This window comes from Lethenteron reissneri, chromosome 46 (genome assembly GCF_015708825.2).
Source record: "Lethenteron reissneri isolate LAM-NWPU_2019-01 chromosome 46, ASM1570882v1, whole genome shotgun sequence".
Taxonomy (NCBI): Eukaryota; Metazoa; Chordata; class Hyperoartia; order Petromyzontiformes; family Petromyzontidae; genus Lethenteron; species Lethenteron reissneri.
Window position 1 is genome coordinate 5,712,226 of NC_083824.1, and position 144,179 is coordinate 5,856,404.

Genomic DNA, 144,179 nt, shown 5'->3' on the forward strand with positions numbered 1-144,179 from the left:
AGACCCCATGCCTCACTAAGCCAGACTCCATGCCTCACTAAGCCAGACCCCATGCCACACGAAACCAGACCCCATGCCACACTAAGCCAGACCCATGCCACACTAAGCCAGACCCCATGCCTCACTAAGCCAGACTCCATGCCTCACTAAGCCAGACCCCATGCCACACTAAGCCAGATCCCATGCCACACTAAGCCAGACCCATGCCACACTAAGCCAGACCCCATGCCTCACTAAGCCAGACCCCATGCCACACTAAGCCAGACCCCATGCCACACTAAGCCAGACCCCATGCCACACTAAGCCAGACCCCATGCCACACTAAGCCAGACCCCCATGCCACACTAAGCCAGACCCCCTTGCCACACGAAACCAGACCCCATGCCACACTAAGCCCCTTGCCACACTAAGCCAGACCCCATGCCACACTAAGCCCCTTGCCACACTAAGCCAGACCCCACGCCACACTAAGCCCCTTGCCACACTAAGCCAGACCCCATGCCACACTAAGCCCCTTGCCACACTAAGCCAGACCCCATGCCACACTAAGCCAGACCCCATTCCTGCAGTCACGAAAGCTCCAAAATTAAGATTATTCCTTAACGCTTAAAATAATCCATGTTTCATTATGTAAGATGTAAAAAAAGGAAAAACTTGCCGCCCAAGATTGGTGCATACAATGCTTGTGCAGCATGTGTCATTCCTGGTTGCTGCAATATGCACCAATTAAAATTCTGGACACGTTAAATCCACATTTGCAAGTAATACATTGGACATCATTTTCAAGTCACACTACGTCTTTTGAATATACACTGGGTATAGAATGTTGTGGAGCATAGACAAACAGTATAACAACGGCTTGTACTGCACTGCCCTCTGCTGCCCACCATGTAACCTCGCATCTGATTAAAACCCTTCTTGTGGTCATCCATCCAAGCACTATTCAGGGTCAACCGTGCTCTGATTCCCAGCTCTGACGAGATCGCGTTGCATTGCAGGTGATTTGGTCATAATGAATAACCTCTATTGTTACAAAAAATGCTAATGTTGCAAATGATGATCATCGTTGTGTTTTTTGTTTGCATTACGACCGCAGGTATTGTGGTCAATACAAACATGACTCCTTGTAAAAAAGGTGTCAGTTTTGTTGCCAGATAATTGCTTGTGTTGCAGTCGAAACGTCGTGAGAATTTTATTGTTTTATATTTAATTATTTTATTGTTTGCCTTCTACGTGACTTTACCGAAAGGACCAAGAACATGGTAAAAAAACAATTATCATATTTTGGAGACGTCAATGCTGGTGTCTTCTCTTTGGAATGTTCACATTTAAATTCTAACTTAGCAATCTTTTAAATACGTAATCAACCAGGCTATGCGTTAATTGTGTGTTGACCGACTCTCTGTGTTGTATTACATTACATTTCGATATGTTGCTAGGTTATTGAATTTTAGTTTGTCCTTCTGATTTTCAGACTTGCTTGCCGTGTCATCGCACTTGCAGAACCTTGTTTTTTGGACCACTCATTGATATGCAAATGTTTTCCCTAACCCCCTCCCTCTCTCTGCCTCCTCCCCCCTCTGTCTATTTAAGGCCACCCCACAGAGATGATCACCCCTCTCTGGTTCCTGTGTTGCTTCCTCTATGTATCTTGGTGATATCTGTCTGCTAATATGTCTGTCTATAGTTTTCTGGTTAGATTTTATGTCGCTATTTCATTATACCTGATGATGATTGCTTGTGTTGCAATCGAAACGTCGTATGCTATTATTTAATTTAATTTATTATTTTATCTTTAGACGTGACTTAACCGAAAGAACCAAATAAACATTTACTGCAGTCACGAAAGTTCTAAAATTAAGATTAGACTGTAGTATTTCGATTTAAAGCTTTCGTGACTGCAGGGATTCATCTTCTTGGTTCTTTCGGTAAAGTCACGTAGAAGGGAAGTAATAAAATAATAAAAATAAAACATAATAAAACAATTCTCACGACGTTTCGGCCACAACGCAAGCAGCCGTCCTCAGGTGAAAACCAGGTCCGTCGAGGCGACAGAGCCATTCAGACTCTGTCGCCTCGACGTGACTTTACCGAAAGAACCAAGAAGATAGACTGTGGTAGTTTGCAAAAGATAATTACGTTGAAGAGGTCAATGTCAATGTTGATGAATACGATACAATTAAATATGAACACAAGACAGCAGAGGTGAATGATAAGGCGTGAGAAAGTTGATGGTTTTAAATGTTACTTGAGTTACTCTCCGTAAACGAGTTACGTGAGTTAGCGTCTATGTATGGCTAAATTATATCAATACGAATGAGTTACATAATCTGCATGTGAATTAATTCAGTGCGGTGTGTTACATTGCGAGTGTAAGTCTTGGAACTGAATATAAATATAGATACGCGTGTACGCATATGAAGAAGAAGTGGGTGTCTATGTTGGATTGTTAATGAGAGCAGTGCGGCTCTGAGTCTGCGCTTCTAACAATAGAATTAAGAATCAAACGGCCGACAGCCACATTCATTGCTTCGCGCTTTATCTGACACCGTTCACAGTTTTGCAAAGTTTTAACTTGACAATCGCAGCATCAAATTATTACGTTCAATAATATCGTATTATCCGGATTATAAGACACCGGCAAATAAGACTCACCCAAAGCTTGCTTCCCAGTATCAATCAAGACATGCACATCAGGTCAAACGTACACATTATATAGCTTATAAAGTATGACGACTGAGCACAATCGTCGAGAACACCGTAGCCTTACAAGAAGAAGAAGGCAATGAAAGCGGCGTTTCGGTGCACGACTCTTCTTCAGAGCACGTCACATTTTAACCTCATGGCGGGGTCACGTAGCACCGCCATAAGGATCATTTGTGATAAAGGTGCAACGCCCGAAACGTCGCCTATTACGTCAAGAACATCGCAGCCTTAAAATAAGAAGGCAATGACAGGCGACGTCTCGGTGCATGACTCTTCTTTAGAGCACGTCACATTTGTGTTGAATAAAGGGGCAACGCCCGAAACGTCGCCTATGACGTACTATTTATTTGAAGGTCACGGTGTTATTGACGGATGTGTTGCGTTGTGTCGTTAACGGTGTTTGGTGCACCACTGTTAACTGTGCTCTTAACCGACTTCTTGAGGCTAGAGTTAATAACACTGGTCAACACACTTTTTTCTGGCATAAGGTATTCCAACGGTTTTTATAAGGTAATTTTGGGGTGTTGATTCCAAATCTGGCATCAGTTTTTGTCTATCACATCAGGTTTTTGAGATATCAAATATTTCATTTCCAATAAAAACTGCGGAAGAAAAATATTAAATAAATGTGGATATCTACATAAAATGATATTATAAACACACTATCCTAAAAATACAGCACCATATTTTAACACTAAAGCAGTCACTGACTCGCAACAACTTGCAATCATAAGTGACAGAGTTAATTTCGGGTAAAATCAATGAAAATGGGGTATGCCGATAGCATAAAAAAGAGATGTGATAGAGCAAATCTGAGATCAGATTTGGAATCAGCACCCTGAAATTAGTCTAAAACAGCTGCAAAAGTCCAGGCCAGAAAAAAAAAAATTTGTTGTTGACCAGTGTAATAAATACATTAATTCATCTTATTATTCCGATGTTATGAAGATTGGGCAAGGCAGCAAGAACACCACCAAAACAGTCCCAGACCACACCAAGACAACACCACACAGCAGTCGTCCCTCAATAACGTGGCCACGTTAACATCGAACCGTCGATACTACGTTTAGAAATCACACTTGAGAGATTGTCACGAAAAGTCATCGAAGTTGGGCAAAATATCGGTGCGTTCAACGATTCCTCGCCTCTCTAGAGCTTCCTCCAGTGCAGCCCATTTTCCCCGGAAGCCCTGTTCTATCCGTGCGCTTGGCAGCAATATGTTCAAACATCTAAACGCCAATGTCGAGGTCTGCTGGACACGACGAGCGGGTTTCAGGAGAGAGTTCGTGTAGTTTTGCTGTTCCTCCTTAATCACAACTATAAACTAAACAACTATTTATTTTATTTTACCGGGTAAGGTCCACTGAGCTATGTAGTTCTTCTTTCAGAAACGACCTGGCCACAAATGATAACGAAGTGGCTTATCATCACGTGGAGATTTATAGCAGCCAAATACTCTAAACGCATGATGTTGATCAGGACCCGGAGAAAAATCCACGCGACCACAGGAAGAGCGACGTCCCAAACTCCAGATATACAGCAGCAGCAGGCGTCAGGGTCGGGATCGAACCCAAGCCCTCCTGCATACCAGGCGAGGGAGTTAACATCTTGCAACCGCGAAATGTCCCAAAATTTTTGGTTGCATGGTCACAAGTCGCACTGCTGTGGCTTTTCTTGAAATGTTCTTTCATTAAGGAGATGTGCGCATCGGCCTGTCCGACGCTCTGTTGCGGGTGGTGGTTACACCACCACTGCCGGATTATCCTCGTAGCAAAAGTAGCTACATATGTAGTAGCTACGGACCCCGCACTTTCAAGGGCCCCGCGCTAAATGCTTTCAAGCTATCAATTCCGGTTTAGTGATTCTGCGCTTGCTCTATTACTTTAATACTATACTGCCTTCAACTTTAATGAACGACTGGGTGTTTAAGGTTAGCGATTTGTCGCAGTATCTGGCTGTATAGCAAATGAAAAAAAATACACTTACTTTACTGTGCAAGTAAAAAGTGTTCGAATTTATTTATTTATTTAAGGCCCCTTTATAACATTTGCTGCAGGCCCCGCACCAGCTTAATCCGGCACTGGTTACACCACCAGTGTCTTCGAGGAATGTCTTAAGCCAGGATTTCGGCGACCAACATAACAAGAAGAGCCATTATTTTAGAATTCGATAACAATAAAAACCCCACCATTGGTACCTCATTTGCCAGTAACAAAATATGATCATTGTTTTTTTACCCTTTAATCTGGCAACAAAACTGACACCTTTTTACAAGGAGTAATGTTTGCATTGACCACAATACCTGCAGTCGGAATGCAAACAGTGCATACATTATCAGAGTTATGTTTTTTGTTTGCATTCCAACTGCAGGTATTGTGGTCAATGCAAACATGACTCCTTGTAAAAAAAAAAGATGTCAGTTTTGTTGCCAGATAAAGGGTAAAAAAACAATTATCAACAAAAACTCCCTCGATATTTCAAGAGCCCGTAATGGAGCGTGGCGAACGCGAGGCGGTGGTCGTTGGTAAGTAAACGTCACGAAGCGACGCTTAAAGAGCCGCGTGCGACGCTGGAGCTGCAGGTTTCCGACCCCCCGTGGGGGTTAAGGGGCCGTCCATAAATGACGTCACGCGATTTTGGACGATTTTTGACCCCCCCCCTCGTCACGCAGCGACACAAAAAGTCAGACCCCCCCCCCTCAAATATGACGTCACAAAGCTCTTCCCCCCCCCCCCCAAAAAAAAAAACATGCTTCAAATCGCTTTAAACTATTGTCATTGTAGTGCGTATTTAATGTGGCGCTGCACTCTGATGTTGTAGGAGAAAACGTTTATCAAAAAGTATTTTTAATTAAGTAGAACGTGTTGTCTATATTTATTTAAAGTTTCCGCATTTTGATGTGACGTCACATTTCTCAAACCCCCCCCCCCCTCGTCACACATCGTCACAAATGTCTGACACCCCCCCCCCCCCCCAGGTGCGTGACGTCATTTATGGACGACCCCTAAGCCAGGAGGGTTGCAATATTTTATAGGGACCCGAATGAGAATGCCTATTCTGGACGTCCACGTTGTTACCACTCTGTCCACCGGTGTTCTTCTGGATGTGGGTGAGATGCTGGGATGACAGCACAAACGCAGAAGGTGGCATCTGGACTTGAGTGGGAAGTTAAGAGCCACCGATCAGATGGCCTCTCTTCGACCGGCAGGAAAACATTGCAGTGCTGCACCTTTACATTCACTGTGATCAAGTATTTCTGCAATTGACCCATCTGCCCGTTCACACAGTAACTGCAACAACAATTATAGCAGTCAAGATGTGTTTTAATATTTTATTGCAATAGATCATCAATACAAGCCCGACACGGACATTGCGGTCACACTTGGAATTTATCAAGTAAACATTCTATTTTAGTGAAATGTCTTTCAAGTAACGAGGCTCAGCGAGGCTGTCCTGGGTAAACACGCTCTAACAATACTACAATTTGATTTGCTATGAAGGAGGGCCATTGCCCGAAACGTCGCCTCTTATGTTTCCTTTTGAGGCCAGTGTCATACACAACTGTGTTGAGTTTGTGTTGTGGTTGTGTTTTGTGCACTACTGCCAATGCACAGTGCCGGATTATCCTCGTAGCAAAAGTAGCTACAGATGCTACAGGGCCCGTACTTTCAAAGGCCCCGCGCTAAATGCTTTCTAGCTATCAATTCCGGTTCGGTGATTCTGCACTTGCTCTATTACTATAGTACTATACCGCCTTCAGCTTTTATGAACGACTGGGTGTTTAAGGTTAGCGATGTGTCGCTCTATAGCAAATGGCTGTCACCTGATGAAGCTAGTTGTAATTACTGGCGAAACGTCGTACTCAGATTGTAAATGTTGTGGCTTGGCTCTCCAACACACCGGTGTTGCTGTACTAGTGACGAATTGGCCACGTTCTGTTTACGTGACAACCCTGCCTAGTTGGCTGTGTCGGGTGGTGGCGGGTTTTAACAACACATTTATATATTTACGCGATCTAACCACGCAAGCACCGGATGCTACGTTATGAAGTTTTAAAATGAAACATCTTTGAATTATATTGTATTGAATTACATAATTATATTTCTTCATTCAAAAGCTTATATCATTTTACATCTGAAAGACTTCATTGAAAAGGACATTTCGTGTGAATTTTATCTCGTAATTAAGTAGATGGGCCTTGCTGGGGGTTCGGTTCGATGCGGACTTTCACCTGTTTGGGATTGCGGGATCGAGATGAGGCGACACGGAGCTGCTGGCCGTGCGAGAAGACCGCCGTCTGCAGATCGATGGCAACGTAATCGAACGTCTGTCCCTGCGCCTCCGTCGTTCATGCACGGGGCGCATAGGCTTGCAGCACCCCCTGCATGAAATCGACAGAAAGTGCAGCGTTCATCACAGATAAAGTTGGGCGCTTATTTATATAATATATAGACGTTTTTATGTATATATTGGCTGCGAAAGCCTACGTGTTAAACAATTACTTTACAAGTTAAAAAGTTGTGTTTTAATATTTACGTGATTTTAATCAGGGCCCCTTTATAACATATGCTACAGGCCCCGCACCAGCTTAATCCGTCACTGCCAATGCAGCAAAATCACCAAATCGTGTGTATAATACTGGAAGGCTGTAGCCATGGAGTCAACATTGGGGGGGGGGGGGGGGGGCAAATCTTCCAGGGGGTCTGTGGGTCCCCCCCAGAAAGAAATCTAAATTTGAAAACGAATTTCCTGCCATTTCCTGCCTAAATATTTAAAAATTCACTAACACATGGGAATGAATTTTTATTTATTTTTAACAATAATTTCTAATAGTGTATTGTATTACATTGCTGTTTTTTTTATTTTTTACCTATTCTTGTTTCATTGTATGTAATGGCAGAGATTAGGGATTAATAAAGTACAACCAAAACCACAATCATATAATCAGAAATCTATTTTATAGCAATATATTGGCGACATTTTGAGCATATTGAATATTGGGGATGCCCCCCCCCCCCCCCCCAATATGTATGATGTATGATAATTCCGGCCTTGTAATACTGCACTGTAATCGTACAATGAACGACCCCGCTATTGCACATGCAGATTCGAACCACAAGAGAGCAGCATTGAGAAACTTGGAATCTGGAGATGCTCATAAATACGAATCATACCCCGAAAAACATTGGCCGGACTTAATGTTTATAACGACTCTATCACTGCAGACGCCCCCACCCCCATGCCTCGCGGGTAATGAGGGTTATCTGACCCTACTTCACCATGCTGATCACTGCGTTTGCTAGTAGATAGAGTGGATGTTGCTGCAGTGCCCTCTGCTTCCCACAACGCCCACACACTTGTATAGTGGTGGTCACTCATGCAAGTACTATCCAAGCTCAACTCTAAGCGTCAGAGATCTGGTTGAGTGTGGGAGTTTTGGTTATGAATTAAATAAATCTATGCTCTTTGGTTCTTTCGAGTAAAGTAATGTAGATGAAAATTAAAATAAAATAACTAAATAAAATCACGTTTCGGAGGCAACACAAGCTTCCGTCATCATTGATTCACTACAGTAATTTTGATGTGGCTGTTCCACCTGATGACGGATGCTTGTGTTGCCTCCAAAACGTCGTGATTTAATTTAGTTATTTTCATTTTTTTTCCATCTACGTGACTTTACCGAAAGAACCAGAGTATGGATCCTTGCAGTCACGAAACATTCAAATCTAGAATAAATCTATATGCAACATCTCAAGTTGTTGACAATATGGGGAGGGGGGTTCAGGAAGTTTGAATGCTGCGTCATGTTGTTTTGGAATTGAACTTATCACACTAACACAGCAGGCCTTCATTACATCCTGTTCGTGCCAACTTCAGACTGAAACGTTGGTCAAGGCAGGCAAACGAGGCTCTCCTCCCACCTTGCTCATTAGCTCCCACCACTCCGTTTGTCAATGTCCAGTAGGGGCAAGTAATAAACGTTAACATACAAAAAGAAACACGTTAGGAGTACAAACAACAATCGTGTTCTTGTATTCATGATAAAAAATTTTGACCATTAAGTGCTGCCCCCTATTGTGTAGAGGCTACTCAAAATGGATTTCAGAGGTAGTTCTACGATATCCGCTTCCACTGGCCGTTCTCCATACACGGTTGCAAAGCTGTCAAATGGGTACTTGTCTCATGAATGTGACGCACATATCACGAGGGTAAACCTGGGGCAGGAAATGCTAAAATATTTAAAATATTGTCGACACTCCCATGAGGACAATTATGTCCAATACGTTCATTCTATCATTGGATTCAATTTGAAATTGTCAACTACACCAATGTCTAGAAACGTTTTTATTTTACCTGGCAAAGCCCACTGATCTATATCGCTTTTTCACAAGTGACCTGGCCACAAATGATACATCTCAATGCAGTGGCTTGCCATGTGGAAATTTATAGCAGCCGAATACTATAAACTCATGTTTATAAATGTGGAAGGAAAACCGAGGAAAATCCGCGCGACCACGGGAGACACAACTCCTAATATACAGCTGTCAGGGTCGGGATTGAACCCAACTCCTGTGGACAAGGAGAGGTTATTAACATATCTTGGAAGTCAGCTCAATGGGTTTCTCACCTTGCTGAATTAAGGACACACGTGTATCTCGGCGACAGATCTACCGGGTCCAGTTCGCCAACACAAGGCAGAGAGCGATGCCCTGATATGACCCAGACAGGACGATTTTGTCAACTGAAAAGCTTCACGACATATATTCAGAAGTTTGGCATTCAAATATCATTAGGATTCAAAAATCCACTTTTACATTTTCTTAAGTTTATGCTCGTGTCCATTTGTAAAGATATTTTTTACGGATTAAGATGTACATATTCTATCGTGAAACCTCTTAAATGCCCAGCACTTTGGCTACAAAATAAAGAGGGCTGGGGAACACATTTCGACTTCAAAAAGGGTTCAGTGAACCATGCCCAGCTACCGATTGGGATTTTATTAAATCACTTCTACGTGACTTTACCGAAAGAACCAAGAATATGGTCAACACCAGTTCTCACGCTCAACAGAAAATGCCCCTGCACACATCTTTGCAAATTTTATTCATCTGCAAAATAAAAATAAAGTCATTTCCTGTACACATGGATGTAATATTCACATAACACTTGACATGGACTGCGTACAGTGCATACAAAAAAAAGCATCCACTAAAATGCATTCATGAAAACTTTGATTACGTTTGACAATTGGGTTTTTTGGGTTAGATCGTGAATAAAAATCGTGGCATAGACTCCTCGACCGGACATAGCCAATTACCAAGTGTCAAGTGAACACACGCGACAAGCGCATTACTGCGTCAGCACGTTTCATTTGCCAAGTGGAATAAGAGCATCACGTGCTTCACTGCAACACTTTTATTAAATGAAAATTACTTCTCAAAAGCGTCATGCTTGTTCACTTGACACTCACGGATTGGCCGTCTCGGGTGGAGGAGGGTTTACAACATTTTTTTTTTTACACACGACTCAACCCAAAAAACCCAGTTGTGAATGCTATTGGTCACAAAAAGCCAACGTAGAAATTTTACTTTAATTACCTCTAACAGAGCTCCAGTCTCAAAGCACCTGTCAGTATTCGATTGATTCTTTTTCCCCTAACGGGAGTATAATGCGGACAATTGCTCGATTTTGTGAAAGTTTAGATCGCGACAGCACGCGTGGCATCCTGTTAAAATACCACGGTGACACTGGTCTTCAATGTCTACCTCTGGTTAGTGTAACAAAAGACAGCCCATCAACACTGTAAACACCTGCCTTGGGTGATATCCACTCACCAATTTCCTCCAACAAAGGGCATGGGCCCCCCCATTGCCCATCACCCTCTGGCCCCGCGCTGTGAGCAGTCACAATGCTAATCCATTTTTCTTTTGTTGAGCACACGAGCCACTTCGTGCGCACCTGGCCACCAGCCCACAGGTCAAACAAGGCAATTGGCCGTAATGGGTCAGAGAAACACCAGAACGGAGTAAAACCCCCCAAAAAAATACTCCCTAGAATTAGCGTGACAAAACAGGCATTATTCCACAGGTGCATTAATTCTGGTTGAGCACCGCATATGTGAGCATCGCATATTCAAAACTATATAAAGATATTAAGGACAATCAGTCAGACTTTATTCCAGATGGTAAGGCCTATTGAGCTAAGTAGATATTTTACAACCACCACAAGAACGCCCAGTAAGCTGGAGAATGTGCAAACGTGAGCAAAAACTTAAATTATCCACATGAAAGACTGTACAGGTGGACCATGGATAGTTTCGTCCCATTTTCCTCCGACTTTAAAGTATGGCCAGATATGTTGTGTGTGGAAAAGTGCATCACATCGCGACGAACGCAATCCTGAATAAAGAGAATATTATAAAAGGGTGAAATGCAGGTGTCTCTTCCATGCAAGGTCGTGTTGCAGCTTTCCGACATTGCAATGTTTGTATTGACAGGCAGCGACGTCGACAGGCTTTGCTTTAACTTCGACACGTTTCCACGAGTTGTATCTGGAGGTGGCTGGAATTATGCGTATTGAATGGTGGCTTTGTCGTCTCTATCTTCTGATGGTTAGTCAGTCAGAAGCATAGAATGTCGTTTCAATCAGATTCACAATGACGCAAAGAAATCTTCCATTTCATCAAATTTACTTTCTAAACTTTTCATGTATTTCTCAACCTCAGGATCTCTTGATTGAATGCCCATATCTTCGCAAGCTTTATCAAACTCCTTAGAATCCTGTGTTAAAACGGAGTATACAGTACAAATTTACATAAAACACTTCAAATACAAGTTGTAATAACAGTGAATCATTGCAAATACAATAGCATTTTTACAAGCTATATCATTAAGGTGGAAAACCTGTTTTTCCTCCATAATAGATTACCCTGGCTTAAACACATTATAGTTGTATTAAACCATTAGGTTAACATAGGACTCCTTTAACTTACAAATTGGGGAAATGTGATTATGGAATTGACAATTCAAAGCAACCTTTTGATGGTGTAGTGATCAAAGTTAACAAGAAATCAATCATTGGCCCAGAGAATAACTACAGGACAGCCTCATGGTTCTCACCTGTGGGACGTCACTCAAGTCCATCTTGTACATTTTCCCACCGAACCGAGGGCCCTCCAGGAAGAGGTTCCAAACACTACTCGCCAACCTGCACATGCACTCATTCTCGTAACCGTACACAGCACCGTCCTCCGTCACCAGCACGACCCACTGCAGACCCAATGCCAACGATGGCACGTTGTCCAAGCAGCCGATCACCGTCATGTCCTGCTCCTTTTCCAGAAACAGGCTGTTCCAGGCGCCCATCATCGAAGTGATATTCCTGCGTAGGAAACACATCAAGCAGCTCTTTTATGCCGTGTCCATTCGGGGATGCAAGAATGAGCAAGTGAATTGAGATGACATTAACAACCAAGTTTTTTTAGCATCTTTCAAAGCACTAAGAACCAACAAGGTCGTTTTCTATGCAGTCATTGTAACCAGCCTACACCAACCAGTGTGGCAAAGTATGATAATAAAATAAAGTCCACGACATCTATAGTGTGGGGAGGCCCTCATCCAGCAGTGGATTGATGGAGGCCTTTGCATGTACATCATGCAGGAGTGTGGCATCAACCATCATTTTGCACCAATGGTAACCTTTACAAAGCATGTTTACATGTTTACACCGTCAATCTGCACGAACCGCAAACTTCAAAGGGTTTAGTGGACACCTCGTACACCAGAGTCCACACTTGAATTCGATTCTGCCAAAGAGCGTCCATTCACGCAGTCTCATCAGCCCCACTGATGGTCCTCGACATGCACACCAAGACACCGCTACGCTGTGTTCACCTGTAGTTGGTTCCCTCTTGGCCGCACACCGTGAATGGGAAGTCGGGACAGTTTTTTAGGAGGAGCTTCTTGTTGTTATGTTTCTTCACCACCTTCCGCAGCTCCGTCTTGAAGTCTCTCGAATCCTTCAAAGCAATGAAGTCCTTCTTGACCTCGCTCTTGTTGGTCACGTTCACCTTTTTATCTTTCTTGAATGTGTTCAAATTATTCCTACATCAGGAAAGACAGAAAGGCGCGCACATTGTACGAGATGTGCAGCAGGTTTCGTTCAATTTTTTCTGATGGGCCACAATAAAATTGGCGTTGTGGTCGGTCGCGTGATTGCATGATGCGGATGTGACCACTAATATGTACGACTCAGTGCCACTCCTTTTTCATGTCACTATTCTATCTCGTGTCGCCTGCTCTATCTCATTTCTTTCCCTTGTCCAATCATCCAACATTTCTAAATATATCAAAATATTTATTTAGACTGGAGGAATCCGATTAGCTATTAAGCCATTTGTCACAATGTCATATATATATCTCGGCGCACTCGGCAGTCTAACCACACAGCCTTTGCCAGACAGATTTGGCCACAGGCCACCAGTTGTACAGTACGGTGATAATAAACCTATCTTGCGGAAATGACGCAGCCGTAGTTCAAATGTAAACATTTGGAGGGAGGGGGGTTACCGAAAATGCTTAAGGAAATGAAAACAAATATTTGAGATTTTCACAGAGTAATGTAATGGTGAATCACTCAACATTACGGTTGGGTGTGGCAATGAGCCACCCTGTCCTGTGACTTCATGGCAAACAGCAATTATTAATAAATTACTCAGAAATTCCATCTCCTGTGGCCGTTACCAACGTTTTAATAATTTAAGTAAACACTAAGTTCTCTTGTACAGGATTACCTCCCTACAGCTAGCAGTGGACCATCCAATACCATGGGCCCTTCCATTTGTCACTCGGGCTCAATGAGACATGTGTAATGTATTTAGAAATGTGACCACAGACACAACACACATGTGCCTCTTATGTTTTAGTCAGAGGTATTGAATTTGTTTCCGCAGGTAAGAAACACTCAGCAAGATTGATCCCGTGGAGGGCCTTGGTGAAAAGAAACAGTAGCGAATACATCTTTAGCATTGCAGACACTGAGTAGAAACGCATTCGGGGGGGGATTCAAGCCATGTACCATTCAAGTAACACTGGCAGGCAACACAGAAACACATTACATAACGCAGTGGATTCACCGACCCCAAGGGACATCTTAAATGAAGGAAACATTTTAAAAAGCCAGGAAAGGGAGATATGTTATACCGAAAACCATGAAAGCGAGGTCGTTCCAAAACGAAATGGTTCACTGTGGCTAAATATCACTCTGGGTATGTTAAAGCGGAACTGGCAAGGAGCTTCTTGGGCAACGTGATGTGGGGACTGCGCCGAAAGACGAAAATGTTCGATTTGTTTTGGTAGTTTGAGGTTGAACGATGATCAATTACGCAATTTGCCGAGTACCAAGAGGAGTCAGGTTTACGTTTAAAGATCACAGTGGTGTGTTGTTAATTAAACTATTTTTTATTTTAACCAGGTAAGTCCCACTGAGCTGCTATATAGCTGTCACAAATGATAGCTCAATAAAGTGGCTTATCATCATGTGGAAATGTAAGGCAACCAAATACTCTCACACGCACGTTTCGAAACGTGGAGGGTCAATATCCACTCGTGAGACAGAGGGAAATACAATTAATGAATATATACAATAGACCAATTTTTTCCCCTTAAAATTGTTCTTTTGCGAGCATGGAACATTTATTTTGGAGCCGAGGATAACGTCCAGATATTTGAGATTGTCAACGAGTTCAATGAACCCACGAGTCTAAAAAAACAATTTAAGTGCCATATGTACACGCAAGTGAAGTGTCGTCTCTCGCTAACACGACTGAGTTTGAAGCGCCTATGGGTGAGAAACACGCATTGCACAATGGACACAGAGCCGTGGCTTTATTAATACAATGGAACATTCAAGGGGAACTTTCGGTTCATGTCTAATCCACTGTGGCTTCCATGACTCACACACGTATTGGATTCTGTACATTCACGGCCATGACATTTCCGAGAAACTTGTACAAAAAACCCCCAATTGTATCATTGCCGTGTTGTATGGAGTTTTAAGATAACCCAACACTGCGTGCTCGACATGGCTTTAACCCATAGGGTAGGAAAATAACACGTAATTAAAACTGAAAATACCCATGACGGCTTTTTTTAAGGTTTTCTCTTGTTCATCCCGTAAATAGTATCCAATATGTAGGCATTTCATTATCAAGCCGTGCTTCTGTAAGCGACTTGATAACAAATAAAACCCCTAAGGGTTGTACCAAAGTCCATATGTATGCCAGTCACGCACCTGGCTCCTGTAACAAGCGAGTTGATTCCCATCACCAATCAGTGACGTCTAATCAACCGCTGGCCTAAGGTCACATCACTGAAAGCTGTCGCCACCCATCACGACACCTACCAAAAAACACCCGGGCGCCCGTACGCGAGCCGATTTTTAAATCCTTTATATTAAGCTCGCTTGCTTGCTTGCGTGCTTGCTTGCGACCGTGAAAACCTTTCGGTCGTTTTTTAACCCACTTCCCGTGATCCAATCGAGCTGACATTTTGCACACAGACTCGTTGTGTGAGACAATTAATGTTCGTGAAAAATTTTTTCCAAAATTTTACACTCTTTAGGGAAAAATAAATAAATATTTAATTACCAATTGCTTAATACTGCAGACAATCATCTGACCCATAGGTGGCAGCCATCTCAAGCCAGAGGACGAGAGGACTCTAGCCTCCACGCATATAAAGGATTTAGAGTGAACAACGTTGTTTTTACGGGTTATACTTATATCGCTCCATCTCCGTTGCCACGTCCTCTAGGACACACGTTCCCCCATCCATTGATCCCTCTCCTCTCCCTCAAAAGCCATTCTTAGATCACCGTCCACCAAACCGGAACGGAACATGCCCCGCGGAGATGGAGCGCCCAACTGGGACCAATTTCGCGTGCGGACGCGAGATTTCGGATGCCACAGCGCACAACGGCGTTAAAGGGGGGGGGGCGATGTTGCCAGGAAGACGTCTCAAGCCAGCAGTGGATCGGAGCCCGTGGGGCCCTATGACCCAATGTGAAAGCGATGAGTGAGGAAGTTCCAATGTCGCCTCACTTCGCAGTCTCCGCCACGCAGAGGCGCTGGCGAAGAGGGCCCACAAACGACCCCGCCCGTCATCCATCTTTGCGCCACGATGTCACAATTCGCCACGTTCTCACGCCATGTAAGGGATTGTATATTAAACTAAATATATATTACACATTGACTTGCTTTGTCAATACACACGAACTACGCGAGCCGTGTGAACGTCTCACGGGGAATGCGTTTGAGGTGGCAAAGCTGCCAATTAATTAGTTTTTCCTCCACATCTGTCAATACTTTTCTATTATTTCACTTTACCAGCGCTGTCCCTTTGCTTTTTTTCTTCAGAAGCAGACCTGGCCATCACAAAACGATAGCTTCAACTCGCAAAAAGGCTTTTCATTATCATGTATAGCAGCCAAATAATTATTTTTTAATTTAAAAAAACCCACCGCGTGCGTGTCTCGATTCTAAATGCGGAAGCGAAATTGGAGAAAAACCCGACGGGGACAGAGACGAGAGACACAAAAGAACACGCAGATTATTTAAACGTACAGCAGGCGTCAAAGGTCTGGATATAAACTACGACTGTGTTGTAGCAAGGCGAGTGAGTTGCCGTCTCTCTCAAAAAGCCACATCGTGGTGGCGGCCCTCACCATCCCCTAACGATGACACCCAAGAACGACGCAAAAGGGGGGTGGGGGTTGTAACAACAGAGACGCGGTCACCATTTTAGAGAGCAAATACCACGAGTTTGTCGTCGTCGTCGTCCCGTTTAAAGTGGACGCCGTGGTAAAGCGAACAAAAGGAAACCCACGAACAAAGAAGCCACCTTCTTACCCGTTCTGGGGGTTACGCAAGTTCTTGGATAACTCGGTCAGGGTGTCGGTTGTCATTTCGGCGCAGGCGTATTTTTCAAACTACAATACTGCTGTTGCTTTCCTCAACAAAACAAAACACCGAGCAAAAACTATAAGACCTCGCAAAAGAGGCCCGATCGACGGAAGAGATTCAAAAGAACGGCGAGAAAATTCGCTCGATCACCTCACCCTTTGGTTATTTCGGTAAAGAAACGCAAGTAGGAAACTAAAACAAAACAAAAATAAAATATCACGGTCCGATCGCCACACAAGCGATCGACACGTCGTGATATAATATTTTCTGCTTTGGCTTAGTTTTCTAACTGCGTGACCTTACCGAAACAACCAAAGAGTATGGATTCGTTAAGTCACGAAAGCTTTAAATCCAGACACAGAGTTGCAGCTACACAAGAAGCAACAAAGACGACTTCCCACGTCTGATCAGCAACTCGCTCGGTCAACCCACTCGTGGTTACTGAGGGGGCGGGGTCACTGAGGGGGCGGGGTTACTGGGAGGGCGGGGCGTACGTCACTCAAACGTGCCGCGTGTTGCTATTGGTCGAGCCGCCAACCGCCGCCGGCCTCAACCAATCACGAGAGTCCCCGCCCCGCCCCGCGAGACTGGCGCGTCACGCCGTGACGCAATTTACGGGAAATCGCGTCACGCCGTGACGCGATTTACGGGAAATCGCGTCACGGCAACGCCAACAATAGCATGTTTGTCAGCAGCAATAGCATCGTGTTCTTGGTTCTTTCGGTAAGGTCACGTAGAAGGGAAATAATAAAATAACAAAAATATAAAACAACAAAATTATCACGACGTTTCGACTGCAACACACGCAATCGTCATCAGGTGTGAAATCCACACATTTTCTTGCTGTGGATTTCACGCCTGATGATGATTGCTTGTGGTGCAGTCGAAACGTCGTGATAATTTTATTGTTTTATATTTATTATTATTTTATTATTTCCCTTTTACGTGACTTTACTGAAAGAACCAAGAATATGAATCCCTGCAGTCACGAAAGCTTTAAATCAGCAATATCATTGTCAAATTTGACCTAAGGTCTACACTCATTTACCAGCTTAATATTCCCTATTGCCGTACATATACTGGAGGAAGGGCCTTTGCTATTGATGCCCCCAGGGTCTGGAATGCTGTTGCAAATAAATTGAAACTTGAGTCACTACCTATGAGATCTTCACTCAAAACTGCTTTAGAGGAGTTGTACACCCCTAGCTGCCAGTGCTATTCAGTGACCTAAAATAAAATGTTTCGCTCCGGATGATCGCTACAAAGTATGACCTGTGTTTTGATTTAGTGTGCTGATCTTAAAGGTGCATTGAAAAATTACAATACTCCGATTGATGCTCCTGCTGTTGTGGAGTGACTCATGCAGCCAGCTATGGCTGCAGGGTTTTGGTAGTACATGTTGTTTATGCCATTTATTGTTAAAATTCCGTCAGTTCCTATGATTGCTTTTTCATTGCCTTCATGGCTTTATTTTGGTGATTTCGAAAAGTGTATTGGTTTAGCCATGTTTGTGTTGTTGTAGTACAGAGTTAGACTGATGGCCTTAATCTAAGTTGTCTTGTGGTTGTTGTTGTTGTTTGACTTGCATCCCACTGGGATTTTTGCACACAGCGTTGGTGTACGGTGTTTTTTCTGCAATATTTTTGCTGTCTTTTCTTGGATTTTCTCTTTGCACTTAGTCACATATTCACTTTAAGATGTTTTTTTTGTTCATGTTTTTGTTTTTTGTTTGTTGCGGTTGCACCCGATTCAAGAGCTGAATGGCTCACAGGGCTATACCTAATAAATGAACTTGAACTTGAACAGCATTATCATCATCAACATCATCAGCAGCATCATCATCAGCATGATCATTAACATCATCAGCAGCAGCATCATCATCATCAGCAGCAGCAACATCATGAGCATGATCATCAACATCAGCAGCAAGATCATGAGCATGATCATCAACAGCATCAGCAGCAACATCATCAGCATGATCATCAGCAGCAACATCATCAGCATGATCATCAACATCATTAGCATGATCATCAACAGCATCAGCAGCAAACATCATGAGCATGATCATCAACATCATCAGCAGCAACATCATCAGCATGATCATTAACATCATCAGCAGCATCATCAGCATGATCATCAACAGCATCAGCAGCAACATCATCAACATGATCATCAACATCATCAGCAGCAACATCATCAGCATCAGCAGCAACATCAGCATGATCATCAACATCATCAGCAGCAACATCATCAGCATGATCAGCATCAGCAGCAACATCAGCATGATCACTAACAGCATCAGCAGAAAACATCATCATCATGATCACTAACATCATCAGCAGCAACATCATGAGCATGATCATTAACATCAGCAGCAACATCATGAGCATGATCAGTAACATCATCAGCAGCAACATCATGAGCATGATCATTAACATCATCATCAGCAGCAACATCATGAGCATGATCATTAACATCATCATCAGCAAACAGTATCGTTGGCGTCAGCGTCATCAGTAGGAGCGTAATGGGCGTCAGCAAGCAGTAGCAGCATCATTAGCAGTAGCATCATCATATGACCCTCATCAGCAGCATTCGCAGCCGATAGAATTAATTCATACTGATAGGAACGAAGTGGACCAGACCACCAATAGATTAATGTGTCCGTCCGTCCGACTGTCCGTCCGTCCGTCCGTCCGTGTATCAACATCACCCCCTACTGCAAACACTTGGCATGACCCTGTCCGACAAGATGGCCGCCCGCTCCCCCTGCGATCTGTGAATTAAACAAGATGGCCGTCGCTTCCGGCGCATCACGGCAAAACTTTAAACTTCGCTTCAAAATTACTTTACTGAAACGCAGCACGTTTTTTTTAAGACAGAGACAAGAAACATTAACACAGAGACGACATACATTTAATCGCCTTATTTGTGCACGAAAAGCACGGCGCGAGACCTAGTGCGGCAGGCTTCGCGAGGCCTAGTGCGGCAGGCTTATTAACACAGAGATGAAACGCAGCACTTTATTTAAAAAAAAATTACTTTACTGAAACGCAGCACGTTTTTTTTAACACAGAGACAAGAAACATTTATTAACACAGAGACGAGATACATTTAATCGCCTTATTTGTGCACGAAAAGCACGGCGCGAGGCCTAGTGCGGCAGGCTTATTAACACAAGAGATGAAACGCAGCACTTTATTTAAAAAAAAATTACTTTACTGAAACGCAGCACGTTTTTTTTAACACAGAGACAAGAAACATTTATTAACACAGAGACGAGATACATTTAATCGCCTTATTTGTGCACGAAAAGCACGGCGCGAGGCCTAGTGCAGAAGGTGGTGGTGGGGGATGGTGGTGGTGGGGGGTGGTGAGGGCTGGTGGGAGGGGTGGTGTTGAGGGTAGTGTTGGGGGGTCTTTAAATCTCACAGCGTTTCTTGTCAAAACAAACTTTTAATTAACGTTACACTAGAATACAGTAATTTTTTCTTTAACTCCTCTATACCCGGTCGATATCCCTGTACCGGTACTAAGTATTATTCCTACCAGCCCACCCCGCAGGGTCCTGTTACTGGTAGGAACCTCCTGGTTACACCAGCCCACAGGGGATTATTGTGTCCGTCGTGCAGGGAAGGGCTGGGTGGGGAGGGGCTGGGTGGGGGGTGGGAGGGGTGGGGCTGGGTGGGGAGGGGCTGGTCACCCCGTGGTGCCCTTATAAAACTCAACGTTTAACCTACTCACGCCGGCTTGTGACCGCCCTCAGAGTCGGGGATATTTGCGGAATACACCACGCCGCCGTTGACCCTGGCCATTGACCGAGCAACCCAACGTTCCTACCAGCTCCCTCCGCAAGAATGTGTTTAACAACATCATGAATACTATTGACTCAATGAGGACACAACAACCACCGTTGGCCAAGAGGTGGCAGTGACATTGAAAACGTCAAGTAGCTGATAGGTCACAGGTGCCATTGTTTGACAGATGGCAGAAACACCACACCCCAAGTGCTAAAAAAACGCCTCACATCAGTCCCCTGCAATGCTTCTTTATCATAACACGCTTTTATTAACTCACTCTGTTGTTGTATCCTCACATCTTGCAACTCAATTTTTACCCACTTCCCAATGTGGCATCGACTGCGAACTTGGTATACTTATGTCATACTGATGACAATACTATATTCTATCATAAAAAAATAAAAAATATATATTTTTAAACATTTTTTTACATGTTATGTTTCGGCTTGGATCTAATTGGCCACGGTCCCTTACGTTATGGCAAGCTTCGGGGCCATTTCCTTGAGTCGTGGAGTTCTGCCATTACTAGTACATTTCTTAAAAGCGTGTTTAAAAAAAGTTGTTTTATATTACTCATGCCCTTGTCAGAATGTTCCCCTTTGTCTACGAGTTGACCGTGTTTCTCTGGTCCGTATCGTACGAGGAAATGCGCATCGATTCGACCCTTGTTGAGGCACATTGCCGTACTGTTTTTCATGAACTTAAAGTTTTCCAAAACCGAAGCTCTGGATTTTCCCCAGAACGAGACATTTTAAAGGGTTACACACACACAAAGAATATGAATCGTAATAACGAAACTGACGTGAAATATTACACCTATTCGCCCTTTATCACAAACTAGTTCATAAAGCCTGTCTTCACCAAGCAAGAGTTTTCAATAAATATAATAACCTGATATGATTTTCCTTACAATTTGTATCGACGATCAGACACTACTCCAAAACCGTGTATTTTTCCACACAAAAAACACAAAAATAGCTTACATGATTCATAAACTGCTCAATTTCAATATTCCCTTGTTTAATTAGAAAGAACACAAATTAATGAACTTAATACTCTATGAGGAGAAGGTCCTATATTTTACCGTTTGCTAACTATTCAGATTTGAACATAAAATGCGTATTTTTTCGTTCAAAACCGCTTGAATCCGAATATCTAAAAAAAAGATAGAATGGTTTTCGCTTTTTTTTATTTGATGTTTAACGCTCTAGCAAACAAACAAAAAAACACGATCATATTTTGAACGGTGTCTGAATGACACACACAAACATGTTTATGGGGCACTTATTATCGAGATTCGGGGGAGCCTTAAAATGAAAAATCTCGGATTTTCAGATGTTCCTGTTGTTTGTGTCCTAAAAGCTACATAAACACCACATTTCAGCTTTATACCTTGTCGCAAAGTACCCTGGAGGTTTTTTTGAGACATAGATAACAAAAATCTCACATTTTGCCAATTAAAACAAATATAATCGGCAACGTTTCGGGCAATGGCCCTTCTTTACGGCACACGTGTCAGAGGTTAACTCATTCAGCAGTGGCTAAATCATTAGAGGGACTTTAAAAATTGTACAGGGTGGTTCAGATGTCTTCTGACCCCCATTTAATTATCTAAAACTTAACATTTATGCATACCAATGACGCTGTGAAAACTAAAATTAATAAGCAAAGGAAATTATATGTTACGGGGTTAATTAATTGGGGTCACAAGACATCTGGACTACTATGTGCATGTCAATCTGTAACGTAAACTACATAACGTATAATTCAACCTGTTAATCACTTCCACATATATATTCATACATCTTCAGTGTATTTGTAAGTGTCATATTTAATACTGACACGTCTACAGTTTTTTTTTAAATCATACACAATAAACTTAGTTCTAACCATTTTTAAATCCTTTATATTAAGTTCACTTGCTTGCTTAGGACCGTGCAAATCTTTCGGTCGTTTTTTAACCCACTTCCCGTGATCCAATCGAGCTGACATTTTCCACACAGACTCGTTGTGCGTGACAATTAATGTTCGTGAAAAAATTTTCCCAAAATTTTACACTTTTTAGGACAAAAATATTATATTTTATTACCAATTGCTTAATGGTGCAATGCAATCATCTGACCCATAGGTGGCAGCCATCTCAAGCCAGAGGACGAGATGACTCGAGCCGCCACGCATATAAAGGATTTATAGTGAAAAACTTTGTTTTTACGGGTTATACTTATTTGTTGTAAGGTCCTTTTCATGCAGCAGTACTCTGGGCTTCCATACGTATGTGTAGTATTCCGGTTTGTCTTGAGCAACTTGTCTGCTGTTACTAAATACTTTACATTTCTCGTTTTAACCGCACGAACTCGTGGCAAAGGTCACATTCGCGATGTTCGCCGCAAGTGTAGGTGTACAGTAGAACTGCATGTGGTAAACAACTTATCGACAAAAATGACTGGCGCAGTAGCCTAACTTCCCCATTTAATTGTTTGTAAAGTTTCGATTTAGTCATCTGCAATGGGAACTCGTCCACGACGTGGATATGAAGTACTACTGCAGTTGTTACTCTACTACGTTGTTTGTCTCTTGTGATGACGCCTTCATCATCATTTCATACCTGTCAACCCCTTATCAGTGCCCTACCTTATTACAGACCAGCTCATACCTTCTTGGTCAACCCGTGCCCCTTATAGATCTCAACGTTCATCCTACAAAGTCCCATCACAAGGAAGAAACACAGACGAAACATTTGTTGCCCGTACTGAAACGGCTGTACGTCGTGTGGACCTGAAAACTCAATTTCCTTGTACAAAAAGACGGGGTAAACCGTATGGGTTGACATGTATGACACACCCACCCACACACTCACCCACACACTTATTCACCCACTCACACGCTCACATACCTGTCAACCCTTTATCAGTGCCCTACCTTATTAGACCAATTCAGACCTTATTGGTCACTCCGTGCCCTTATAAATCTCAACGTTCACCCTACAAAGTCCCACAACAAGGGAAAAACACAAACAAATAGACAAAAAAAAATGCCATATTTTAACGGTGATATGCGTATGGACCTGAAAACTATTTCCATGTACAAGATTACGGGGTAAACCGTATGGGTTCACAGGTATGGTATAGTAGTGGTGTATAGTGTAGTGTTTAGTAGTGTAGTTTTTAGTAGTGCCGTGTATAGTGTAAAGGTGTAAAGTTGTTGTGGATAGTAGCATACTTGTCAACCCCTTATCAGTGCCCTCCCCTCATACCTTGTTTGTCACCCCGTGCCCTTATAAATCTCAACGTTCATCCTACAAAGTCCCATCACAAGGGAAAAACACGGACAAAACATTTAGTTTTTCCCATATTGAAACGGCTGTACACTCTATGGAACTGAAAACTCAATTCCCCTGTACGTGTAAACGGTATGGGTCGCCATGGTATATGTCATTGACAGAATTTAGCACAACTGCATGCGTCCCATGGATCCAGAACTTTCCCAAAAGTCTGTAAAGGTGAGATTATGGCAACGTAAAGCAGTTGGCAAATAGTTCAGAAGACGACAACTACCTGGCTGTATGAAGTGGTAGTTATGTATTTTATGCAATTATGTTGTCAAGTATAATTCTCCACGACTTATTTCGTGTTCTGTATAATGCAGTCATGCGTCAATCTAAGGACTCGTGTTTTGATGGAGGGTGCGTCGCTACATACAGGCTGGTACCGATGTCGTGACCCCTCATTTAATTGACCCCTAACCTTTGTTTTCATTTGAGTATTTTTTTTAACCTTTAAAAATATTACGTTTTAGAGGATTGAATGGGAGAGGTCACAATACATCTGGACCACCATGTACAATTTGGGCAGTTCACCAGCATCGGTTCAAAGTAAGCCCGACTGCTGACGAGACACCAAATGTCGACAACAGTCCAGAGTTTGCGCGTGCCGAATGAAATGCTGCTGACAATGTGCTTTTATAGGGGTTGTGTAAAAAAAAATACTGAACCGATAATTTGTTTCCATACGGAGACGAATATGTGAAGGAGGCACGAGGTATTTTATTAAAGTAGATGAGCGATCCAAAACTTGACGGTCGGAGTGGTGGGACTAAAAGGGAGCAAATGTTAAGGTAAAATGACCACGTTGAATGTTAAACTGCATAACAATACGCAGATTTAATTTTTAGCAAGCGTTTTAAATTACCTTACGTATCACATAAAATAAACTTTATTAAATATACAGAAAATCTAGAAATTTCCAGACCATCGGAGAAAATCCAGAAAAGTTGCTACCCACTTGCAAGAGCTAGCCACCCAATGACTTGCCAATATTTCTACGATGAATCACCGAGCAATAATGCAACGCTCTCTCGTAAGACTGGGGTACTATCTTTAGAGTCCTTTATCAATCCATTTGCTGTATGCAGGTTCGGATGTGTGGAATGTTTGACCATACTTCACCTCAATCGTGGTTGGAGGTCTCAGAGAACTGGTTCAGGTATCACTCACAACTGATGTGAGCCGTGGCCAGGAAATAAAACTCAGGTCACGATGTCCATAGCCTGACTGCACACCCAGGTTTCCTCAAGTAGAAAATGTTACTCTCCAGCCCGATTACAACCCACTCGATCCCCCATCATCACCAATCGGCATTGACCAGTGTGGTGAAGTATGGTCAAACAACCCCCATGACCAATACAGCAGGGAAGGGGGGGTTATCCAGTGGTGAATTGACAGAGGGCAGTAAATTCAACTTTTTCAAAATATGAGCTCTGCAAAGTGTAACAGACATCACTTGGTCTTTATTGAACAGATTCACAGAGAATACATTTTTTTTAAAATCCTGCCTTAACACAATTACGTAAAGAGTTGCAGTCATGTTAATTTATGTGGATGGATAAATATAGACTTAAAACTTTCGTGTTTGCAGGAATTCAGAATTCTATGGTTCTTTAGTCACGTAGATAGAAAAAATAACAATAAAATAAAAATAAAGTTAACAAAAAATATCACGACGTTTCGATCGCAACGCAAGCGGGTCGTCATGAGGCAAAGGAGTCAGCCTTTAAAGGCAAGCTGTTTATAAAGTTTTTGGGATGGGCGAAGCCCAAGTGCATCAACAGCACCGGCCTGATGACAGCCGCTTGTGTTGCGATCGAAACGTCGTGAAATTTCCATTAACTTCATTTTTATTTTATTGTTATTTTTTCTATCTGCGCGACTTTACCGAAAGAACCATAGAATATGGATAAATATCGTTTGTAGGCCATTTAGAAGCGATAGCACTTCTGCCAGTCCGTAGGCCATATGAAATGGAGCCGTAAGCTCCTGAAAATAAAGTCGCGGGTCGTCTAAAATGAAGGTCATCAGCCGTATGAAATTAAGTCACGGGCTGCGATAAGTCAAGTCGTGGGCCTCATGTGGCCCATAGGCTGTATGACAAAGTTGACGGCAGTGTGATTGAAGTCCCGGGCTGCACAAAGTCACGAGTCACACGGGTTCCCCTCCCCACCCACTGCCCTGAAGGGTGAGGACCTGAGCCCACGATCGCCGGCGGCTGACCATGCGGACGCCGGCGATGGCGGAGAACAGCGCCTCTTCCTGCGTCGCCGGAATCGGAAAGTAGTGAGCGGCGGCCACGGAGGACGAGGAAGTAGGAGACGACCTCGCGAGCAGGAGTGCTGCCGCGCCCTCCTTGTCGAGGGTCAGCAGGGAGTCGGCGAGCAGCTGACAGCGTGCCCAGCGCGGCGCGGAACGCAAACTCCTCTCCGTCACGGAACCACACGTCTCGCGCGCGGCACGCGCACTCCAGCGGAAGCGCGTGCGCCAGCAGGACGAGCACCCTGCCACCACACCGACACGGACATCAGAGGTCGCAAACGGGTTTCGATTCCTTACCCGTACCCGGCCGCACCAGGGTCAAAAACGGGTACCCGTACCCGGCCGTACCCGGCCGTACCCGGCCGTACCCGTACCCTACCCGGCCGGGTACGGGTAGAGTATTGGGTACCTGATTGCGACCTCTGGGATGAAGCCATGTTGCAGGCGTGGGTGGGTTGATTCTAGGAACTTGAATTGTGAGAAGAGACAAGACGTTGGGAAATGAGTGACAAACGGTTACTCACCAGTGACTCACGGTCTACCCGTACCTGGCCGCACCAGGGTCGCAAACGGGTACCCGTACCCGGCCGGGTACAGGTAGCCGGGTATCGGGTAGGGTACGCGTATCGGGTACCCGGTTGTGACCTCTGACGGACATCGTTCCCACCAAGTGACTCACTCCCCCGAGTGTTGAAGGCATTATACTGCACCCTAGAGCTAAGAGGAAGCAGCACAACCACGTTTTCAGCACTCGGTTCATAAGATTTGACTCCGGAATGGACACATTTTTTCAACATCACGAGACTCTGTCCTGGCAGACGTCACGGTCAAAGTGGCACACACACACGGTGGGATGATGTTAACTCCCTCGCCTGGTATGCAGGAGGTTGTGGGTTCGATTGCGACCCCGATGCCTGCTGTATATTTGGAGTTTGCATGTTCTCCCCATGATCGCATGGATAACTCTCTGGTTTCTCAGGTTTTTCCCTCCACATTTAGAATCAACACACGTTGTCTGCTCTACATTTCCAAACGATGATAAGCCACTTCGTTGAGCTATAATTTGTGATAGCCAGGTCGCTTCTGAAAAAGAGCTATATAGCGCAGTGGGCCTTACCTGGTAAAATAAAAAAAAATGTTTAGTATAGTTACATTTTTTACTTAATGTTCGTGACTGCAGACATTCATATTCTATGGTTCTTTCGGTAAAGTCACGTAGATAGAACAAGTAATATTAGAATATAAAAATGAAGTGAATAAAAAAAGAATCAAAATATCACGACATTTCGATCGCAACACAAGCAATCGTCATCGGGAGAAAAAAGAGAGGGGGAAAGCTGCTGAGGCAGGCTGTTTATAAAGGTTTATAGATGGGTGGGGCAGCTCATGTTTATTATTATTTTTTATTCACTTTATTTAAATTTTTATTATTTTATTGTTATGTATTTCTTCTATCGACGTGACTTTACCGAAAGAACCATAGGATAGTACTGTTTCGTTTTAGAGACTAGATTCTAAGCACTGTGAATTTAATCAGCATTTAAAAATTTGTATTCTTATATTCTTCATTTAGTCAACAAAAAAACTTGTGCATTTTAGTCAAGTCTTTGTAGATTCCACTTAGTAATTATCGCAGTCGTGACTGAAACAGCCCAACATTTTAGTCCGCTCTTGGTTAATAAATGCTGGTGAGGGGGCATTGTACATGTGCCACCCCGCTAAGGTCAAGGCAGTCGGTGAACTCAGTAAATTGTTTTGTATAACTATATAGCAAATTGTCACGTCAGAATGATAATCTTGAGTGAGACTGCAGGAGGAATCAGACGAGCTATGAAGCTCTTTTTCACAGATGTCCATTATGTGCGGGTCAGCAGGTTACAACAGCAAACGACACAAAAACATGATCGAAGTGCAAAAGGGAAGGAAAGGCAAACAAAATCACTCGAAAATATACAAAATATAAAACTAAACAATGTTTAATCTCATCAGCTAAAGCCCACCGAGGTATTAACTTACTTTTCAGAAGCGACCTGGCCACAAATGATAGCTCAACAAAGAGGCTTGTATCACGTGGAAATTTAATCGCAGCAAAATAATCCAAGTAATCTCAATGCATGTTGCTAAATGTGACGAGTGTAAAAAGGGAAGATGATGGCTCACCAGCCGCCGAGGTAAACGTCCGGGAGTAGACCAATTTTCTTGAAATGCGTAAACAAACCTGGAAGGTTTTCTTCAAAAAATACATCGAAGGTGGCAAGATACCTGTTCACCTGCGGGTCGACAAAAGGTAAAAGGTGCAACGCCTGGAGGATGGATAACGATGACAAAATTTAAAGTGTGTCTACACTATGGGGACCTCATTTGCCAGTAAAAATATGATAATTGGTTCTTTACCCTTCTATCTGGCAACAAAACTGACACCTTTTTACAAGGAGTCATGTTTGCATAGACCACAATACCTGCAGTCATAAATACAAACAAAAAACATAACTCTGATAATGTATGCAATTTCCTTGAAGTTGATTGGTCCACACCCGAGACAGCTTTCCTTCGAGCCTAGTCTCACATGGGTTGGACCTAGAAGACGCCAAAAGGCGCACAACTCAAAGACAATGCACCATCAGAGTATGAGAGCTCCCCATAGTGTAGATGCTTGCCCCGAGCTCTCATACTCTGATGGTGCATTGTCTTTGAGTTGTGCGCCTTTTGGCGTCTTCTGGTCCAACCCATGTGAGACTAGGCTCGAAGGAAAGCTGTCTCGGGTGTGGACCAATCAACTTCAAGGACAGTGCACATTATCAGAGTTATGTCTTTTGTTTGTATTTATGACTGCAGGTATTGTGGTCTATGCAAACATGACTCCTTGTAAAAAGGTGTCAGTTTTGTTGCCAGATAGAAGGGTAAAGAACCAATTATCATAAAAGTGTGTCGTTCGGGAAAAATGGAACGGGGGGAAAAAAAAGTGGAAGACCTCGCAGAGTTTGTCTTGACGGCGACATGAGAGATTGGTGCCAGAAAGACGTGGCCACTACTTGAGCTTATTGGCACAAGACAGAGAAAAGTGGAAGCAATTGGCGAAATGTGCAATGGACACCTATCTGCCCATGGATTGCGACGATGATGATAATGACTGTTATGAATGATGAACTTCTTTCGCGCCGTACGTAGCCAACCATGCCGATTTGGTCACGTCACTGTTGGCCGAAGGGCCTTCCTCCTCCACTCCAAGGAGCTGCGCTGCGCACCTGGTCCGGGCGAGGAAGTGCAAAGGCCAGCATGCAGGGCTGGTTGAGGATATTGGCGAGCACCACAAACGCCTCCACGGCATCCATGTACAGCAGCAGCATGGCCGCCAGCCACGACGTCATCGGGGCCTGACAAGACGCGGCCACACCAGTGCCGGATTAAGTTAGTGCGGGGCCTGTAGCATACGTTATAAAGCGGCCCAAAATAAAAAATATTAAAACACACATTTTTTTACTTGCACAATAAAGTTATTGTATTTTTTCATTTGCTATACAGCCAGATAATACGACGTATCGCTAACCTTAAACACCCAGTCATTCTTAAAAGTTAAAGGCAGTATAGTACTAGAGTAATAGTGCAAGTGCAGAAACACTGAACCGGAATTGATAGCTTGAAACATTTAGCATTTAGCTTTCAAGCTAAGTGTGGGGCCCGTAGCATATGCTACTTTTGCCACTAGAATAATCCGGCACTGGGCCACACACGCGCAACCGTTACCGTTCGCCACTACGTGACGGTGACATCACCACAGCGTTTGTGCCAGGCTAGGTCCACCGAGGCTACAAAGTGAAGTGCCGAATGCTCGCTGGCAGGTCACAGGGCAGACGCAGGAGTTATGGGTTACCTGAGATGCCTGACAGTTGAACCACCTGTGCTCCCCCCCACTGTGTCACCCATATAAAAGACAAAGCTCCCCCGAAGCAGTCCTTACAGAGCCGCAGGTTTGCAGACCTCTGCGCCAGGCTCAACGGTTGAAATTATTTTAACTGTTCGGATGGCTACAGACTTAATGCTGCTTGGAAGCGAATCCTCAAATAATACATCGTTTAAACGCAAGCCTATGCAGGTCAACATACTTCAATGGGGATTACCGTTGAACAGAAAATAGGTACTGCTATTTTAGTGCACAGATTCTACAGTAGGTACAAAATAGACTTAATCTGCATGCGTAATGTACGTTGATTACCATATAAATAACCCAACCGGCAATGGATACCCATTGTAATTGATATACATGTATTAATACCCCCCACCCTTCACTCAAGAAATGCTCACAAGTGATGTCATCACATCTGCCCCTCTATTTACGTAACAAAACTGGATTTCTCCACGAATCTGGCTGTCGCCTGATGAAGCCAGTTGCAATTATTGACGAAACGTCGTACTCGGATTGTAAATGTTGTGGCTTTGCTCTCCAATACACCGGTGTGCTGTACGAAGTGACGAATTGGCACGTTCTGTTTACGTGACAAACCTTACCAATTGGCTGTGTCGAGCGGTGGCGGGTTTAACGACACATTTACACCATCTAACCAAAAAAAGACCTGTGTGATATATTAAGGCTGAATTTAGTAAAATCGACAACCCTAATTTGTACTAAAGCAAGATGTCCGCTGGGTGGCGTGCTAGAGTGTCCGTGCTGGGGAAGGGGGGGGGGCCTACGTAGCCGACGTCCGGTCTGTAGGTGGCGTATGCCCCCAGAACATTCCGCAGAGAGTCATGGAGAGGTCCTCCCTGGCTCAACAAGTGAGAGGTGGTGGTGGTGGGGGGGACAGAGCAAAGAAACCAGGGGGCATCAACACCGCCTCTGAATAAACTCGGCAACATGGGGCTCAAACATTGCAATATTTACACAAGTCTGCAAAACACACGAAATGAATAGAACTCAAGTACAGTACAGTGTGGGGGGACTTAAAGAGGCAAACAGATTTTTTTTTAAATGGACCTACACACGGTTGTGTTACTACAACCAATAGAGCCTCATCTTGATAAAGTGTTGTGGTCATGCCTAATGAGAGGTCAAGAAGTCACTGGGAAGAAGGGGAAGAGAAAGCAAGTCACGGGGTGACCCACTTCGTAACAATGGCCTACACATCGCATTTGCAGAGAAAAAAAAACTGACGATACTGTGAATGTACAGTTCCTTTGTCAATCCACTGCTGGATGAGGGCCTTGCCACGCCATGTGTGGTGGCTCGAGGGGGTCATTTGAGCGTACTTCACCATGCTGGTTCATGCGGTTTGGTGAAAATAGATGTGGGAGCATAAAAGTAGACTACAACAATGACTGTTACTGCACAATCCTCCTGCTGCAAATCACGTGGTCCCACAGCCTATAACAACCGGTTGTGCATCATGAGCACCCATCCAATGACTATCTAGGATCAACCCTGCTGAGCTTCTGCGATCTGATAAGATCAGGTTAATTATGGATCAATTAAAACACAGCATTATAGGTGTGTGTATACATATACATAAGTATGGGGAGCGGTGGTGTAGTGGTTAGCGCGCTGCGCTACGAACCTGTCGTCCCGAGTTCAAGTCTCGCTCACGGACAACACCAGTGACAATTATCTGAACCGGTCCTGGGTCTCCTCTAGATCGACTCAGCCTCAAATGAGTACCTGGTGCAGTGTGTAAATATTGCCACTAGGGATACAAAGGTGGTCGGGTGTGGCGCTGGCCACCCACGGCCTTCATAGGTGCTCGCTAAGAGCACTTTCCCCAACAGTCTGCTAAGGCTATACAGGGGATCTTTGTCTTTGTTTTATATACATAAGTGCAGTACCTACTAGTTATCTAGTCTTTGTTCACCTACGAAAGCCTCACGGAGTCTAAAGACTTTTTTCAGGAGACATCTGTGGGATATTTTGTAAAATTCTGGCTAAGACTCTGCGTTCATGACCTGCGGGTGATAATTCTCTCAGGAAGTGACTATATTACTGATTTCCTCAACAGGCTTCCGTCACTCGAGCTCAAACGACGCAAGTTAATACGCGTTACTCGTGTATTTATCTGGGCTATCCGTCCGTCCCCACCAATACCCCGGAGAAGTGAGCGACACCTACAGAACTCGTGTGAATGCAATTAAAATAAGTAATATTTTTAAAAACTTTTTTTAAAACATGCTTTAATTAAATGTACCGTACTAGTAATTCCACGACTCCAGGAAGTGGCCCCGAGGCTTGCCATAACGTAAGGGACCGTGGTGATTTATAGCCAACGTTAGTTGAGCATGGACAATTAGACCCAAGCCGAAACATAACGTATAAAAAAATAATGTTTAAAAATAGATTTTTTTTTATGATAGAATATAGTACTGTCATCCGTATGACATAAGTATACCAAGTTTGCAGTCGATACCACATTGGGAAGTGGGTAAGAATACAACAGACAGTGAGCTATTGAAAAGCGTGTAATAAAAAGGGGGTCACTCTGCATCACAACACCATCGTTTACAATATCTGTGGAAGGAAAAAATATTGGCGTGTTATACGGCAACGGCTGGCCGACTTGGCGGAGAGCAAAACCAGGCTGCAGGGGGGGGGGGGCACATCGCTCCGAGCACTGGCAGCGCACCTTCTGAAAGATGTGGAGGTCAGGAAATGTGCTCGAAATGTCCAGGGTCATAGCCTCCAATTGTTGGTTTCCAGGTGCCACCGACGCACCCAGTCCTGATGGCAACCGGTCGGGGGGTTTTGGAGAGAGGAAAGGAATTCTTATCAGTGGAGATCTTTTTAAACATTTTAAAAAGTGTTTAAACAAAAAAATAGACGGTATGACTGTGACTGGCCGCGAGAATGGGGGCTGGGGAGAAGGGACGATGGACGCTGGATACTACACCCACTCCTCGTTAACACACGGTAATCGCTGCTCCTGGGAGAAAATAATATAATAATAGGGTTTTTCCCTTTTTTTCTGGCAGCAAAACTGAAACCTTTTTAGGATTCATGTCTGCATTAACCACAATACCTGCAGTCAAATACAAACAAAAAACACACGATGATAATACATGCATTTTCCTTGAAACTGATTGGTCCACACCAAGGGACGGCTTTCGATCACTGCACGGGATGGAAGCTCGCTCGGTTGAAAGACGCAGCAATGCACAGAAAAAGCAGAGAGACAACTGCAAGGGGAGAGATATTGGCGAAGGAAGCGGTCACGCCCCAAAGACCCAAAAGGCCAAGAGATTTGAAGTAGTAGCGAGTCGTGCGAGATTGCTGCCAGTTTTGCTTAGGTTTTGATCCTACAGGCTCGTGTGTTGGTGCAAGACTTCTACACGATCAGTTCCGTTGCAGACACCTGGCACTAGGGAGTTGAACCCACAACCCGTAGAGCCGCTGGTTCAGTGCCTTGGGATGCTTCACAACTTGCGTTTGATTCAAATGTGCAAAGTAGGGAGATATGATACACACGATAAGAATTACACCGAGACAGGAAAGGGGAGCACACGGATTAGAGACCATACGTCAGCTTAAGGACGTTATATTGACTGTTAATAAAAGTGGAATTGGGCAGGAAAACATTGTTACAAAGTGTGCTTCATTGCAAGGCCCGCAGGCCATTGGCGGCCCTCAGTGTGGCACCTGATGTACGGCCGCCGACAATACACAAATGTGAAAACACCCATCATCATCATCGTGCTACTGTCCTGATAACTTTAATCTAAATTGTCTTATGGTTGTTATTGTTTGACTTGCGTCCTACTGGGATTTTTGCACACAGCGTTCAAATGCGGTGTTTTTTCTGGAAGACTTTTGCTGTTTTTTCCTGGATTTTCTGTTGCGTGTAGTCACTTTAAGATGTTTCTTGTTCATGTTTTTGTTTGTTGCGGTTGCACCCGAGTCAAGAGCCGCATGGCTCACAGGGTTATACCTAATAAATGAAACGGAACTGAAACTGAAACCCCCAATGGTTTCACTGATGATGTCTCATCGGCGAAAGTAGGCCCCCCTCTGAAAATGAGTGAAGAACACTGTTATAAAGGAACGATGGCCGGTGGTTGAGACTAACAATGGAGTTGCAGCCAAATGAGCGAATGGTGCCCAAGGGTACATTCACCACGGAGATGGAGCAATTGAAATTGGCTCGTGTGCAGGAACCAGATGGGATGGTTGCAAAGCGAGAGCTTGTGAGATGGCTTTTGGAGGCTTTCAACAGTCATTCGACCGTGCCCATGATTACGACGAAAAGCTGAACTAGTCGCATATAAATGTGGGAAATAGACGTCGAATAGACTGCAAAGCACAGCCTGAAGCTCCGCTGAGATTGGGTAGAGTGTTGAGCGTGCGACACGCTACCATCCATATAGCAGCAGCAGTCCCCGCACGAGTCTTCAAGCTCCTTCCACCGGGCGAGGAAAATTTCGTACAGTTCTTGAGAGAAGGAAAAAAAACATTCACACACAGCCAGGGTCGGATTCACGCAGGGACTTTCAGGGCTGCAGCCCAGGGCCTCAGAAACGTAGCCCTCCCCCGCCCCAAAAAAATATATAGAGACTTAGTAACAGTCCCAAGTCGCAGTAGTTAAAGCCGTAAAATTACAATCAGCTATACGCCAAAATGAAAACTTTTTTAAAGTTTTATTTTGACTTGGCTGCACAATTTGTACGTAACATTTTAAAACTACAACTCAAATGACCAAGGTGAACAATCGTGGAGTTTGGCATTGGGCATGGGCGATGGTTAAAACGGTGAAAGGAAAGAAATTTAATAGACAGAGGGAGGGCCCCCAAAACCAGTGCCAGCGCTCAAGGGGGGGGGGGCGGTGCTCGGGTGGGTCCAGCGCCAACCCGAGTTTACGCTCCTTGGCGGCGGATCACTGTTACGGTGCCCCCCCCCACACAACAGCTCCATTGGGGCCACCCCATCCGAGAGGTGCTGGAGAAATGCAGCAGGCCAAACATCCACCCACCCAGCAGGCCACACGGTGCCCTAGCCACCCGATATATATATAAAACCCTCCCACCCAATGTATCGCGGTGGCGAAATGTTAACTACCTCGCCTGATATACAGGAGGATGTGGGTTCGATCCCGACCCTGACGCCTGCTGAATATTTGGGAGTTTGCATGTTCTCCCTGTGGCCGCGTTGATTTTTTTCCAGGTCCTCCGGTTTTTCCCCTCCACAATTAGAAACATGCGTTTGGAGTATTTGGCTGCTATCAATACCCACATAAGCCACTTCGTTGGGCTATCATTTGTTGCCAGGTCGCTTCTGAAAGAGCTCTATATGGCTCAGTGGGCCATAACTGGTAAAATAAAAAAATATATTTTTAGATCAATGTCAACCGACCCACCCAATATACCGATCCACCCACCAGGTGTAATGTTGAGTTGGTTGCCAATGCTGCGTTGCCACACCAACCCACGCACACTCGGAGGAATGCCCGCCCACCACAAGCTGCGCACCTTGCGGCTCTTGCACCTGTTGAGCAAACGCCACCAACATTGCCTCGTGCAACGACCGAGATTTTGGCAATTATTGTGACGGTGCGCTACAGACTCACCGGCCCTTCTATCATCGGTCAATCCACACGGCTGGGCGAGGAGGGCCTCCCTACGCCGCGCGGGTTGCCGGGGCTAGTTTCTTTACCACGCCGTGACATTACCGCTTACACGTCTCTCGAGCTGCGACTTGGAACGTAATCCGAGCATCACGAGTTTTTGTAGCCAAACTTAAGTCGGCAAGCGTGGATAGAATCTGTTTGCGATCGTGTCGTACGAGGGCCCACTGCACTCCGTAGTAGGGAAACTCATCTGTTAAGTGCAAGTGCAGTTTTCACAGTGGGAGTTTATTTTTTCCCCCCCAGCAAAGGTTGAACGGTTGTTGATGCATTAGCTGTTTGTCCATCTTATCATCGGTAAGGAGCGGGATGTGGCAACTAAAACTCTCGTAAAAGTTGCATCCAATATGAATGCAACTTCAGTATAGCATTGTATTTCTATTCGCAACTTACCCCATTGAACACTGGCCAATTTGATAAGAGGCATGGGTCGGGGGGGGGGGTGGGGGGGGGCAATGACCCCCCCAAACTGGACACCCTTATTAATTTATTTTCTGTCGTTTACAATGAAAATATAAAATAAATTATATGCACCCGTGATTCCAAATGCAAGGGACAAGACAAACTCAGAACCCCTATTGCGCTTCTGTTCCGCGATGTTCGCAGAGCGTTACACTAAAAATGCTACCGCATTCTTTTTCAAGTTCCACAGCTCGCCCTCCTACACGATGAGAGTGGACGCTCGTGTGTGCGATAGTCCACGAGGAGCCGCGCGGCGATAGGAAGATAAACCATTGAGGGAGGGCGCGGATGCGGCTCGTTTTGCTCATTTAAGAATTTGCCCTTTTGCAAAAGGTTGGCGAGTGGTAGCTGGTAAGCATGTCATATAATTAGGTTAAAACAATTAAGGGTGATGAAATTAAGGGCCCTATTCACAACGTGATTTCAGAACAGGACTCCTGTTCTAGAATTACGCTGTGAATAGGGGCCCAATGAACGTCAACTACATTTGTGATTTCAAGTACAAGAACACTGGACACTGTAACTATAACTCGTAACAAGCTGTAAATTGGGAAGATAGACCTACCCACTATTACAAGTATTCAGTGTTTCCCCTAGAATTTCTCCTGGCCAGGAGATGCGCCAGGCCTAACAACGTGTGTCGTTTTAAAATTCTGTTTTACGATCGCATAGACGATAAAGTGATACACAATGCAAAAAGCGGAGATTAAAATGTTATAAAGCCCGCTACCCATCACCTTCCGTATTGATAACCCAATACTTGTGATGACGAACCGCAAATACCTCTAAAGACAAAGCTGGAACACCGTTGTCAAATCTGGGGTGGAGGAGCACCCACAGTTTCCTACCTTGCTGTATTTCGTAGAGTTCCACGTAACGCAATTATGTTCACCGATTAACCAGCACTTATCAATTCAGTCACTCACTCGCTGGTGGTAAGTTTCCGCCTTGTCCCTCTACTGTCGCTACGACCATTATTATTGTTCCAATTAAAATTCACTCACCAATTTCCCCACCCATGTCGAGAACTCGGTCGAGCAGACTGTTTAGTCTCATCAACACGGCGTTCATCAACACGACGTTCAACCACCAAACCGCAGGACAAAGCACTTCTCTTCCTGCTTCTACCCCCACTTTGGAATTCTCTCCGTCAACTCTCACCAAGGTTCTTAAAGTTAAATTTACTGTACCTGATAATTGTTTTTTTACCCTTCTATCTGGCAACAAAACTGACACCTTTTTTACAAGGAGTCATGTTTGCATAGACCACAATACCTGCAGTCATAATGCAAACAAAAAACATAACTCTGATAATGTATGCACTGTCCTTGAAGTTGATTGGTCCACACCCGAGACAGCTTTCCTTAGAGCCTAGTCTCACATGGTGTTGGACCAGATGACACCAAAAGGCGCACAACTCAAAGACAATGCACCATCAGAGTACGAGAGCTCGGGGTAAGCATTTACACCATTGGAACCTCATTTGCCAGTAAAAAATATGATAATTGTTTTTATACCCTTCTATCTGGCAACAAAACTGACACCTTTTTTTACAAGGAGTCATGTTTGCATAGACCACAATACCTGCAGCCATAATGCAAACAAAAAACATAACTCTGATATTACCTATTAACTTTTATCTAATACAACTTTAATGTCTGTTGCTGGCCGCTTGGCCAATGTGGGCCTCCCCTGGGCCTGTGCTCCGCAACGGGCACTTATATATTTTTTTAAAACCGCACGTCGTAAAACGTTAAGGAATCCCGTCACACAGGTGGCAGCAGTGGGGTGGCACACGCACATTTAAATGTCTGTTGCTGGCCGCTTGGCCAATGTGGGCCTCCCCTGGGCCTGTGCTCCGCAACGGGCACTTATATATTTTTTAAAAACCGCGCGTCGTAAAACGTTAAGGAATCCCGTAACACAGGTGGCAGCAGCGGGGTGGCACACGCACACTTCTTGCCAGCGCGGCAGCACGCCGTGGCTCCACAGGGCTGTCGTCCGCGTCGCCACCTCCTCCCGGCGGCACCGCTCCTCCTCCAGCCGCCGCCGCCGCTCACACGCTTGCTCCTCTGAGGGAGGACAACGCGAGACACAGGGGGGCCCCCCCCCCACGCACAGTGTCCGGGGCGCCGCGATGCCGAAATGTTAACTACCTCGCCTGGTATACAGCAGGTCGTGGGTTCGATCCCGACCCTGACGCCTGCTGCTGTATATTTGGAGTTTGCACGTTTCTCTCTCCCTGTGGTCGCGAGGATTTTTCTCCGGGTCCTCCAGTTTTTCCCTCCACATTTAGAATCAACAAGCGTTAAAAGAGTGTTTGGCTGCTTATCATAGGAATGGAGAATTCCCACCGCTGGCTCAGGGCTGTACACAGGTGATGAGCACTGCTTCGATTCTCATGTGAGCACAAGATACCTTTGACCAACTACGATGATTTAAGTGTGCCTTTAATCTTTGACATGTATATTCATATTTGCATATTTCTTCATAGAAAAAGCGTTCACAACTGTAATTCTTGAAAGCAATACACACGTCACAAGCTGTGAATCAGCTAAATTTGGTCTTAATGTAAATAATGGGGTTGTGCGTTTAGAAAATGGAAATGCTGGGTCACCCCACCACTTAACTGGTCCGGCAATGAGGACACACACAATGCCTCCGAGAAGAACCATGTGCCTCCTGTCGTAATCGCAGCACAAGTGAAGATGATGCCCGTTCTCGTACCTTGTTTCTGTATTTCGCAAAGCATGGCTTCGTACTGCACTCTATGCCTTTCCTGCTCAGCAAGGGGCTTCGGAGGCAAATTTCTGCGGGACCCAGCACGTGCATACAAGCAGATACATTATTATTTACACTCCGACAACAAGTGGCACGTAACATCGGGCGTAAGTAATTCGATTGTCACGTGATAATTAAGGTTGCAGCGATATAATTTTTTCTTTGTACAGTGCAATATATATGTTCATTTTAAAGCAATTTTCACCACATCAGTTTTCCATAACTTTGTAATTGTATTTCCCATTTTTTGTAGTGTAGTGGTTACACTTTTCTGTGCTCCCGGTGCAAATAATGATTATGGTGCTTAAACGTTTTCCCGACTGCAGTTCAGTCAACATACAAGTCTTGTGAGCATTACAGATTTAGAATCTGTAATGCTCACAATGCACATGCTGCCAGTCAAACAAAAACTAATGAAATAATTTAAAAGACCTAAAACCATGATGATATGATATAATAGTTGAGATGTCAATTACTCTAGACAACTGCTTTGTAAGGCGCTGATTTAAGTGGCAACAGCTATTCAGGAAATGTAATTATTGTGTTTAATATGTCGTGAATAACTTGTAAGAAAATAAAAATGTTTAAAACATAACTTGAGCCACGGTAATCACGATGGTCACATTTTTTTCAAAATGGAAAGTACGACTATCGTGGCGGATCTTCTACGATACACCGGCGTATCTCCATTTCGCAGCGACCCTACTGGAAATCACACAAACGCAATATGCATTTGGAGCCGCTCGCGCGTTTACACGTACATCACTTGCACATTGCAGGAAAGAGAGGCCGGCGTTTCTCCACACACTTGCAGGATGTGTGCAGGCAACATGAGCCAACCGTGCTAACTACCGCTTAGCACGGTTGGCTACGTACGGTGCGAAATCAGTTCAACATACATACATGAGCAATGAACGCGTAGGCCAGTGCACGCCTAGACCAGTGCTTCCATATCTTTCTGAACTCGCCAACCACTGTAAACCCTCAACATTTTTGCTCATGCACCGTCGTGCACCAATGATAATAATTTAAATGTATAAAGCACCCTTAAACAATCGTTCTCTGGGCGCTATGCATGGAAAGGCGGAAAATAGTTTAACATCAACCAAGGAAACAAGCAGCGAGAAAGTTGCTTGAAAATAACTAACGAGAAAAAGGCATTTTAAACAGATACGTTTTGAGTCAAGATTTGAAGGTTTGTCGCGTCTCGAAAGTCGTGACCTTGAAGGTCAAGGAGATGCAGCAGGGTTTAGGTGCAAAGCCACGATCACCCCAAGTGTGGAGCCTAGACCGTGGGACATTGAGCAATGCACAATCTGAGGATCTTAAATTAACTTGATGATATGCCAATAACGTATCTCTCCAAATGGAAGCTACTGTACTGTAAATTATGGGAAATGCAACGGGTGTGCGGACCGCATTCCCCAAGCTCTAGCAGACCACCGTTGTTTCACGAACAACAAGTTGGGACCCGCTGGGATAAATGATGGCAATATCCAGTGTGGTTCAGCCTTGGCTACACAGCAAGCCTCCGCTTAACGCGGGCGGGGGCTGCGTTCCTGAAAATTGGCGCGTAAAGCAAATTCGCGTTAAGCTCGGGGAGTAATTTTCCCGTGAGGGGTATGGGTCAAAGTGGGGTGCCATTACAGCCCGTAACTGTATCGTTTTCATTTGACAGCACAGTACACGGTTTTACACATCTCTTATTAAATGCGTTGTGTTCATATAGTATTAGTTGTATAAATACGCGGTGACAGTCAATTATTTAAATATAAAGTGTGTGAGAGAGGGGATATGGCGAGTGATGCTGGATCAAAGACCGAGGAGGAAGAGGAAGGCACGCCATGTATCACACGGCACATCACTACTAAAGTACCACAGCACCACCCAGCATCGCCGGACAACGCTACCAAAACCCACGCCGCTCAGAAACGTAGTCCGTCACGCGCTCAACGTGCATATAGCGGGCACGGTGCACGTTAAGCAAAAAAGTTCCATCAACTGAAACCCGTCTGAAAGTGAAAACGTGCAGTGTGGACGTGTGTTTAATGGGGAGCTACCGTATATAGCGTGGGTGATCACAGCTGTTGAGCCACATTGACACCGCGTGTATCGCACATGCAGTTCATCTTTGTTTGCAAGACTAGTGAGGATAACAGAAGTAGTTTAACCGTACGGTGAACCCTTACTGATCTCGTCAAGGAGCATAAACCATCATCGTGGAAACTCCCGTCATCGTCGCAGCGGACAAAGACGGTCACCGCATCGCGTGCCGTCAGTTGCGCTTATGCGGCCGTCTGGAACGCTCTTCCTTCCAATATTTAAATCAAAATTGAAAACTCATTTCTTTATAACTGCTTTTTGTGTTCTTTGGGTCTTTCGGTAAAGTCACGTAGATAGAACAATAAAAAATAAAGTGAATAAAAAATAATAAAAAACATCACGTTTCGATCGCAACACAAGCAATCGTCATCAACCAAGGCAAGATGACGATTTTGCTTGTGTTGCGATTGAAACGTCGTGATATTTTTATTGCTTTGTGTTTAGTATAGTTGTCCTTCCCCCGCACCTCTCAATTAGCACGGTTAACTACATACCATGCGCAAAAGAAGTTCAACATACATAACACCCATGGGTGGATAATCCGGGATGCTTATTCACAATGCTTGCAATAAAAAAAATGTACATTTCTCTATGCAGGGCCATCCAAAGGGGTGTGCTGGGCCCGGGGCAAATCACACTGTGTGGGTCCACCCCCCTCGCCTTCAAACTAAACAGGACGGTCGCCCTGATTCGCCATGTCCTCGGGACGTCTGTGTCTCTATGGACGCTGGTTCTTACCGGGCCTCGGCTGCCTACGTGACGGAGTACCCACCTGAGCACAAACACAAGTTGGCAAGTCCAAAAAGGTGATCACTCTGAAGGGCAATAAAAGCAAGCCGACATCCTACATCTTCACCCGCATTCTACATAGGTGAACAATTCATACGTATTACTACCCTAATGTTACGTGTTTTGCATTTATCTGTTTTTGTTTTACCCGGGTACCCCTTCCCCCCAATCACCCCAGATGATCGAGAGTTGGCTATATCGCCACCGTGCCGATAATGGGAATAGTCAAAATCCTTATTTACATAATCAGTGCATAAAGCAGAGGTCAATATCGACAGAGCGGATGACATGATTTATGCATATTCGGGATAAGTTTCAGATTATATCTTTTTGGATATCGATTTTTAAGGCCGGATTGCAAATTTTGTTACGTATTTTGGTATGTACATTTAAGTGCGTTTCATTATTTATACACTAAATTTAACATTTCATATTACTCATAAGTGACGTCACATATCGTCAAAAAATGCGTCACATGATACACGTTTGGCACAAACAGCAGGGAAGTGATGCCTTGGAAATCATGTAACGTTCTGTGGATAAATCCAAAACAATCTGTATCTTCTGATATTTTGGTACCAAGCCACGTTTTTTTGGAGATTACAAAATAATGAAGAAAATTTGCAACATCCCTTGTGCATATTATCACGTCCATTACAAATATCAAGAGTATGCATGTTGAACTTGTCCCATCACTACCATCACAACCAGTGCAGACAACCGATCCACAGACAGCCACTGTGAATTACTGGACTGATTGCACTCACGACGCAACAATTTGGGGAAGAACAATAACAACAACAAAAAGACAAGGACCGTACGCGGGCCGTTGCTCAAGGACGATCATGGTGGTCGCCGCAGAGGTGAACTCAGCCGTGCGGAGGTCCACTCTGCTCCGCCACAGCCTCGGCCAGGTCAACTCGGGCGCATGGTCGACCGCCGACCCGGCTCGCTCGCTCTTCACACACGCACACGGCGAGCAAGGGTGACAATAACAACGGTGGGGTTTTCGTTCCCCGCCACAAGAGACACACGGACGAGAGATTGCAAGGCAGCGTCGGGAGAAATTACGGATGAAGAGTGATCAGTCGACCGATTACCCATACGTTGTGTTGATCATACAGCACCATGCTGTCTGTTTGCGGAGATGGTGGGGAGCATAGACACGAGAGTATAGTACAGTACAACCATATAAATTGTCGCTGTGCCTACTGCTGGCATTGAAGCCCTACAACCGCAATAACACAATAATGTCCTTTACTTAGCTAGAAAAACCTCTGAGCTTCAAGACTATATTTTCGGGGGGGTCCCTCATTGGGATGTTTGGCCAGTAATAAGTGTTTCGGCTTCATGTGGGATGAAATTGAAGAACCTGGAGAAAACCAACACGTATGGGGGGATAACACTCAAAAGGCCCACATAGATTAGAGAAACCATTGCTTTGCTTTCATCTTCTGGTCACCTTGCAACTTACACCAGTGTAATGACACGTGAAGGTCCAATTCAATACGGTTATTTATACCAGGTGACGCCAGTAGTTCGGAAATGCCTGGCGAATACACTCTCGCAACTCCTGTACCACAAAGGATTATACCATCTAGTGAAAAAAATAAAGGTGCAGCCCTGAAATTGCTTAGTCACGCCACTGCTGGCGGAAGGGCCTCCACTAGAAGAAGCTCCAGGGGAATTTCGGCCTACTCTGCCATGCTGGCTAGAAGCCTTAAATAGGTGGGTGTACCCACACTTTACCCCACCACACACGACCTGCCGATCAACTGAGGTGTACCCACTTTTAATGCTGGGTGGACAGAGACAGGATTTAAGCAACTTGGCCATTCCTTTAACTGCTGCACCGGGTGAACGAACTGGAAGAACCTCGATTGCAAGTCTAGTGTGCTAACCTGTCCACCACGGTAGAATCCCATCAACTGGTATATATTGCCCAACATATCCAACGGCTTCCCAAGGCGATCACTATTCTCCTATCGATACGAATAACGGCACAGATCCAAACTTTGCCCAGCGCAAGAGGTTTTACGTTTTCACCTGGCGATCGCCGGCAGTGGAATCCTTGTGCCCGAAGGTGCTCTTGAGGATCTGCCAGGGCCAGGCTCCAACTCGGCTGCTTGTGTCATGAGCCTCATCGCTCTGTTTCGTGAAGAAACCGCTGCAAAAAAGCACGCGTCGGGTGACACGGGGTGGTCTTCAATACATCTTTTCCACTGGCACATCTGAGCCAAACCAGCGTGGGAGCCCACACAGTACCTTTCCTGATGGCTTTTTGCTGTGCCAAGCCGGAACCAAACAGTGCTACCACTGGCACTCACAAGAGGCCATCTTAATCTGGCTCAGGGGACAAGGGTCTCGTGGATGCGTGACGTCAGTCAGGAAGCACACGGCATCCCACCGCGTCATCAATCATGCAATCTCCACTCGTTCATTGCGTGCAACATCGGTGGCTCGGCTCGCGGTTACTGGAAAACAACCTGGTGCCTCCTGAACCCGCGCCAGGCCGGCTTGCCACACCACCCAGTGCGGCTCCGTTTGCACAGTAGAAAATAGGTAGATTTGAAAAACTACAGTTTCCTTCAATGCTGTGTTACCACCACCATTGAGATAGACGTCGGCTTGGCGAGTATTCCCACAGTAGCCCCACCGTGACTTGCCTGTCAACATGCGAGCCCGACGAGTGGACTCCTCAAGCTCCTGCTGATAAAAGGAGCCGCGCATTTTACCTGGGACACTTCGGAAATCAGTTGACGTAACAGGGTCCTTCGTTAAGTTCAACTTCCTCAGGGTACCCATAGTTTAGATTGAGTGCTCTTGCACGTAATATCTGGTAACCCAGCAGCCTTTGCTGAACAAGGCTGACTCTGCTGATGAGACCTAGGTGGTCAAAACGGACCCGTGTTTTCTTGCTAAAGCAAGTGCTGCTGTATAATATTGTCTGGGCAGCCAAAAGGCTGATGGACTAAAATAATATTTGCATTTACACGTGGAAACTTCGACCGAATTCTGCTCATATGATTACACTACCCCTTGCACTTGATAGCAACTCATATTGATCCATAACACAGGTGTTTTGGGTTAGATCGCCTAAATATGTGTTGTTAGACCCGCCACCACCCGACACAGCCAATTATTAAGGGCTGTCACGTAAACAGAACATGCCAATTCGTCACTAGTACGGCCCACCGGTGTGTTAGAGAGCCAAGCCACAACATTTACAATCGGAGTACAATGTTTCGCCAGTAATTAAAACTAGCTTCATCAGGCGACAGCCAGATTTACGTGGCAAACCTTACTAATTGGCTGCGTCGGGTGGTGGCGGGTTTAACGACACATTTATATATTTACGCGATCTAACCCAAAAAAAAAATCTGTATTATGGATGTTGGTCGCAGAAGCCTACGTGTTAAACTCATATTGAGTTTGTATACAAAATAATATATATATCTGCAGTGCTACACACATCTACGCAGCGCGCCTTCAACAACCCGCACACACCACGGTCCTGCCCAACCACCAGACAGGCCCCACGAGATCAACACGGCGTGGGGAGGCCCTCATCCAGCAGCGGATGGACAATAGGTATACGCCGATATCTCTGTTACCTGGATAAGAACCCCCAGCCAGTGCTAGGCACCACCTGCTTGGGCGTTGGACTCGGACTCTCAGCCTCGTCTATGGTGATGCTCTGGAAGCTTGAGCCCGAGGTCTCTGTAGTGCCACCGCTGTCAGGACTTTCAATCTCCTTCACCGGTATGATCTTCCTCCTCTTCAACTTTATTGTCAACGTCGTCATCTTCAAGTCATCGGTCTTTGCCGGGACCGTAGCGGCCAGCGGAATGTCAGCGATCTGACAGGGGCTCGGGCTCGTGACGCGGGGCTCTGCCTTCCCGCACGGACGGCCTTCCCGCGGGTCGTTCTCTGGGCTGCTGCTGGACGTTCGCAGGGGTGGTGGAGAGACTCCTGCTTCTGTGGAACGCGCACACCGCAAGGATGGCACCATGCGGCGGTCACAATAATCATGCTCACACTATCAAACGTACCTCCACGATCATTACCATCGATAACCACCATCATTAATGCTACCACTGAGAATCAGAATCTTTTTTATTTAGACTGGAGAAATCCAATGAGCTATGAGGGTCAGTGATTTACAATAAACGGTACAAATACCACCATTATCATAATTTTTTTCATCATCATCACCCTCATCAATATTCGGACTATGATTGCAATCAATATTACTGCTATTAGCACCATCAGTACCACCACCAACACGATCACTCGGTGCCATCAACATCACCACCACAACCATCATCAATAACATCACCATCGGCACCTTTAACTCATCAGTATTGATATAACCACTGTCAATACCACCATGATCAATACCAACACCATCATCATCAGCACTACCTTCAACACCATGACCATTAAACACCACTATCCGCACTATTATCACCACCATCATCATCACACTACGGGACCACACCAGCATCACCATCAATACCACCATACAGTAATTAAAAACACCATCAATACCACAACCACCATTATGAGCACCATTACAATCAATACCACCATCAACATCATTAACAACCACGACCTTCCCACTCTCCCACACTCAGCAACACCACCACCATCATCATCTTTAACAAGACCACCACAAGCAACGAGACGCCACCACCTTCACACCATGACCAATCACTACGATCACTGCTATCACCAAAGACAACCCCCCCCCCCCACCAATACAGTCTATAACAGACTGTTGTGGCAAGCGCTGTTAGCGAGCACCTATGAAGGCCGGAACGGCACACGAGGGGGTGGGTGGCCAGCACCAACGCACGGCCAATTAACCAACAACCAGCGCCATTCGCCACAAAGTGACGGGGGTGTTTACCACGGCGCCTGTGCCAGGCTAGGTGCACTTTGAGGCCACGTGAAGTGTCGAAGGCTCGCTGCCGGCAGGAGGTCTCGGGACAGACTCAGCAGGTGCCATGGGTCGACTGAGATGAACGGTAGATGCACCACCAGCTGTACCCCCTACGGTGCCAACTTGCTGTACTTTATCCGCCCGGCCCTCCGCTCGTTGTTGTGAGCGTCGCTCCTCTGCCCCCCGTTGTTGCTGGAGGGCGACTGCCTCCAACTGCCCAGCAGTAGCAGCGTCCTTCACGAGCCTCCTCACAGAGGGGCCAATCTTGACACCGCTGGGACCAGTCATCGGCAAGTCCACTCAGCTCCACGTCCTCCTCCTGCCCGTAGCTCATCAGCTCCATCTCCTCTCCAGCCCTTGTCGTGCCCATTTAGCTCCCCTCTATGCGGCGAAACAGAAGCTGCTTTGGGCATGCGGGCTACGTGACCCGGCCAACGCAGCCTTGCCTGCCGGAGGAGGTCACCGATGGGAATTTGTCCAGGTCAAGCACGACCACACCACCATTACACTGGTCAACACACTTTTTCTGGCATAAGGTATTCCAACGGTTTTAATGTAATTTTGGGGTGCTGATTCCAAATCTGGCATCAGTTTTTGTCTATCACATCAGGTTTTTGAGATATCAAATATTGCATTTTTAATAAAAACTGCAGAAGAAAAATATTAAATAAATGTGGATATCTACATAAAAGAATATTATAAACACACTATCCTAATAAGTATAACCCGTAAAAACAAAGTTTTCACTATAAATCCTTTATATGCATGGCGGCTAGAGTCCTCTCGTCCTCTGGCTTGAGATGGCTGCCACATATGGGTCAGATGATTGCATTGCACCATTAAGCAATTGGTAATTAAATATTATATTTTTGTCCTAAAAAGTGTAAAAAAATTTAAAAAAATTTCACGAACATTAATTGTCACGCACAACGAGTCTGTGTGGAAAATGTCAGCTCGATTGGATCACGGGAAGTGGGTTAAAAAACGACCGAAAGATTTGCACGGTCCTAAGCAAGCAAGCGAACTTAATATAAAGAATGTAAACATACGGCACCATATTTGAACACTAAAGCAGTCACTGACTCGCAACAACTTGCAATCATAAGTGACAGAGTTAATTTCGGGTAAAAGCAATGAAAATGTGGTATCCTGATAGCATCAAAATGAGATGTGAGAGCAAATCTGAGATCAAATTTGGAATCAGCACCCTGAAATTAGTCTAAAACAGCTGCAAAAGTCCAGGCCAGAAAAAAGATGATTTTTTTGTTGACCAGTGTTATTAACACCACCACCACAACCGACAGTGGAAGTCACCCTCGCCATCACTGCGGGTAGTAAACCCACCACCTCCTTTCACCAGTGCCGCATTATCGTAGTAGCAAAAGTAGCTACCACATGCTACATGTGTAGTACATATGTAGCTACTACATATGCACTACATATGTAGTAGCTACGGGCCCCGCACTTTCAAGGGCCCCGCGCTAAATGCTTTCTAGCTATCAATTCCGGTTGAGTGATTCTGCACTTGCTCTATTACTATAGTACTATACTGCCTTCAGCTTTTATGAACGACTGGGTGTTTAAGGTTAGATATTTGTCGCATTATCCGGCTGTATAGCAAATGAAAAAATACAATTACTTTACTATGCAAGTTAAAAATATGTTTTAATGTGTATTTTATATTTAGGGCCCTTTATAACGTACGCTACAGGCCCCGCACTATCTTAATCCGGCACTGCCCCTTCACCACTCTCACCACTAACAACTACGACCCTCCATGGCCACAGCCACCACCAACATTATCAACATCATCATCATCGCTTCCACCACCACCATCATCATCATCTTCTTCATCACCCCGAAGAGTCGCCAGTGTGCCCGTTACTGCGTGCGGCTTTCCAGCTGTGCCGGGTGGTGGAAATGCTGGGCGCTTCTTCAGGGAGTGGACAAGAAACGTCGGACATCATGCCTAACAACACGCGACGGCGAGATGTTAGCACACCACAACTATCAACAACTACGACCACCACCACCACCACGACCATTACCTCCCCAAGCCTCTACCACTACCAACATCAACAAGCTATTTCCACAACCACCACCAACAACAACCATCACATTATACAGCCACAACCACCACCATAACCAGCAGCACCCCCTTGGATGTACAAGCTACATGCAGCCACTTCCACATCACCACCAGCACCGCTCTCATCAACATCATCACCACCATCACCATCACGAGCAAACAACAACAGCACTAGCAATGTCCTCCTCGCCTGTCGAGGTAGACCCGTGGCCTCCTCCTCCTCCTTCTCGGCCTCCTCCATTGCGCCGTGTCTCCTCGTCGGCTGTGGCGATAGCTTCTGCCCGATGCTCGGGCATTGTCTCCAGGTTCAGGACGCGGCTTCTTGGTGGGCGTGAGAACAAAACACGCACGTGCTTCTACAACGACAGAGACGACGACGCCGCCGCCGCCATCAGCGCCACTCGAGTGAGAGAGCAACTCGGGTCACGTGCACTGAACGCGACGTCTTCGTGGGGGTGGTGGCGATGGTTCCAATTTTGTACACGAGGCGGTTGAGGTTGGTGGGCGGGACCATGAGTGGTGGTTGGGCAGGATCGTGAGGTGTGGTGGTGGTTGGGGCAGGGCCATGAGGTGGTGTTGGTGGTGGTTGGGCAGGATCATGAGGTTTGGTGGTGGTGGTTGGGGCAGGACCATGAGGTGGTGTTGGTGGTGGTTGGGCAGGATCATGAGGTGGTGATGGTTGGGCAGGACCATGTGGTGGAGGTGGTTGGGCAGGGCCATGAGGTGGTGATGGTGGTGGTTGGGGCAGGATCGTGTGGTGATGGTGGTGGTTGGGCAGGATCGTGAGGTGGTGGTGGTTGGGCAGGACCATGTGGTGGAGGTGGTTGGGCAGGGCCATGAGGTGGTGATGGTGGTGGTTGGGGCAGGATCGTGTGGTGATGGTGGTGGTTGGGCAGGATCGTGAGGTGGTGGTGGTTGGGCAGGATCATGAGGTGTGGTGGTTGTTGTTGGGCAGGGCCATGAGGTGTGGTGGTGGTGGTTGGGCAGGGCCATGAGGTGTGGTGGTGGTTGGGCAGGCCATGAGGTGTGATGGTTGGGCAGGATCATGTGGTGGTGGTGGTTGGGCAGGGCCATGAGGTGTGGTGGTGGTTGGGCAGGGCCATGATGTGGTGGTGGTGGTTGGGCAGGGCCATGAGGTGGTGGTGGTTGGGCAGGATCATGAGGTGTGATGGTGGTGGTTGGGCAGGGCCATGAGGTGGTGGTGGTTGGGCAGGGCCATGAGGTGTGGTGGTGGTGGTTGGGCAGGATCATGAGGTGTGGTGGTTGGGCAGGACCATGAGGTGTGGTGGTGGTGGTGGTTGGGCAGGATCATGAGGTGTAGGTGGTTGGGCAGGATCATGAGGTGTGGTGGTTGGGCAGGATCATGAGGTGTGGTGGTGGTGGTGGTTGGGCAGGATCATGAGGTGGTGGTTGTTGTTGGGCAGGGCCATGAGGTGTGGTGGTTGTTGTTGGGTAGGACCGTGAGGGGTGGTGGTTGTTGTTGGGTAGGACCGTGAGGGGTGGTGGTGGTGGTTGGGGCAGGGCCATGAGGTGTGGTGGTGGTGGTTGGGGCAGGGCCATGAGGTGGTGGTGGTGGTTGGGCAGGGCCGTGAGGTGTGGTGGTGGTGGTTGGGCAGGGCCATGAGGTGTGGTGGTTGTTGTTGGGTAGGACCGTGAGGGGTGGTGGTTGTTGTCTATCGTCATTTTTCAGGAAGTCAAATTGATTGTTGGTTTTAAGTGTTACGGAAATCCGTGTGTTTAATAATTAATTTTCCAGATTAAAATATAGACGTACCGTATGTGGCTTTGTAAAGGTACCATTTGGTTCTTTCGGTAAAGTCACGTAGAAAGAAAATAAATGAACCGTGTGGATGATGACTAAGAAATAATTGGGAAGAAGATGGTCCAACGTGGCTCAGAGGGTAAAGCGTTGAGTCGGCCCCGCTGATCTTCTGGGATTTCATTGCAGGTTTGAGTTGTCCGTGACCAAACTTGGTTCTTAAGTGCAGCAGTGCGTTAATGGTCTTAGCCTCCAGTCATCAATGACGACACAGAAACAGCCATCACATTACATTTGATTGTGCACTTAATTTTTATACATTTCAGCCCTGAGAAGTGAAACATATCGCGTCGACTGCCGTGCGATGAACGTCACAACAATATGACATGCAGAGCGAGTATGGTGCTGCCCCGTGGGTGAATGGAGCAGGTCTCAGAGGTAGTTCTGTGGTGTCCGCTTCCGTGCGCGGTTCTTGTACACGGAAGGGTCTCACTGCTCAGGGAGAGATCCTGGCGCGTCCTTTGTCTCACGCCGTGATGCCAATTGCACAACGGGGATGACATTGGATTTTATTTTATTATTCGCACAAAAAATTCCAAGTGAAAGACAAACAGTGCAAAATAAAAAAAAACAATGTTCCAAAAAAGTGCGCGGGTGAGGTTGGAAACCCAAGAGGGCTTACGTGAAAGCCACACCAAAAAAAATGTATATACGCAACACAGATTGTTCAATAAGTGGTGGGAATTGCATCAAATGGTTTTTGCGGATGGGATTTTTAAAAAAGTACAATACGTGAATCAAGACCGTAGCCATGGAGTCAACATTGGGGGGGACCAACACTTCCAGGGTGTCTGGGGGGTCCCAACCCAGAAAAATATATAAATTTGAAAACTCATTTCCTGCCTAAAACATTAAAAAATTTACTAACACATGGGATGGACTTTTTTTTTTACAATAATGTCCAATAGTGTATTGTATTACATTGCTCTGTTTTTTCTTTTGTACCATTTCTTGTTTCATTGTATGTCATGGCAGAGATTAGGGATTAATAAAGTACAACCATAACCACAATCATATAACCAGAAATCTATGCATTTATTTATATGGAGACAAGTACAGATTTTGTGGTCAAGGTTTAGCAAAGTGTTGTTTTTACATAGCATAGCAATTATTTTTTTTATAGCAATATATTGGGGGGGACATTTTGAGCATATTTGAATATTGGGGATGTGTGGTGTGGGGATGTGTCCCCCCCAATATGTATTATAATTACGTCCTTGACGTGAATATTATAAAACCGTTCGTTGCCTTGAGCATTCCGGCGATCACGAATTCGTGACGCTCCGTACACTAATCATTTTTACGTGTGTCGGTTGAGAGGCGCCCTCTCATGGAAGACAAGCTTACAGGCTGAACGAAACCCGCGGGGACGTCACTTATTCGTTCACAACAATGACGACTGATCCCATCATTTCTCCGAAATGAGATACTACTCGTTCCGCCAATGCAAACCACCGCACCCACACTACCCCATATATAGAGCGACTTCCTCAAAGTTTGTCCACTATTCATTTACAAGGCCCCCACCACCTGTGGAATCACGACAACCAGGTATAGGTTTCTGCACCCTTCTGAACGCTTGAGTGTTAATTGTACATGTTTATGTGTGTGTGTGTCAACGTGCACATAGCCTGGCACAAGTGTCGTGGTGACGTCCCCTGTTGTTGTTGTTGTGTCATTGCGAAGCGGGGAGTGGTGGTGCAGCGTCTCCCCTAGGTCGACTCAGCATCAACTGAGTACCTGGTGCGGTGTGTAAACATCGTCACTGGGGAGACAAAGGCGGCCGGGCGTGGTGCTGGCCACCCACCCTAGGTGCTCGCTAATAGTACTTGCCCCTATAGTCTGTTAAGGCTATACGGGGGATCTTTGTCTTCTGTGATTGTTAAGGAAGTCAAATTGATTGTTGGTTTTAAGTGTTACGGAAGTCCGTGTGTTTAATAATTAAGTTTCCAGACTAATATATAGACTACTAGCTGTACTACCCGGCTTCGCCCGGGACTTGTATCTACCACGGCCGGCCGCCTTTGTCTCCCCAGTGGCGATGTTAATACGCTACAGTAGTTAAGTTACTCGTTTGAGGCAGAGTCGACCTAGGGGAGGTTCAAATAATCGTCACCGGTGGTGGCCGTGAGCGGGAATCGAACTGGGTTTGCCGGGTTGGTAGCGCAGCGTAGCGTTAAGCACTACACCCACCGCTCCTCACACACCACACACGCACAGACACACACACAGACACACGCAGACACACACAGACAGAAACACACACACAGACAGCACGCTAACCACTACACTACCGCTCCCCACACACCACACACGCACACACACAGACACACACACAGACACACACACAGACACACACACACACACAGACACAGGCAGCACGCTAAGCACTACACTACCGTTCCCCCTACACAACACACGCGCGCGCGTCCATAGGTACACATACACGCGCTTGCTGCAGACACACACGACTTTCAGGGTGCAACGGCAGTAAACGACTGAAATAATAAAGCGGCAATGCTGTGTAAGGAACGCCTTAGACCCGCATTATACATTTGTGTAATGCGAGCGTAAACACACAAACACACACAAACACATACACAATACACACACACATACATGCAGACACACAGACAGACACATAACACACATACATACACACACATACAAACACAGAAACACATACACACACATACATAGACACACACATACATACACACAAACACATCCACAGACGTACATACACACATACATACAGGCACGCAGACATACACATAAACACATACAAAAAAACCCACATACATACACACACACATACATACACACAAACACATGCACACACATACATACACACATGCATACAGACACACAGACATACACATAAACACATACACATGACCCGGCTTCGCCCGGGACTTGGATCCACCACGGCGGCAAAACCGACATACATACACACACAGACATACACACAAACACATACACACATACATACACACATGCATACAGACACACAGACATACACATAAACACATACACATGACCCGGCTTCGCCCGGGACTTGGATCTACCACGCCCAGCCGCCTTTGTCTCCCAAGTGCCGATGTTAATACGCCACACCAGTTACTCGTTTGAGGCTGAGTGGACCTAGGGGAGGTTCAAATAATCGTCACCGGTGGTGGCCGTGAGCGGGAATGGAACTGGGTTCGCCGGGTTGGTAGCGCAGCGTAGCGTTAAGCACTACACCCACCGCTCCTCACACAGCACACACGCACAGACACACACACAGACACACGCAGACACACACAGACAGACACAGACAGACACACACACACACAGACACACAGACAGCACGCTAAGCACTACACTACCGCTCCCCACACACCACACACGCACACACACAGACACACACACAGACACACGCAGACACACACAGACAGACACAGACAGACACACACACACACAGACACAGACAGCACGCTAAGCACTACACTACCGTTCCCCCTACACAACACACGCGCGCGCGTCCATATGTACACATACACGCGCTTGCTGCAGACACACACGACTTTCAGGGTGCGTAAGGCAGTAAACGACTGAAATAATAAAGCGGCAATGCTGTGCGAGGAACGCCTTAGACCAGCAACACATTTGTGTAATGCGAGCGTAAACACACAAACACATACAAACACATACACACACATACATACACACACATACACACAAACACATACACACAGACATACACATACACACAAACACACACATACATGCACACAAACACATACACAATACACACACACATACATGCAGACACAGACAGACACATAACACATACATACACACACATACACACACATACATAGACACACACATACATAGACACACACATACATACACACAAACACATGCACACACGTACATACACACATACATAGAGACACGCAGACATACACATAAAGACATTAAAAAAACCCACATACATACACACACACATACACACAAACACATACATACACATACATACACACATACATAGAGACACACAGACATACACATAAACACAAACACACATACACATGACCCGGCTTCGCCCGGGACTTGGATCCACGATGCCCCGCCGCCTTTGTCTCCCCAGTGACGATGTTCACACACGACAGCAGTTACGCTTTTGAGGCTGAGTGGACCTAGGGGAGGGCCAGGTCCGTTTCAAATAATCGTCAGCGGTGGTGGGCGTGAGTTGGAATCGAACTGGGGTCGCTCAAGCAGCTTAATGACTGTTTGTACAAAGAACATATAAAGAATCGATTATAATAACCAGGCAAGAGTCCACATTATAGACTGCCAGTACACGCACTCAGCTTCATAAGCAGGCTAGAGTGTACATGATAGAGTGGCAGTACGCTCACCGAGCTTAATAAGCAGGCTACAGTGTACATGATAGACTGGCAGTACGCTCACCCAGCTTAATGAGTATTTGTACAGTGAACATTAAAGTAATCGATTGTTGGCGCGTTGGGTTTAAAAGTAATATTAATAGCACACATTGTGGTGGGGGTGTAGTGAAGAGTAGGAAAAACTTTGATGAATTTACCTCAGAGTGGCGTGGTGGGTGTCGAGGCCTAGTAGCGTGCAAAGCCTGCGGCCTCGCCTAAAATTGTCGGCTTGGAAGAGGCAGGGTACGGGTGGCGTTCCTTCCCCCCCCCCCCCCTAGCGCTCCAACAATACTGTGTAATGGCTATTATTTAATTAAATACGGAGCTTATGAAAGTGGCGAAGGCGTGGCTAGCCGTTGGCAGGGGCAACCGCCGTCCAATGAAACTGCAGCCCTTGGCGAAGGCGTGGCTAGCCGTTGCCAGGTCCAATGAAAGCGGCGAAGGCGTGGCTAGCCGTTGCCAGGGGCAACCGCCGTCCAATGAAAGTGCGTATGGGCCAAAGTCCACACACACACACACAGACAGACAGACATGAACGATTTTATATATATAGATATGGCTTTGTAAATTTACTCTTTGGTTCTTTCGGTAAAGTCACGTAGAAATAAAATTAATTTAATAATATAGTACGACGTTTCGATTGCAACACAAGCAACCGTCATCAGGCAGAGCTAAATTTCAGAGACAAAACACAGACACGGAGACAGACAGACACACAACACAGACACAGACAGACACATAAGCAGAGAGAGACGACACGGAGACACAACACAGATACACAAGCAGAGAAAGACAACACAGAGACACGCAGAGAGAGACACACACAGCATAGCCACAACTACGTGACTTTACCGAAAGAACCGAAGAGTAATTCCTGCAGTCACGAAAGCTTCAAATCAAGTTTGTAAATTTAGTTTGACCAATACTTTGTCGCGTTATCTTTTTTGATGATCACTCCGTAAGCGTTCACCGCCCTTCCTTAGTCCGAACCGCCGCTGGTGGAAATTCAACATTGCTATGACAGGACCCAGTATATCCAAATAACAACCGCTGTTAACTTTCCACAAGGTGGTGATTATTATTATGTTTTAGTCATAGTTATCTTTCCATTGGACGGCAGCCGTGCGTTGTTAGTCGAGTCCGTGTCTGCACATTTCATTTGAGTAGTGGACTCAAGCGGTCAGACAATTTCTCTGCGCTTCGTTAAATGTTGGACGGGTGTGCACTACACCGCTCTCCAAGGCAAAGGGTGACCTCAGCAAATTTAACACACAAATCTGTCTGTCGGCCTGATGAAGCTAGTTGTAATTGCTGGCGAAACGTCGAACTCAGATTGCAAATGTTGTGGCTTGGCTCTCCAACACACAACCGGTGTGCTGTACGAGCAACGAATACCAATTGGCTGTGTCAGGTGGTGGTGGGTTTAACGACACATTTATATATTTATGCGATCTAACCAAAAAAACTATGTATTATGGATTCAATGCCTCTGAAATGAAAGCCATCTGGAGAATTCCCAAAACATCACACCGGTGTTGCTGCACTAGTGACGAATTGGCACGTTCTGTTGACGTGACAACCCTTACTAGTTGGCTGTGCCGGGTGGTGACGGGTTTAACGACACGTTGACATTTATGCAATCTAATCCCAAAAAACTTCTATTATGGACCTCAGTAAATATGTTTATAAGCCACGGCTGACTCTTGTCACATTTTTACTCAGCGTCTTTCATGCAGACCTGTTCGTGTCTCACCGTCAGTCATGCTCTGGTGGGCAGTCGCAATCATCATTTTTAAATCCTTTTATATTAAGTTCACTTGCTTGCTTGCGTGCTTGCGTGCTTGCTTGCTTGCTTACGACCGTGCAAATCTTTCAGTCGTTTTTTAACCCACTTCCCGTGATCCAATCGAGCTGACATTTTGCACACAGACTCGTTGTGCGAGACAATTAATGTTCGTGAAATTTTTTTTCTAAAATTTTACACTGTTTAGGGAAAACAAATTAAATATTTAATTACCAATTGCTTAATACTGGCAGACAATCATCTGACCCATAGGTGGCAGCCATCTCAAGCCAGAGGACGAGAGGACTCTAGCCGCCACGCATATAAAGGATTTAGAGTGAAAAACTTTGTTTTTACGGGTTATACTTATTACTCAGCGTCCTTCATGCAGACCTGTTCATGTCTCACCGTCAGTCATGCTCTGGTGGGCAGTTGCAATCATCATTTTTACTCAGCGTCTTTCATGCAGACCTGTTCATGTCTCACCGTCAGTCATGTTCTGGTGGGCAGTCGCAATCATCGTGGTCGATGCATTTTCCTCGTGTTGACAAATATTTTTTGGCCACTGATTTCGTGACCAGAATTAACACCGCTGCGTTTACACTGTCGCCTGTAATCGCAATGGCTTGCAGTGGCATCAAAGAGGCCCCTTCTCGGCTGTGCCCGAGAATTGCTCAGTTGAACCGCTTGCAACTCTGGAGGGCGCAATGACAAAATGATTCAACCGCGGAACTAATTCGTGGATTTTTTTTCTCTCCCAAGGTGCTGACGGTGTGTTCGGTCTTGTGCACATTGCAGGAGACGCACAGAGTAACGGAATAACACGAAACGACGGCGATGGAGGCAAAGTAAGACATTTTGTGTCAAACGGAGTCGTCACTCTTTCGGTTAAACCGTGCGCATGCGATGCTAGTGTGTAAGATAATGTTTCCTTTCACAACTTAAACAGAAAAAAATCCAAAATGCAAAAAAGCTAAACGGTAGAGAATTCCACGTACAGTTTATTTGCTAAGTACGCTGCTGAATAGGGGGCCTCTAATAGCTCTGCAGCATGCACATCAAAGTTTAGTGCAGAACAACAATGTATTTTGCACTGCCCACGATGTAGCGCCACTGTAAACCATTTAAAACGAAGTTAAAGTCTACGCTGAACAGTGCTTGGTAAACGTATCCTCTAACACTTCCAAACGTACTGCCGTGGGACTCTACATGGGTTGGGGTAGAAGGAGATTTTATATGCACTTACCTTGTCGCGTAGGCATGTACTGGTGGGTACCTCCTGGTTCCACCAGCCCACAGGGGATTATTGTGTCCGTCCGTCCGTCGTGCATCCAAAAATGGGAGGGGTGGGGCTGGGTGGAGAGGGGAGGGTGGGGAGGGGCTAGGTGGGGAGGGTGGGGAGGGGCTGGGTGGGGAGGGAGGGTGGGGAGGTGCTGTGTGGAGAGGGTTGGGAGGGGCTGGGTGGGGGGTGGGAGGGGTGGGGCTGGGTGGGGAGGGGCTGGTCACCCCGTGGTGCCCTTATAAAACTCAACGTTTAACCTACTCACGCCGGCTTGTGCCCGCCCTCACAGTCGGGCATATTTGCAGAATACACCACGCCGCCGTTGACCCTGGCCATTGACCGAGCAACCCAACGTTCCTACCAGCTCCCTCCGCAGGAATATGTTTTATGCTGTCATCTTGAGAAAAAAAAACGTATTTAAGCAACTTACTGCCGAGTGTAGAACACAAAGCTTCTCCACTCATTTCCTGAAGAAGCTGAACTTATATTTTTTTATTTTACTAGGCAAGTCCCACTGAGAAATATCGCTCCTTTTCAGAAGCGACCTTGCCACAAGTGATAAACCCAACGATTTGGCTTATCACGTTGAAATATATTTCGAGGAGTGATTTTTATTTTATTTTATCAGGTAAGGCCCACTGAACTATATCGTTTTCTTTTAGAAGCGACCTTGCCACAAATGATAGCTCAAAATAATAAGCAGACAAATACTCTGAAACGCATGTTGATTCAAAATGCGGAGGGAAAAACCAGAGGAGCCGGAGAAAAATCCACGCGATCATGGGGAGGACATGCAAACTCCAAATATACAGCAGGCGTCAGGGGTTGGGATCGAACCCACAACCTCCTGCACACCAGGCGATGTAGTTAACATCTCGCCACCACAGCAGCTGTGAGCACAAGGAGCAAATCGTCAGACATGATGCTGAACAACACACGGTAGAACCCAAAAACGCACCTGAGAGTGTGTTGAAACTTTTTAACTTCAGCAAGGAAGCATGCGTAACGGCAAATTAAACATCTTAAGGCAGAAACAGTATTTGGTACCACACATAAGCAATGAGCTACTGCGTTTTACTTGCGCGTACTTCAACAATGTTAGTTTATAAAGACATGTTGATGCGATGGAACACATCCCGAGAGGGTAAATCGACCTTTTAGCAGATGGAATAATGAAATCGGCTCGTGTGCAGGTGCTGGATGGATGATTACATCGTAGGATCCCGAGATATATCAGTGGCCTAGGGAGGCTTCATCCAGCAGTAGATTGACCATCGCTGCTTCTGATGATGATGATAAATGTGGTAGTCCACAGCTCAAAACATGTGCTACATCATATATGGGTCACAGGTTAGGGCAGTGGTCGGGAACCTATGGCTCAAGAGCCATATATGGCTCTTCCGGTGACGGCATATGGCTCCCAGACAATTTTGAGTTGAAAAAAATAATAATAAAACAATAAAATCAGTTTGGAACTGAAAGTAAACAGAAATTTGTTTTGAAGATAAAATTTCTCGGGTCACGGGTCGCATTAAAAGTAAGACATATTTAATTTATTATACGTTAAAAATACTATATGGCTCTCAATGAAATATATTTAGAAAGATTTGGCTTTTATGGCTCTCCCAGTCAAAAAGGTTCCCGACCCCTGGGTTAGGGGTTCATATGATATACCGTCACACAATTGCGAGGGAAACCTGAGAGTGTGGAGTCTTGTACGCAAAGTAATTGACGTGGAGAATTATGTTGCTTTAGTAAATGTTTAATGGTATGAAAGGAGTTATAATGCAATATTTCAACATTAAAAACTAAATAAATGTTTTGGAATGTTATCTTTAAAAAAAATGTGTGTATATTTCTAATTTGCAGAGAAATTACGAAGGAGACAAAGGAAGAAAAAAGATTGAAATTCCTGAAAGAATACAAGAATCTATTCATAGTGACGTACGGTGCTTTATTTTGTCAAATGACACACTATGCAATGCAATCAAAACTCGATAAGAATGAGATCTACACGTACCTTGATGAGGTAAGCATAAATATATTTGGCTTTTTCCTCATTAAGATGCATTTATAATTTTTACTGAAGCAGTGTCAGCTTACAATAGCCACCACCGCAGACCTGGGAATGTAGTGCATGGATTGATTAGAGCAGAGACAGAAGTTCACAGTTCAAGTCAAGTGGCCGCCCTGATTAGCACTGCCTGCAAAATAAAAATACATGCCATCTGCTTCATGGTAGAGGTTAACGATTCTGCGATATCATTCGCAAGATTATGCAATTGTGTGCCAGTGTCATGGTCCACATTTGTCAAACTTGACAGGACATCCTGAAAAAAAGAGCGATGAGACACGGTGATGTTTCCAAGGGTATGTTTTTTTGAAATGAATATTTCATCGACGTAAGATCATTTTCCGGCTAACTAAAATCAAATCAGAAGGGAAAGAATATCAACACGAATCAAAATAGATAAGGAGTTTCAGAGAAAACAATGGCCGAATAAGGAAATATGTAAACCAGTCCAAAATTACCGAGTGCATGCGAGAATGGGCCTTTGAAAATACCTCCGCTGGTTATTAATAAAGATGTTGATCGTGTTAAAGAAGTTAGCACGTTCCCCAATGATTTTAAAGAGTGTGCAGGTTTTCCTCGTTTTAAACCGTAGTAGATGCATTCCAAAGACAGTGCGCACAAAGCGAAACCGTATGAGGAGATGGCTGCCTTCCAAGTCATGGGTACAGCACACGAACAATGGTGTCCTACGAACGACTGCATAGCCACATGCGAGTGAAGTCAAACCGCATAATATAGTGAATTTGGGGTAGAAATCGGTTAGCTACATGTCGGCGAAATCGCAAACAAACACTGTGTTTACGTGTAAAGCGAGGGAAACCTGGTTTGAAATGTATATTTAAAAGGACACAAAACAAGTTTATGTTACCTCTGCAGCTATACATTGGGTTTGCTCAGTATCCAATTAGCAATAATTCCTAACATATATTAAGGTAATATTACTCTGTGAAATGTGGGACAACCCTTTAATGTACAGAAGTAAAAAAACGCATCTACTTTTTACAGGCTCGGCACGCCATTTTGTTTCTTGGACAAATCAACAAACCCATCGTCGAACCTGAAGAAATGTCTTTTGGGAAATTCCAGTCAGGGAACCCGGATGCATTCAGAACACACGTGCCAAGGACAACACCATACTCGATTCTGCTCGAGATGGTGAGTGTGTTTTTGTACAATTCTCTTGTGAAGCTAAAGGTTCTGCAGCGCTATTGGCAGCATGAGGTTAATGGGTTGCGGAAGATAACACGAAATAGTTTGGCTAGCAGCAACTCTTCAAACATTCACGCATATTAGGCCTCTGAACTAATATTAAATGGTTATTTGTGCATTATTTTGTTGTGCATTATTTTGAAACATTTTTGACATTATAAACTCTCCCATCCCTCTGGAAATATATTTTTTGGAATACAGGTCGTGCGTGCTGAAGGTCCTCACAACAGCGATGCCATTAAGAAGACTCTGGAGGTCTTTGCCGAAAGCATTCTTAAACAAAATAAGAAAATGTATTTTTATGCTACAGTAGTGTCAAAAAGTGATTTCAATGACATAGATCATAAAGGGAACCCTAAAAAAGCCACACCAGAGCCTTACTGGGGTGCCTCCTTGAGCTGTTCAGGAAGAAAGGTGTCGCAAATAATGCTGGCCCTTAACTGCCTGTTTAACTGGCATGAAAAGATAGCAGAAGCTGTCACATTCGCCCAAAACAACACAGAGAAAGGAGGTATTTTAGAATTCCCTCGGATAGTGACCTCCGAGGCCTATAAGCACGAAGACTTCACTCTGATAGCCCATCCACCGTGTTCTAAATGCGTGCAGGTCTTCGCGAGTTGCACATTTAAACCTACAGTAGAGATTCCGAAAAACGCAACATGGGAGTTTGGCAATTGTGCAGAAAATGAATCAATCAGCAAGCTTTTAGATGGTCATCCGTACCTTAAAAATTTTGTGAAATACTGCGCTCAGGCCACCGGTGAACAAATGCCTAAACTGAAGACTGATCCAATGCAAATTTTGAAAGAACTGAAATGGAGCGGTGAACTGATCCAGTTTATTTCTGCCAGATGAGTAGTTACCCCATTGGTACAAATGTAGTGGTTTTAGTTCACACGGACAACTTCTTTTTCTCCTGCGTTACTTTTATTCGAACAGAACTCCATCGCTCCGCTCCCTCTCTCTGCTAGCCTCTCACTATATACTCTGCTAGCTTCTCACCTGCTAGCCTCTCACTATACACTCTGCTAGCTTATCCTCTGCTAGCCTCTCACTATACACTCTGCTAGCTTCTCACCTGCTAGCCTCTCACTATACACTCTGCTAGCTTCTCGACTGCTAGCCTCTCACTATATACTCTGCTAGCCTCTCACTATATACTCTGCTAGCTTCTCCACTGCTAGCCTCTCACTATACATTCTGCTAGCTTCTCCACTGCTAGCCTCTCACCATGTACTCTGCTAGCTTCTCCACTGCTAGCTTCTCGCTATACTCTCTGCTAGCTTCTCTACTGCTAGCCTCACTATATTCTGCTAGCTTCTCTCCCATGCTAGTCTTTACACACTCACACTTAGGATTCCGCTAGCCTCTCTACTACTAGCCTTCCTGCCCTCTCCAACCTCGCCCTTGCCTCCAGTGGGGGTTCAGCCATCACCGCTGGAGAGGACGAGGCGTGGAGAGTGGGGCCTTGGACTTCTCTCATGTTTGCTCTTCTCTTCGTTCCAACCAACTTCACTCCCTGCCTCACACGTTGCCGTTTTTATCATGCTCCTCATTAAACGCCCTAATTAATCTGGCGTCCTCCCGTCGCCTCTTGCACTTCCGCTGCTATCGCCTCAATCTGCAGACTCCCAGGTGCCTACACCGTGTCTGCATTTGCAGCCAGCCAATCACCGCTATGCATTCTAATTGGTTGTCTCTCTCTGGATTGCTCTCACACAGCACCCATTTGTCCTGGCGTGACTTCACTGTCCCCGGCTCACACGTGCATGCACACTGATTGCAAAACCCCACGCGCGTTACTCCACTGCACCAACTCCCTCATAAGCAATAAGAGAACATGTTGACAATTTTGTACCCATACTAGCTGTACTACCCGGCTTCGCCCGGGACTTGTATCTACCACGGCCGGCCGCCTTTGTCTCCCCAGTGGCGATGTTAATACGCTACAGTAGTTAAGTTACTCGTTTGAGGCAGAGTCGACCTAGGGGAGGTTCAAATAATCGTCACCGGTGGTGGCCGTGAGCGGGAATCGAACTGGGTTTGCCGGGTTGGTAGCGCAGCGTAGCGTTAAGCACTACACCCACCGCTCCTCACACACCACACACGCACAGACACACACACAGACACACGCAGACACACACAGACAGAAACACACACACAGACAGCACGCTAACCACTACACTACCGCTCCCCACACACCACACACGCACACACACAGACACACACACAGACACACACACAGACACACACACACACACAGACACAGGCAGCACGCTAAGCACTACACTACCGTTCCCCCTACACAACACACGCGCGCGCGTCCATAGGTACACATACACGCGCTTGCTGCAGACACACACGACTTTCAGGGTGCAACGGCAGTAAACGACTGAAATAATAAAGCGGCAATGCTGTGTAAGGAACGCCTTAGACCCGCATTATACATTTGTGTAATGCGAGCGTAAACACACAAACACACACAAACACATACACAATACACACACACATACATGCAGACACACAGACAGACACATAACACACATACATACACACACATACAAACACAGAAACACATACACACACATACATAGACACACACATACATACACACAAACACATCCACAGACGTACATACACACATACATACAGGCACGCAGACATACACATAAACACATACAAAAAAACCCACATACATACACACACACATACATACACACAAACACATGCACACACATACATACACACATGCATACAGACACACAGACATACACATAAACACATACACATGACCCGGCTTCGCCCGGGACTTGGATCCACCACGGCGGCAAAACCGACATACATACACACACAGACATACACACAAACACATACACACAGATACATACACACATGCATACAGACACACAGACATACACATAAACACATACACATGACCCGGCTTCGCCCGGGACTTGGATCTACCACGCCCAGCCGCCTTTGTCTCCCAAGTGCCGATGTTAATACGCCACACCAGTTACTCGTTTGAGGCTGAGTGGACCTAGGGGAGGTTCAAATAATCGTCACCGGTGGTGGCCGTGAGCGGGAATGGAACTGGGTTCGCCGGGTTGGTAGCGCAGCGTAGCGTTAAGCACTACACCCACCGCTCCTCACACAGCACACACGCACAGACACACACACAGACACACGCAGACACACACAGACAGACACAGACAGACACACACACACACAGACACACAGACAGCACGCTAAGCACTACACTACCGCTCCCCACACACCACACACGCACACACACAGACACACACACAGACACACGCAGACACACACAGACAGACACAGACAGACACACACACACACAGACACAGACAGCACGCTAAGCACTACACTACCGTTCCCCCTACACAACACACGCGCGCGCGTCCATATGTACACATACACGCGCTTGCTGCAGACACACACGACTTTCAGGGTGCGTAAGGCAGTAAACGACTGAAATAATAAAGCGGCAATGCTGTGCGAGGAACGCCTTAGACCAGCAACACATTTGTGTAATGCGAGCGTAAACACACAAACACATACAAACACATACACACACATACATACACACACATACACACAAACACATACACACAGACATACACATACACACAAACACACACATACATGCACACAAACACATACACAATACACACACACATACATGCAGACACAGACAGACACATAACACACATACATACACACACATACACACACATACATAGACACACACATACATAGACACACACATACATACACACAAACACATGCACACACGTACATACACACATACATAGAGACACGCAGACATACACATAAAGACATTAAAAAAACCCACATACATACACACACACATACACACAAACACATACATACACATACATACACACATACATAGAGACACACAGACATACACATAAACACAAACACACATACACATGACCCGGCTTCGCCCGGGACTTGGATCCACGATGCCCCGCCGCCTTTGTCTCCCCAGTGACGATGTTCACACACGACAGCAGTTACGCTTTTGAGGCTGAGTGGACCTAGGGGAGGGCCAGGTCCGTTTCAAATAATCGTCAGCGGTGGTGGGCGTGAGTTGGAATCGAACTGGGGTCGCTCAAGCAGCTTAATGACTGTTTGTACAAAGAACATATAAAGAATCGATTATAATAACCAGGCAAGAGTCCACATTATAGACTGCCAGTACACGCACTCAGCTTCATAAGCAGGCTAGAGTGTACATGATAGAGTGGCAGTACGCTCACCGAGCTTAATAAGCAGGCTACAGTGTACATGATAGACTGGCAGTACGCTCACCCAGCTTAATGAGTATTTGTACAGTGAACATTAAAGTAATCGATTGTTGGCGCGTTGGGTTTAAAAGTAATATTAATAGCACACATTGTGGTGGGGGTGTAGTGAAGAGTAGGAAAAACTTTGATGAATTTACCTCAGAGTGGCGTGGTGGGTGTCGAGGCCTAGTAGCGTGCAAAGCCTGCGGCCTCGCCTAAAATTGTCGGCTTGGAAGAGGCAGGGTACGGGTGGCGTTCCTCCCCCCCCCCCCTAGCGCTCCAACAATACTGTGTAATGGCTATTATTTAATTAAATACGGAGCTTATGAAAGTGGCGAAGGCGTGGCTAGCCGTTGGCAGGGGCAACCGCCGTCCAATGAAACTGCAGCCCTTGGCGAAGGCGTGGCTAGCCGTTGCCAGGTCCAATGAAAGCGGCGAAGGCGTGGCTAGCCGTTGCCAGGGGCAACCGCCGTCCAATGAAAGTGCGTATGGGCCAAAGTCCACACACACACACACAGACAGACAGACATGAACGATTTTATATATATAGATTCTTGGTTCTTTCGGTAAAGTCACGTAGAAGGGAAATAATAAAATAATAAAAATAAAACATTTTTTATTTCCCTTCTACGTGACTTTACCGAAAGAACCAAGAATATGAATCCCTGCAGTCACGAAAGCTTTAAATAAAAATGTTATTTTGTACCCGTTAACTGCCCCAACTGACGGCCTCGTGGCGGCCCTGTCCACTCAGTGGTGCTGATGACGTTCACATTCTGCACCATAAGTCGGGAGTCTCATCACTGCAGTTCCCCATTGTAGTGTCACCCCCCTTTATCATATTGCCTTGCCATTTCTTTATATGCAAGGATTATGTTTCACTACACAAGTACAATTCACGAGACCACTTTTAATTCCCCACAATTGGATGGAAAACCCAAAATGCACTTACACTGCTGGCTGTACATACTGCTGCTTGCTGGTGAAAGTACTGTAGCCCATAGTCCTCTCTTCCAGCAGGGCCTCTTCAGGAGTCTTGGCCAAGAGGCTAGATCCACTCAATCTCGCAGCGTCAGGGCATGGGAGCTCATGTACTATGGCAGCCGCATCAGAGTCATCGCGTTTGGTTTTTCCTGCTGTTAAACCAAATGCCATGGCGCAACATCTGGCGCATAACTGCATGCCATGAAATATATAAATATGTACACATATCTCACAAATCCTGGAAGGCAATTACGGCTGGGTTCAGTGCCTGGTACTGTGCAATAACGCGTGCTTCCAAATGCAATACGTCCAGGGAGAATGTACACGAAAGCACTCTACTGTCCAACATCCCATGGGCAGCCTGACTCCTTTGGAATGAATTATAAAACACGTAAACTCCGCCCGCCTGAAGTTTTACAACTTCTGTTGGTGATGTTCGGAAGCATCGGTCCAGGAACAGCCTCTAAGGCCATTGCTTCAAAGACACTGCCCTAGTTGAGGGTTTACACCACGTGTCAACTCGCCTTGGTGTTCTCATGGCATGTCAGGGCACATCAGCATTATGTTTAACAGGCGAGGTGTTTTGGGTAAAGAAAAAAGCCATAATCATATTCGCTATGAAATCTCCGCCCCCCCCTCCCGCCCCCATTGATATGGCAATGGTGGGGGGGGATCTCTTGTTCTGGTCAAGGAATCTCTCATTGGTTCAGTGAAAGGCTTTAGTGTCCAGCTTGTCCTAAAAATCATAGCACTCATCAATGGAATTACCAAACACTAGTGGGGTTTTCCTGGATAAAGGGTGATATATTCACAAGCGGCAGTATTCATAATTTATCCAAAATGTGTTTATCGTCGCAGTACGGGAATAACTTTACACTTGGCTTTTGTTTTCATAGCATCGGCTCTGACAATGGTGCATTTCACAGTATAGGTTGGTGCTGATTGTCGCAAGCATTTGATTGTCAAATAGTTTATAAGTCCAATGTGTTTTTAAAAAAATGTGTAATTAGGTCATATTTTTTAATAACCGATAAGAAAGTTATCAAGTCAAAAAATATTGTGATGAAAATGTTTAATGGTGGTGGTATATGGTTTTTAAGAGTTTGTATATATTATATATAACTAGCAAAGTTATCCAGCTTCGTACGGGTCTCGGTAATCAAATGTTAAGAGTAATGTCATGCTGTCTTTCTTGGAATAATTGAATGCTGCAAATGAAGTCGGTCAACGTGTGTATTTTATTACGGTTTTTTGGTTGTGTGATACAGTCACAGGGCGTATTTGTTTGATATGAGGACAGCTTTTAAATTTGTAACTCTTGGAAAGCTTCAAGATAGAAATGTTGTATGTATTGCCATCTGTTGGGTTTAATCGAATTAAGCTTCAATTGTGGCGTACAAGTCGACAGTGAATTGGTGGTAGATCTCTTGGCATCGCAAGAAGAGATGGAAGGTGCCATTTCGCAACATGATCCTGAAGGCATAGAAGTCAATGGAGTAAATCGTCTTTTATATATAACGGATGGTAAGGTGCTAATTCCATGAATATAGGGTCACGATGGAGAATTTGTGGAAAATATAGAGATTTTTAAGACAGTTTTAACTTTAGGTGTTTCGCAGATGACACCCTTGGCCAGCTGACTTCACTGAAATCTTTGGGAAAATTCCTTATGCCCTATCTGCAGTGGTGGCAACTATAAAGCATAAAGCCAACCAAGCCAATGGTCAGGGCCCCAAGTGACTCAAGGTGATTCGTGAAACATTTGGGAGTGCATCAACCATCAGCTCAAATTTGAGTCGTACATATACAGTGAGGGAAATAAGTATTTGATCCCCTGCTGATTTTGTACGTTTTCCCACTGACAAATGATCACTCTATAATTTTAATGGTAGGTTTATTTGAACAGTGAGAGACAGAATCACAAAAATCCGGAAAAACGCATGTCAAAAATGTTATAAATTGATTTGCATTTTAATAAGGGAAATAACTATTTGACCCCTCTGCAAAACATGACTTAGTACTTGGTGGCAAAACCCTTGTTGGCAATCACAGAGGTCAGACGTTTCTTGTAGTTGGCCACCAGGTTTGCACACATCTCAGGAGGGATTTTGTCCCACTTCTTTTTGCAGAACTTCTCCAAGTAATTAAGGTTTCGAGGCTGGCGTTTGGCAACTCGAACCTTCAGCTCCTTCCACAGATTTTCTATGGGATTAAGGTCTGGAGACTGGCTAGGCCACTCCAGGACCTTAATGTGCTTCTTCTTGAGCCACTCCTTTGTTGCCTTGGCCGTGTGTTTTGCGTCATTGTCATGCTGGAATACCCATCCACGACCCATTTTCAATGCCCTGGCTGATGGAAGGAGGTTCTCACCCAAGATTTGACGGTACATGGCCCCGTCCATCGTCCCTTTGATGCGGTGAAGTTGTCCTGTCCCCTTAGCAGAAAAACACCCCCAAAGCATGTTTCCACCTCCATGTTTGACGGTGGGGATGGTGTTCTTGGGGTCATAGGCAGCATTCCTCCTCCTCCAAACACGGCGAGTTGAGTTGATGCCAAAGAGCTCCATTTTGGTCTCATCTGACCACAACACTTTCACCCAGTTGCCCTCTGAATCATTCAGATGGTCATTGGAAAACTTCAGACGGGCATGTATATGTGCTTTCTTGAGCAGGGGGACCTTGCGGGCGCTGCAGGATTTCAGTCCTTCACGGCGTAGTGTGTTACTAACTGTTTTCTTGGTGACTATGGTCCCAGCTGCCTTGAGATCATTGACAAGATCCTCCCGTGTAGTTCTGGGCTGATTCCTCACCATTCTCATGATCATTGCAACTCCACGAGGTGAGATCTTGCATGGAGCCCCAGGCCGAGGGAGATTGACAGTTCTTTTGTGTTTTTTCTATTTGTGAATAATCGCACCAACTGTTGTCACCTCACCAAGCTGCTTGGCGATGGTCTTGTAGCCTATTCCAGCCTTGTGTAGGTCTACAATCTTGTCCCTGACATCCTTGGAGAGCTCTGTGGTCTTTGCCATGGTGGAGAGTTTGGAATCTGATTGATTGATTTATTGCTTCTGTGAACAGGTGTCTTTTATACAGGTAACGAGCTGAGATTAGGAGCACACTCCTAAAGGGAGTGCTCCTAATCTCCGCTTGTTACCTGTATAAAAGACACCTGGGAGCCAGAAATCTTTCTGATTGAGAGGGGGTCAAATATTAATTTCCCTCATTAAAATGCAAATCAATTTATAACATTTTTGACATGCGTTTTTCTGGATTTTGTTGTTGTTATTCTGTCTCTCACTCTTCAAATAAACCTACCATTAAAATTATAGACTGATCATTTCTTCGTCAGTGGGCAAACGTACAGAATCAGCAGGGGATCAAATACTTTTTTCCCTCACTGTAAATAATAAAGAAAATGGGTAAATTAACGTCATCTATGTCTGCTGTGCATCTCTATTCTAAATCTCATTACATATGTAATGAGTGGCTCCGACACGATAAGAACTTGAATCGTTTATTAATAAATCTTCGGTACAGCTTGGTTGTCTCTCGTCTCTTCTCACTCGCACTACGGATGCGTGCCGCCCAACCGGCTTCGCTGTCCCGCGCCACGTGGCGCTCACCCACTCTCCAGCACGCCGCTGGCTGACGGCGCGCTAGGTAGCGTTTGAACGGCTGAAGGTCAAGCCGCCATGTGGCCGATGAAAATGGCGGGGCAGCGGCGACGGGGAGCTCCTCTTGATTCTTCACACACCGACCCCGCACCTTGCTCCGGCCCCCGCTTATATTCGCTTCCCGGCGACTAAGCCCCGCCTCTGGCCACGCCCCTCATGGAACCTTCGGGAGCGTTCCAGAGGCTTCCCCGTGGCTCCGCCCCATTAAATTTGGTCGAGATGTAATCCTTCCCCTCGATAACCCATAACTGCATATCACACAACACCCCTCAATACATGAGATGGCGCTCTCATTACACGTAAATATGTTTGTCTACATTTGTATTATCTTGCAATGTCTCTATTTCTTCTAACATCTCAATAGGATCATGTAAATGTATAGGGGGGAAAGGGGGCTAGGGCGGCAACACAATGTTGTGCTTAGGGCCCCCCTATGGGATATCACCACGAATGCCAAATTGAATTCTGCTCCTGGCTGTTGATGCACTTTTTAATGGGTTCAATCCAAACCACGATATCCCCCAATTGACTCGTATCATTTATCGACTAGAAAAAAAGCTCATCTGCTGTGTAAGGTCGCACGATCAAATGATTTTATTAATAAATGGACCAATTTTCTATTCGCCTACTCGACTGAGATAACACGAAAACAATTGGGGGAAAACATCTCACCTCTAAAACTATTTTTTATTTTACCAAGTAAGCCCCCACTGAGCTTCGTTGCTGTATTTCAGAAGCGACCTGGCCACAAACGAGAGCTCAACCAAGTGGCTTATCACGTGGACATTTATCGCAGTCAAACGCTCTAAACGCACGTTTCTAAATGTGGAGGGAAACACCGGAGGACCCGGAGGAAAATCCACGCGACCACGGGGAGAGCGAGAGAGAGAGACACACGCAAACTGCAAATATGCAGCAGACGTCAGGGTTGGGATCGAACCAACGGCCTCCTGTATACCACGCGATGGTCGTTAACATCTGTTCCCACGTGTGACATTGGAAGGGAGGTGATGGGAGGGCCTTGGTGACATCAGCCATGTCATGCTGGGCGTAGCTAGTATGGGGTTTCCTGCCTTTGGAAAGTAGAATGCTAGCGCACCCGCTGGTTTTTTTTTAAGAGGCCCGAGTAACCAACCATAGAAAATAATGGGTAATACCGTTCAGTCAATTAATGGACTGCGTCGGCTAATTGTTCCAGCTCTAGACCTGTGTCCAACCGTTCTGATTGGCATCACTGGGAAATCAGAACACTCTCCTGCATCGATCTATCGATCCATCGAAGGTCGCGTGACCCCATTCCGTGTTCTCCACGCCACCCATCCCCGCCCGATTGGCCGAATTTTGAATTTTCTCAAAACGCCGGCACCACGTGTTTGCGAGCGGGAAAGACGGATGTTTCAGTTTCAGTTTAATTTATTAGGTGTAGCCTTGTGAGGCATTCGGCTCTTGAATCGGGTGCAACCGCAACAAACAAAAAACAAAAACATGAACAAGAAAACATCTTAAAGTGACTATGCGCAAACAGAAAAATCCAGGAAAAAACTACAAAGTCTTCCAGAAAAAAAGCACCGTACACCAACGCTGTGCAAAAATCCCAGTGGGATCCAAGTCAAACAACAACAACCACAAGACAACTTAGATTAAGGCCATCAGTCTAACTCCGTACTACAACAAACAAACATGGCCAAACCAAAAAACTTTTCGAAATCACCAAAATAAAGCCATAAGCAATGTAACAGTGATCATAGGAACGGTGAGTGGTGAGGGTCAGGTGAGTGGTGAGGGTCAGGTGAGTGGTGAGGGTGAGGTGAGTGGTGAGGGTCGGGTGAGTGGTGAGGTGAGTGGTGAGGGTCGGGTGAGTGGTGAGGTGAGTGGTGAGAGTCAGGTGAGTGGTGAGGGTGAGGTTAGTGGTGAGGGTGAGGTGAGTGGTGAGGGTGAGGTAAGTGGTGAGGGTCAGGTGAGTGGTGAGGTGAGTGGTGAGGGTCGGGTGAGTGTTGAGGGTCACGTGAGTGGTGAGAGTGAGGTGAGTGGTGAGGGTCGGGTGAGTGGTGAGGTGAGTGGTGAGGTTGAGGTGAGTGGTGAGGGTGAAGTGACTGGTGAGAGTCAGGTGAGTGGTGAGGGTCGGGTGAGTGGTGAGGGTGGGGTGAGTGGTGAGGGTGAGGTGAGTGGTGAGAGTCAGGTGAGTGGTGAGGTGAGTGGTGAGAGTCAGGTGAGTGGTGAGGGTGAGGTGAGTGGTGAGGGTCAGGTGAGTGGTGAGGGTCAGGTGAGTGGTGAGGGTCACGTGAAGTGCTGTCAGGTGTGTGTTGGTCAGTGTTTAGTCTGGACAGTGCCATGTCAGGTTCAAGGTGAGTAGTCAGTGTCTGGTGGCTGGGAGTGTCAGGTGATGAGTGTGTCACGTGTCTGATCAATGGCATGAGGTGAGTAGTGCGAGTGGTCAAGGTGTGTGTGGTTAGTGGTGAGCAGTGTCCGGTGCGTTGAAGTGTCTGGTGAGTGCTGTCACGTGGGTGCTGTCAGGTGAGCGACCTCTCCCCAGGCATTTCGTGGTACAAGTGTAGAGGTGTAATTGCGCATGGCTACGAATGTTGAGGTGTGATTATGCATGGCCACGGATGGCCAACAAACACAAGGGGCGGGGTTACGGCCGTACACAAGGGTGGCGCTCGCACCGACGTCCGCATGTGTATCCCCCACGGGCCCCCCCTTGGGGGCAAGTCCTATAAAAGGTGATGAGCTCGAGGGCTCGAGGTCGGGACTCAGCTTTAACCAGTGAAGAACGAAGACCTGCTAGTATAGGCCCCGGAGCTCCCCTGGCTCGCTGTCCTTCTAAGGGCCGACCAGGGCAAGCCGGTGGCGTGGCCCCGAGAGCCCAGACGAAGCTGGTCTGGTGACTCAGGGAGCCGGGATCCCAGCTTAACCAAGCTGGGACAGATAGCCTCCCCTAGTCCCGTAGTGGAGGAGTTGGTATAGGCTAGAGGGGTTAGCTGTCGAGAAATCCCTGTAGCCAAGTGACCTGTAATAACTGTGTTGGTGTAATAAATAAGTGTGCCTCCGATCCTGTCGTCAAGCCTCCATATATACTTACTACATCTGGTGTCAGAAGTAAACGTCCAACGATGGACACACGAGGGACGACACGTACCAGGGAGTCGGAGATGGAAGACGCCGGGGCCGAATCACCACCAGAGATGGCCGGGGTCGAATCGGAGCAGCCAGGGCCGAGTACGCCCGCGCCGCTACGACAGGAGGAGGGGAATGCGTCGGCCGAAGGACTCCGGCTGGCCCACTCCCGCCTGGCGGACCTGCTCTACGCCGCGGCCGCCGCGTTGGAGGAGATCACGCGGCTGGGGGTTGGAGGAGCAGCGCGGGTCGACGACGGCAGCCGGCGCGGGGCGACGGTTCCCGCCACCCCGACGCGGCTCGCGGTCAATTTTCCCGCCATCTCTACAGTACGAGCGGTGGGCGGGGCCGGCCCGCGTCACGTGTCTGCTGAGCGCCAAGCACAAGCCGTGACATCATCAACGCCGGCCGGCGCGTCAACATCAGAGCGACCGGCGATGCCATGCTCACGGCCCGCCCACACTGTATCATCGGCGGGGAGCGACGGAGAGCATTCTGCAGCCACGGACGCCGCCTTACAGCAGCGTCTACCGCCTCTTAAAGAATTCGTCGGCGCTGACGGAGACTGGGGCGGCTTCAAGAGGCGGTTCATCGCTCATCAAGAGATGGCGAACTGGTCGGACGCCGAGGCTCTACGCGCGCTGCCAGCGATGCTGGACAACGACGCCCTGGCTACCCTCACCTCGGCGCCGAGGGAAAAGCGCGCCACTCTACACCTGGCGTTGCAGCTGCTGTCAGCCGTCTATGGGCCGCCTTCGGACTGCAGGCAGCTGTTCCACGATCGGCATCGGGGCGCCAACGAATCGCCCCTGGCCTTCCGGACGGCTCTCCTGGCCCTAGCGAAGGCTGCTTTTCCACGGATGGACGAGGAAGGAGTGGATGCCATGGTGGCTGAGAAGCTGCTGCTACTCGCTGATGAGCTGGACGTCAACGTCCTGGCTCAAGACGACGCAGAGATGTCGTCCCTGCTGGTCGCGCGCCACATCCACGGGGGCTTGCGGTCCCTTCGTCGAAAGGCGGCAAAGGGGGCGGCCAGCCATGCCATGGCGGCTACCGCCCTCCCATCGGAGGAGGTCTGCGGGGTGGAGCGGCGAGGGGAATGGAGAGCGGCGGCACCACAGGCTCGGAATGGACCGAGCCGCCAGGAGCAGCCCAGGACATCGGGGGCGCTCACACGCTGCTACAACTGTGGCCTGCAAGGCCACGTTGCGTCAGGATGTCGGGCTCCCCGTCAGCGCGGGGCGACACCTCGTCAGGACGCCACGCCGTCTCCTCCCAAGCTCCAGCAGAGAAATACGGCGAGTCGCGGCACCTCACACGTTTGGCCCACGCACACATCCGACACACACTCACGCGCTCAACTAAACAGGGCTCCAAATTCCCCATCCGTCGCGCGCGATTGTTCGGTAATGCGGCGAGCGCTCCAACCGGGTCAGTGGTCGGAGCTCGCCCATCGTGTCGTTGCTGCGTCGGCGGGATCATCGGTCGTGGTCGGTCACATTGATGGGGTAGAGGTGCGGATTTTAATTGACACAGGGGCATCGGCGACCATTATATCTGATTTGATTTATAACATCCTTCCCGTTCAAAGTCGTCCCTTGCTCCCTGTTGACGTGCCGTGCTATGCCGCTAACGGGGGCTCTCTGGGCATTATTGGCCAAATCCGCGCCACTATCTGCATTGGGGACATTAAATTATCCGGGCCTGTTTTGGTTTCCTCCTCACTCGCGGTTCCGTGCCTGTTGGGGACGGATTTTCTGGCCAAAATGCCCATCCGCATCCTTATTGACCAGGGGTGCATTGAGCTCCCATCGGGCCGACGCGTTACATTTCTGTCTTCCCCCACCACGGAGCGTCGGGCGTTTGCCACCGTGCAGGCGCTCGTCACAAAAACTGTGCGCGTGCCTCCGGGGGCTCAGATGCTCGTCCCTCTTAGGTTGCGTCGGCCGTTTAATGAAGGGGTTGCGGATCGGGGGGTCTTGTTGGGACCATCTCGGGCCGGGGTAAATGGACCCGATTTGCTCGCGGCTCAGACCATGGTGAGAGGGGATGGGGACCCCTTCATTGCAGTCCTTAATGTGGGATCGCGAACGGCCGTGGTTCCTCAAGGGACCGTGCTTGCACACGCAACGCCGGTACCCTATGAGGAACCACTCGTGGGTCAGGTATCCACCGATCCTCCGTTGCGACCGCATTCGGACTGTGATGACGGATGGCTGGATGCGCTTTGCGCGGGTTCAGTGGACCTGTCCGACTCGCAGCGCGCGCAGCTGCGAGTTCTCCTGAGCGAATTTGCTGACGTTTTTAGTCAACACAAATTTGATATTGGTTGTACTAAATTGCTGCGACACCATATTGACACGGGTGACAGCGCGCCAATCCGCCAAAATCCCTTTCGGTTGAGTCCCGCCGAAAAGGATCATGTCAAATCGGCTGTTGATGACATGCTAGCCGCCGATATCATTTCCCCTTCCAACAGCCCGTGGGGCGCGCCGATCGTTTTGGTGAAAAAACATGACGGCTCACTGCGGTTTTGTGTCGACTTTCGGCGTCTGAACAAAATCTCTGTGGCAGATGCGTACCCGCTTCCTCGAATGGATGAGTCGCTCGATGCCTTGGCGGGGGCGCGATTCTTTTCCACCCTCGATTTGCTATCTGGATTCTGGCAGCTTCCTCTGGATGACGAATCAAAACCTAAGACTGCTTTTCGGACACCGCAAGATCTCTTCCAATTTAACCGCTTGCCGATGGGTTTACATTCTGCGCCGGCAACTTTTCAGCGGTTAATGGAATTGGTCTTGGCAGGTTTGCAATGGGATTCGTGTTTGATTTACTTAGACGATGTCATCGTCTTTAGCAAATCCTTCGAGGAACACCTCCAGAGGTTGCGTGCTGTTTTTCTCAAAATGCGGGCTGCCAATTTGAAATTTAAACCGCAGAAGTGCCATTTACTCCGCGAATCGGTGCGATATTTGGGTCACATTGTTGGGCGCTCGGGGATATCCACTGATCCCGCCAAAACGGAATGCGTCAGCTCCTGGCCGACTCCCACCTCGGTGGGAGAGGTCAGGAGTTTCATTGGGTTCGCGTCGTATTATCGACGATTTGTGGCTGACTTCGCTACGATTGCGAAACCATTGCATGCCTTGACGTCCAAGGGAGTCAGGTTTCATTGGGGGCCGGAGGAGGAGACTGCTTTTCGCGCCCTCCGGAATGCTTTGGTGGGGGCTCCGCCGTTGAATTACCCCGATTTTTCACAACCCTTCTTGCTCGATACTGACGCAAGTAACACGGGCATCGGGGGCGTGCTGTCCCAGCTCATTGGGGGCGTAGAGCATGTGGTGGCTTACGGTAGTCGGGTACTGTCTCCAGCCGAACAGCGGTACTGCGTTACCCGTCGGGAATTATTGGCGATTGTTTATTTCATTCAGCAGTACCGCCCGTATCTGTACGGTCGGCGGTTCACCGTCCGTACAGATCATGCGGCCCTACAGTACGCCCTGCGGGTTCAACAACCATCGGGCCAGTTGTCTCGATGGTTGGAGATCCTCCAAGACTATGACTTTGTCACCACATATCGTAAGGGTGTCCGCCACACGAACGCTGATGCCCTGTCACGATTGCCACCCACTTCGGAGTGCGCGTGCCTGTTGGGTTCGGGGCGTTGTAGGCCCCCGAACGTCACCACCGATTCGGTCCTCGTGGCCGCTGCCGATGCACCTTCGGCTTCGGGTCCTATCGAGCAAGAAGGGAGGGATTCGTTGCTGGGGTTGCCGGTCGCGGAATGGGGACGCCTCCAAATGGAGGACACCTCCCTCCTCGCTTTGCGCCGTCGCGTCGGGGGGGCTGGTCAGGGGGTGGAAAACGTTGACTCGTGGGGGTTGTTCCAGGGTCTTTTGATGCACTGGGATGGAAAAACCCGGCGCCAGCGGCTTGTGGTGCCTGCTGCTTTAAGGGGTAAGGTGGTATGGGCTGTTCATGAGCGGCTTCTGCACTTGGGGGTTCACAAGACCTTTGCCACGCTCCAGCTGGATTTCTTCTGGCCGGGCATGGAAAAGGACGTGGGGGATCTCTTGGGGTCATGCACGCAATGCGCGCAGAGGAAGCCGCCTGCGAGAGGGTCCAACCCTCCGCTGCAGTCCATAAAAGTTTCCCGGGTTAACGAGCTCGTCGCTCTGGACATACTTGGCCCATTTCCCGCTACGCCCAGGGGCAATAGGTATTTACTAACGGGGGTTGAATACTTCACGAGATGGCCTATGGCCTGGCCCCTGGCGAACCAGTCGGCAGCAGCCATCGCGGAGGCCTTTGTCCAGGGCTATGTCCTCGACAAAGGTGCTCCGGAACGGCTGCTTACTGACCAGGGTAGGAATTTTTCTGGTAAACTCCTACGTGAGGTGTGCGACCTCTTGGGTACGGAGAAGGTTCGGACCTCTCCGTATCACCCACAAACTGACGGGATGGTGGAACGGCTGCATCGGACCATCACGTCCATGCTGTCCCAGCAGGTGTCGATATCCCAGACGGATTGGGACCTCCGTATAGCCGGTGTGTTGCAGGCCTACAGAATGGCTCCCCATGCGGCCACCGGATTTTCCCCTTTCTTTTTAATGTATGGGCGCGAAGTTCACCCCCCTGTGGCGACCCAGCTGAAGCTCTCGGCGCCCCAGGCGAAGTCTAACTTGTCCGAACACGTTAAATTTAACATCGCTAAATTGTCTGAGGCGCGGGAAGCGGCCGTGCAAAATTCCGAACTCCGCCAGAAGGCGAACGAGAGGCTTCGGTTGGGGCGGGTGCAGGTGGTCAAATGGAAACCAGGGGACAGGGCGTGGTTGCACTGTCCTCAGGTGCCGCTGGCAACCTCGTCGAAATTGGTACGGCCGTGGCGGGGGCCAGTGGAGGTCGTGCAGGTTTTGCGGCCGCAATGTGTTCGCGTCAAATGGGGGAGGCGCCGGTGGTATGTGCACCCCTCAAGGTTAAAACCATTCGTCACGCCGCCCCGTGGTTCACACACACACACGCATGGCCAAACGTGTGAGGGTGTCGCCGACTCCCCGTCGTCGCTGCACTCGCCTAACCTGACGCCAACTGTTCCGTCCCCGGGTGAAACAGGAGTGACGGGCCCACGCCCACCAACCCCTCCCGGAGGGGTCGGGGGTCACTCGGCAGCGACGCCTGACCCTCTTGCACCCGGACCGTCTACAACCGTCACTGAGCGTGCCGGGACGGGCCCTTGTGACGGGCCCGCCGCGAGAACGCGCGCCAAAACGCGCAGACTTTTGTGAGGTCGGCCGTTGGGGGGCCTTGCGGACAAAAGGGAAGGGGTGTTGTGAGGTCGGCCGTTGGGGGGCCTTGCGGACAATGGGAAAGGTGGCGTCCGGAGCGTATATATATGTTGGTTTTGGGGTATTTATCCGGGGAGGGTGCGTCGGGTTATTTTTTTTTCTCTCTCTCTCTCTTCCTCTTGTTGTTCCTGTTGGGGTTTTCTTGTTCTTGTTAAAAAAAAAAATTACGCGAGGCACACACACACGGGGTTTTCGTGAGGGATGCACCTTTATTCTGATTTTTTTTGCAGCCGGGGACGGCTGCGAGCTGTACAGGGGGGGGTGATGTAGAGGTGTAATTGCGCATGGCTACGAATGTTGAGGTGTGATTATGCATGGCCACGGATGGCCAACAAACACAAGGGGCGGGGTTACGGCCGTACACAAGGGTGGCGCTCGCACCGACGTCCGCATGTGTATCCCCCACGGGCCCCCCCTTGGGGGCAAGTCCTATAAAAGGTGATGAGCTCGAGGGCTCGAGGTCGGGACTCAGCTTTAACCAGTGAAGAACGAAGACCTGCTAGTATAGGCCCCGGAGCTCCCCTGGCTCGCTGTCCTTCTAAGGGCCGACCAGGGCAAGCCGGTGGCGTGGCCCCGAGAGCCCAGACGAAGCTGGTCTGGTGACTCAGGGAGCCGGGATCCCAGCTTAACCAAGCTGGGACAGATAGCCTCCCCTAGTCCCGTAGTGGAGGAGTTGGTATAGGCTAGAGGGGTTAGCTGTCGAGAAATCCCTGTAGCCAAGTGACCTGTAATAACTGTGTTGGTGTAATAAATAAGTGTGCCTCCGATCCTGTCGTCAAGCCTCCATATATACTTACTACACAAGCAAGATCTGTTTAAGATTAACATCTGCTTCAATACTCACACCTATTTTGAGTTTTGACAAAAATAACATTTGGATCACGGGTCCTTTTCAAATGAATTTGCCCATTTTTGTTCAGTTATGTCCCTGCGATTAACACTTCTTTGGCCATCATAATTGACATTTTACAATCGCCTTTGAGTGAACTTTTGAATCTGTGCCGTGCCAATACAGTTCCGCCAATTCCATTCATCATTGCCCATGCAAGCTGTTTCAATAAATGTTCATGTCAACATCGCAAAGGGCTATGAGGTGAATCTCCACTCTCAGGACCATAGTGGGGCATTGGTGGCACTGCCACCTTTGCCCAAGCGCAGATCATTGTTTAGGAAATTCCCTCCATTCAAATTTCGTTTCCTAACTCCCAAGTGACGTGACACTAGAGAAGCTATGGACACGAAATCAGAGACGTAGTATGAAGGGAGAAATGTAGCCGAATGACGGCTCTAGTGACACGACAGAAGAGACACAGATGAGATAGATTTACTTCAAGGATGTAGTTGACGAGATAAGAGTGATGCAGGCAGGATCGGGTTCTGAATTCGAGATATTTTAAGCACCCCGATTTGGCGCGTGGCATTAGTTTGCTTATGCCAAGCGCGACCATTACAATTGGAGCCTTGATCACTTTTGTGGTGCCACTGTGGCTATGGGATGTTAACTACCTCGCCTGGTGTACAGGTGGTCGTGGGTTCGATCCCGACCCTGACGCCTGCTGTTCTATATTTGGAGTTTCCGTGTCTCTCTCTCTCTCATCATCATCACGGTGGCTAGGAGATGTTAACTACCTCGCCTGGTATACGGGAAGTCGTGGGTTCGATCCCGACCCTGACGCCTGCTGCTGTATATTTGGAGTTTGGGACGTCTCTCTCTCTCATCATCATCACGGTGGCGAGATGTTAACTACCTCGCCAGGTATACAGGAAGTCGTGGGCTCGATCCCGACCCTGACGCCTGCTGCTCCATATTTGGAGTTTGGGGCGTCTCTCTCCGCGTGGTCGCGTGGATTTATCTCCGCGCCCTCCGGTTTTCCCCTCCATATTTAGAATGAACATCACGGCGTTTAGAGTATTCATTTGGCTGCTGTACATCTCCACGTGGCGATAAGCCACTTCGTTGAGCTATCGTTCGTGACGGACAGGTCACGTCTGAAGAAAACATCTGCACAGCTAAGCGGGGCTTTAACATGGCAAAATAAAACAGTTTGGTCGCTGTTGCTGTTGTTGCTGTGGGTGTTGCAGCAAGCGGGGAAATCCCATGAACCCGACGACGCTAATTGTATTGCTTGCTGGGCGCCCTCTGTTGGACAATTGAGTCGCGTCCAAACGCGAAACGCACGAAGCCGTCAAAAACGAAAGCACGAACGTCATGACTCCTTCGCCGTCACTTCTGCGAAAGCCGAAACCACTCGGATGGGTTCCCCACCAGCACCTCCCTGAGGCCAGCTACCCCACCCCACACACATATTATATATACACGAAGCACCGAGGGTTGGCTAAGTCATTGGCAATCATTTCCTCGTATGTTAGACGTCTTTCGTTGCAAGCAACTTCAGCAGTACCTTTGGATGCAATATACTCAAACAAGGTAGGATGCTTCAATGAATGGATACTACTCGATGTGTGTTTGTGTATTTGTTCAGGATGTCAAATTGAATGGTGGTTTTGAGTAGCGTGTTATGATTTGCACACAGAGTGTCTTGTTTGAAAACGCGATTGATCGTTAGCGTGTTTAATAATGAATTCCCGAGTAAATATACCGTAGAGCTTCGCTGTCAAGTGCACATATTGTATCTGTCATTGTTCTTGCCAAAGTCAGGGTCCACTTTTTTTTGATGAGCAATGCGTCCGTGTCCGCGATCGGTCTGAAGGTGTGCATTCCACGTTACCACGGCAAGACCCAGTCGTTTCCAAAGTAGATTCACCACCACCCCCCTGTTGGCTTCTGACAAGGCGGTGCTTGTTTTATAAACACCGGCGGTGAAAAGACTTAAGATGGACTGCTTAAACTGCGTAGCACCAGTTGAGAAATGTTTTCGTAGAATAAAGAAAATAAAAATGAAATGTATTTTTTCATTTTTTTTTCATTTTTTATTTTTTTACCTACGTGACTTTACCAAATAAAACCAAAGAGCATGGATTATTGCAGTCACGAAAACTTCAAATCGAGAAAGAATAATAATACTGATTAAACAGGGCAGGTCGATATACAGCACCAACCGAGTTGGCGAGCGGTGATGAGAGCCGTGTGGGCTCGTGGTTAAAGTCCGTGAATTTATTCCAGCAATTATTTTCGTCGAAGTCAACTAAAGATGTCAAGAAAAAAATGTAGTCGGCTCCTCGGTTATTAAATGTTGGCGTGAAGTGATCGTAACTTCCCAGCCTGGCAATCTGTGATGTGGAAATGCACGCATATACAATTTGCCACTATTGTTCTTCAGTAAACTGCTGTTTCATATAAGGAAATCTTACTCGGGGTCTTCATGCACACGAGTTCATTTGCTCTCGGCAGAGGCATGGATTATGGGTGGGTGGTCTGGGGTGGAGGGTCCCAGTCGACTCAGCCTCACATGAGTACCTGGTGCGGTGTGTAAACATCGCCGCTAGGGAGAAAAAGGCGGCCGGGCGTGGTGTTGGCCACCCACCCCCTTGCGTGCCGTGCTGGCCTTCATAGGTGCTACCGGCACTTGCCCCTACAGTCTAAGGCTATGTGGGGAATCTTTGTCTTGGTCATTGTCACGTTCAACAATTTTCGTCCACTCAATCACTGTCGAGTAGAATGGGAAAACCCCAAACTGCTTTGTTGACAAATGTTAAAGAACACTAACAACATTGGTGGCACTGTCAGCTGTGAGCATGTAAAATAGACAACTGTCGTGATGCATTGCAATCATCGCAAAAGCTCAAGTGTGTCAAGACCACATTATTGGCTGGCTGCGTCTAAGAGTTGGTTGTTTTTTTGTGCCCGGTTCTTGAACTTACAACACGGAATGCATTTGAAATTAATCGATTACTGAACAATTAAAAATGTTTTGGGGTCCCCCTCCAAGGTTCTAACTTGCGCGCTCGTTTTTGTTTTGCACACTCAGAGGGCTGCTGGCAAATGTGAAGACGGAGGAAAGGAGCCAAAGACTATTTTATATTATATACACAACAACAATGGCCAATCGGTAAGTGCATGCTGCCCACATCAAATGGTTCGCTCCCGTGCGTTAAGCTGCGTGGACGTTCTTATCGTCGACGTTGTTAGCGTCGTTTTCTCTTCCGATGCATCATCTGCACGACGAGGAAGAATTCTCAACCCGGAGTTATGAGCAATCATCTCGTACGAGATGTTATTTTTACGTCCGCAAAAGCAATCCGGCGTTACATTTTTTGCCGAGTCAACAACAACACTGGTATCGAAACGGCACAAAAAAATATATTGTAATGCAATATTTCAACAATTGCCAAATACGAAAATAAATCAATAGTTTTTTAATGTCATTTTTGTTGTTGTTTAATGTGGTGTTTATATTTCATACATTTTGCAGGCAGACGAAGAAAACAAGCGCTTTCATTTACATCAAAGATTTTAAGGAGTATTTCCGCCGGACCTACACTGGCCTATTTGTCGAGATGGCGCTCTATGGAAAAGAATCAATTCAACAGGGAAAACTCGAGGGCAGTGATGTTCACAAGTACCTTGACGAGGTAAGCATCAACATATTTCACTTTTTTCCTAATTGAGAAGCATTTAACACACTTTACTAAAGCAATGTTGGCGAATTTATGTCAAATCCTCTGTGTGGTAAATCCACAGCAAGCGGCTCAGCGTGAATTTTATTTAGAGAGGCGTAGTAGCGCCGTCGTTTTTAAAGACGTCACTGCAGAGAACTGTAGCGACACGACCGCACTCTACGATAGCCGGGCACCAAACTGTGCCACACGCCCTCCCGCACGACCAACAGATGAATGCAAAATGTAAAACCGCATGTATGTTTTGCAGGTTCGGCACTCAATTCTATTCCTTGGACAAATCAACAAACCCCGCATCAACCCTGAAGAGATGCCTATTCTTGAGAAATTCCGAAGCTCGTCAGCAAACCCAGATGCATTCAAAACCCACGTGCCAAGAACAACACCATACTCGATTCTACTGGAGATGGTGAGTGTGTTTTTGTATATAATTCTCTTGTGAAGATAAAGGTTCTGTAGAGCTGTTGGCAGCACGAGGTTAATGGGTTTCAGAAGATAACACGAAACAGTTTGGCTATCGAAGCATTCACACATATTCCACCTCTGAGCTAACACTAACTGGTTATTTGTTGTACATTGTTCTGAAACTAAACTTGTGGTAACATCAACTCTGAAATTTTTTTGAACACAGGTCGTCCGTGCTGAGGGTCCTGGAAACAGCGATGCCATCAAGACGACTCTGGAGGGCCTTGCTGAAAGAATTCTGCAGCCTTATTCCCCGACGATGCCAAAACTGCCTTTTTTTGCCACTGTAGTATCACAAAGTTGTTTCTGTGATGAGAGCAAGGCTACAACATTCTAAATGCCACACCTTTCTGGGGCGCCTCCTTGAGCTGTTCAGGAAAAGAAGCGTCAGAAATAATGTTGGCCCTCAACTGCCTGTTCAACTGGCATCCACTCGTAGCCCAAGCTGTCACATTCGCCCAAAACCACCCAGATGCAAGTGGTATTTTAAAATTCCCTCCGACGGTGACCTCCAGGGCCTACAAGCACAACGACTTGAATCTGAAACTCGACGAGTGCCCACCGTGTTCTAGATGCGTGACAGTCTTTACGAGTTGCACATTCATACCTCGCCCGGAGAAAATGCCCAACGCAAAATGGAAGTTTGGCAATTGTGCAGAGAATGAAGCAATCAGCAATCTTTTGAAAGGCCTTCGACATATTTCTTCCAGAGTGAAAGCACATTGCTCTCAGGCCACCAATTGCTGGGGCAAAATGCGGACGGACAGAATTTACGAAGTCAAGGAATATTTGAGTAAGAGAAACTGGTCAGGTGAACTGCTGGCATACATTCCGTCTGGCCCACACATATCTAAAGTTTCATCAACGTTCAGCTAGTTCAAACAACTATGAATCAAAAGACAGTTATCACTCGCATGCCTAACCCTGGGTCCAAGTGCACTTTATTAGACCATTCTGAATTCCCCCAAATTTGGATGGAAAAACTAAAAAGAAAAATTCACAAAGAAGTTTGAGAATGTGTATTGCCACTACTGCCTGGTGATAGCACTGCAGTCTGTAATCCTCTCTTCCTGGAAGAAACATCAAGGCCTCTTCTGGAGTGATGGCCAAGAGAGCGGACCTGCTGGATGCCATCACACCATCTGAAACTGAATTCTAAGACTGAAATCATCACACTCGGGAACCTACCATCAGCTCACCAGCGTCAACCAAGAGTCCATTCACCTGAACGACTGCGGCATCCCAGTGTCGTATAAAGTAACGCGTCCCGGCATCCTTGCCAACATTCGCCACTCACGTCAGGCGCTCAAACGGACGGCGCTTCTCTCAGCTTCGACAATTGTGCAGTCCGTGACGCACGGGCCGCTGAGACAGTCAGGGTGGTCCTCCACGAATTCGCCGCGCGGAGTATTGCAACGGCATTTTCGGCTGCGCCCACCCCTGTGCATCTGTGTCCGCTCCAGTGTCGAATGCCGTGGCTGGCCTGATAGTTCAGCTGCAAAATTTGTAATGCGATCGTGAGTGACCTCGATACGAGAAGAGTGACAAGCGCTGTCAAACATAGGATTGTTGACAAACTATGCCGATGTATCTACAAGAGTCCTGCACCATTCCACTCCATCCTATCCGGCCAAGCAACGTGTACTGTCCTCAAGCAACCCCAACTGATGCCGTGTCACCTGCGTGCAAACCTTGCGCGTTACGGCCAGCGCAGCTTCTGGGTCTCCGGCCTAGAGACCCAGAACCAATTACCGGCTGATGTTCGCGATCTATCCTTGAGCCTGAGACAGTTTTGCAAGGAACTTAACAGTGTTTTTATGAAGAGATTACTAGGTGTGGTTCGTGCACTTTCGTGATGGGATGGACTCGTATGTGCGATAACAAACGTTCAGACTTACGAGCCGTGCCATGGCATGGGAACTCTTTGACTGTTGCGGGTGCATTGGAGGCAGCTACTTCTCATGCTCCTGCTGCCAAAACCAACCACGTGCAACTTTCTGGCACATCAATGGAGCCGTAACGAATATGCATTTTGAAAAGGCCTCGACAGCTGGATTCGAGTGTTTGATGCTGTGCAACTCCACGGGCTCCAAATGCAAAGTGTCCAGAGGCGATGTACAGGAACCAACTGGGTGGTGGGTGCGGTGGTTGCCTGTGCTCAAATGCATTAGTGACCAACGTCCCCAACGGGGCAGCCACTCTCAATCCCCCCCGAGGGATCGGCGTCAATTGACTTTGTAAACCGAGACGATTTCAAAATAAGCCCACATCGCCTCAAGTCAAAATTGCTGCCGAGTATTGCCCAAGTTAAACGTGCCGCTGCTGGACAGCCATGGCGCTGGCAACCCTGTGACCTCAAAGACACTGGCCTCCGGGGTGGAAGTTTGCATCAAAGTTCCACCGCCACAGGCCACGGGGTAGTCTCACGCGCTGGTGGCCCCAGATGTTTGTTTTACGTCGCGCTTGGGGGCCGTCCATAAATGACGTCACGCACTTGGGGGGGGGGGGTGGGGGTCAGACATTTGTGACGATAAGTGACGAGGTGGGGGGGGGTTTGAGAAATGTGACGTCACGTAAAAATGCGCAACTTTAAATATAGACAACACGTTCTACTTAATTAGACTTTTTTATGTTTTCTCCTACATCAGAGTGCAGCGCCACATTAAATACGCACTACAATGACAATAGTTTAAAGCGATTTGAAGCATGTTTTATTTGGGGGGGGGGGGGCAGAGCTTTGTGACGTCATATTTGAGGGGGGGGGTCTGACTTTTTGTGACGCGGTGGTGGGGGGGGTCAAAAATCGTCCAAAATCGCGTGACGTCATTTATGGACAGCCCCTTGGTATTCAGGATGACGACCGCTTGTGCTGCGATCGAAACGTCGTTTTTTTGTTATTTTCCTTGAACCTATCTACGTGAATCTCTTGCTGTGGTCAAGGCGTCCAATTGATTTCACTGGAAGGCCTACATTGTCCCAACGCGTTCTATGCATTTGCATTTCTAGCCAACCTGTGTTTCAATCATGCCTCTCATGAATGGAATTTTCTAAAATATACCAATGCAATTCAGTATTCATTATTTATCCAAAAAGTGTCTTTTATTGCAGTAGAATCATAACATAAAACTTACCATTGTTGTGTTCATAGCATTAACTCAGAGTTAATGCTATGAACACAACAATGGTAAGTTTAATGTTACAATATGAATTTCATTAATTTATTATTTCCCTTCTACGTGACTTTACCGAAAGAACCAAGAATACGAATCCCTGCAGTCATGAAAGCTTTAAATAAAAAAATCTACATTCGTGTTAATTCTAGCAGGTATTTGGTTAACGGTTTATAGCAGGGGTCCCCAACCTCCGGGCCGCGGACCGCTACCGGTCCGTGGCCTGTTAGGAACCGGGCCGCACTCAGGAGGTGAGCGGTGGGCGAGCGAGCGAAGCTTCATCATCTGTATTTACAGCCGCTCCCCATCGCTCGCATTGCCGTCTGAGCTCCGTCTCCTGACAGATCAGTGGCGGCATTAGATTATCACAGGAGCGCGAACCCTCCTGTAAACTGCGCATGCGAGGGATTTGGTTGCGTGCTCATTATGAGAAGTCAGAATCCGACACTACTCACTTGTCTCAGTCACAGTATTGGTAAGCCCACGAGCTGCTAACCCCTAGTAGCCACAATGAGTAAAAACACAAACGTCGCTGGAGAGCTTCTTTGAAAAGGGGGAAAGACCCGTCCGTGAAAAAATTGTCTTTCACAAAACCGGTCCCCGGTGCCAAAAAGGTTGGGGGCCGCTGGTTTATAGGATGCTCAACATAGCGATGGCATTGAGTAAAGAGATTTTTTAATCGTGTTGAAAACATGTTTTAAAGACAAAACCATAAGAAATAAAGTATGCTAGAAAATAAGTGTAGCATTGACAATGTTTTACAAAGGCGGTTCACAATGTTTCAACCGTTGTATATTTTGTATATTTGATATTTATGAAAGTGGATTGTGATGTGCTATTTAATAAAATGTCATTGCTTTACACGTGTCTTTTTTACTTTACACGTGACATTTTATCAGGGCAAGTACTTCTCCAAGTCAGGTGGCTTAATTCAAATTGAAATTTTAAGTCGACGTAGCTCATTAACCATCTAGGATAGATACAAAAACAGCTACCCCTCCTCTTTGTGGCAAGTCAACAGTGATTGCGCTTTGGGTGCAATACTGGCACCCACCAGCTGAACGTGGAGTCGCTACTACCGCCTCGGAGCCACCAATGGAGATGAGCAACACCCAACGCTTGTTTGAGCAACGACGCTTTCACTCGAATGCCAAGATTAACGATGACGTAGATTCCCCGCAAAGCTATGTCGGACCACCGACAACACTGAGCTCGGTGAAGATCACCAGGGTTAAGGGGGGGGAACTCCAAATCACTTTGGATAATCCCTCACATCGTTTACTTTCCCACACGCTCATATAACCTTGCCCAGTTCGAGGAACGTATTGACGCTTTACCATTGCACACTTGAATAGTGCTGTTTGTTGCTAGCCAATGGTGTTTTGCGCCATTGATCAGTAACTGAGATAACAGCAATACATCTCCGTATCAATCAGGCCTTCAGAAAATGTAGTTTTCCAACCCCCAGTCTCACGGCCCAACGATCCGCAAACCACCTCCACATGAACCGATTTCATTGCTCCATCTCTGTGGTGGACGTGTTCTCAGGTCCGATTTTCTCCTTGGACTTCCAGTTTGTTAGGTTCGGCCTCCGTCCGAGACATGTACTTCCCAAGGCCACTTGCATCGAATGCCGTAGTGTGGTGTTATACGACTAATATGTATACATTGTTTACATTGCATGTTTGACAAGTAGTTATAACACCTTGCAGATTATGATGGCGCCACTAATTTTATGTTAAGAGTGACAGAGGCTTACTGAACTCTAGACCAGTAGGTCTAAATTGTTTATTCAAGGACCATACCCCAATACGTATGTATGCAGAACTTCTTTCGCACCGTACGTAGCCAACCACACTAATCAGAGGTGTGCAAATTTCCGACAAAATAACTTCCAGAATATTTTTTTATTTGCCCTCATTACATAACTCCAACGATGTTGTCGAGACTTGTAATCCACATTCGTTTTTTCCAGTTCGTTCTCCCAGCGCAGCAGATCAAACAATGGGCAAGTTGATTAAATTCCACCACCTTTGTCCACCTAGCAGTATGGATGCGTACATAACAGTCGATCGGCAAGGTCAAACGTGGCCGGGCATAGTGTAGAGACTTCCACATTTCCCAAGACGTCTGGCCTGCGTGGAAGAGTAGGCCTAACATACCCGATAGAGGGCCTCTCTTGAGCTGCCACCAGTCGAGGCCCTTCATTCAGTGTGGCGAGGTGTTAACTACCTTGCCCGGTATACAGGTCGTCAGTTCGATCCTGACCCTGACGCCTGTATATTTGGACTTTGCATGTTCTACCCGTGGTCGCGTGGATTTTTCTCCGGGTCCTCCAGTTTTTCCCTCCACATTTAGAAACATGCATTTAGAGTATTTGGCTGCTATAAATGTGCACAGAACAGGCCACTTCATTGAGCGATCATTTGTGGCTTCTGAAAAAAATAAACTAGCTCAGTGGGCCTTACGTGCTAAAATAAAACTAGTTTAGTTTGTAAGTTTCAAATTTAGCAGTGGCGTAAGAAACCAATTGCACCGGCCTTTAACCGTTTTACCCTTTACACGACTCCCAAAATTGGAAATACTGGGTTGTACATAACCGGGTGGAAAGGAATCGACGTTGGGCAAGGCCTCATTGTTTCGTGCCCTTTTGTCCAGGCGTCCAACTTTCCGGCTGGAAGCCACCGCCGTCCCGTCCTGCCGTCGCCGCGTTACCCCCTCCGCCGGTATCCGCCCCCTCACCCGGGAGCCACGATCCCGGATGGAACTTGCCGGCAGTGCCGCCGGGCTCGGGCGACGGGCCTAGCGGCATGCCGTGGGTCAGCGCGGCGTGGCCCGGAGCTCGCGTGGCCGCACGTGCCACCAGTCCCTCCTCATAGGCGCGCTGCTGGGCCTCCTCGTCCTTGATCTCGCTCAGGCGGCCCCGCTCGGCCACCAGGTGGCTCGTTGCCTCCCGGCGGGACACCTCCTGCAGGTGCAGCGGCGACAACGCACGGGCCGTGTCAAGAGATGGCGAGCCGCTGAGTCTACGGGTGCCTCGGCTCTGGGTTTCAGCCGCTTTTAATCGATCCGGGTTTTTGAAACGTAGTGCTTTGATGGTGGTGTCAGCCTGCTCACTCACAATAATTAAAGTTATCTCGCCTCTAAAGGCAATCGATTGTGATGAACAAAAGAAAAAACTACATGAGGGTAGAAGGAGTGGCGGCGGCGGTGGTGGTGGTCAGGGCAGAGGCGAGAACGAAACGGGAGAAAGTAAAGAGAGCAACACTGTGGCACGGACCAAAACGAAGCAATTAGGGGGCTCAGCACAACGAGCCCCAGGGAGAGCTGGGGAAACAACCAGGACAGCACCAATGTGTCCCAGCGCATCCTAGGGCGGTGGGGGGGGCAAAGCTCTTCATCGAGTCCCAGGTCATTCACAGGGGGCTGGGGCCCATTCATTCACAAGTCCCGGCTGCTATCAGTGGCTATAACCATACACCTCTAGTCCACAGTGCTGAGGGGTGAAATGCAGGTAAAGGTAATCCCCTATGATCACCGTTTCCACTATGTAATCAGGTTACCACATGTAACCATTAACTACCTTCAGGTTCATTGCAGAGGGAATAACTACAGTGTTCTGTCGCAGATTTCATATCAAGTGAAACCTCAATGTAACGTTCTTCAGGGGACTGGGAAAATTGAACGTTGACATCTACGAAATCATTGAGGCACGAAAGCACATTTCCTGGAGGCTCATGATGCTCAACATCAGTGTACTGAGCAGGCAATGCATTGGAACAAACCGAGAGACAATGCAAAATGTACAGCAAGAAGTGGTAACCAAAATGTGGGATACAGTGGGGAAATGTTAGAGATACATGGTGACGGCAATCGTCATGCTGGATTGGAACATCTCACTCGTTAAACGGGAAGGCTCGTGTGCCCAAATGACAACATTGACCTGTGCTCGTTCTCCAATCCATGTGTTCCCTTTTCTATTTCTCAGTAATATTCCAAGCATGCATCATTCCGAGTACTTTTTTTAAGATGTCAGAAATAATTGCACTTTGCAAGTTACTCATCTCCAACCGTTCCAATGTGGAATATCCACCCACAGGCCTAAGGACCATCAATGAAAACCATCACTGCTAATGCAATGCTCGTTTGAGCAAGATGATAACGCTTTTGCAAATGCTGGACTGTGAAGAAATGTCAGCAATTTGGGATCTAGAAATCATCGGGGGCCAATGTCATCTTTGCTTTTGCCGGGATCTTTCCACTGGATGAGAGTGTGAAAACGCCCATCAACCCGTGAGGTGCTGCTCCATGACCGGACTGTGCCTCGTCACTCACCTCCATGGTCGGGGCACCGTCCCTCTTTCCCTGCATCCACGCTGCACGAACAAACACAACCATCGACGTCAACTGGGCAAGCGCCAACGGGACTGTTCTGTACGCCGCAAGGAACGAAGCAGCTCCTCTGATAGTCTACACGTTACTCAAGTTATCAGATCACGCTTCACCCATGCTGGTCAGTGCTGGACGGTGAAGGCAGCGAGCATAGAGAGTTGGAAGCACAGAGCACAGCGGCGCAATGGATTTTGCTGCAATGCTCCCCTGCTGCCAACCACGTAGCCTTTGACCAAGTCACCCAGAATGCACCCGATCTAGGAAGTTAACCATTTTCCGTTCCGAGACATCTGCAAGTTGCAGGCTGGGTTGTCCCATTCAACGCTGAAGCTCGGATTGACAAAAGGGCTGTAGAGGTACACGATTGGATTTTCTAGATGCAGGTTCAATGGATGCATTCAGAGCTACTGAATGAACAACCGATGAGCGTTATGTGGGGGGATTATGCCCGGCTATGTTGCGTACCCTCACGATAAATGTTCATAAGGGAATGCCCTCCATGCAGTGATAATAATATTAGTAATAATCTATTATAATTGGTATTCATGCCATTCATATAGCACAGGACTATCACGAAGGCCGTGTTTCACAGTCGCATCTAGTCTGCCAGTAAAGGCTACGATTGATATCCGTAATGCCAACTGGGTAATTTGTGGGTAATTGATGCGTTTTTGGTGCGTTTTTTGTCCGGTTATTACACCGCGGCAATAACCAGGGTGAACTGCCGGTTTCGAACCGTGAACCCCTGGAACAAGCGGCGAGCACGCTACCGCTGGGCCATGTCGCTGCCCGGATGACCACTGTTGCTTTTACGTTAGGCACGTTGGTGTGCTTTGTGGATAGGTCCTTCACCCACCCTGCCACTCCATGGGGATGTTGTCGCCGTCGTAGTCGGCCGTGCTGGACTGCGACGCCTCCACCAAACGGCGCGGACGCACAGTGCGACCTGACCGGAGGCAACACGGGATCGGCAAGCGTGGCGGGCAAGACGACAAAACAAATGGGTGGATTAAGAGGGCTCCTACTTTGTGGCTGTGTAAGAGACAATGAGCTCATAATAAAGTTTTTGGGTTAGATCGCGTTATTTATAAATGTGTCGTAACCCTCCACCACCCGACATGGCCAATCAGCAAAAAAGTGTCACGTTGTCAAAAGACAAATAGTTCACTGCTTTAGCCCACCGGTGTGTTGAAGAGTGAATCCACAACATTTACAATTTTTTAGTACGACGTTTCACTGGTAATTACATCCAGCATCATCGGGCAATTCGCCATTCTGGCCATTCTGTCATTTCAGCCAGATCAACAACGGCTGTACAATAAAAGACAAATTATCAGGTCAGAGGTCGTTTTTTTTTCTATTAAAGTTTGATCTCATTCACAGAAATAAAAAATGACAACATTTAAAATGACCAGTTTGTGAAATTTTGGTGAAATTGAGTTCTCTGGACACAGATGCAGTAAATCAGAATCCTGGAGGAATCCCGACCAACTATGAAGCCCTTTTTCACAGAAGTCCAGTAAGGGTGGCTCAGCGAGTTACTACAACAAACAGTACAAAAACAAAACGATACGAGTAAGCAAGTCCCAAAAAAAATGTACGAATGTAAATAAAGTAAATACGCACAAACTGCACAAGTACACACATTCCTACCGATTTGTCAACACCAAATGCGAAGCTTGGGCAAGGAGGCAAAACAACCACACCAAGGCAACAACACCACCCCAGCAAGACAGATGTCGCATTTATCTGGACCAATGCCAACCATTTCTTATGCTCCGTGGTCCTATATTGTGATATTTGTCCAGGCGTGTGTGTGCGGGATGAGGGTTCCGCCGTGTTAACTGCGGCGTCGCACCCACCAGTCCACGTGCGCTGCTCGGGCACGAGGTAATACTTGTTGCCCAGGTAGTCGGTGCCAATGTGCACTCGCAGCATGCCCAGCTTGCTGCGCAGTAACGTCACCACGCGACTCATCTCAGCTGCGGGAACACCGATACAAAGACACCACCCCGTGTGAATAAAGCGACGTTTTAATCGCCACGCTAAAATTTGGTTCCGCGCAAACATTTCGGTAAAGTTTTAGCCGAGAATTCAAACATCGGTTAGACCGCCATGCGACGGGCATTATTGTCGTATGCAGAGCGGGTGAAAAACTGCCGCCCTCCACTTTGTGGAGCAGAGGTCACTCGAAAGGCATATTGAAGGCAGCTCTGTGATATCTGCTTACATGAACTGTACCCTAACAAAAAGGGGGGCACTACTTTACAAGGGATCTTACTACATGACACCGATAGCAGAACCGGTAGACCACTGGGTTAGGGAAAGGACTAAACAATTTCAAAGTCAGTCTGACAAGCTGGGATCACCATTTGCATTATGCTTTAAAATAAGATAAGATACACACGGGGATAAATTCCTCGCAGAATATTTTCCGGGTCGTTGCTTTAGGGATTCGGTTTGCAATTGGGTTTTTAGAGTTTAGGGGTACGGTTTAAGGTCAGTAATAGCCAAGACCTTGCTTTCATGAGCATGCTTCTAAGAGAATGGTAGTCTCGGACATGAACTACATTTTATTTTTAATTTTACCAGGTAAGGCTCCATCCACACTGAGCTGTGTAGCTCTTTCTCGGGTACCACAAATGATAGCGCGACGAAGTGCCTTCATCACGTGGAAATGCGTAGCAGCCAAATACTCCAAAACGCGTGACACGTCGATTCTAAATGTGGAGGGGAAAAACCGGAGGACGCGGAGAAAAATCCACGCGACCAAGCGGAGAGAGACACCGCAAACTCTAAATCAGGGGTCTGCAACCTGTCAGCCAATACGGTTCACCAGTATTCTTGTACAGGGAAATTGAGTTTTCAGGTACATACGTCGTACAGCTGTTTCAATGCGGGCAAAAAAGAATGCTGTCTATTTGTTTGTCTTTCTCTCCCTTGTGATGGGACTTTGTAGGATGAAGGTTGAGATTTAGAAGGGCACTGGGTGACCATTAAGGTTTAAATTGGTCTGTAATAAGGTAGGGCACTGATAAGGGATTGACAGGTATGGCAGCCGCATGCGGCTCTTTAATGATTGCTTCGTGACGTCATTTATTAAGGATCACCGTCTCGTATTTGACTACAATGCGGCTCTTGAAATATCGAGGGATTTTTTTTTCTTTTGACCGAATTTGAACAAAAAATGTCCTCTCCTTGTTATTTTTGGTTGCCGACCGCTGCTCCAAATATACAGCAGCAGTAGGCGTAAAATTCGGGATCGAACCCACGACCTCCTGTATACCAGGCGAGGGAGTTAACATCTCCTAGCAACCGTGATGATGATGATGAGAGAGTGACACGCAAACTCCAAATATACAGCAGCAGCAGGTGTCAAGGTCGAGATCGAACCCACGACCTACTGCATACCAGGCGAGGGAGTTAACATCTCCTAGCCACCGCGATGTTGATGAGAGAGACACACAAACTCCAAATATACAGCAGCAGGCGTCAGGGTCTAGATCGAACCCACGACCTCCTGTATACCAGGCGAGGGAGTTAACATCTCCTAGCCACCGTGATGATGATGAGAGAGAGACACACACAAACTCCAAATATACAGCAGCAGGCGTCAGGGTCGGGATTGAACCCACGACCTCCTGTATGCCACGCGAGGGAGTTAACATCTCTTAGCCACCGTGATGATGATGAAAGAGAGAGACACGCAAACTCCAAATATACAACAGCAGGTGTCAGGGTCGAGATCGAACCCACGACCTCCTGTAGACCAGGCGCTTAAAAAACCGCACGAAAGCAAACCGAGAGCCATAGACAGCAGTGACCTTGCAGACTGTGACATTCAAACGTGTTTAGTTATCAGTCAATAGCCCTTGACACAAAAACAAACCATGGGTAAATGCGGTGGGTTAAGAACGCGTGATATGAACTCTAGACAAATACGGTATAATTATACTGCATAATGCACAAGGTATACAATACCCAAGGTATACAATTCATCATACACATGGTATACAATACCCAAGGTATATAATTCATCATACACAAGGTATACAATACCCAAGGTATACAATTTATCATACACAAGGTATACAATACCCAAGGTATATAATTCATCATACACATGGTATACAATACCCAAGGTATACAATTCATCATACACAAGGTATACAATACCCAAGGTATACAATTCATCATACACATGGTATACAATACCCAAGGTATACAATTCATCATACACAAGGTATATACAATACCCAAGGTATACAATTAATCATACACATGGTATACAATATCCAAGGTATACAATTCATTATACACATGGTATACAATACCCAAGGTATACAATTGATCATACACAAGGTATATACAATACCCAAGGTATACAATTAATCATACACATGGTATACAATATCCAAGGTATACAATTCATTATACACATGGTATACAATACCCAAGGTATACAATTGATCATACACAAGGTATACAATACCCAAGGTATACAATTCATTATACACATGGTATACAATATCCAAGGTATACAATTCATTATACACATGGTATACAATACCCAAGGTATACAACTGATCATACACAAGGTATACAATACCTAAGGTATACAATTCATTATACACATGGTATACAATATCCAAGGTATATAATTAATCATACACAAGGTATACAATACCCAAGGTATACAATTCATTATACACATGGTATACAATACCCAAGGTATATAATTAATCATACACAAGGTATACAATATCCAAGGTATACAATTCATTATACACATGGTATACAATACCCAAGGTATATAATTAATCATACACAAGGTATACAATACCCAAGGTATACAATTCATCATACACAAGGTATAAAATACCCAAGGTATACAATTCATTATACACATGGTATACAATACCCAAGGTATACAACTGATCATACACAAGGTATACAATACCTAAGGTATACAATTCATTATACACATGGTATACAATATCCAAGGTATATAATTAATCATACACAAGGTATACAATACCCAAGGTATACAATTCATTATACACATGGTATACAATACCCAAGGTATATAATTAATCATACACAAGGTATACAATATCCAAGGTATACAATTCATTATACACATGGTATACAATACCCAAGGTATATAATTAATCATACACAAGGTATACAATACCCAAGGTATACAATTCATCATACACAAGGTATAAAATACCCAAGGTATACAATTAATCATACACAAGGTATACAATACCCAAGGTATACAATTCACGCGTCTGCTGAGTGGCAATCTGCCATTAGGGGCTCCCCTAGGCTAAACACTGCGCCGAGTAATATCCATTCAATCATTGTTTAATTACTATCGTGTGATGATGATAATTGCTTTACTAACAATGTAACATTACAGCCACCGTCAGGCCTGGGAGCGCTCGCTTCTCCTTTGAGCTAAGCTCAGACAACGTTCAGATGTCGTGGCGTTTAAACAGAGAACACCAACGCAACATTCTTCAGCAACAACACAAACACGAATCCGTAACGCCGATCAACGTCGCAGGCGACTGACTACGCGTCGCCTACTTAGTCCCCCTAATTGACTCACAACGACAGGAAACAAACAAACCCGGAGCGCCTCGTCAACCTCCACAACGCACGCGGCGCACGGGATCAACAAGCGGCGCGATTGCATTTCATAGACCGCTTAGGCGCGCGACGCCGCGGTAGCCAATCGCGACGCGCGTGACGGACAGGCGGGTGGGGAGGGGGGGATGGGAGGAGGGGGGGGGGGAATGGGAGGAGGGGGGTAATGGGAGGAGGAGGGGGGGGATGGGAGGAGGAGGGGGGGGATGGGAGGAGGAGGGGGGGGATGGGAGGAGGAGGGGGGGGATGGGAGGAGGAGGGGGGGGATGGGAGGAGGAGGGGGGGGATGGGAGGAGGAGGGGGGGGATGGGAGGAGGAGGGGGGGGGATGGGAGGAGGAGGGGGGGGGATGGGAGGAGGAGGGGGGGGGGGTGGAGGAGGAGGGGGGGATGGGAGGAGGAGGGGGGGATGGGAGGAGGAGGGGGGGATGGGAGGAGGAGGGGGGGGATGGGAGGAGGAGGGGGGGGATGGGAGGAGGAGGGGGGGGATGGGAGGAGGAGGGGGGGGATGGGAGGAGGAGGGGGGGGATGGGAGGATGGAGGAGGGGGGGGATGGGAGGAGGAGGGGGGGGGGGTGGGAGGAGGAGGGGGGGGATGGGAGGAGGGGGGGGGATGGGAGGAGGAGGGGGGGGGATGGGAGGAGGAGGGGGGGGGATGGGAGGAGGAGGGGGGGGATGGGAGGAGGAGGGGGGGGATGGGAGGAGGGGGGGGATGGGAGGAGGAGGGGGGGGGGATGGGAGGAGGAGGGGGGGTGGGAGGAGGAGGGGGGGGATGGGAGGAGGAGGGGGGGGATGGGAGGAGGAGGGGGGGATGGGAGGAGGAGGGGGGGGGATGGGAGGAGGAGGGGGGGGATGGGAGGAGGAGGGGGGGGGGTGGGAGGAGGAGGGGGGGGATGGGAGGAGGAGGGGGGGGAGGCCGCCCCTTCTCGACCAATCACAGCGGGCGGCCCTCACGTCACGCCGCCTATGCGCTGTAGGGAATGTGATCGCCGGCACGCACGTGTTTCGGGTAAGTTGACCGAGTGGGGGGCCTGCGTCTTCAGGTCGCGACGCAACTTCAACATTTCGACTTGGGCAGACGTCGCCGGCTACAAACGCACAACTCCGCTCGCAAGAACCCCGTGTCAGCCAGCCGCTAGAATCGAGGTGCCGTGCGGGTTATTTGTCCGTACGTCACCGCGCCGGTCGGGCACTGTCCACTGTACAGCACGCTTGAACTTCTTTCGCACCGTACCGGTCGGCGAGGTTGCTGCCGCACACTCGCGATGTTTCTCACGAGGACTCAAGTTGAACGTGCTCGCCGTGGACAAATAGGCGCGTACCTCGCGACTCGGGCGACGGTCGGCTACGTACGGTGCGAAAGAAGTCCGACGTCAAGTGTAACACGCAATGCGCCAATGTCTCTGAAGCTAAACAGCAGGGCTGGAGTGAGCTTGGTTCGTGATTCCCACAACTTCCCTGTGCCGTGCATGGTCGGTGCTAGAGGCAGTGGGCAGCAGACAATGTGCATTGTTGTGCTGTACTTCTATGCTCCCCCCGCCTTCACCAATCGCGGAGTGGTGAAGTATGGTCACGCATCTGACCATACTGAAGAGGGCTCTCATCCAGCAGTTGATTGGCAACGGGTGGGGTGGGCAAGAGGGTCAGGGAGGCGTTCGGGAACCAGTTCAGATGTTATGTGCCACTGATGTTAGCCGTGCAAATTGGGGGGGTGTAGAAAAACAAAGAGTCAAGTTGTATGCAGTGCATCCTCATGGGTTATGTAACACTCATGTTATAAGGTGGTATGGAAGCCTGCGTTTGGATATTTGCAATGTTTTATTTTTTTATTCCTCTGGTTTGGGTCTCCAAGCTCTAGGCAATGCTTTGATCAATTGTTTCCAGTTATAATCAGGGCAAGTCCCTAATAGCAACGCCACATTATGCTCACGATTTGATCACATTGGAGGATCACAATCGTTAAAGTCCCTCCACGGTACAGACAGAAGACAGATGCAGCTCATGCATAAACGCGTTCAGTCTTAGTTCAGAATCAGAATATTTATACGAGAAGAATCCGATGGGCTATGCAGCTCTATTTCACAAATGTTCCGTATTTCGATTTAAAGCTTTCGTGACTGCAGGGATTCATCTTCTTGGTTCTTTCGGTGAAGTCACGTAGAAGGGAAATAATAAAATAATAAAAATAAAACATAATAAAATAATTCTCACGACGTTTCGGCCACAACGCAAGCAACCGTCCTCAGGTGGAGAACAGGTCTGTCGAAAAGACAGAGGTTCAGACTGTTTTCTTGACAGACCTGTTCTCCACCTCAGGTTCTCCACTTGAGGACAGCTGCTTGCGTTGTGGCCGAAACGTCGTGAGAATAATTTTATTATGGTTTATTTTTATTATTTTATTATTTCCATTCTACGTGACTTTACCGAAAGAACCAAGAAGGAGAAATGTCCCGTAGTTTCACAGATGTCCAGTAGATCGCACCAACAAATTGTGATGCACCGCGTTGTAACCGCCCGATCCGTCTTAGAGGTCACGGCGACCGGCGATGATGACCCCGGGCTACGCGTGGCACCGCCGCGTCTGGCGATCGGCAGCAGCGGTGGCCGCCGTGCGCAGGTGGAGCGGCTCGCAGCTCCACGGGACCCCGGCGGACGATCGTAACGGACGAGACGGACGGTCGGCCTGGATGGAGGACGGACGACGGAACGGGCGCGGGGACGCCTCCTCCGTGTTCGCGCTGTCGTCCGGCGGAGGCCGCGCCGGCGTTGCGGTGCTCAGGGTGTCGGGCCCGCATGCCGCTGCCGCCCTGCTGCGCATGACGGGCGCGAGGGCCCTGCCGCGTCCGCGCCACGCCGCCCTGCGCCGCATCATTCACCCGCTGTCCGGGGAGGCCCTCGACAGGGGCCTGGTGCTCTGGTTTCCAGGTGGACGTCCCCTCTGAGCTTTGCCAACGTTGCTGTTTGTATGAACGTATGTACCGTTTGTTTTGGGGAGCGGTAGTGTGGCTGGCGGTTAGCGCGCTGCGCTACGAACCCGGCGACCCGAGTTCGATTCCTGCTCACGACCACCAACAGCAGTGACGATTATCTGATCCGGTCCTGGGCCTCCCCAAGGTCGACTCAGCCTCAAATGAGTACCTGGTGCAGTGTATCAACATCACCACTGGGGAGGCAAAGGCGGCCGGGGCGTGGTTCTGGCCACCCAACCCCTCCTGTGCCGTGCCGGCCATAATAGGTGCTGGTCGTTAACGGCACTTGCCCCAACAGTTTTTTAAGGCTATAAGGTGATCTTTGTCCTTTGTACTGTATGTTGAACTTCTTTTGCGCCGTACATAGCCAACCGTGCCAATTGGAGGTGCAGGCACACACGTGAACCTAGAACCTCAGCTCAGCGCTTTGACCCCCTGAGCCAAACGGTGGTCACAACATCCTGTTTTTTTTTCTTTCATTTGTGGACTTTTTTTTGCAGGACCCAACAGTTTCACCGGCGAGGACTCGTGTGAGTTCCAGGTCCACGGAGGACCTGCGGTGGTGAGCGCTGTCCTTCGAGCTCTAGGTATTCACGCGCTCGGTCGCGCTCGCTCCATCGGTTTGCCTCTTCGCTCGCTGTAAAGGGACGAGCCACGTCGAGTTTGTTTGCTTAACGAGGTGAGAACTCGAGAGACCGGGACGAGACATGTTTGAGAAGGTAGACCTCTGACTCACCAAAATGACTAAAGTAAAAGTACAGCGATGATCCAGATAAAAAGCAGAAATATTGCACAAACAAGAATCGTTTTTTAATAATAACTTTCCTGTAGCATAAGTTAGCTCAGGCAGAATATTTTTAGACGGATCGTAGTACGATTGCAATTGAGTTACAGAACACGTTCCTTCGGAGTGGGCAGGTAGGAACTTGGTTGGGCAGCGCATTCGTGCAATCCGTGTCACGCGGCGCAAGCTGCATGGGGCGGCGCGTCACGTGGTGCTGAGCCCGCCCGAAGCGCTCTATGAAATACAAATTGAGGGCATGGCTATGCACGACAGACAGACAAATAATCCCTCGTGGGCAGTGTGGAACTGTTGTTCCTACCTGTAAAAGTTTAACAGTTATAGGGTGCATGAGAAAATTTTTAAATGGATACAATATTCACCATCTTACATTGGCTCATGACGGTTATAACATTTAAAGGTAATGTGTGTGCGTTTGTGCATGTGCTTGCACGTGTGTGTACATATATGTGCACGTGTGTGCGTACATATATGTGCACGTGTGTGCGTTTGTCTCAATGTCTGAAGCTGCCAGTCTCAACGTGCGCCTAGCCTGGCACAAGTACTGGGGCGATGTCACCGGCATTTCATTACGAATGGCGGCTCTTTCTGTCTTTGTTGTGTGCATGTTGAGTTCGATTCCTGCTCACAGCTAACATCAGCAACTCGTATCTGAACCAGTCCTGGTCCTTCGCAAGGCCTGAAATGAGTACCTGGCGTCGTGCGTAAACATCGCCACTGGGCAGACAAATGTGGTCGGCCTTGGTCCAGGCCACACGACGCCCTCGCGCGCCTTTCTGGCTTTCATAGGTGCTCGCAAACGGCACTTTCCCCAAGAGCCTGCAAAGGCTATACGGCGGGATCGTTGTGTTCACGCGTACGCGCTTCATACGCGCTTCAACTGCCGCGGTGAGCAGGAGAGATCGAGGGCCTGCGCCCGGCCGAGGCTGGAGACTTCACGAAGCGCGCGTTCCAGAACGGGCGCCTGGAGCTCACGGAGGTGGAGGGCCTGGGCGACTTGATCCACGCCGAGACCGAGGCCCAGAGGCGGCAGGCCCTGCGGCAGATGGAGGGGGATCTGGGCCGCCTCTACTCGGCCTGGAGTGACCGCCTCAAGCAGGTTGACGCTAGCGCGCTCCTTTTTCAGAAGTTTTCAGACGTTTTATTTACCACGTTGAAGCCCCGTTCAACTGACCTCTGGTCAGCAAAGTACGGGGACAGCCTTGTCCCAACTGCCCTGCCACAGAGAGTAAATGTTCATCGCACAACAGCCAAAACTAATATTTGTATTTATCAGAGCTGGAGTTTAGCTAAATTAAGTGAGAGAACCACATTTAACGTGATGGCTTTTTGGCACACTCCTTGGTGATCGTTCTGAACCCATCGGCTCTCTGCGCTTGAGAAGCCGGTTTAATCACAGGTGACTGTGACCTGGATATGAACTCAGGATCTCAAATGGTATCGGGTCGGCGCTTTGACCGCTGAGCCACGGGCCACGAAATGCACTCATCATCATCCCCAATCACATGATGATAATGACCAGGGCGCCAATTATTTAACCGTGGCTGTTCTTACATTATAATTGACTCAATCCCAGGAGGGTCCTGTGTTAATGTTCGCTTTGTTGCCCTGGCCAACGTCCTTCGACGCATTCACCCGCGTAAACCATCGTCACCGCGGTCGGTGCTAACGCGTCGCCCGTGTCGCCGGCAGTGTCTCGCCCACGTGGAGGCCTACATTGACTTCAGCGAAGACGACAACATTGAGGATGGTGTTCTGCAGCGCGGTGAGAGGATGTTCATGGGCCCTTCTCTCCCAAGTCACTCTCCACGGGTTCACTGCACCAGTCGTGTCGCCTGCGTGGGTTACTCTGTACGAGGCCGCCGCAACGGTCGCATCTCGCTTATGGAGGAGGGCAGGTGACTGAGACGGGCAACGGAGGGGACGTTTTGGCGACCAAGGGAAGGACCTCGGATGTCGGGTTTTTGACTTTTCAACATCTGAGAGGTGGTTTTCTGCAGCAGGGTCAGAGGGCGTTTGGGAACCTACCCCCACAAAGTCACTCTCCATGCAGTCACTGCACCGGTTATTTCACTTCGCCCGTGGAGAAGGGGAAGACACCTAGACAGGAAACGGAGTGGTACCTAGAGGTCAGTGAGCTGAAGCTGACGCTTACTACTTAATTAAACAAATGATTATTTAAAAAAAACGGTACAAGATGGAAACGATCACGCAAACAGCATGGGTTACTATGACATTAGCTGCAGTCAATGCAGGCAGTTTACGATCCATGCAGAACAGGGGCAGAGCATACAAACTCCACGCAGAAAGGCGCCCGAGTCGGGAATCGAATCCAGGCCCTTCTTGCTGTGAGGCTACGAGTTGTGCCACTGCGCCACCTCGCTGTTGTTGTTAACGCCATCGCCGCTGTCGCCGTTTTTGCCGTCGTGTCTGGCAGTGGAGGCTGAGGTGCGGCGGCTGAGTGCCGAGGTCTCCGCTCACCTGCGCGACGGGCGGCAGGGCGAGCGGCTGCGCAGTGGCCTGCAGGTGGTGATCGCGGGGCCCACCAACGCCGGCAAGAGCAGCCTCCTCAACGCGCTGTGTACGTCACCTCTCTCTGTGTGCGTGTGTGCGGTAGTGTAGACACCCCCGTGTGAAGTGCCGGACTTCATAGGTGCTCGCTAACAGCACTTGCCCCAGCAGTCTCTTACAGGCCACACGGGAGATCTTTGTTTTTGTAGTGGTTCGCGCACTGCGCTATGAACCCGGCCACCCACTCACGGGCCAACACCAGTGACGATTTTCTGAATCGGTCCTGGGCCTCCCCTAGGTCGACGAGTATCTGGTGAGGTGTAAACATCGCCACTGGGGAGACAAAGGCAGTCAGGTGTGGTGCCAGCCACCCACCCCACCGTGTGCCATACCAACCTTCATAGGTGCTACTCGCAAACATCTCTTGCCCCGACAGTCTGTTGAGGCTATAGGGGGGATCTTTCTCTTTGTTTTTATTTTTGTGTGTGTGTGCATATTTGGGGTCGCGGCGCCGCAGGCCAGCGCCCGGCCGCCATCGTGTCTCCGATAGCGGGGACGACGCGCGACGTGGTGGAGACGGCGCTGGACCTGGCCGGCTACCCCATCGTGCTGAGCGACACGGCCGGCCTGCGGCCCTCGCTCGACCCTGTGGAGCAGGAGGGCGTCCGCCGAGCACGGCAGAGGTGAGGACGACTCCGGGGATGAGCGGGGAGACACGCGGGGAGACACCTGGGGAGACGCGCGGGGGCGGGCGGAGATACACGCGGGGAGACACGTGGGGAGACACGTGGGGAGACACCTGGGGAGACGCGCGGGGACGAGTGGAGATACATGCGGAGAGACACCTGGGGAGACACCTGGGGAGACACGTGGGGACGCGGGGAGACACCTTGGGAGACACGCGGACGGGCGGAGACACATGCGGGGAGACACGCGGGGAGACACCTGGGGAGACGAGTGGGGACGAGCGGGGAGGCACGCGGCGAGACACAAGAAGACTAGTGTAGCTGTGCGCTCATGGTACGAGCACATCATTTGGCAACGGCCCACGTAACCGTAACTTTAAAGTCTTTTTTTTTCCTCGCCACCCTCCAACGAACGGCTGCAGCAGAAACGAATCAACAGGGTGTCCCTCGTTTTCGCCGCTAATCCCGGTTGCTCGCGCACGACCCCCCTCCCTCCCCAGGCTGCGGCAAGCGGACATCGCTGTGGTGGTGCTGGATGCAACGGAGGTGGCGCGTGGCTCGCGCGACCTCGAGGCGATGCTGCTCGCTCGCGCGCAGTCGATCCTCGACGACGGGGACTTCGCGACCCCCGCGACCACCGCGACCCCCGCGACCCCCGCGACCCCCGTGACCCCCGCGCTCATCCCGCTCCCGCCGGAGGATGGGAGCCAAGCGTCAGAGCGCAGGGAGTGCATCGTGGTGCTGAACAAGGTGGATCTCCTGCAGCGAGACGCGGCGGAGGCGAGGATGGGGGAGCGCGGGATGCCGGGAGTGTGCGCCGTGTCCTGCCAGACGGAGGAGGGTCTCGACGAGTTCCTCCGGCTGCTCAAGGAGAAAGTGGAGAAAATGTACGGCACGGACCGGCGATTTACATTTCCCTCGCTCTCTTATCTCTCTGTCTCCCATGGTTACCATTGCAATTTATTTCATGAAATATACAGGGTGCTTCAAATTTTATTTTTTTACGCTTATATGCGACTATCGTTTTTAATGGAAAAAGAACGGATAGTACACTGTAACATGATAACAAATGCATGTTAATAGCTTCAAAAAGTCAAAGAGTCTCCTCTCGTTCGCCATCATTGTCAACAGATGTATCCCAATTGATCCTATCGGGGTTGTGTCATTAGACGAAGATGCCACATGCAACGGTTAGCGCGCCGACTCCGGCAACCCGAGTTCAATTCCCGCTCACGGCCGTTACCAGAGACGATTATCCGAATGGCTCCTGGGCCTCCTCTAGGTCGACTCGGCCTCAAATTAATACCTGGTGCGATGTGTGTAAACATCACCACTGGGGAGACAAAGGTGGCCGTGTGTGGTGTTGGCCACCCACCCCTTCTTGTGCCATGCCGACCTTCATAGGTGCTCACTAACAGCACTTGCCCCAACAGTCTGCAAGGCTATGCGGGGGATATTTGCCCTTTTTTTCTGTCTTTGGTGACAATGAAGGTGGTGGTCACGGTAGTGGTAATGGTGACGGTGGTGATGACGGTAGTGGTGGTGGTGATGACGGTAGTGGTGGTGATGACGGTAGTGGTGGTGATGACGGTAGTGGTGGTGGTGATGACGGTAGTGGTGGTGATGACGGTAGTGGTGGTAATGACGGTAGTGGTGGTGGTGATGATAGTAGTGGTGGTGATGACGGTAGTGGTGGTGATGACGGTAGTGGTGGTGATGACGGTAGTGGTGGTGATGACGGTAGTGGTGGTGGTGATGATAGTAGTGGTGGTGATGACGGTAGTGGTGGTGATGACGGTAGTGGTGGTAATGACGGTAGTGGTGGTGGTGATGACGGTAGTGGTGGTGATGACGGTAGTGGTGGTGGTGATGGTGGTGGTGATGACTGGTGACGGTGGTGCTGGCGGTGATCGTGGTGACCGGGCGGGTGGCTGGGGGCGCGACAGGTGCGGTGACCCCCTGACCGGCCACGCCAGCCTCACGCAGGCCCGACACCGCACGCTGCTAGGCGGCTGCGCCGCCGCACTGAGCGACTTCCTGGCGGCGTCGGGGCCCGCGATGGATGTGGTGCTGGGAGCCGAGCACCTGCGCTCTGCCATGCGGCAGCTCGGACGCATCACCGGCCGCGTCGGTGCCGAGGACATCCTCGACGTCATCTTCCGGGACTTCTGCATCGGGAAGTGAGTGGCGGGGGGGGGGGCAGAGGCGTAGCTAGGGGGGGGGGGGCAGGGGGGTACATATGTCCCCGGGCGCCAAGGTAAAGGGGCGCCAAAATGAGGCTTACAACGTTACATTATAACTTATTGCGGCGGGCGCGGCAGCCTGAAACTACTGCACAAATCTACACCTCAACCTAAAAGTTTATATATCCCGCCACACACAGCCTACATGTCACGTAATTACATTTTGGTATGTGATTAAACGGGGGGGGGGGGGGGGGGGGGCGCCAATTTTATAGTTCGTCTCCGGGCGCAAAATATCCTAGCTACGCCACTGGGTGGGGTGGGTGGCGGTCGTGGATCTGCCGCCATCTCGGTGATCGTTCCGGAGCCGATCGTTTGGGAAGTTGGCGACGGGGACTGTTCGTGAGGCTGCCGCCGTCGACTCTGGAGGGCCCCGGATGGTTATTGTCGAAGTTGGGGAAACGAGCGGCAAGGAGAAATCCGCGTTGCGCGATCGGTTTGGCGAAAAACAAGAAACGACGCAGCCTGCGACGATCGTGGAGATTCCGTGGCCCTGTCTCGCAGGTATCAGCGGGAAATGCCTGTCCGCGAAAAAGAAAAAAAATTAAGCTCAAGAGTCGTGAGTGTCACCTTCATTTTGTGTTCCTCTGCATGCCCAAAGCAAGGAACATTCAACGGGCTAATGATGCACAGCGCGCTGTGGAAGAGTGCGGTGCGACAAGAAGTGAAGACGCAACGTGGGGTCACGTCCACGTCACTCGTAGGTGACAGATCTAGTAGAACGTCCAGGTGCGGCTGCGGAGTGTTTCGTGACTGTCATGTGTACCACGAGTTGAACTTCCCTGCTGGAGAAGCTCCCAGCGCTTGGGGCGAAACGTCGGACATGGTGTGCCTAACAGCCCTCCGTCTTGCCGGAAAAATATTCGGGGAGCTAAACATCTCTGGGTGTCCAATTACAATAAAAACCTGACCAGATAAGATGTGTGTAGCAGCCGCTGTTATTGCTCTCCACGGCTGAGCAGCAGAATACTAATGCCAAGGAAAATTCGCTTTAAAACCTAATTTTTACATATTATCAGTGTATTCAGGACAGTACTCATGGCCTCGGCAGAAGGGCTGTCGCGTGACTCAGCGGCAACGTCGGACTGACATCCGCTCACAATATAGGGACTCCTCCACTTACGGACATTCGACTTACAAATTTTCAGAGATACGAACAAAACCTGTCCGTCGTAAGTTCAACCGCCGCGCAATAGATGGTGGTGGCATCTACACCTGCAGAACACGAAGAACCAGTGGCATCTACATCTGAAGAACGTGAGGAACCAGTGGCATCTACATCTGCAGAACGTGAGGAACCAGTGGCATCTACAGATTATGCAACTTTTAAAGCCATTCCCCGTGTCTCGTGTAGACGCCGTACAACATGTTTGGAATCGACAGGAGTAAAGTTGGACTTACAAACAGACCTCTGGAAACTAACTCGTTCGTAAGTAGAGGAGTCCCTGTAGAACATCGACATACTATGTATGTATTTCTTTAATTACGTATTTCTCTTGTGTATACGGTGCTCTAAATGTGTAATTGACACGTGTAAAAGCATTGGCTAAATCAAACAAGCCTGGTGGTGCGTCTTGTTTTTTTCCCCGCAGTGTCTCTTATAATCCATAGAATACGGTATTATTTGATAATAAAATATTATATATTGTTGCGGTCGTCAATATTAAACTTTGCAAAGCTGTGAACAATGCGAGACAGATTACTCGGCAAAGAAAGTGAGATACCCCGTATTCATTTTAAACGTGTCCACACATTAACATCCAAATACAATGTCCACGCACACTTGCCGTTTACGCGCATTCACAACCATAGCGATCTTTACATTCCCTTCCGATGCTTTAACGTTGACTATTTAACAAAGTCGCATTGAAATTGGTCACGTCACGCTTATTTAACTCATTTGTAATTAATGCCATGTAAAAACTAATACAATGTTTTATTTTACCAGGTAAGGCCCACCTGAGCTCTATCGCTCTTTTTCAGAAGTGTCCTGGTCACAAATGATATCTCAACGAAGTGGCTTATCGCGTGGACATTGATATCAGCCAAATACTCTAAGCGCGTGATGTTGATTACAATTGTGGAGGGAAAAACCGGAGAACCCGGATAAAAATCCATGCGACCACGGGGAGAGAGAGACACGCAAACTCCAAATATACAGCAGCAGGCGTCGGGGCCGGGATCGAACCCACGACCTCCTGTATACCAGGCGAAGCAGTTAACATTTCCTAACCACCGTGACGATGATGAGAGAGAGACACGCAAACTCCAAATATACAGCAGCAGGCGTCAGGGTCGGGATCAAATCCATGACCTCCAGGCGAGGGCGTTAACATCTCTCCACCGCCGTGCCTCCGCTTATGTTCAATGGACATGGACTCATTAAAACGCATTGATTCTAACGCGTGATATGGCCATCATCAACACTTTTTTTTAGTAACGATTATGTATTTATCATTACCAGATCATCCGTAATGCACCCGATCTTGTCAGATCACAGAAGCTCAGCAGGAGTTGATCCTGGATCGTGCTCGGATGGGTGATCGCCACCAGCAGTGGGCGTTGTGGGCAGTAGAGGGCAGTGCATGCAGTATGGTCAACGAACTCTCATTCACTCAAAAAAAACCTCTTATGGATAACTCTCACTTGCCCACGTCGCCAACTGTGTTCATCGGAGGTGCGAGCGAAAGACAACAAACTAAACGCAAGAAACAAGCAGTTTTAAAGAAATTCGTCAATCTAGATGATTTAAAATGCCACAACTCCCAGTGGCTTCCTAATATCGGGAGGGAAGAGCGTTCCAGACGGCCGCTGAAGCGCGCATCTGAAAACAAAGACGATGCGATGACCGCCACCGTCTTTGTTCGATGGCCAAGCACAGGGCTCGGCAACCTGCGGTTCTTTGGCTGCTCCCTTGCGGGCAGCCGTTTAAAAAAACATGTAATGTCAAACATGAATGTAACGTGAAGATAATTATATAAATACTAGCCTTTTTCCCGTCCAAGGACGGGTGTATTGCGGTGAATGTGAAACTTGCAAGCGAAAAGCAGACCTCGACGTGATATTCATTGCATCAATTTGTGTGCAATTTGTAAGGGCGCGGTGACAGACTTATTTCATTTAACAGTTATAACACCTTGTTCATCATGACGACCTTTTTACTTTGATGTCTCAACAGTGAGGGTTGTAAGTTGACGCCGAGGAGGGGGGAGGAGGCGCCTCGACCCCCCATGTGGAGTGACGTCAGCCGCTAATTATTATGAATGGAGGCAGGGTGTCCATTTGGAGGACGTCACCTGTTCATGATTATTAATGAAGGGGGCTGGTCGACGTGGAGTGACGTCACGCGTGGGACACACAGACATTCTTGGCTCATTAGATTGATAACAGGGAATGGGGTCACTGTGGACTTTGTTGGTGGTGACAACAAAATGCACAACAGTCAGCCCGTATTGTTGAAGAGTAACTAAGGTGGGACTAAACGAAATGGACACAGTTGATTCCATCACCTCTTTTGTTTATTAAGTCAGAATGTATGTTGTTGTTGTCATCTGCTGTATACCCGCTGTGTTTGTGTACGAGCAGCTTTGCGACGTGTGATGCGGCTCTCCAACTATTTGGATCAAAGGCAAAATAAGTAATATAAAAAAAAAACTTTTTTTTAAAACACGCTTTTATGAAATGTACTAGTAATGGAAGAACTCCACCACTACACGAAGTGGGCCTGAAGCGGGCCCGAAGCTTGCCAGAACGTAAGGGACCGTGAGCAATTACAGCCAACGTCAGTTAACCGTGGACAATTAGACCCAAGCCGAAACATAACATCGCAAAATAATGTTAAAAAAATATATATTTTTTTTATGAAAGAATATAGTATTGTCATCAGTATGACATAAGTATACCAAGTTTGCAGTCGATACCACATTGGGAAGTGGGTTAAAATCGAGTTACAAGATTTGAGGATACAACAACAACAGACAGAGTGAGTTAAATGAAAGCGTGTAAAAACAAATGCCTCTTCTTCCTCTTATGATACCTTGAAAAGCTGCCGAACAACCCCCCTGACCTAGCCAACATTCACCGCCGCCGCCGCTGCTGCGAGGAATGACGACCGGGGCTTGCGTGACGGTAACGTAGTTCGCGAATCGTGGGGGGCTCCTGACTGTGCCATGGCCCCCCCATTCCCCACGAGCGACGCGTTGCCACAAGATGGCCACGGCTCATCCATCGATGGCTGCACGGGATTCATATTCGCGAGCCTCCCTGCCAGTAGGCCTCGGTAAGGCAAAAGGTCAAAACAACGAGCCTACCTTTACCCTACCTTTTACCTTGCCACAATACAATCACTCTACCCTTACCTTTTACCCTTTAGCAAGGTAAGGGGCCGTCCATAAATGACGTCAGGCACCTAGGAGGGGGGGGGGGGTTCAGATATTTGTGACGATGTGTGACGAGGGGGGGTTTGAGAAATGTGACGTCACGTAAAAATGCACAATTATAAATATAGACAACACGTTCTACTTAATTAAATATACTTTTTAATGTTTTCTCCTACAACATCAGAGTGCAGCGCCACATTACATACGCACTACAATGACAATAGTTTAAAGCGAATTGAAGCGTATGTTTTTTTGGCGGGCGGGGGTGGGGGGCAGAGCTTTGTGACGTCATATTTGAGGGGGGGGGGTCTGACTTTTTGGGACGCCATGTGACGAAGGGGAGGGGGGGTCAAAAATCGTCCAAAATCGCGTGACGTCATTTATGGACGGCCCCTAAAAGGTCAAAAGCAACGAGCCTATCTTTACCCTACCTTTTACCCTTACCCAATACAAATGACCAGATTACAGGGTAATTACTGGGGTACTACTACACATGAACAAGGTTTATAACAGGTAAATGCTAGGTAGAGCGCTTTACTCATATAGAATATACTCTCGATGATTCCAGTTTTAAATGGAGGCCACGGACTGCGCCACGGAGCTTTTAGCGAGCGGTAAACAAGGTAGTGGGTAAACAAGGTAGTAGGTAAACAAGGCAGTAGGTAAACAAGGTAGTGGGTAAACAAGGTAGTAGGTAAACAAGGCAGTAGGTAAACAAGGCAGTAGGTAAACAAGGTAGTGGGTAAACAAGGTAGTGGGTAAACAAGGTAGTAGGTAAACAAGGTAGTAGGTAAACAAGGTAGTGGATAAACAAGGCAGTAGGTAAACAAGGTAGTAGGTAAACAAGGTAGGTAAACAAGGTAGTAGGTAAACAAGGTAGTGGGTAAACAAGGTAGTAGGTAAACAAGGTAGTAGGTAAACAAGGTAGTGGGTAAACAAGGTAGTGGGTAAACAAGGTAGTAGGTAAACAAGGTAGTAGGTAAACAAGGTAGTAGGTAAACAAGGTAGTGGGTAAACAAGGTAGGGTAGGTAAACAAGGTAGTAGGTAAACAAGGTAGTGGGTAAAACAAGGTAGTGGGTAAACAATGGTAGTAGGTAAACAAGGTAGTAGGTAAACAAGGTAGAGGTAAACAAGGTAGGTAAACAAGGGTAGTGGGGTAAACAAGGGTAGTGGGTAAACAAGGTAGTAGGTAAACAAGGTAGTGGGTAAACAAGGTAGTGGGGTAAACAAGGTAGTGGGTAAACAAGGTAGAGTGGGTCAACAAGGTAGTAGTAAACAGGTAGGTAAACAAGGTAGTGGGTAAACAAGGTAGTGGGTAAACAAGGTGGTAGGTAAACAAGGTGGTAGGTAACAAGGGTAGTGGGTAAACAAGGTAGTGGGTAAACAAGGTAGTGGGTAAACAAGGTGGTAGGTAAACAAGGCGGTAGGTAAACAAGGTAGTAGGTAAACAAGGTAGTAGGTAAACAAGGGTAGTAGGTAAACAAGTAGTAGTAGGTAGTAAACAAGGCAGTGGGTAAACAAGGTAGTGGGGTAAACAATGGTAGTAGGGTAAACAAGTAGTAGGTAAACAAGGTAGTGGGTAAACAAGGTAGTAGGTAAACAAGGTAGTAGGTAAACAAGGTAGTAGGAAAACAAGGTAGTAGGTAAACAAGGCTAGTAGTAACAAAGGGTAGTAGGTAAACAAGGTAGTAGGTAAACAAGGTAGTAGGTAAAAAGGAGTAGGTAAACAAGGCAGTAGGCAAACAAGGCAGTAGGTAAACAAGGTAGTAGGTAAACAACGGCTAGTAGGCAACAAGGTAGTAGGTAAACAAGGTCGTAGGTAAACAAGGTAGTAGGTAACAAGGGTCAGTAGGTAAACAAGGCAGTAGGTAAACAAGGCAGTAGGTAAACAAGGTAGTAGGTAAACAAGGTAGTAGGTAACAAGGTAGTAGGTAAACAGGTAGTAGGTAAACAAGGTAGTAGGTAAACAAGGTAGTAGGTAAACAAAGGTAGTAGGTAAACAAGGCTAGTAGGTAACAAGGTAGTAGGTAAAACAAGGTAGTAGTAGGTAAACAAGGGTAGTAGGTAAACAAGGTAGTAGGTAAACAAGGCAGTAGGTAAACAAGGTAGTAGGGTAAACAAGGTAGTAGGTAAACAAGGTAGTAGGTAAACAAGGCAGTAGGTAAACAAGGCAGTAGGTAAACAAGGTAGTAGGTAAACAAGGTAGTAGGTAAACAAGGTAGTAGGTAAACAAGGCAGTAGGTAAACAAGGTAGTAGGTAAACAAGGTAGTAGGTAAACAAGGTAGTAGGTAAACAAGGCAGTAGGTAAACAAGGTAGTAGGTAAACAAGGTAGTAGGTAAACAAGGTAGTAGGTAAACAAGGCAGTAGGCAAACAAGGTAGTAGGTAAACAAGGTAGTAGGTAAACAAGGCAGTAGGTAAACAAGGTAGTAGGTAAACAAGGTAGTAGGTAAACAAGGTAGTAGGCAAACAAGGTAGTAGGTAAACAAGGTAGTAGGTAAACAAGGTAGTAGGTAAACAAGGCAGTAGGTAACAAGGTAGTAGGTAAACAAGGTAGTAGGTAAACAAGGTAGTAGGTAAACAAGGTAGTAGGTAAACAAGGTAGTAGGTAACAAGGTAGTAGGTAAACAAGGTAGTAGGTAAAACAAGGTAGTAGGTAAACAAGGTAGTAGGTAAACAAGGTAGTAGGTAAACAAGGTAGTAGGTAAACAAGGTAGTAGGTAAAGCAGCAGTTAAACAAGGTAGTAGGTAAACAAGGTAGTAGGTAAACAAGGCAGTAGGTAAACAAGGTAGTAGGTAACAAGGTAGTAGGTAACAAGGTAGTAGGTAAACAAGGTAGTAGGTAAACAAGGTAGTAGGTAAACAAGGTAGTAGGTAAACAAGGTAGTAGGTAAACAAGGTAGTAGTAAACAAGGTAGTAGGTAAACAAGGTAGTAGGTAAACAAGGTAGTAGGTAAACAAGGTAGTAGGTAAACAAGGTAGTAGGTAAACAGGTAGTAGGTAAACAAGGTAGTAGGTAAACAAGGTAGTAGGTAAACAAGGTAGTAGGTAAAACAAGGTAGTAGGTAAACAAGGTAGTAGGTAACAAGGTAGTAGGTAAACAAGGTAGTAGGGTAAACAGGTAGTAGGTAAACAAGGTAGTGGGTAAACAAGGTAGTGGGTAAACAAGGTAGTGGGTAAACAAGGCAGTAGGTAAACAAGGTAGTAGGTAAACAAGGTAGTAGGTAAACAAGGTAGTAGGTAAACAAGTTAGTAGGTAAACAAGGTAGTAGGTAAACAAGGTAGTGGGTAAACAAGGTAGTGGGTAAACAAGTTAGTAGGTAAACAAGGTAGTAGGTAAACAAGGTAGTAAGTAGACAAGGTAGTAGGTAAACAAGTTAGTAGGTAAACAAGGTAGTAGGTAAACAAGTTAGTAGGTAAACAAGGTAGTAGGTAAACAAGTTAGTAGGTAAACAAGGTAGTAGGTAAACAAGTTAGTAGGTAAACAAGGTAGTAGGTAAACAAGGTAGTAGGTAAACAAGGTAGTGGGTAAACAAGGTGGTAGGTAAACAAGGTGGTAGGTAAACAAGGTAGTGGGTAAACAAGGTAGTGGGTAAACAAGGTAGTGGGTAAACAAGGTGGTAGGTAAACAAGGTAGTAGGTAAACAAGGTAGTGGGTAAACAAGGTAGTGGGTAAACAAGGTGGTAGGTAAACAAGGTGGTAGGTAAACAAGGTGGTAGGTAAACAAGGTAGTAGGTAAACAAGGTAGTGGGTAAACAAGGTGGTAGGTAAACAAGGTAGTAGGTAAACAAGGTAGTAGGTAAACAAGGTAGTAGGTAAACAAGGTAGTAGGTAAACAAGGCAGTGGGTAAACAAGGTAGTGGGGTAAACAAGTTAGTAGGTAAACAAGGTAGTGGGTAAACAAGTTAGTAGGTAAACAAGTTAGTAGGTAAACAAGTTAGTAGGTAAACAAGGTAGTAGGTAAACAAGGTAGTAGGTAAACAAGGTAGTGGGTAAACAAGTTAGTAGGTAAACAAGTTAGTAGGTAAACAAGGTAGTAGGTAAACAAGGTAGTAGGTAAACAAGGTAGTAGGTAAACAAGGTCGTGGGTAAACAAGGTAGTAGGTAAACAAGGCAGTAGGTAAACAAGGTAGTGGGTAAACAAGTTAGTAGGTAAACAAGGTAGTAGGTAAACAAGGTAGTGGGTAAACAAGTAGGTAAACAAGGTAGTAGGTAAACAAGGTAGTGGGTAAACAAGGTAGTGGGTAAACAAGGTAGTGGGTAAACAAGGTAGTAGGGTAAACAAGGTAGTGGGGTAAACAAGGTAGTGGGTAAACAAGGTAGTAGGTAAACAAGGTAGTGGGTAAACAAGGTAGTGGGTAAACAAGGTAGTGGGTAAACAAGGTAGTGGGTAAACAAGGTAGTAGGTAAACAAGGTAGTGGGTAAACAAGGTAGTGGGTAAACAAGGTAGTGGGTAAACAAGGTAGTGGGTAAACAAGGTAGTAGGTAAACAAGGTAGTGGGTAAACAAGGTAGTAGGTAAACAAGGTAGTAGGTAAACAAGGTAGTGGGTAAACAAGGCAGTAGGTAAACAAGGTAGTAGGTAAACAAGGTAGTGGGTAAACAAAGTAGGTAAACAAGGTAGTGGGTAAACAAGGCAGTAGGTAAACAAGGTAGTAGGTAAACAAGGTAGTGGGTAAACAAGGTAGTGGGTAAACAAGGTAGTGGGTAAACAAAGAGGTAAACAGTAGTGGGTAAACAAGGTAGTAGGTAAACAAGGTAGTAGGTAAACAAGGTAGTGGGTAAACAAGGTAGTAGGTAAACAAGGTAGTAGGTAAACAAGGTAGTGGGTAAACAAGGTAGTAGGTAAACAAGTTAGTAGGTAAACAAGGTAGTGGGTAAACAAGGTAGTAGGTAAACAAGGCAGTAGGTAAACAAGTTAGTAGGTAAACAAGGTAGTAGGTAAACAAGGCAGTAGGTAAACAAGGCAGTAGGTAAACAAGGTAGTTGGTAAACAAGGTAGTAGGTAAACAAGGTAGTAAGTAAGCAAGGTATTTACCGGGTAATACTTCGCGCTACCTTTACCCTACCCTTTACCTTACCGAAACCTTTACCCTTTTACCCGGTAAAAATGGTAAATGACCTCACCTTGCCGAGGCCTCCCTGGCAGATGGCCAGTCGCTCTATGCCGCCCTCTTGCGATTCGGAGCTGCGCGTGTGAATGGTTGGGTCGCTCATTGTGATTATCTGAGCCGGTCCTGGGCCTCCGCTAGGTCAACTCAGCCTCAAATGAGTACCTGGTGCGGTGTGTAAACATCGCCACCGGGGAGACAAAGGCGGTCAGGCGTGGTGCTGGCAACCCACCCCCTCGTGTACAGTTCTGGCCTTCATAGGCGCTCGCTAACAGCACTTGCCCCAACAGTCTGTTCAGGCTACACGGGGGATCTTTGTCTTTGATGATTATACAAATAACATGCTGCTGCCGATGCGTAGGCATTGGGTGCGCGGGCACGGTTCACAACAAAGGGGCCGTCCATAAATGACGTCACGCGATTTTGGACGATTTTTGACCCCCCCCCCCTCGTCACACGGCGTCACAAAAAGTCAGACCCCCCCTCAAATATGACGTCACAAAGCTCTGCCCCCCCCCCCCTCAAAATAAAACATGCTTCAAATCGCTTTAAACTATTGTTATTGTAGTGCGTATTAAATGTGGCGCTGCACTCTGATGTTGGAGGATAAAACATTTATTAAAAAGTCTATTTAATTAAGTAGAACGTGTTGTCTATATTTATTTAAAGTTGCGCATTTTGATGTGACGTCACATTTCTGAACCCCCCTCCCCCCATCGTCACACATCGTCACAAATGTCTGCCCCCCCCCCCCCCCCAGGTGCATGCCGTCATTTATGGACGGCCCCAAACTCAGATAGCTTTCGTCGTGAACACGCTGTGGCCGTAAAAAAACTATATAATAGGCGACGTTTCGGGCAACGGCCCTATTTTATAGCAAACGATTGTATTTTTTGTATCAATACCACGCCCATCACAACAACTACATTATCATCAGGATTGTGATAACATCATCATAAAAACCAGACACACTACCAACACACACACGATCTCACGAAGACAAGACAAAAATAGGCTTTGGCAGGCGGTTGTAGCCAAGCGCTGTTAGCGAATAGCAGCGCCTATGAAGGCCGGAACGACACACGAGGGGGGGCGGGTGGCCAACACCACGCCCGACCGCCTTTGTCTCCCCAGTGGGCCATGTTTATACACCGCACCAGGCACTCATTTTTGTTAGACTGAATCGACCTACGGGGAGGGCCAGGACCAGTTTCAAAAATAATCGTCGCTGGAATCGGGAATCAGAAATCGAACTCGCGGTGGGGGGAGGGGGGGTATCGGCAGCTCGGCACTTCGGAGGTGAATTGGATGCGAACATCCATTTCGCTTGTTAACCAAGGCAGTAATTATAATATATATTGGGGTGGGGGGGGACATCCCCCCCTCCACCCCAATATTCAAATATGCTCAAAATGCCCCCCCCCCCAATATATTGCTATAAAATAGATTTCTGTTGATACGATTGTGGTTATGGTTGTACTTTATGAATCCATAATCTCTACCATTATATACAATGAAACAAGAAAAGGTAAAAAAAAGAAAAAACAGAGCAATGTATTGCAATACACTATTAGACATTATTGTAAAAAATTTAATAAAAAATAAGATTTGGTCCCCCCCAATGTTGACTCCATGGCTACGGCCTTGTTGTTAACACGGCAACAGACACCATCGACAACAAGGACGACAACAACGACGACGGTCACCAAACAATCGGCAACTCCAACGACCGAAGAGACAACAACGATCACCACGTACAGCCCCGAGCAGACTGTTGGGGCAAGTGCGGTTCGCGTGCGGCACGCGAGGGGGTGGGTGGTCAGCACCACCATCACCATCACCCCCGGCCGCCTTTGTCTTCCTAGTGACGATGTTTACACGCCGCGCCAGGTATTCATTTGGGGCTGAGTCGACCTAGGGGGGGAGGGTCCCTGGACCAGTTTCTATAAATCTTCACTGCTGTTGGCGGTGAGCGGATATCGACCCCTAGTCGCCAGGTTCGGAGCGCAGCGCGCTAACCGCTGCGCCACCGCTCCTTTCTCCAAAATGCAAAGCGTGCAGACCCCCCTCCTCCCCTCACCACTCACCCCTCCCCTCACCACTCACTCCTCCTACCAAGCCCCCCCACCCCCTCCATCACCACCACCGCCGCCACCTTGAGCCAGCTCGCGGCTCAGCCCACAGCTTTCTCCCTTTGCTCAGCCAACCCTGAATTTCTCAACACTCGTTAATATCTTAAACCTCAACGTTTTACGCGCATTTCTAGTTGATTTTGTGTGGTGGACACGCGGGTTTCTTTTTTTGTATTAATCTCCAAAAGCGAATTAAACAGCATTACGATTTCTTCCGATGATAACGACAATAATTATTTAATTTCATATTTTTTTAAAAAAAATTAAAGAGCGAGAGAGAGAACAACCAAGCTTCAAAGGGGGGTGGTGGTTGCTCGCATTCATTGGGGGGGTCATTCTAGCGGCGGTGCCGCGCCGTGCGCAATGCGTCCCAAAGCATTAAATTCTCCGCCACGCTCGCACCGTGTGAGTGGAGGAGGCGAGAGGACGCGGGTGGACCTCACCATGGCACGCATGGCTGGCCCCCTCCTGGGAGGGACACTGCTGGGCCTCTCCGCCTCGCTCTCCGCAGCCCTCAACCTTGCCCTGCTCTTCCAACTGCAAGGGGCATTTCGGCAGCAGAGGTGCGACGACCAGCATCAGCACGCGACTGAGAAACAGCAGCAGCAGCAACAGCATCAGCAGCAGCCGTCGCATCATCATCAACAGCAGCAGCAGCACCCACCTCAAACGCCCCAACAACAGCAGTTCCAAGACCTGCTGCACCATCACGAGCAGCTGCAGCAGCAGCATCAATACACGGAGCAGCAGTTGCAGTACCCGGCGTTCCAACCGCAGCAGCAGTTGCAGCAGCAGCAGCAGCCGCAGCAGCAGACGGATGAGAGTGGTAATGCTGCAGGTGCTGCTGCTGCTATCATGAGAACGTCGGCCATGTGTCTTGCCGCCGTGGCGTTGAGTCTGAACCTGTGCTGTGCGTCCATCTGTGTCATACACGCCCTGCTGGCTTCGAGAATGGTGCACGCTCACAGGTGAGTCAGTCTAAGTGGCTCCTCGAATATCGTTCTCGTTCTGGTCGTCGTTGTCGTGATTATTTGACCGAGGAAGGTGACGCAAACACAAACACCCCCCCCCCCCCACGCACACGTACGAAATGCTGTAACGCCGCGTTCCATATGCTTGGGGAGTATTTAATTTAGACATCCGTGCATGCGTGATGACAATACGAATAGCGGCAGCGCCGCTGCTAGGCGCACAGGAAAGCATGGTGCCCAGAGGGCAAGACGGTTTAATGTGGATCGGTAGCGGCTCGGTAGGAGATGGGTGTAGGGGGTGGGAGGTTACGGGGATGTCTTTGGGTCAATTTGGCCGATTTTCTATCGGGCGAGTCCCCAGTAGCAATGCAACTTTATTGGAAAGTTTCGTTCACAATGCGCCGTGTTTATGAGAGCTTTCGTGACCAACTCCCCCCCATCCCCCAGTTACAGACTGCTGGTGCAGTCACGCTTACCATGTAGAGGTGGCCCTTGTACTGTACTTCTATGCCCCCGTCTCCCGTGACTTAACCAACAACGGCCATTTGCCACCAAGCGGTGGTGATGTCACCACTGCGCTTGTGCCAGGCTAGGTGCACCTCGAGGTCACGTGACGTGTCGAAGGCTCGCCGGCAAGGAGGTCACGGCGAGCATTCGACACTTCACGTGGCCGCCACTGCATGACCAATCGTGTTGAGGTATGGTCAAATATAACCACCAAGGGTAGCGAGGTGATGGTCCAGTAAACCAGTGGCTGCATGAAAATAAACCACCCATCACATTAAATCATATTCGTTTTTACTTCATTTCGCTAAATCCAGATCTGGGGAGTAAAAAAATTGAGGTTGATTGTCATGCGACGGGAATTTCTCTGTGCTTGGGTGTGGGAAGGTGCAGCAGCGCCACTAGTGTGGACTAGAGTTCACGTGAGTAGATTTCAGAAGTAGCTTTGAATGGAACCCGCGATCCACTGGACAGCAGGCGCGACCTGCTGACCTTGCCGCCACGGCAGCATCCTGGCAGCTTGAAGTCAGAAGCGCCAGCATTCACATTGACCGAGCGGGCAATTCAGGAGACCTTTAATACATCACCAGCAGTGTTCTATCCACTGCTGGATGAAGCCCCCCCCCCCTCCCTAAGCTGCCGCTGTCGCTGACTGTTGGTCTCGACCACAGGCAGTCACTCCTTCTGGCGGCGTGTTTTGCCAAAGCCTGCCAGTAAAAAACATGATAATTGGTTTTTGAGCAATTATTGGTTTTTACCAATTATCATATTTTTACTGGCAAATGAGGTTCCAATGGTGTAAATGCTTACCCCGAGCTCTCATACTCTGATTGTGCATTGTCTTTGAGTTGTGCGCCTTTTGGCGTCATCTGGTCCAACCCATGTGAGACTAGGCTCTAAGGAAAGCTGTCTCTGGTGTGGACCAATCAACTTCAAGGACAGTGCAGACATTATCAGAGTTATGTTTTTTGTTTGCATTATGACTGCAGGTATTGTGGTCTATGCAAACATGACTCCTTGTAAAAAAAAAGGTGTCAGTTTTGTTGCCAGATAGAAGGGTAAAAAAACAATTATCATATTTTTTTACTGGCAAATGAGGTTCCAATGGAGCCAATACGATGTTTCAGCGTTTCTTCTCTGACCAATGCGCTCCGATTTACGTCTTTCAGTGTCATTCCAACCGTGTGGGCGCCACACAGGCGAGATGTTAACAACCTCGCCTGGTATACCGGAGATCGTGGGTTCGATTCAGAGCTTGACCCCTGCTGCTGTTTGTTATATTTGGAGTTTGCGACGTTTCTTTCCCCGTGGTCGAGTGGATTCTTCTTCGAGTCCTCCCGCTTTCCCCCCCCCCTCCACATTTAGAATCGACATCACGCGTTGGCAGAGTAGTTGGCTGCTATAAATGCCCACGTCACTAAGTCACTTCGTTGACCTATCATTTGTGGCCAGATCGCTTCTGAAAAAAAAAAGCTATACATGGTTTAGTGTGTCTCTCCACGCTTCTTGCACCATTTTTTAAGAATCTATTGTCCAATGCACTTTGCTCTGCGTCCATGTTGCCGATCCATTTGTCGTCGCAGGTAATACGCGCTGACTGAAAACTTTCCTTGCATTTTTCTCTCTTTGGGCACAGTTTCATAAAATGGAGCGGATGAAATATCGTTCCATGTGTGGGGCGCATCAGAGTCAAAAGCTCCGATGAGCGGTTGTTGGCTCCGTACACATTGGGAAGCCACCGGAGCTATGTCTTTTTAAATCGTTTAGAATGAAAAATATTTTCTTTCGAACTGCTCTCTGTATTTAGTGTGTTGTCCTTCCCCCCGCACCTCCGATTGGCTACTACGTACGGTGCGAAAGAAGTTTAACATACACGCATACAAAACTAAATTAACCTGCATGGCTGTGCCAAAGACGTCACGGCACCGACTTAGCGACCTGGACGAGGAAGCTCTTTCAGGCGAGAGCTGAGCTATTCATCTTCTTGGTTCTTTCGGTAAAGTCACGTAGAAGGGAAATAATAAAATAAAGCATAATTATTTAATTATGTTTTATTTTTATTATTTTATTATTTCTCTTCTACGTGACTTTACCGAAAGAACCAAGAAGATGAATCCCTGCAGTCACGAAAGCTTTACATCGAAGCTGAGCTGTTGTTAACCTATGCTGAACTTCTTTCGCACCGTACGTAGCCAACCGTGCCAATCGGAGGCGCGGGATAAGAGCTCGCTGTGCTGAGTGTAATCTCCAGCTAATCGTTGCACTAAATTGTACAAAAGAAAAAAAAATGCTCGCCTTTTCAGCATTCTTCCGGCTTTGCTGACAAACCAAATCAATAATGCATGGTTGCCCACGCGGCAAACTTCATTTGATTTTGCTACGTCGTGTGGTGGAGGGGCTATCGTTAAACAATCGACACTGCAGCTGCACGATCTAATCCAACCGAATCATGTTGCATTAAACACAAAAATACTCTTCAACACAAGAGCGGCTTTTTTGTGTGAATGGGGGGCAGGATTGCATTGGCATGAATGTAAATGTTGTGGATTTGCTCTCCGACACATCCGGTGGTGCTACTAGTAACGAATTGGCATGTTCTGTTTACGTGACAAACCTTACTAAGTGGCTGTGTCGGGTGGGTTTAGTGACACATTCATATTTACGCGATCTGACCCAAAACACCTCTGTTATGAAGTGAGTTTGCTTGCTTGTGAGGTTAGCAAACAAGAAAATCCCACTCGGTGTCAATGTGCGTCATTCTCCAGTTTGTCCGACACACATTTCTCCACGTATTTTGCAGCAAAGTTATTGTTTTGCAGCAAAGTTGTTGGTGCACCTTTTCATCCAAAGTGCATTGCCTTCCAGAAGATGTTTTTTTAAAAAAAAAAATCGGCTATCCAGAATCGTCACCCGGAAGATGGTCAAACCAAAGTGATATGGAACCACCACCACCACCAGCCGTTCAAAAGAATCTTCCACGAGACATCTCTTGCCAATTTTCAAGCAGCAACTTCTTCATCATCTTCTGGATGATGGCTCTCCATCGTTACCGTATTCTCCCGATTTATCACGCACATTCTTTTTGCTTTGTTCAAAATTACCCCAAGATTCGGCATGCGTCTTCCTTTCCACTTCACTACATAATCCAGGGAATGCGGTCAAGTAATTCGAATCTCGGTTTAACACGTAGGCTTTCGCGACCAAATCATCCATAATATAGGTGTGTGTTTGGGTTAGATCACGTAAATATAAATGTGTCGTTAAACCTGCCACCACCCAACACAGCCAATATGTAAGGGTTGTCACGTAAACCCTTACTATATTAATTTGAATCTCCTTTAACACTAGGACCCTGATCCAACAGACAGGGCCTTTGCCTTGACAGTACCGTGCTATTAATGTGTGTGTGTATATATGTTGGACTTCTTTCGCACCGTCTCTAGCCAAAGGCTTGACTCGGTTTGATGTCCATTTCCTGCGGTGGCAGTGAAAGGGCCCGTAATGGGAAGATGGAGCCTGCCGCAGCTTGTGCTCCACGCGTGGCAATTGGCACCCCCGCATGGCGCATCCGCGATATTTTTCGGAGCCTGCCCTTGCGTTCTACGGTCGTGGTGACGATGGTGATTTTTTTGCTTCTTGAGCCGCCCTCGCTCACGCCGGGACATATCCGGACGCTCGAAACGCGACTAGCGAACTTGCACCGTGTCCCACCTCGACGGAATTCGAAACGGGCCCCCCCAGCGGCAGCTGTCCCTGTGCGGCACGAGGCGGCTCGGGCACCTGGTCTAGAAGGGAGCATTGGTCTGCCAGCACATCATCACCCCCATGGTCGTCTCTATAACTTACAAGAACCGCCATCGCCACCGTCATCTTCATCATCATCGTTACTAATGTTGACGCGTCCAAAATTAAGTTACGCCACTACCACCACGACCTCCATGTTCGTCATGATTGTTCCACAGCCACAATAATAATATACACACCACTCCCTCACGGTTTCTTGCAACATCCATCATCTTTATCTCCAGATTCATTATCTACAGCACGTTTCTAAGTTATTGAAGTTTCTTTCCAATTTTAAAAGCCATTGTGTCTCCCCACTAAAATAAACATGAGGCAATACATTAGTGGTCCTGAGCCGGTGTTGGAAATTCCACATTCCCATGGCTAAGGCCAGTTTCGTTATAGGACCACCACTTTCGACTCACTGCAAAGTTGACCTCGTATTAGATGACCCCGGGTGGACGATGAGTGGCGCACCTGCCGCGAGGATTGGCATGACGAGTGTTCGCCACGCGTAAGTCAATCCCAACATTTTCCTTTTTCATTCTCAGAAGCTGGAAATTTGCCATATTTAAGTAAAAAAAACACAAAGTTTACGTCATGTTTCTCTTTTCTAATGTGCGCAGTCATTGATGACCATTGCCTCGCTACCCTTGAGAACCCCGTTTACTCACGGGCGACTCTGCTGTTGTCCCCTCGTCCACCCTGCCACCTCTTTTGTAATGAACTTTCACGCTTTGCCGGAGCATCAGAGTTTCTAAGCCAGGCAATGGTCTTAATTATATTAACTGATTATATTTTATATTTATATTTGCTGAACCTCAAGACTTCTTTACCAGGAGGGCCCTGCATTTAAGATGTCTGGCTAATTATCTTCGTGCAATTCGTTTTTGGGTCCGTCTTCTGAATGTTTCTTTTTTTCCCGATTGCGCCGTCGGAATGAGGTACCTGCGTGGCGAATCCGTTCGGATCTCTCACAGAGCCGTGCAAACCATTTATGTTGGCGGACGCCCCACGGAAGTGGGTATCCCAGAGCTACCACTGAGACCCCTTCAATTGATATCTGGTCCACACAGCAGAAGGATAGAACATTCCCAACTGTTCTGCCACGAATAGTGGAGAGCTTGCCACATGACAGAGAGCTGGCATATGCTTTGTAATTCTCCGAGCTGGCATTTGTTGCTAAATTAAAGTGCAGAACCAAATTTAATGTATTGGAGTTTTGCTTGTGCAGTCATTGGTGACCATCGACTCGCGATACCGAACTCGAACCCAGCTCTGCGCATTTCCATGTGAGGTGAAAAGTCTATTAGCCAGAGAAACTCCATGGTGCAAAATATGGATGTGTCGTTAAAGACATAATTTGAACACTCTCAGTGTCTCTTTATTCTTTAGTCCATTGAGAATGCGTCAGTGCTCATTGGACTTGGAAGACACATGCAGTGCACTCACATGCAGTGCACTAACCGCGACCTCACCAACAGCACATAGACACACAACGATCCCCCGTATAGCCTTAAAAGACTGTAGAGGCAAGTGCTGTTAGCGAGCACCTATGAAGGCCGGCACGGCACACGAGGGGGTGGGTGGCCAGCATCACACCGGGCCGGACCAGGTACTCATTTGAGGCTGAGTCGAACTAGGGGAGGCCCAGGACCGGTTCTGATAATCGTCACTGGTGTTGGCCATGAGCGGGAATGGAACTCGGGTGGCCAGGTTCGTAGCGCAGCGCACTAACCACTAGATTACCACTCCCACACAGACACACTCACACACAGACACACTCACACACAGACACACACGCGCGGGGGAGACAAATGCGGTCGGGCGTGGTGCTGGCCACCCACCCCCTCGTGTACCGTTCGGGCCTTCATAGGTGCTCGCTAACAGCACTTTCCCTTACAGTCTGTTCAGGCTATACGGGGGATATTTGTGTGTGTGTCTATTTAGGCTGACCTGCCTACGATCCCTCCTGGGTTTAACCAGGCTGGATTGTGTGAGGAGCTCACAAATCCTTGAAAGATCTGGACAAAATCTCATCGGTGAGCTCCTCCGGCAGGCAAGGCTGCGTTGGCTGGGCCATGTAGCCCGCATGCCCAGCCACCGCATGCCTAAACACTTTTTGTTCGGCTGGATCGAGGGGGCTAAACGGGCGCGGCACGGGCTAGAGAAGAGATGGAGTGATGTGGTACAGGAGGATGTGGAGCTGAGTGGACTTGCCGATGACTGGTCCCAGCGGTGTCAAGATCGGCCTCTGTGTAGGAGGCTCGTGAAGGACGCTACTGGGCAGTTGGAGGCAGTCGCCCTCCAACAACAACGGAGAGCAGAGGAGCGACGCTCACAACAATGAGCGGAGCGCCGGGTGGCTAAAGCACAGCAAGTTGGCACAGTAGGGGGGCACAGGTGGTGCATCAGCCAGTCGTCTCAGTCAGTCGACCTGTGACATCTGGGTCTGCCCCGTGGCCTCCTGCCAGCGGGCGTTCGACACTTCACGTGGCCTCAACGTGCACATGGCCTGGCACAAGCGTCGTGGTGACGCCACCGCCACTTAGTTGTGTGCTGTTGGTGGGGAGTGATGAGGTGTGCGGGTGGCTGAGACCGCGTGGACCTTCTGAGCGTCCCTGTACGGGGGGGGGGGGGGGGGGGGGGCTCTGGGGGAGGAGGAGGAGAGAGGGAGGGAGGGGAGGGGGAGGTTGGGGGGCGCGCGCGTGGCTCCGGGGTGCTTCCCGCTAAGTCTCGACGTGAGCAGCATCGCGAGTGGCCGCGACCGCCTCTTCCCCATGCGGCAGCGCCGCATTAGGAACGCAGGCACGCAAGCAGGACAAAGATGAAGGCACAGGTCGCCCGGGTAGCCTTTCAGCAGGCTTTCGGGGCAAGTTGCACCTGTGAAGACCGGCACGACCGGCCCCGCCTTTGTATCACCCAGTGGCGACGTTTACGCGCGCCAGGTATTCGTTAGAGGCTGAGTCGACCTAGGGGGCGTCCAGGACCGATTCAGATAATCGTCAGCGGTGTTGGCCGTGAGCAGGGAATCGAACTCGGGTCGGCGGTTTGTAGCGCAGAACACGAAGACAAAGACGCGCATGCGCTCACGAGCGCATTCATTCGCTCGCACACACGTGCATATAGTCATTCATTCATTTGCACGCACACACACACACAAAACAAGACAAAGATCCACAGTATAGCCTGTAACAGACTATTGGGGCAATTGCTGTTAGCGAGCATTGATGAAGGCCGGCACGGCACACGAGGGGGTGGGTGGCCAGCACCACGCCCGGCCGCCTTTGTCTCCCTAGTGGCGATGTTAACACATCGCACCAGGCACTTATTTGAGGCCGAGTCGACCTAGGGGAGGCACAGGACCGATTCAGATAATCGTCACTGGGTATTAGCCGTGAGCGGGAATCGAATTCGGGTTGCTAGCTTCGTAGCGCAGCGCGCTAACCGCTCCACCACCGCTCCACACACGCGCACAAAGACACGCGCACGCGCGCGCTCATTCAATCACTGGCACACGCGCGCATTCATTCACTCGCACGCTCACACATTTGTAGAATCATACACGCGCACGCCTTTCGTTCACACGCGCACACACACACGTACAGAATCGGACCCACGCGCGCAAGCATTCTTACACTCCCGTGCAAATATATGCACGCATTCTTAGAATCACACGCGCATTCACGAATTGATTCATTCACCCACATGCACGCATATACATTTATACAATGGCACACACACATATTCATGCACGCGCACACACACGCGCACGGACACATCCATTGATTTGCATTCACGCGCACACGTTCATTATTTACTCATGCATGCATATAAACAAATATGCAAACATAAAATAACTCATTCATACACTCGTGTTAATGTTTTCACACATATATACACGCATATATACACGCGCACGTAAAAATACGAAGATACCCCGTATAGTCTTTAAACGTATTTTGGGGGCAAGTGTTGAAGCGTTGTCTGTGAGCAACTATGAAGGCCGACACGGCCACCTTTGTCTCCCGAGTGCTGATGTTTACACACTGCACCAGGCACTCATTTGAGGCTGAGTCGACCTAGGGGAGGCACAGAACCGGTTCACATATTGATCGTGAGCGGGATTCGAACGCGTGTCACTTGGGTGGATTGCTCAGTGCGCCAACCACAGCACTCCCCTACGCGTCTGCAATCACAAGTGCACTTTCATTCAACAAAAGACAAAGATCCCCCGTATAGCCTCACCAGACTGTTGGGGCAAGTCCTGACAGCGAGCACCTATGAAAGCCGGCACGGCACACGAGGGGGTGGGGTGGCCAGCACCACGCCCGGCCGCCTTTGTCTCCCGAGTGACGATGTTTACACACCGCACCAGGTACTCATTTGAGGCTGAGTCGACCTAAGGAAGGCCCAGGACCGGTTTAGATAATTGTCGCCGGGGTTCGTAGCGCAGTGCACTAACCGCTACACTACCGCTCCCCACTAACACAGACACACACAGACACACACTCGCTGGTGTGACATGAACAGCGACAATTTCATCATCATCATAACCCTTCCTGGGAAGATAAACGAGTTACCACTGTGTGCATCTACTGCTGTCCTACGGGCAGACTTGCCCCTGCCATAGGAACGGAGATAAGCACTGCTGTTGTACTGTTGTACTTCTATGCTCCCAACGTCTACGAGCAGAGGAGCACTCAAGGGTGCCCACCGAACCCTGCCCTGTGACCCGTGACACCACCTCTCGACCTCACGACGGGGGCAAAGCCGTTCGTGGCCAATGTTCTTCTGGCCGCTGCTGTATAGTGGTGGCGCAGTGGTTAGCAGCCCACACTGCGCTGTTAAACCGACACAGTGCTGTGCGTTGAACTTCCTTCGCACCGTACGTAGCCAACGGCGCTAATCGGTGGTGCGGGGGAAAGAACAAAAAACTGAACGCGAAAATTAAGTTCGAAATAAATGACGTTTCAGTCGAGGTGATTAAAAATTGCACAGCTCCAGCGAGAAATTTGACTTAAAACTTTCGTGACTGCAGGGATTCATATTCTATGGTTCTTTCGGTAAAGTCACGTAGATAGAAAAAATAAAATAAAATAATAAAAATAAAGTGAACAAAAAATATCACGACGTTTCGATCACAACACAAGCGGTCGTCATTATTTTATTGTTATTTTTTTCTATCTACGTGACTTTACCGAAAGAACCATAGAATATGAGCTCCAGTGTGCGTGCTTCCTAATATCGGACGGAAGAACGTTCCAGACAGCCGCATAATCGCATCTGAAAGCGCGCGATACGGTGACCGTCTTTGTTCGATGGCTAGCAGACAAAAGCCGCTGCTACGAGGATGACCGCAGTTCGCGTGATGGTGGTTTATGCTCCTTGATGCGATCAGCAGCAAGGTAATTGTGGCAAATGTGTGGCGAGCGCTCTGTGTGTGTCTAACGAGGGCGACCTTTTCATGCATTCGTTCGGCAACCGGAAGCCAATGTAGCTCGGCGAACTTACCTTGCAGTAAGGGGCCGTCCATAAATGACGTCACGCACCTGGGGGGGGGGGGGGGGGTCAGACATTTGTGACAATGTGTGACGAGGGGGGGGGGGGGGTTTAGAAATGTGACGTCACATCAAAATGCGCAACTTTAAATAAATATAGACAACACGTTCTACTTAATTAATTAGACTTTTTTAAAATAAATGTTTCTTCTAGAACATCGGAGTGCAGCGCCACATTAAATACGCACTACAATGACAATAGTTTAAAGCGATTTGAAGCATGTTTTATTTTTTTGAGGGGGGGCAGAGCTTTGGGGTGTCATATTTGAGGGGGGGGGGTCTGACTTTTTGTGACGCCATGTAACGAGGGGGGGGGGGGGGGTCAAAAAATTGTCCAAAATCGCGTGACGTCATTTATGGACGGCCCCTAACCCCGTCACGACACGTGCCAAAGAATTTTGTGCACACTGCAGCTTGGTTGTGTTTTTTTACTTTTGCCAGACGTTCCGTAGAGTAGTGAGTTGCAATAATCGCGGCTTGTCCATGCACTCCGCTACACGCAACGTTGCCACTGATGTCTGAAGCGGTGGGGTTCTGCTCCCCGCCCCTTAACCAAGCTGCACAGAGAAGCGTGGAAAAAAAAATATTGCTGTGGTTTTCCCACCTGATGACGATTGCTTGTGTTGCAATCGAAACGCCGTGATTTATTTTATTTTTCTACCTACGTGACTTTTACCGAAAGAACCAAAGAGTATGGATTCCTGTAGTCACGAAAGCTTCAAATCTAGATTGAAGCGTGGAGAAGTATGGTCATACGAGTCCGCTACAGGGGAGAACTTTCATCTCAGCAGCCGATTGACACAGGAGCTGTAAATGTCTCTAACTAAATATTAATCTCGATTTAAAGCTTTCGTGACTGCAGGGATTCTTCTTCTTGGTTGAGGACGGCTGTTTGCGTTGTGGCCGAAACGTCGTGAGAATTATTTTATTATGTTTTATTTTAATTATTTTATTACTTCCCTTCTACGTGACTTTACCGAAAGAACCAAGAAGATGAAATTAATCGTAATTCGATACGGTGATGTATAATGGCAATCACCTCTGATCCAACACTGTGGAGGCGAGGGCGTCGAGGAGGCGCTGTACCGTGGCTCGCCGAGAGACGGCAGTACAGCGACAGTGTGGACTCCACCTGTTCCGTTTGTGTGGGATAGAGTGTTTCCCCCTCGCACGCGTGGGCTTTCTTCGGGTGCTCCGGTTTCCTCCCTCATTGATTGGCCAATAGCACCGTAATATATAGAGAGGACCGCAGAGCTCGGGGAAATTGCTGGCACCGGATCATCGGCTGGCTGGTGCTTTCCCGTTTGCGCCATCTGAGTCGTTCTGTCTCGACGAGAGTGAGCGGATACCGTGGTGGCGACGGCGCGGTACAATTACGAGGTGACTATGAATAATACCTCATCAGGTTTAAGGAGCTAAACGCCGGATTGAGCCTGGCTGGTGCTTGGATGCCCGACCACGGGGCATGCACAACAACTGCTCAATTCTCTGGGGTGCCACGGTGGCAAGGAGATGTTATCTCCCTTGCCCGGTATACAGGAGGTCGTGGGTTCGATCCCGAACCCGACGCCTGCTGTATGAGTTTCCATGTTCTCCCCGTGGTCGCGTGGATTTTGACTCCCGGTCCTCCAGATTTTCCCTCCACATTTAGAATCAATATTTCCACGTGATGATGATGAGCCACTTCGTTGAGCCATCATTTGTGATTAACAGGTCGCCTCTGAACAAGAGCTAGACAGCTCAGTGGGCCTCATCTGGTAAAATAAATATCTAAACATCTCCATATACTTCGATTTAAAGATTTCGTGACTGCAGGGATTCATCTTCTTTGTTCTTTTGGTAAAGTCACGTAGAAGGAAAATAATAAAATAATAAAAATATAACGTAATAAAACAATTCTCACGACGTTTCCTTCTACGTAACTTTACCGAAAGAACCAAGAAGATGAATCCCTGCAGTCACGAAAGCTTTAAATCGAAATTTATCGGTTAAACGTCACGGTACTAGAATTGTAAATGTTGCAGTGGGGTTACTCTCCAACACACCGGTGTGCCGTACTAGTAACGAATTGGCACGTTTTGTTGACGTGACAAACCCCTTACTAATTGGCTGTGTCGGGTGGTGGCGGGTTTAACGACACATTCATATTTACTCGATCTAACCCCCCCAAAAAAGCCTCTGTAATGAAAGTGAGATTTGCGAGATCATGTCGCGCAACCCTAGCTGGCAGTGCCCACTCACAGCACCTGCCCCCCCAAGAGTCTATTCGTCTATGGCGGGGGGGGGGGGAAGGGATGGGGGGTCTTAGCGTCTGAATGGGAAACGTCAGAGCAGCTGCCCGCCTCTCCACACACTGAGCGCTTTGTTCCGATCTGTCTGCTCCGTGGTCGTCGCACTGCCAGACGACACAGACGCGGCAGACAATGTCCCCCATTCCTAGCTGTGGGGGGGTGGGAGTCGTGGGAGGAGGTTTGTTGGGGTGTGAGCACTGGAGGCTGGCTCGCGTTGTAAGGCATTAAAGAGGCGGACCCATTGTAGGTTTGAGGTTTGGGTTGGGGCGGCGGGGGGGGGGTGACTGCTGCTGAGGGTTTGGTGGAGGATTCAATAGAATCATCTCGTGATGATCATGCAGGAATGTGGCTGTGTGCGAGCGAAGTGGTTGGCGCACAGCTTCACGAAGCCGGCGACCCGAGTTCGAGTCCTGCTCACGGCCAACATCAGTGACGATTACTTGAACCGGCCTTGGGGCTCCCCTAGGTCGACTCAGCCTCAATTCAGTATATCGCCACTCGGGAGACAAAGGCGACCGGGCGTTGTGCTGGCCCACCCACCCTCTCGTGTGCTTGTGCCGGCCTTCATAGCTGCTCGCTAACAGCACTTGCCCCAACAGTCTGTTAAGGCTATACGGTGAATCTTTGTCTTTTGTCTGTCTGCGTATCTGTGTGCGCACGTGTCAGCATATTTGAAATGGCAAATAAAGGAACAACTTGGAGAGGTTGTGGCTTTCCAGGATTCATAATAGCCGTGTCAAAGTAATCGCAGAAACCCTCACCAGAAGCTGGGACCAGGCATCTGCCACTTGATGGTTTTTATCCTTGTGAATGAGGGTCTCACTCTTCCAATCCTAAATTAAATCATTGGCAACGAACTTTTATTCTTCTGAAATGTTCCCCAACTCTTACTTCAATGATATTGTCAGACATTTAAGTGTCATATCAAAACAGTGGCAGATTAGTGATTCGCCACTTGTTATAGAATGGCCTGTGGAAGGAGACATTACAGAACTTTACAGACTAAACAATTTTTTATTTGATCAGGTATTGCCCACTGAGCTACGTAGCTCTTTTAAAATCCTTTATATTAAGTTCACTTGCTTGCTTACGACCGTGCAAATCTTTCGGTCGTTTTTTAACACACTTCCCGTGATCCAATCGAGCTGACATTTTTCACACAGACTCGTTGTGCGTGACAATGTATTTTCGTGAAATTTTTTCTCCAAAATTGTACACTTTTTAGGAAATAATCAATTATATTTAATTACCTTTTGCTTAATGGTGGCAGCCATTCATCTGACCCATAGGTGGCAGCCATCTCAAGCCAGAGGACGAGAGGACTTTAGCCGCCACGCATATAAAGGATTTATAGTGAAAAACTTTGTTTTTACGGGTTAATTTTTTTAGAATCGACCTGGCCACAAATGATGGCTCAACGAAGTGGCTCATCATGCGGACATTCATAGCAGCCAAATACTCTAAAAGCGTGTTGATTCTAAATGTGGAGGGATAAAACCGAAGGACCTGGAAAGAAATTCATGCGATCACGGTGAGAAGATGCAAACTCCAAATAAGCAGGCGTCAGGGTGGAGATTGAACGCACGACCTCCTGTATAGGAGGCGAGGGTGTTAACATCTCCTAACCACCGTGGCGCCCATAATAATCTCGCAGCGAGCGGAGCTACCTGATAAGTGGGCGGGGCTACATCAAAAGTGGGCGGGGCTACTCTATAAGTGGGCGGGGCTACTCGATAAGTGGGCGGGGCTACATCAAAAGTGGGCGGGGCTACTCGGCAAGTGGGTGGGGCTATGCAAATGTGGTCTGGACTATGTAGAAATAGGCGGAGTTGACTGGGTAGTGGGCGGGGCTATGTAGAAGTGGGTGGGGCTGACAGAGTAGTGGGCGTGGCTATGTAGAAGTGGGCGGGGCTATGTAGAAGTAGGCGGGGCTATGTAGAAGTAGGCGGGGCTGACTGAGTAGTGGGCGGGGCTATGTAGAAGTGGGCGGGGCTATGTAGAAATAGGCGGAGCTGACTGAGTAGCGGGCGGGGCTATGTAAAAGTGGGTGGGGCTACCTGAGTAGTGGGCGGGGCTATGTAGAAATAGGAGGAGTTGACTGGGTAGTGGGCGGGGCTATGTAGAAGTGGGTGGGGCTGCCTGAGTAGTGGGCGGGGCTATGTAGAAGTAGGTGGGGCTGCCTGAGTAGTGGGCGGGGCTATGTAGATGTAGGTGGGGCTGACGGAGGGACAGGGCTACCAGCCCCACAGCATGTCCCGTTTGAGCCTCCCAGGTAACGGCGGCTTGAATGGCCGTCGGCAACAGTTACTCCTCACCACTGTCGTTCCCTGTGTGTGTGTTGAACTTCTTTCGCACCGTACATAGCCAAACGCGCTTATCGGAGGTGCGGGGGAAGGACAACAGACTAAACGCACAAAAATAAGTTCATAGAGAAATGAGCTCCGAGTGGCTTCCTAGCACAGGAAGGAAGAGCGTTCCGAACGGCCGCAGAAAGCGCATCTGAAAGCGCCGTGCGATGCGGGTGACCGTCTTTGTTCGATCGCCTCGATGACGACCGGAGTTTTGCGTGATGATGGTTCATGCTCCTTGACGCCATGGCTGAGGTGATGCAGCGCTGTTCTGCGACACGTCTCTTTCAGGGCTCAGCGGTTTGTGGAGAGCACTCAGAAAGCTCGCTTGGTAACCATGGCTCTCTTCTGCCTCGCTCTGCTCTCCTTCACCGCAGGTAATAAAATTCACCATAATTCGTCACGATTAGCCCAAAATTTCCCGAATTTTCTTGAAGCCGTGCTTGTCGGCGTCACGTCGCCGGACGCGCACATTCACCCGCGGCGAATCACGGCACAACGTCGCCGTGCCCCGGCAGCTAGCGCCGCTTGGGGGGCCCCGGTGACACGAGGCCAAGCGTTTGGCGCGTTCGCCACGTCTCGTTTATTGTCCTTCCCCTCCCTCCACCCCTCGTGCCTCCGATTAGCACGGTTGGCTTACGCCAACCGTACACACGTACACACATACGCACGTACACTTCGGAGGTTCGTGGATCGAGCACCCCGGTCCACACCGCCGGTGTTTTAGTCGTAAATCACGTGGCCCTTCAAGGTCCCCGTGGGTATGTTCCAAGACAGCGTAGGCCACATCACGGTCCGCGTTTGAAGAGCTACGTGCCAAATAATCTGGATTGGAAGCACAACAAAAACAAAGCACGGCGGCGTTGTCCTCCTCCTGCTGCTGCCGGACTCAGCGATACTGTCGATGAGGCTTCCCTTGAGTGAATGAACATCATCAGTCAATCAATTAACCACCCTGGAAGATGATGTCACAGAATAATGTATGGCATAGGCAGTGACACATAGGGGGCTGGGGGGAACAGAAGGGCTATTACTGCCCCAATTAGCAGACAGCAGGTGGCAAACAATAAACATCGGCCCCCCAGCCACTATCCCAACCACACTCCCCACAAGAAAAGTCCCAGAGGACAGTGGAGTAGAAGCCGTCTGACCTAATTTTAATGTCAGTATTAAGACGTGTCTGCATTGAACTTCTTTCGCGCCGTATGTAGCCAACCGTGCTAATTGGAGATGCAGGTATGGGATTATGCTGCTGCGGCGTAATGGGTATCATTTCTGGACTTGTAATCCAGAGTGTCACCGGTTTGTAATCCTCTTGTGACAGTTGAAACGGTGCTGCAAGTTCCTTACATCCCACTCCAACTCCCACACACCCCTCCCCACAATTGCATCTGTCCGCCCAGCACCGTAAATAGGTACAGCGCCATTGGTTAGTCGATCGCCAGGATTCTCGTGTGGTGGGTTAAAGTTTGGGTACTCCCACCGCTTCCGCGTGGGAGAGTAGGCCAAAATACCCTCTTGGAGAGCTCTCTCTACTTGTGAGGGCCTTCTGCCAGCAGCAGCGTGAGCAAGCAGTTGCCGGGTCGCACTTTTACCTCGACTGAACTCACTGCCTCAAGTAAAAAGATGTTGCGATGTTGTCCCCCTGTGCCACAACAGCTCTGTCCCTGCACGCCTTCTTGGTTCTGGACGTCCCGGCCTTCCTGGCGTGCGCCGGCGCGCTGGGCTGCGGCGTTTTACTCTCCGCCTCGGGCCTAATACACGGCCTCGCTGCGGCCCGCCGCTCGGCCCAGCTTCCCGCCCGGGTCCCCCGCGCCCCGGCCACCCTCATGCCCCCTCCGCCGCTCCCGCCGCCCCAGCAGCAGCACCACCAGCACCAGCAGCATCACCACCCGCAGCAGCACCAGCAGCCGCAGCAGCAACAGCCACCGGGCTCGGGCCTGCAGGCCGAAGCCTCGGCTTGCAGGCCCGAGCCTCGGGCCCGGGCGCTCAGCTTCTGGAACCAGGTGGCGCTGAGCGAGCACGGGCGGTCGGACGACAACGGCGACGATTTCACGCTGGCGGCGAACGACTGCGCCGCGGCAGGGCCCGGGGGGGCGGCCGGCGAGGAGCTGTGCACCCTGAGCGCATCGCTGCCACACCCGCGCCACCACCAGCGGGTGCCACCGCACAATGGGCGCGAGAGATTCGTCGACGTCCCCGCGGAGTCATGCGGCAGCCGTCGCAAAACCGCCTCCATGTCCGACATCGTAGCCGAATCGCGAAGGCAGCAGCCGCACCAGCAGCAGCCTCACCAGCAGCAGCAGCACCAACAGCAGAAGCAGCAGCAGCACCAGCAGCAGCACCACCACCACCATCAGCAGCAACAGCCGCCGCCGCAGCAGCAGCATCAGCAGCAACAACAGCGTCATCACATGGATCCGCTCTCATTGCTCAGCAGCAAGATGGCGGCTGCTGGCGGCGGTTGCTCGGGTAGTGCGACGATGGGATCACGTGACCGGCAAGGAGCCAATCAGCATGGGCCGGTGTCTGGAGACGCCCGGCCGTGGAATGGCGTGACTCGTGAACTCAAGGCAGCGCAGGCTCGATGGAGGCTCACCGATATCAGCAACACGACGCTGGTGTGAGCCGTGGGCGAAGGCTTTGCGATCAGCGGGCATACACACACTTAGCGATTTTTTTTTTTAATGAGCGACCTGGCTTTGCGATGGTGCAAAGTCGTCGGGATGCGGTAAAGCGACATCACAGAGGTATTTGCAAACACTGTTTACAAATTCTTCTCACTCGTTCCGTTGTCGACTGGCCGGGCAGGTTACTCAAAAGGTCAAGAAGGAGTTGACGTGGAGTAGTCGACAAAACTGAACTTTTCTGCCGACCTTCTGATCAATGAAGGTGGCGTTGGCCAAAAACAAACGTGTGGACCGGCTCGACTCTCTCGGTCTGCTTCGATCGTTTCCCACCACCCAGGGCAGCCACTTCCACAACTAATGCTGAGCAACACAAGTACGGTTGCCATCTCTTGAGGTACACAAAAAAAACCAGGACATACCATGGGAAGAATATCATACAATACCAAGAGGGGGGAACGACATGTAAATGCATCGTCTTGAGTGGTGTATCGTTACATATTATAATTATTACACAACTGGCAAAAACTCGGACTTTTAATGTCCTGGGAAGACTCGCAGATTTCCCCGGACAGCGGCTTGGGCCTCCTCAACCAAGGGGAGGCAATCCCGGGCAAAACCAGGAGAGGTGGCAACCGTAGACGTGAGTGACCATAGGGCATCAACACCAGTGTCCAGGTTGTACGCAATGAACAACCATGGAAGGACGCTGATGTCGCGTCATATATTCGCTTACGGTGTCGCACGTGTGCACTGTGTATCTTTAACCGGGTCAGAGGGGTGGCAGTCAACCCAGCAGGCAAGCGGGGTGAGGCCACAGGGTTGGTTGGTAAGCCCTCGCCTTGCCGACCGCCGTTTCTGCGACGTCGGCTGAGGTGTGCGGTCGAGGTCGGCTTCGTTTTGACCGCCGGAAGGTCGCGGCAGGGTCAGATGTCGACAGTCGCCGATAACGGCCTCGGCCAACGTTGCCCAGTTCTATCCCCTGCTGCTGCCGCCATCGCCGTTCTTAGGACAAGGACCAAGTGAGGCATGTCCCGTTCATGTCACCCGACCGAGATCCCCCAGGACGGGACGTGAGTGCCTCCCTGGTGTCGGCTGAGTAGGCGGTCCAAGTCGCGGTGTTTTTTGGCGCGACGGGACAAAAAGTCGCTCGGGGGAAAGAAATAAAAACAAAAAATCGCTAAGTGTGTTATGCGTCGGTAAAGGCAGGCGCAACCCCAAAACGAGCGCTCCCAGCTTAGCGTGGACGATTGTCGCGACGTCCGTACCCCGTCGATCGGTGCAGGGGCAAAGTTAAAACTTCTGTCAAGGAGACTTCACGTTCTCGGGGTCATACCGCTCGGCATGACGTCTGACGTTCCGCTCCACGTGCAAGGGAGCTTCTTCGGAAGCCGAATTGTTTCCTGAACACACAACCATTTTTCCTGCCAAATTATATACTCCAGTCCATCGTGCTAACATACGATGAATTTGTAGCCCCTTTTTACATGCTTAAATATGAATGCAAACGGAATTATTATCAGGCCTTTGCGAATTTTCTTCTGGATCGATTTCCTACCCCATGCCAGGTCTGTCAAGGGAGTTGTTGGGCCATACTTCACCACGATGGTCAGTTAATTTTGGTAAAGGTGGCAACCAGAACTACTGGTTCATTGACGTTAGCCGCGGCTGGGGAATCGATCTTGAGGCCACCAAGTTCATAGCATCGTGCATTAGCCACTGACAAGAGTTCAATCTCTGAGGACTAAAAAATATTTGGTGTGAATGCCAAGTGACAAACAGGGCACAGCATGGATAGGAGTCAATGGAGCGGACGTCAGAAGTAGTTCTGTTAAGTCCCCTTCCGCGGGGTGTTCACGTGACGCGATTCCGTCATTGGAATAACATTTTTTGACAAAAGGAAAAGTAAAAAAATTAAAAGTGCACTTTTCACGATCGGCGACGATTGAAATCCCCCCGCAGAACGGACACAAAACGGGCCGTTGGGTAGCGTCCCTTGGCGTCACGCGCGCTTGCTGGTTCGCTTCTTTGGGTTGCGCCTTCGTTAAAGCGACGGCGTGAGTACGACGGAGACTATAGCAATTGTCAAAAAAAAAACAAATACTATACAAATTACGTATATATCAAGTTCTGGTAGGTATACTCGTAGCATCGTTCACTTCGACGGAGACCGACGTGAATAAGGCAGCCTTCAAACTGCCGGAGGCAGCTCATCGTGACGTGTCCTCGTATTTTCCAGACTACCCATCCCCCCCGTTCCCTTCTAACCAGTCGTGCATTCGTGTGTTGTAAGATTCTCATATTTCTCGAAGGAGGGGGGGGGGGGCATCATTCGCCTGGAGCTGAAGGCGACGGGAATGAAATCAGTTTCAGGGGGATGCTGCACGGTGTCGGAGTGGGTGTGGGTGGAGAATGAGAAGAGCCCAGATAGACAAGGAGTCAGATATGAAGGCATGAGGCGAGACAGAAGATAGAGCCTGTGAGACACACGGGAAGACACGCAGACAAATACAGAGAGGCGCGGACAGAGACAGAAGACTCGGGAAGGCAAACGTACGGAGAGGCATTGGAGAGAGACAGACACATATCGAGACAAACACAGAGGGAAACAGACACGAAGACTTGCAGACAAGTGGACACAGAGAGACAAGGTGGCTACGCAGAGACAAGAAGAGCAAGAGGCAAGCGGAGGTAGAGACACAGAGATGCGGTCAAGCCGTAGAAATGGAGATGCAGCGAGAGACATGGAGAGAGACAGTAACAGTACATAGCTTCACCGTTAGTTCAACGAAGCTCCTATTATAATCTGCCATCAGATTGTCCGCTACAACTGCTTTCCATGGTGCAGAATTGATCGGAAAATACTAATTTTGTTTGGGCCTCAATTACTCCGATTATCCATAATTTGGAGACAAACCAGGAAGCAACCGCGCCCTCTACTGCCGCCCATTTGCAGGCCGGTGCTGCTGGTGCGGCACGGGGACAGCTGCCACTGGGGGTACCCTTGGTATAGACTACAGCAGGGCGTTGGAAAGCTTGAGTTGGGAAGTGATGTGAAGGCGATTTCTCGCCCCTCCGATGCGCACGGTAGGTGAAGTAGGGAGCGAAAGAAGTTCAACATAAGTACGTACCGAAACAGGAGGACTTTCTAAACAACTCCGGCTATCTCCTGATGAGGCTGGTTGTAATCACCAGCGAAAACGTTGTACACAAATCGTAAATGTTGTGGGGTTACTCTCCAACACAGCGGTGTGCTGTACCAGTAACTAATTGGCACGTTTTGTTTACGTGACAAACCTTACTAATTGTCTGTGTCGGGTGGTGGTGGGTTTAACGACACATTTATATTTACACGATCTAACCCAAAAAACCCTTTATTATGCATAATATCGGTCGTGACAGCCTACGTGTTAAACATACGTCCTCTTATCCACGTATTAAAGGCGTCGGTGTGGCAACTTCATCGTCACCACCATCATCATCACCATCATCACCATCACCCTATTGTCCGTGATTATCCATGGATAACCACGCAGACAAGCGGAGGAGTTACTTTCATGGTTTTTTGCGGAGATATATGATTTTGTCAATGGCGACCCCTACCCACATCGACGCGGATAATAGGATTTTTGCTCGTTTGTTGTAGCGGCGGCCGTATTCAAGCTCAAAGATTTTTGTTGGGGGGTCGGGAGGGGGGTAAGGGAGATGGGGTGGGGGAGCAGGAGGGGAAGGCACTTGACTGGGTCTAAGTACAGCATTTGTCGCCACTTTTGTTTGCGTGAATCCTCCTGTGTGGTGGTGATGGCAGTGGTGGTGGAGATATGTGGTTTATAGGTAGCGCAGTATTAACCCTTTCCCGTGCCGATGATGTCCGTGTACGTCATTAGAACGGAATCGGAATAAAAACGAAAGCAAAATAACTCCGTCGGTACCGAGGCTCCCACAAGGCCATGCGGGAGACTGTGTGGCACAGTTTGGCGCTAGCTATCATAAAGTGTGGTCGTGTCGCTACAGTTCTCTGCGGTGAGTACAATGTATTTAAAAGCAGCGGTGCTATTACGCCTCTGTAAATAAAATTCACGCTGAACCGCTTGCGTTTTCCGAGATTCAACGGTGAATGGGATAACCACCCTGCAACTTGCAGTTGTCTGGCAACGGGAAAGGGTTAAGTAGCCAGCAGATTGCTGACTGCAAATCACCTGTGCTGACTTGAGTAAGCAATCGCTCCCCCGTACACTATGACGAGGTATACCTGTAAGAATTACTCCCTTACCCTGAGAATTGTCACGATTCGGTTTTTTTTTTACTCGGAGGTGCTTTGTAGCATCCCCTTTAAGTGGCTGCACAGGCCACGTGAACTACGCAAGATGATCGAGAGTGGCGAAGATAATAGATGCACACGGGGACGGCACGGTGTGTCATCATAAACATGCGCATGGTGCACCGTGAGTGTAAGATTCGGTAGTTATGGATGAACCGATGGCATCGATGCACCCGCTCCGCTGGGTTGAGGTGTTGGGCCAAGCGCGTCCGTGGCCCAGAAATGCTTTCGGGCCGGGCGCACAACACCTGAGCAATCGGTTGCATGCAGCTGAATCACTTACGCGTTGAAAGGGATCTGCTCAGAGATTTGTAGCAACATCTTTCACCACGTGACAAATTTTTTAACTGTGATTGGTTACGGTCCTGATGTGGGTGGGTGGTTGGTGGGAGGAGCTAAGGAAAAAATGGCGGGGCGAGGCTACAAAGGGTGTGGCCAGACGCGTCCTGACCGCACAACTACCTGCTCGGATGCGGAAAAAGCAGTCGCAGGCAATGTTTGAGGTTAATCACCAGAGTGATCTGATTGCGCAACTTTATTGCTCAGGTGTGGGAGCCGGCTTTTTCGAAGCGTGGTTGGTGGATCGCGGTTGAGAGTTATTGCGTGGAACAACTTCCACCCGCAGGACACCCCGCCCCGGGGCGAATGCAGAACGACCAACAGGAGGCTGCTGGCCTGCGTCTAAATTGAGTGGCCCCCTCTTGTACGCATGGCCGTTGGCCCGGCGACTTCGTCACCTCCGGTGTTCCTCCCCATCACGTGCAAACATGCAGAGGCGCATCCGTAGAACGTCGCAATGTAGCGGGGACCGTCGCGTGACGAAGATGAGTCTTGAGACTCGGTTGAGGTTCCCTTGCGTAACCAGTCTAGAGATAAATCGATGCGGGTGAACCCTTTTGGAAGGGATGCCCCGGGCGAGAGCATAACACACATGCTCCTTTATTGTTGTTGTTGTAAAGTAGTCACAGGTAACTACACTATGGGAACCTCATTTGCCAGTAAAAATATGATAATTGGTTCTTTACCCTTCTATCTGGCAACAAAACTGACACCTTTTTACAAGGAGTCATGTTTGCATAGACCGCAATACCTGCAGTCATAATACAAACAAAAGAACATAACTCTGATAATGTGCACTGTCCTTAAAGTTGATTGGTCCACACCCGAGACAGCTTTCCTTCGAGCCTAGTCTCATATGGGTTGGACCAGATGACGCCAAAAGGCGCACAACTCAAGGACAATGCACCATCAGAGTATGAGAGCTCGGGGCAAGCATCTACACTATGGGAACCTCATTTCCCATAGTGTAGATGCTTGCCCCGAGCTCTCATACTCTGATGGTGCATTGTCCTTGAGTTGTGCGCCTTTTGGCGTCATCTGGTCCAACCCATATGAGACTAGGCTCGAAGGAAAGCTGTCTCGGGTGTGGACCAATCAACTTTAAGGACAGTGCACATTATCAGAGTTATGTTCTTTTGTTTGTATTATGACTGCAGGTATTGCGGTCTATGCAAACATGACTCCTTGTAAAAAGGTGTCAGTTTTGTTGCCAGATAGAAGGGTAAAGAACCAATTATCATAGTCACAGGTAACTTGCGAAATTCGGGACGAGGGCTATTTCACTGTTCATGCAATGGCCTAACCCTTGCAAATTATATCACAGGGTCTCTCACCACGGACCGCGGCCGGGCTTGGGCAAGGCAGTCTGTTTTGCAGAAGTTTAGCGCGTGGGCTGTAGTGGGAATCAAACTGCAAACCTCAAAGGGCACTGGCTCGGTGGCAAGCCAAGCGGATAGCCAGATCGTCGATGCGCTCGACACGTGTTATGGTCCGAGAGCGCGATCGTCGTGGGACGATGTCAAAGTTTGACGGTTACTCCGAAAACTCAAGTAGTGCTTATTGTTGCTCGAGTGGGAAAAAAAATTCGTCGTGTGGCACACGCAAACACACACACACGTGCAACACACACACACATGCAACACACACACACGTGGCCGATCGGAGAGGACGCGTGTGGTGGGGTAAAGTGTGGGCACTCTCACAGTTTTCAAAGACGTCTGGCGAAAGTCCCGACCAGACGGTGTAGTTCCTTCCGCCAGCAGCAGCAGCAGCAGCGTGATATAGAACATTTGCAGGGCTGCACTTTTACCGTCTGCAAGATGTGAATCCGAGATCTACAGGGATATTTCAACTTTTCTAAATATTTTATTCTTGTTTCACTCAGGACACCGCCTGCATGTGAAATTGTAAGTTATTGCTCTGCGTCTACATGAAGCCGTACAAAAAGAAGAGCGGCAGTATGGAAGCAATTCAAATGTGGCGTGCAGTGGTGATATCTAATAATCATAATAACTTGGATTTATTTATTTTTGAATTGCCATAGCATCTAAAAGCACCTTGCACCACATCTCATCTCAGACAGTTATGTTTTAACATTTTCCCAGACAAGGCCCACAATGAGATATACAGTTTATTTTTTCCCAGAAGCGATCTGGCCACAAATGAAAGCCCAGTCAAGTGGCTTGCCACGTGGGAATTTATAGCAGCCAAATACTCTCAACACATGTTGATTCTAAATGTGGAGGGAAACCACGGAGGACCCGGAGAAACAATCCACGCGACCACCAAGTGTCGGGATCGAACCCACGAACTCCTGTATATCAGGCGAGGTAATTAACAATTCGCTTCGACAGGGGGGAACCTCCCTCAGTGGCAGCTGTCCCCGTGCAGTACAAGGCCGGTGACTCAGCACCGCACCGGCCCCTAAGTTTGCCTTTCATCTGCCACTTTTCGGGGGAGCGGGAGGGGGGGGTGATTGCCACCGCTGCTGCTGCTGCTGTTTAACTGGCAGGTTATTTTCCAACACCCGTGGGTGCAAATGCTCTCCTTCACCCCTACCCCCTTACAGGCGGGCAATTTGATGAATTGTCGCGATGTGAGGTGGGGAGGGGGGGCCGCGACTCAACGGCGTGCCCACCGCGGTGGCACCGCTACGGTCGATTGATGCGACGGCTGTGAAACAGCGTGGCCATTGTGAGCGAGCACGTGACTGATCGCGTCGCATGAAACGGACCGATGTGGGGGAGTGCGGCGGAGTCTCTTATCTGAAGGCGGTGGTCTTCACTCATGTTCAGAGGTGGGGCTGTGGGCAGGAGGTTGGGGGGGGCGGGCCCACTTTGGCCGATAAGACATCGTCAGCGTGAGAGCCGCCACGCGTTTGAAACCATTGCTGGGTTTGACATCAGCACGATGATGGGGGGGGGGGGGGGGGTCTTCACATGTTGTGGATTGTCGGAGGCCGCACGATCACGAGGCCGCACTAAAGGCCACCAGGGGCCACCCAGTGGCCCCGCGGGGCCTTGCAAAGGAAGAACCCTGGGCTGTGGAAATTTACCTACGCCACGGGGTCATTACTATGAGCTACCACATTTGACACTTGGGAGCTTATCTCAGAGAACACGAAACGCTAAGTCCATGCGATTAGTGGCCCTGATGGTCACTCATCTCTACTTGTCAATTTTTGCCACCACAGCTACATTATTGCCCTTCTTGAATATTATAAATCCAAACAGGATTTTATTTTGCACTTTTTTTTTGTCAATCCACTCCTGGATGAGGACCCCCCCCCCCCACCATGCCTTGAGGGCCATGAGGTATTTTTAGACCATACTTCACCTCGCTGGTTGGTCAGTGCGGGTTGGTGAGGGTTGGGGTATTGGACGGAGTGTGGGGACATCATGGGATTTAAACTGTACTGCCCTCTACTCCCCCACAGCGCCCACAACACTTGTCTCGAATGCACAGTGGTCACCCGCA

The 144,179-nt window shown here is 48.0% G+C and overlaps 6 protein-coding genes and 1 long non-coding RNA gene across 13 annotated transcripts in view; 4 read left to right on the forward strand and 3 right to left on the reverse strand.

Annotated features, from left to right (window-relative positions):
- Window positions 1–9,795: 9,795 nt before the first annotated feature.
- LOC133354085 (uncharacterized) lies at window positions 9,796–17,083 on the reverse strand. Its single transcript, XM_061570652.1, has 4 exons — window positions 16,613–17,083; window positions 12,600–12,809; window positions 11,826–12,087; window positions 9,796–11,486 (listed from the first exon to the last, which is right to left on the reverse strand). Exons 1-4 carry the CDS (start codon window positions 16,666–16,668, stop codon window positions 11,358–11,360), a joined length of 657 nt encoding a protein of 218 aa, XP_061426636.1. The 5' UTR covers window positions 16,669–17,083; the 3' UTR covers window positions 9,796–11,357.
- Window positions 17,084–25,249: 8,166 nt separating this feature from the next.
- Window positions 25,250–49,222, reverse strand: LOC133354122 (TBC1 domain family member 12-like). Of its 3 annotated transcripts, none has more exons than XM_061570713.1 (13): window positions 49,003–49,222; window positions 45,393–45,750; window positions 43,825–43,945; window positions 42,600–42,736; window positions 38,833–38,915; window positions 38,060–38,177; window positions 35,398–35,504; window positions 34,380–34,454; window positions 32,656–32,750; window positions 30,740–30,811; window positions 29,296–29,424; window positions 28,211–28,320; window positions 25,250–26,292 (listed from the first exon to the last, which is right to left on the reverse strand). In XM_061570713.1, exons 1-13 carry the CDS (start codon window positions 49,106–49,108, stop codon window positions 25,866–25,868), a joined length of 1,938 nt encoding a protein of 645 aa, XP_061426697.1. In that variant the 5' UTR covers window positions 49,109–49,222; the 3' UTR covers window positions 25,250–25,865. The 3 variants fall into 3 exon arrangements, with proteins under 3 accessions (XP_061426697.1, XP_061426696.1, XP_061426694.1); XM_061570712.1 differs by having other exon boundaries at window positions 45,393–45,756; XM_061570710.1 differs by lacking the exon at window positions 49,003–49,222 and adding an exon at window positions 46,831–47,066 and having other exon boundaries at window positions 45,393–45,756.
- A 2,869-nt stretch (window positions 49,223–52,091) lies between these two features.
- LOC133354164 (uncharacterized) lies at window positions 52,092–64,175 on the forward strand. The gene is made up of 5 exons (XM_061570790.1): window positions 52,092–52,182; window positions 57,610–57,695; window positions 59,999–60,158; window positions 61,209–61,358; window positions 61,614–64,175. Exons 2-5 carry the CDS (start codon window positions 57,685–57,687, stop codon window positions 62,265–62,267), a joined length of 975 nt encoding a protein of 324 aa, XP_061426774.1. The 5' UTR covers window positions 52,092–52,182; window positions 57,610–57,684; the 3' UTR covers window positions 62,268–64,175.
- A 17,015-nt stretch (window positions 64,176–81,190) lies between these two features.
- LOC133354215 (uncharacterized) lies at window positions 81,191–84,531 on the forward strand. The gene is made up of 5 exons (XR_009756548.1): window positions 81,191–81,293; window positions 82,795–82,875; window positions 83,239–83,398; window positions 83,694–83,852; window positions 84,075–84,531. It is a non-coding gene; the product is annotated as an uncharacterized LOC133354215 (long non-coding RNA).
- Window positions 84,532–86,627: 2,096 nt separating this feature from the next.
- NDUFAF2 (NADH:ubiquinone oxidoreductase complex assembly factor 2) lies at window positions 86,628–97,187 on the reverse strand. 3 transcript variants are annotated; one of them, XM_061570705.1, is made up of 5 exons: window positions 97,109–97,187; window positions 93,333–93,452; window positions 92,327–92,416; window positions 91,414–91,454; window positions 86,628–90,046 (listed from the first exon to the last, which is right to left on the reverse strand). In XM_061570705.1, exons 2-5 carry the CDS (start codon window positions 93,445–93,447, stop codon window positions 89,711–89,713), a joined length of 582 nt encoding a protein of 193 aa, XP_061426689.1. In that variant the 5' UTR covers window positions 93,448–93,452; window positions 97,109–97,187; the 3' UTR covers window positions 86,628–89,710. The 3 variants fall into 3 exon arrangements, with proteins under 3 accessions (XP_061426689.1, XP_061426690.1, XP_061426688.1); XM_061570706.1 differs by having other exon boundaries at window positions 97,088–97,179; XM_061570704.1 differs by lacking the exon at window positions 97,109–97,187 and adding an exon at window positions 96,881–97,073.
- Window positions 97,188–98,105: 918 nt separating this feature from the next.
- On the forward strand, window positions 98,106–106,274 carry GTPBP3 (GTP binding protein 3, mitochondrial). 2 transcript variants are annotated; one of them, XM_061570703.1, is made up of 9 exons: window positions 98,106–98,131; window positions 99,651–100,047; window positions 100,592–100,678; window positions 101,790–101,992; window positions 102,586–102,658; window positions 103,331–103,474; window positions 103,922–104,087; window positions 104,591–104,977; window positions 106,037–106,274. In XM_061570703.1, exons 2-9 carry the CDS (start codon window positions 99,669–99,671, stop codon window positions 106,272–106,274), a joined length of 1,677 nt encoding a protein of 558 aa, XP_061426687.1. In that variant the 5' UTR covers window positions 98,106–98,131; window positions 99,651–99,668. The 2 variants fall into 2 exon arrangements, with proteins under 2 accessions (XP_061426687.1, XP_061426686.1); XM_061570702.1 differs by having other exon boundaries at window positions 98,116–98,268.
- Window positions 106,275–117,985: 11,711 nt separating this feature from the next.
- Window positions 117,986–144,179, forward strand: part of LOC133354271 (basic-leucine zipper transcription factor A-like) — a 27,010-nt gene continuing 816 nt past the window's right edge. Inside the window, exons 1-4 of one of the 2 annotated variants that reach the window (XR_009756563.1) lie at window positions 117,986–118,925; window positions 133,707–133,792; window positions 135,075–141,331; window positions 141,952–144,179. The exon at window positions 141,952–144,179 is cut by the window's right edge and continues 816 nt beyond it. Coding sequence is in view for 1 of the 2 variants with exons in the window: in XM_061570987.1 (XP_061426971.1) it covers window positions 118,321–118,925; window positions 133,707–133,792; window positions 135,075–136,042 (1,659 nt within the window). In the remaining variant the exon portion in view is untranslated. Of the gene's footprint in view, window positions 118,926–133,706; window positions 133,793–135,074; window positions 141,408–141,951 lie in introns of those variants that run through there. The other variant, XM_061570987.1, reaches the window with a different exon arrangement.

Coding starts and splice junctions, on each gene's coding strand:
- LOC133354085 (XM_061570652.1), bottom strand. CDS start 16,668: ATGACAACCGACACCCTGACCGAGTTATCCAAGAACTTGCGTAACCCC. Junction 12,810..16,612: donor TTGCGTAACCCCCAGAACGG/GTAAGAAGGTGG, acceptor TTCCTGATGTAG/GAATAATTTGAACACATTCA. Junction 11,487..11,825: donor ACTTGAGTGACGTCCCACAG/GTGAGAACCATG, acceptor GTTTTAACACAG/GATTCTAAGGAGTTTGATAA.
- LOC133354122 (XM_061570710.1), bottom strand. CDS start 47,011: ATGACTGGTCCCAGCGGTGTCAAGATTGGCCCCTCTGTGAGGAGGCTC. Junction 43,946..45,392: donor GGCTGGGGGTTCTTATCCAG/GTAACAGAGATA, acceptor GCTTTTTTGCAG/CGGTTTCTTCACGAAACAGA. Junction 38,178..38,832: donor TTGCGAAATACAGAAACAAG/GTACGAGAACGG, acceptor GTCCTCCCTCAG/AGGAGCAAGCGTGTGAGCGG.
- LOC133354164 (XM_061570790.1), top strand. Junction 60,159..61,208: donor TCTACACGTACCTTGATGAG/GTAAGCATAAAT, acceptor TACTTTTTACAG/GCTCGGCACGCCATTTTGTT. Junction 61,359..61,613: donor ACTCGATTCTGCTCGAGATG/GTGAGTGTGTTT, acceptor TTTGGAATACAG/GTCGTGCGTGCTGAAGGTCC.
- NDUFAF2 (XM_061570704.1), bottom strand. Junction 91,455..92,326: donor CATCCCCATGGAGTGGCAGG/GTGGGTGAAGGA, acceptor TTGTTCGTGCAG/CGTGGATGCAGGGAAAGAGG. Junction 90,047..91,413: donor ACGGTGCCCCGACCATGGAG/GTGAGTGACGAG, acceptor CTGCACCTGCAG/GAGGTGTCCCGCCGGGAGGC.
- GTPBP3 (XM_061570703.1), top strand. CDS start 99,669: ATGATGACCCCGGGCTACGCGTGGCACCGCCGCGTCTGGCGATCGGCA. Junction 102,659..103,330: donor GGATGGTGTTCTGCAGCGCG/GTGAGAGGATGT, acceptor CGTGTCTGGCAG/TGGAGGCTGAGGTGCGGCGG. Junction 104,978..106,036: donor AAGGAGAAAGTGGAGAAAAT/GTACGGCACGGA, acceptor GGGGCGCGACAG/GTGCGGTGACCCCCTGACCG.